Source organism: Pan paniscus, chromosome 9 (assembly GCF_029289425.2).
Source record: "Pan paniscus chromosome 9, NHGRI_mPanPan1-v2.0_pri, whole genome shotgun sequence".
Classification (NCBI taxonomy): Eukaryota; Metazoa; Chordata; class Mammalia; order Primates; family Hominidae; genus Pan; species Pan paniscus.
In genome coordinates this window covers 4,325,754-4,463,290 of record NC_073258.2, presented here as the reverse complement: position 1 = coordinate 4,463,290, position 137,537 = coordinate 4,325,754, and the positions used below count along the sequence as shown (strand labels likewise).

The window sequence follows — 137,537 nt, the reverse complement described above, 5'->3', positions numbered from 1 at the left end:
CACAGAGGCCTCTAACTCCAGCTGCAGCCTAGGACCCAACAGCCCCCAGCCCTGGCCCTGGCTCCCACACTTGCTACGGGTGTTGGGGGCCACAGGGTGCCACCCCTGTCCCAACTGGAGACAGAGCCTGGGGCCTCAGCCCTCAGCACATGAGTCCCTAAGGCCAGAACCCCGGAGAGAAGGGGTCTCCAAGGCCCCCCAGGCTGCAGCACCCTATGCAATGAGCTGAGGCCCTCCCTTGGAGCCTGGGCAGCCAGATGCCTTCTGCCACTGACAGAAGCTGCTGGGAAGGAGTCCTGCCTAGTCACCCACCTCCCTGCAGCCTGGCCCGGCCCTGAGGCTCCCAGCACTCTGGGCCTCTGTCACAGGGACGCCCTAGGAGGGTTCCCAGCCTCCTGGCCTCCCATCTGCAGCTGGCTGTCAGGCCCAATGGGTCAGGAAGGCTTTATGAGCAACCTGAGGCCAGAGGCAAGCCTCACAGGACAGCAGATTGAAGTAGGGGCAGACAGGGACCAGGGCTGCTGGGCACTGCAGGCATCTGGTCTGGTGGAGGCACTGGCTACAGAGGCCATCCCCACCTCAGCCACCCACGGTGAGGGGTCGGACTGCAATGTGGCCCCCCGAGCAAGGTGCCGTGAGGAACAGGAGGAGGCCCAATGGGGAGGTGTGGAAGGGGCCTTGTGGGCGAGGGGAGCACGGCGGAGCTACCCCACCTCCTGGCTGGAGTTGTACACCCCCCTTCTCCCCTAAGGGGTCTTCAGTTGCCCTTCAGAAAAGGAGGGGGTTCAATAGCCCTGTCACCAAGGACCCTTCTAGAGAAGCTGATGATGGGACGGTTCTAGTCAGGACGAGCCCCCAGGCCAGGCTGATGGGGGTTGGGATTCTGAGGGATGGAGTGTGCAGACTGCTTTGGTGGGGCTGGGGGCATATCCTGGAGCCTCCCCAGGGGTCCCCTGGGTCCCACCCTGAGCAGCTGGGCGTTGGAAGCCGCCTCCCCTTCCCAGAAGAGCAGCTCTCTCGGCATCCTCCCTCCCCCCGGGCTGAGCGGACAGGCTCCCATGGAACAGCCTCTGAGCGGAGAGAGCTGTGTCCTCAGATCTGCCGGGGCCAGGGCTGGGGCAGAGGAAGGGGCGTGCAGTGAGCCCAGCTGGGACAGCAAACAGGCCTCTGGGGTCTCTCCTTTCCCTTGCCTGCCCACTGCAGGGGGCTGGCCGGGGCCAGGGCCGAGGGAGACTTCCTCGATTTATCTCTGCAGCCAGCGGACAGCCTACAGCCTGGAATCTGGGGTTAGGCTGAGGTTTGCGTGTCCTGCTGTGAGCAGCTTGCAGCAGGACAGAAGGACTGGGCTTGGGGGTGGGGGGGGCACTGAGGGAATGCAGGCGGGATGGGGTGGGGGGCTGGGACAGAGAGGATGCTGGGATGCCTCTGAGCTGGCTGGGGACCCTGTTGCTTTGATGGGGCCTGAGTGTGTATAGAACTCTGGTACAGGCCATGGCCATGTTCTCTGAGGAGCCAGGGGACCGAGGGCTGTAGGAAGTGTGTTGGGGGGTGCCAGGCGATGTAGACACAGCCCCGCCTGTGGCAGAGGGTGGGAGCGGGTGCCGGAGCCTGTGCTTCAGCTGGAGGAGGAAGGCACAGACAGAAAGAAGAGGATTCAGCAGGGAAGGGCAGGGCCGGGTCCTGGAACACCAGGCCGGAGCCAGCTGGAGGGAGGCAGGAGCTGGGGGGCTTCCAGAGGCTTCAGGCAGGAAGGAAGGGAGGCCTGGGGAGCCACAGGCTGGCGAACAGAGACAGCACAGCTTCAGGACTGCCACCGAAGCAAGGCCCCAGACACAGGCGAGGGCCCCACCAGCGGCCCCGTAGACAGAGGCTCCCGGCCTGGTTGCAAAAGCACCACACGGCTTCCCTGTGTTTTCATGATACGACTGGCCTCTCCCCCTACAGCTGCCCCAAGATGAGAGGGGCCCTTCATGGCTGCCCATGCATTGCTATCCCGTACAGGACCCTCCGCAGTCCCTCAGGAGACCCCTGCCCAGGTTCCCGTCATCAGGGAGCTGGAAGCCCAGCTGTGCCCCTCACCCACAAAACGAGAGGGGGCTCCTGGAAGCCCAGCTGTGCCCCTCACCCACAAAACGAGAGGGGGCTCCTGGAAGCCCAGCTGTGCCACTCACCCACAAAATGAGAGGGGGCTCCTGGAAGCCCAGCTGTGCCACTCACCCACAAAATGAGAGGGGGCTCCTGGAAGCCCAGCTGTGCCCCTCACCCACAAAATGAGAGGGGGCTCCTGGAAGCCCAGCTGTGCCCCTCACCCACAAAACGAGAGGGGGGCTCTAGATCCCACAGTGAGGGTCACATGTCAGCACCTGGCCTTGGACAAGGAAGATGTTGCTGGCTCCGATGACCTGGCTTCCTGGAGAAGGCAGCGCCTGGTGGAGCTCTGACTTCAGGATAAGTGTGGAGGGGGCGCAGCCACAGACGAGTAAGGTAGTGGATCACAGACCGTCCGAGCAAGATGGACTCTCAGACTCACCAGGGTCGGTGTCGGCCACCCAGGCTCCAAGGCCAGAGCCTCACGAGTCCACGTGGCTCAGCACACACAGCACATGGCACTCCCCAGTGCCGCTCCAGCCCTGGCACCTCCTGAGGTCAACAGATTCCCCCGCTGACGCCAGCCCTCCCTGCCCAGGCCACTGGGGCCATGCTGCCCCCACCTCATCACTGCAGCAGTGGCACCCGAGTGCCGTCCGGAGGACCTGCTGCCCGAGGGAGCACAGCTCTGGGCTTTTCTTTCCACCTTGCCACCACTCAGAGAGGACAGTGCGTATGTGGAAAAACCCTCATGCTCTTTCCCACTTCAGGCCCCATGCCGGCACCAGGCTGTGAGCAGGGCAGGCCTCACTGCAAAGTGCTTGTGTACCCACTCGCCACCCCATCCTCTGCCCCATGAGGGCCCCAGGGCATGTGGAGCAAAGTCCCACACCACCCTGCTGGTGCTGCCCCCGGGGAGCCCACGGCACTGTCTGTGAAGGTGGTGGCTGGGCTTTCTTGCCCCCCATGGGCCTGGAGCAGGGTCCATCCTCAAGCCCGATGGGCCTCAGTTTTTCCCTGGGCCCTGGGGTGGTGGAAACCCTGCTCACTGACCTCAGAGGCGTGGAAATGCTTTGGACACATAGGGCTGCCCAAGACTCCAGCTATTCCCCGGCCTCACATGGGTGACACCCCCCGCTGAACTCGGGCGTGGCCCACCCTGGTCTGCTTGCTGTGGGCCGCAGCTGTCCTTCCCTCCTGCACCTTCTGGGGCCCTCTCAAACCTCCCTTTCCGAGGTGGTCCTGCTCTGTGGGACGTCTCTTGTGGGTGCAGGGCCCCTGATGGATGGGCTCTGTTCACCTGTCCTGGTGGCCACAAGGGGAGAGGAGAGAGAGCACAGAGGCCTTCCTGGCACAGGTCCACGTACTTTGGCCAGGGAGGGTGAGGGTGGCGGTGGCTCCCTGGTGGGCCACACTCCCCCCTCCCGTGTCCACCTGGGCCATCAGGCTATCAGGACAGCAGGCCACATCTTAGTCAGCAGAACCCCCAAAGGGCAGAGGCTGTGGGCCCCCTTGAATCCCTGAGTGCCCCCTTGGGTGTCTCTTGGCCTGCTGGGGCTCCCTGATGGGCCTAGCCCCCTGCCCAAGCTGTGGGCCTGAGCCCCGATTTCCCCGAGGCCTCACAGGCCTCCCGACCCGGCAGGCAGGCTCCGGGGAGCTCCGAGGCACCCAGGTCTAAGCGAGGCTGGGGTGGGTGCGGCTGCCCTGGGATCTGCTCATGGTTTCTACCAGCCCCCGAGGCCGGCCCGTGGCTCTGCCTGATAAACACACGTGTTGAGCCATGGTGGATGTGTGTGTGGGGCCACTCTGCCTCCCACTGCCATCGTCACTATTTCCTCTTCCTCTAATCCCAGCCGGGCTGCTCCAGCCCAGTGGGCCCAATCAGTCTGCAGGGTCCAGCAAGGGGGTGCAGGAAGAAGGGTCCCCTGCAGAGGTAGTGTCTGAGGGTAGCACATTGAGGCACGGTTTGGAGACCCCGCGCCCAGAGCCAGAGTTTGGGGTCCCAGGAAACTCATTTCTAGGCAGCCGAGGCTGAGTTTGGCACAGAGCGAGAGGCCTCTCTGCCTTCCCCAAAGCCCAACCTGTTGAGCCATCGAGGCCCCGTCCACGCCTCCCGGGCCTTCTCTTCCTGCAGAAGGTTCTGAGGGGTTTCTTAGAAAGAGGTGCAGGGCCCGCGAAATCCAAGTGGTACTGCAGCAGGTCCAGCCCGCTTCCTCCCCGGCCTGCAGTGCCAAAGGGTCCCAGGGAGCCAAAGACGCAGGCAGCCAGCCTGCCCCGACGCCAGCCACACCGGGAGCTGGGAGCCTCCTTCCACTCTGGTGTGAGGGCACTGTCGGGGGGGCCCCGAGGCCCTGGTCCACCAGCAAGCCCGGAGGAGAAGGGCTTTGGGGCAGCCCTGCCATCAGCAGTTTACAACCCACGGCTCTGGGTCCCCACCTGGCCTTGTCAGCAGATGGGTCCTCCTTGGGACAGGCCACCAGGGACACTGGCTTTAGCCCTGGGAACCAAGACATGGGGCATTTGACTGGGGAGCAGAGACCGGCATGGGACATATCCCAGGGCCAAAGGGACCAGGAGGGCTTTCTAAGGGGGCAGGAGAAGGGCAAGACGACCCCAAAGTGTGCCGGGGAAGCCGGCCTACCCAAAGCCTCTCTTAGGTGCTGCGTGAGGGTTTCCTAGAACAGTGGGGTGGGCCGGGCAGGCAGAGGGGCAGGGATGGGCTGGGTAGACTGGGGGCAAGGACCAGTGATGTTGTGGTGGCTGAGGGGCCTCTCGCCTAAAGCCTCCTCCTTGTGGGGTTCCCTGGAGGTGGGCAGGCAGAGTGGCCATGGCAGGCAGGGCACATTGGAGGCGTTGGGCCGTGCTCTGCTCTCAATACCATCTCCTGGGCCTTGGGCCTCAACGACCAGAACGATGTCACCCCCGTGACACAGAGGGGTCACAGCCAGAAGAGGCCCTGCATGTACCTCGCTGTACGGGCACCCAGGAGCACAGGGAATGCTCCCTGGTGAGCACACAGGGCAGTGAAAGCTGAGCTGAGCCAAGTCCAGTTTTTGAGCTGAACCTCAACACGGGGGCTTGCTGCCCCCTCCAAACTCCCAACCCAGGGCCTGTGGGCACCAGGGTCTGGCTGCTGCCATTAATTCCAACAGCTGAGCTTCCCCCTGGGCTGGCAGGGCCTCCTTGGCACTCCCTGTGCCCCCCATGCCAGCCCTGCACGTACAAACCCCACTGCAAGCAACACCCCCACCTCAGCCACAAAGCAGCCCTGTTCGAAGGGGCCCTACTGGGCCTCAGGGTCAACAAGACTGAATTCAGAGGACTGAGAAGACCCTGGCAGAGCCGCCTGGCTCCTGGGGAAGCCATTTATCACTCCCAGGCCCCGGCCCGCTGCCTGCTGTGTGGCTGCGGCCAGCAGGCCTCACAGCGCCCGCCCACCACTCTGCCAAGAGCCCCTTGGCCAGGGCTCCCTTCACCACCCTCAGCCAGCGCTTTCTGCTGGGCTGGCCTTCCTAGCTCCAGAAGGGTCCACAGCCCCTCTGCTCAAACCAAAGCTTCCCAAACCCACCCACATTTCCCCCCAGCTGTCCACTTGCCCAGGGCCTGTGGGCCTCGGTCAAAGGCAAAGGGGTCCCACTTGAAGAAATCCGAGTAGACGATGAGCCATTTCACAGAAGGGTCCCCTGAGGCCACCTGGAGAGACCCCTGAAAAACCCCCTGGCCACCTGGGGAGCCCCCTGCCCACCTGGAGACCCCCCTGGCATCCTGGTGCATTGCAAATGAGCTTTTATTGACACAGCTTTTCAGGAGTGGACACAGGCAGACACGGGTGTGGATGCCCTGTTGGGGCACAGGTGCAGACATAGTGGGCCATTTCAGCAGCCGCCTGGGGAGCCCCGGCCCCGACACCTTTGGGCAAGGCCTCTGCTTCCTGGTGCAGTGTCTGGGCACTGTGTGTTCCTGGACTTCTGGGGCTCAAGGGAGCTGGGGCGGCCCCAGGGGCCCTGCCTCTGACACTGAGGCCTTCAGGTGACATGCTGGGCTGAAACCTGTGCCGTCCTCCTCTCTTGCCTGCCCCTCCAGACCTGGCTGTCATCTGCTCGGGCAGGCCAAGGGGGCTGTGGCCTTGTGTCCCTCCCCTGCTGAAGGCCCAGGACCCTCCTCAATTCAAAGGTCAGTGTCCCTCAAAGCAGCAGGCTATGCCCCACCCAGCACCACCCCCCACAGCCCCACACCACAGCACTGGACAGGTGGGAGCTCTCTCCACCTGGGGCCTGGCACAGTGTGGAGCGGCAGGGGCTTCCAGGGGAGCCCTGGAAGGATCTGGAAATGGGTGAAGGTCAAATCCCAAAACTCCATGCTGCCCTGAAGGGGAGGGTGAGGCAAGAGGCCTGGCAGCCCCCAGGACGCCTACAGCTGCTAGCCACGTACACACCCTCCTCCGGGCACCGCCAGCGCTGTGGCCTGTGCCTGTCCTTGTGCTGGTCCTGCGCCCGGGGGCAGTGGTGTGAGGACTGAGACTGGAGGCCTGACTGCCTGAGACCCCCGGCCCCTCCTTGCTGTGTTGAGCCAAATGTGAAGCTGGGTATCCAGCCAAGAGGCAGCCCCGGAACCCAGACCTGGGCCCCGCTCCCCAAGAGCACATACTCCCGGCTTGCCGTCCTGGCACAGCTCAATGACACACGCTTTCCAGGCCTGCCTGGTGTTTGCCCAGGGAGACTGCAAGCTCTCTGCAGGCAGAGCCCACTGTCCCTGGAGCACTGCTCCCAAGGGCTGGCCAGCACTCCCATCTGGCACCCAGCTCTGAGCGTCCAGGACCCTCCAAGCCCCCAATGCCCTCATCCAGGCTGAAGCTCACCCTTGAGCTCCAGGTTGGAGGGGAAGACTGTCAACCCCAGGTCAAAGGCCTGTGGTCAAACAGAACCCACCCGAGCCTACAGGATTTAGCCAGACTTTAGCTTTTCTGTGTTCGCCGGCCCCTGTCTCTCCCAGCCCCAACTCCAAGCAGGCAGAGCTGGTAGCCCACTAGCTCAGGGAGGTCTTCTGGTTTCTGTCCCCACCTCACCAGGAGCAGGCTGGGACAGCTCTGGGGCTTGACAGGGGCTCTGCCCCGAGGTGGTTGGGTAGTGCCAGCTCTGTTTTTGGGAGCTCAAGCCAGCCCAGGTAACCTGTCTCCTGAGGACCCGGGCACCCAGACACTGGTGCCGACCCCCAGCACCCTGGGGCTGGAGCAGCTTGGCAGCCTCTCCAAACCCTGCGCCCGTTTCTTACTGTCCCAGGAAGAAAACAAGCCGGGCATGTGGTCAGCTCCTTGGGCGTTTTCAGCCCCAGGAAGCACTGACCAGGGTGTCTCCCCAGAGGACACAGAACCAGCCCCAGCAGTTTTCGGAAGCTCACCCTGGCAGTCCTGGGAAGCCAGCCGAGTGGGCTGGCTGAGAGGGCGGTCCGTGCCACGGGTGGGGGTTTGGGCTGAGTGAGCAACCTGGGGTCTTGCAGGCCAGGGAGTCAGCCCAGCAAACAGCCCTAAAGTGGGGCTCTTGGGGACAGAAGGACGTTCCCTTTGAGTGTTCCAGGTGGCTCCAGAGCTGGCTGGGTTGATTGGTGGAGCTCCCTCCTGCTCCATCTTACTCGCCCTGCTTGTGCCACAGCTCCCCCAGCCCCCTCCGTCTTCCCCACTCGCTCGCTCTCCAGGATGCAGTGGTGGGGGGGGGGTCTAAGTATTCACGCTGAGGCTTGGAGCCCTCCTCGCCAGGCGACCTGCTGGAGAGAGAAACCCCCCACCAGGGCAGCACTGGTTCCCTTGGTCTCTCCTGGAGTGGAGGAGATGGCGCAGGGGCACGGGGCAGGGCAGAGGGAACACGGCTGACTGCCACTCATGCCTGCAGAGGCTCAGGGAGTGCCGTGTGTGCTGAGCCGCCTGCCACCCATTTGTGATAAAGACTGCCCCTCCCCGCCGTCCCGAGCCAGCCTAAGGAGGGCCCAGCCTCCCTCTAAAACAGTCTGTAACTCACTCTCATCCTGTGCCAGCCCGGCGGCCTTACTAGCTGGCAAGTGAGGAGGGACCTGATTTGTCCTCCAAGAGCTGCTGAGCCCAGCCCCAAAGCCAGGGCTTCACAATGGAGGCACCAGAGTGGCCTCTCGAAGGGTCTGGGGCCCCCGCGGTGTCGTCAGAGGGGGCTGAGGTTCCCTCCAACCCTGGGGCAGGGAGAAGCTGCAAAAGCAAAAGGGAATACCGGGGCCACCTGGCCCACCCTGCATGCCCCGGAGGAAGGGCCGGTTCCCCTACCCTCTCCTGGAACCAGGGTGTGGGGAGACGGTGACATGGGGGCCTCGAAACTGCCAGAGGGCCAGAACCCGTGAGCTCATGGGCAGAAAGGGGAGCTGGACGGGCCTGGGCTGGCCTCTCTGCTCCCTTCCTTGCTGCCCTTTCTGGGGTCTCCAAGTGCCTGGCTGGCGCCTGTCCGGGCCAGGCGTCTACATTCCCTTCCTCTTTGGGAAGAGGACAGGGAAACTGACGCCAGGCCCTGAAATAGCCACCGTCCTTCGGCCTGAGCGCCTGTGCAGATGGCTGTGCTGATTGGCCCCCTTTGGTGGGCACAGGTGGCCCTGCAGTGGACAGGCCCAAAAAAGGCCAGCAGCCTCCCTGGGCGCTCTTGTGCCCCACACGGCCGGTGCCTGAGAGCTGGGGATGAGGCTGGCAGTGATGTCTGCCCCTGCAGGGGGGTGCCCGGGCCAGGCTGGTATAGCAGCTGGGACTGCCATTCACAGCCAGTGGAGACCAGTGGGATGGGAGGGGCAGCTGAGCCAGCAGGACCGGCGAGGGCACCGCCTGGAGAGGACAGGCCTTGGTGCTGGCGTGGGCAGTGGCGAGATGTTGCCTAGTCCATGCTGCCCAGAGCTCCATCTCCCCGGCCAGTCCCCATCCGGCCCTGAGCCATGGGACGTGTGCTGGTGGCCCCTGCAAGCCCGGCCCCGGGCTGAGCCTGTGCATTCTCAGAGGGAGGAGCCCCAGGTGCCTGCTGCAGAGCTGTGGGCCCAGTGGGCAAGGGTGCAGCCCCGTCAGACCACATGCTTGGTGTCTGAGAACCCGTCCCTCACAGGCCTGAAAGCCAGAGGTCGGGGCAGAGGGTGAAGCCCGTGAGCCTGGCAGTGGACGGGCGGCGGACTGGCCGTGTGACGGCATCGAGCGGCAGCTGCCCCCAAGTTCCACTTGTGTCACCTCAGCAGCCTGGGCCCTCCACGGCGCCTGACTGCCTAGCTGTCTCTGTGGCCACACTCCCTGACTCTTTAGGAAAAGGAAGCTGAGCTCCAGGGCTGGAAGTAGGCGTGCCCTAAAGAGGCCCTCGAAGACACCTGGGCAGTCAGGGACCATGGCCCCCCTCGAAGCCAGGATGGCCCAGGATCACCCTGTGTGGGTCTCTGTGCAGCCCCCACCCCGGCCCTGCCTGTCTCTGTCCCCTGTCTCCCTCTGCCCAGGGTCTGTGGGCCTCGGTTTCTCAGCCAGTAGCCACAGCTGGGTGGGCTGGGCAGGGAGTTTGAGGTGCAGAGCAAGGCGGGTGGGCAGGGGAATGAGGAAAGCTGCAGCTCATGGAAAGAACAGGGCAGCGGGCAGCACGGTGGGGACAGTGACCCGGCCACGTCTCACACATGATGCTGCTCTCCCAGAGGCCATGGCCTGGCGCACCTCCCTTGCTAAAGTTTCTCTTTCCACTGCTTCCTGCTTCCCAAGTTTGCTTTCCGGGGTCCAGGCAGACGGGTGGCCATGGAGCCCGCTCAGTGAGACTTGGTTTCTTCTGAGTTCCACTTCCTGGAAGCTTCTCGCCCAGGAGCTGCCAGTCCCCTGCCCCGGCTGCGCTCCCACCCTTTATGCTGCTGCCCACGGGGATGGCAGTTCAAAGGGCCTAGACTGTCCAGGCTGACAGTGAGTGGGGCCGGGAGCAGAGGCTTGGGCCCCAGCACCTGCTCATCTACCCAAAGACCCCCAGGCAGGGGCATCAGGAAGAAATAAACACAAAGAAAGCAAGGCCCGGCCGTCAGGCAAACCCAGATCCCACTCTCAGCCTCAGTTTCTCCGTGTGTCAAATAAGGGAGTGGGACTGGCCCCTCCTGGCTGTAGCACTGGCTCTCGCTCCAGGATGCAGGCCTTCCTTCTCTTGTCCCCAGCCCCTGCTCAGGGCATTCTCCCCTTTGAAGCCCCCTCAAGCCTGGGGACCCAGTGCCCATTCACCAGTGACAGTGCAGAAACCTGCCCTCAGCCAGGTCTCTGTTCTCTGCCACTGGCCATCCCTCTGAGACCGAGAGCCCACACCCAAGGCTGGAGCTCAGCCACACCCTGTTCTCTTCCCACCAGCCCCTCCTGGACTGTCCCCCGGGGTGGGTACACAGTGGGCACTTGGCAGGGACTGTGCCATGAACATGGGCTGCCCCTCACTGCCCACCTGTGCTGAGCAGACATGCACTTGGTCCCTGGCTGTTGGACCCAGTGAGGTGGCAGTGGCAGCAGCAGTGCCCACCATTCACACCTGGCAGGGAGACCTTCCCAAGGCCACCTGCCAGCCGCACTCAGGGCCAGGGCACAGGCTGTGCTGCTGGTCCCTCAGCCCACGCTTCCCAGAATGGCCACCTGGTCAGGAAGGAGAGGTCAGGGGCTCCATCAGCCAGTGTCCTCCCTTTTAGCATCCACCAGGGGATGGGAAGGTGGTCCTCAAGAAGCCAGGGGTCAGGGCATCGCTGTGGGCGGCGGGCACCCGGGGCTCCTCAGGGTTCTCCTGGCCCTCCACAGCCATTGTGGGGAGGAGGTGCCTGCGGCTGCTCTGGGGGTTCTCCTGGCCCTCCACAGCCGTCATGGGTCATGGGTTGAGGAGGTGCCTGAGGCTCCTCTGAGTTCCCCTGGCCCCCCACGGCCGTCATGGGTTGAGGGGTACCTGAGGTTCCTCTGGGTTCCCCTGGCCCTCCATGGTCATCGTGGGTGAGGGGGTGCCCGAGGCTCTTCTAGGGGTTCTCCTGGATCTCCACGGCCATCGGGTTTTTTGTGCCCATCCAGGTGGCAAGAGCAAGTGGATGAGACACAGGGAGAGGGGTCAGGGTTGTGCCCACCCTCAGGCCATGGTCCATCCCTGGCTCAGGACCAGACAGGGGTGGAATTTGGGAAGATCAGGAGGCACACAGCACAGAGGGGGTTGGCCAGCACCCACAGCATCGCCTGTACCTGCTCAGGCCTAGACACTCGGCGATGGTCCACACAGAGGCTGGGAGGACTGAGCTCCCTGCGCAAAGGGAGTAGCCAGGGGCCTCCAGCCACCGAGCACACCTGTGCCCCAGGGAGCCCTGCCTGGTGACGGGGCTGGGCGTGGCTGGGATCCTGCACCTGCGCCTCTCAAATGCTCTGCCTCCCCCGGCCTGGATGTCAGCTGGAAAAGGTCTTTTTTCCCCTTTCTTCTGCAGGGGAACATGTGGCCATTACAATTACTGGTGCCATGCAGGACTTCAGCTCCAGGCCTCAGGACCACAGGCAGCTCCTGGAGTTGGACGAGGGTGAGGAGAGAGGGCACAGGAATGGGGGCCGGTGCCTGGGTATAAGAAGACCCTTGTGGGCAGGGAGAGGGAGAGGAGGGGTGAAAGAGGACAGAAGCCCCCGGTCTTGATAGCTGGCCTGCCAGAGTGTGGGCAGGTGGCCTCTCATCTGAGTTGAGCATCTTGGTGAGCCCCAACCTTCCCGCCTGGGGGTCTCTGCCCAGCCTGGTCCCTGGCCATTCAGCCAGCAAGCCCCTCTGCAGCCCTTTCCAGAGGCTGCTGTGAGTCCGTGCCCACCTGCAGTCTCCCGCAGGGCCCTGGGAGGGGAAGGGGGGTGCAGGCGGCCCCAGCACCCAGCCTCACAGACACTGTTCCTCGGGAGCCGTTTCTGGGGTGCAGCTCCGACTCACACCCCAGAGCACCTTCGAGGAAGGAGCAGCAGGCCCCAGGTAGGTGCCGGTGGGGGGGCCCGTCTGCTTTGTCGCATTGGCAACCCAGCCCTGGAGCTGGGGGTCGGGGGGTCGCTGCCTGGAAGGCACATAAAGAAAGATGGAGCCTGGAATTTTTCCCTTTGGAAAAAGAAAACTTGTTCTAAAAGGGGAAAGATTGATGCTCTTGCTTTCCCACACTTGGTTTGAAGCCAACGAGGTGGTTTCAGAAGAAATTTTCCTCTCCTCTATTAAATGTAACCAAACACGATCGACATTTGCAGATCACACGGGGACCTCCAGGCAGCAGAGCTTAGGAACCTTCTTGCCTTCTGCCTGGCCAGGCGAGAACAGACGCACCTCTCACCCCCTGGCCAGACAGCCGGGCAGGGGCTGTGGGCAGGAGGGAGGTGGGGGCTCCTCAGGGCCCCAATGTCCGGAGGTGTCCCAGACAAGAGTGGAGGCGGAGGCCTGCAGCCAGGGGCTGCCCACCAGCCAGCTGGCCAGATGAGGCCCCAAAGGAGCCTAGGTGAGGATGGCAATGGCAATGGGGCCACAATGGGACAGGGGCCTTGGCATCCCACACCACACCTGCCTCTCTTAGAGGCCGTCAGGAAAGCTGAGAAGCCAGGGTGGCCAAGTGAGGTGCTGGTGGCCCCCGCAGAGTCCCCTGGCTACATCTCGGCCGTGGCCCTGGCCGGGCTGGCCCCTCCAAAGGTGGACTCTGATCCTACAGGGGCAGTCCAGCCTCCTCCACCACACACACGCACACACCCACAAACACACACACACCACACACAGACACCCGCACACACCAACCCACCTCCCCACACCTGTACACACACCCATCTCCCCAGACACACACATACACACCTCCCCACACCAACACACACACAACCTCCCCACACCTGCACACACACACCCACCTCCCTGCACCCACACACACACACCCATCTCCCCACACCCGCACACACCCATGCACATCACACATAGACACACGCACAATGCCCAAGCACACAGGGCCTCGCTGCCCTTCCAGACACCCAGCCCTTACAAGCCCAGGTTCCCAAGAAACAATGGTTTAGAGTTTGCTGCTTCCCTGAACCTCCCTCTTCTCGAGCCTCTGAGCACTCCTCAGAGCTCCTCAGACAAACTGGAGGCGAGGGGAGCCCCAGACAGTGCAGGGAGAGCCGCTTCACTCCACCCTGGAGGGAGGGGTGGGCAGCAGGGGTGTCCCCTCCCCAGGGCCCACGGAATCTGCAGGGGAGATGGGGGAACACTGGAAATCGTCCCCCATTTAGACACTTGCAGAGCCAATGCCCCAAGGTCCCATCTTCCCGCCAGCACAGCCCAGGAAGGAGCCATGACATTCAGAAGGCCCAGGGCCAGCGCAGCACGATGGGCCTGGACTTCTAGGCAGCTTCCATGCGGCCGGGGTGCCCTCCTGCATCCAGCTGGCTGCCTGGACACAGACCCCCAGAATGCTCCCATCTTCAGTGGTGGCCGGAAGGAAGGCAGCCAGGGTAGACAGGGCCTGCGGGAGGGCAGGACTCGGCAGGCAGCCTCGCCTGTGGCCCACACTCAGAGGGGCCGGTTTCCAGCCTCCAGTTTTTTTCCTGGGCAGCCAGGTTGTGTGGGGGCCCGAGGGCAGCTACAGCCGGCAAGTCCACAGCCTCTGTGTCCTCAGCCAAGACTCCATTTGTCCTCGAGACCACCAGAGGCCCAACAGCAGCCTCCCACTGACCACTCGACTGCCGACCGCAGGCTTCATCGGGACACAGGCTGTCCTGCTGCCGGTGCATGCACAGGGCAGCCAGATCCACCGACGGAAATGCAGGGCACCTGTGAAGCCGTGAATTTCAGATAAAGAACAGAGGCTTCCTCAGTATTTGTCTCCAACAGTGTCCCAAATATTACACGGCACACACTCACACTGAGAACAGTCATCGTTTACCTGCGATTCAGATTCAGCTGCCATCCTGCACTTTACCTGGTGACCCTAAACCACAGAGCAGAGTGACAGCTGCACAGGTCGCACCTCCCGCTCTGCTTCGAAGGCCCGTCTCAGCTCTGCACCGTCCAGCGTGGCCATCTCCAGCCGCCACAGCTGTTTACACTGCAATCATGAACACGGCATCAGCCACGTTCCAGGGCCTCTGGAGCCGCGTGCGGCTGGGTCTCCTGGCTGGACTGGGAAGACCCAGAACCCTCCCATCGCTGGAGGAAGCTTTGCTGGGCCCTGTGGGTTTGAGAAACTTCCTCTGGTTGCCTGGCCTGCACCGACCAGCGGGTCTGACTTCTCATGCCAGGCCTTTCAACTGGGAGCTACCCGTGCCCAGGGCCTGACTCACAACTGTGGCACAGGGGCATTCACCTACAAGCAGCTCTCGAGGACACGCCTGGCGGAGTGCCTCCATCCGAGTCCGGACGCCATCCTGCTCAGCCCTGGGCCCGACACACTTGTCTCGCCTTTGTTGGGGGAACTTGCTGCAGCCAGGGGCCTGATGCGGTCCCATCACCAGCAGGGCGCTCAGCTCCCCTCCCTGCCCTCCTCTCAGTGCCTACCCCACAGTGGAGCTGCTGACCTAGCGCAGCCGGATGGTCCCCACCAGCCTCAGAGCCACAGGCCTCACAGCTGAGTCCCAGCAATGCGGGGCTCAGCAGGGGCACAGCTTGCACCCAAGGGCTGGTCGGCAGAGCTCTCCAGGGCTGTCCAGCCACTGCTGCCCAGGCCCCGTTCTCCCAGATTCTCTCTCGCCACGGGGAGAGGAGGGGAGGCTGCTGGGCCTGCGTGCTCTCCCCTAGGAGTGGGCACTGGCCAGCTTCATCAGTGGAGTCATGATGAGGGTGCTGTCTGGGGGCCTCCCTGCCCACTCCCAAGTCAAGGGTCTGGTGTGTGCAGAGGGTGCCTACTGTGTGCAGAGTGCAGAGCCCAGGGGGAGGCCAGGCTGCTGCAAGAGCCCAGGTGTGAGGTGATGAGAGCCGGGTGTGGGGGTGGCGGCAGGAAGGAAAGAGGGGCTCAGAGCTGAGTTGGAGCACTGCCGGCGTGGGGGTGGCCCAGGCCCATTCCAGTCACCCCCAACTCAGAGTCGCCACCATGGCAGTGCTGAGCCCCCCTACCCCAGCTCTTCATCCAAATCTGACACCTCCATCCCCTAGGACACAGGCTGACCAGACTGACCATTAACCTGCGGGCCTGCACTGGGCACCAAACAGCAGGCAAAGGCCCAGCTGACCCCAGACCACTGCAGACCACCCCAGACCTCCCCAAACCCCTCAGGCCACCCCAGACCACTGCAGACCACCCCAGACCACCCCACCCCACACCACACCACTGCAGATTACCCCAGATCACCCCACCCCACACCACACCACTGCAGACCACCCCAGACCACCCCAGGCCACCCCACACCACTGCAGACCACCCCACCCCACACCACTGCAGACCACCCCAGATCACCCCACCCCACACCACTGCAGACCACCCCAGATCACCCCACCCCACACCACTGCAGACCACCCCAGACCACCCCAGGCCACCCCACACCACTGCAGACCACCCCCACACCCCTCTGGCCACCTCGGGCCATTGCAGACCACCTCAGACCTCCGCAGAGCACCCCAGACCACCACAGAACCCTCAGGTGCAGGCCTGCCTTCAAGCCCAGGCCAAAGAAGGCTGAAGCAGGCCTGCACTGCCCAGCCGCCCCAGGTCTGTCTGATGTCCTCGCGCCTCCCACCCCCAGACTCTTCCAATTGCTTCTGGGCTTTCCTGAGGCTGGGAGCTGCCTCGGGCTGACTGAGCAGATGAGGGGTGTGACGTGGGTGCCCCAGACACAGGAGCCAACGGTAACTGCAGCAAGACGGGCTGCGGGCAGAGTCCTGCACCCTCCCAGGAGACTCATGGGGAGCCCAGCCCCACCTGTGGCCCCGCCAGCTCCACCAGAGCTCTGCACTTGAGGATCTGGGGTCTGCTCCACGGAAGTTCAGTGGAGCAAAGAGGGCGTGTGAATGCAAACCCCACCGTGATCCCTGTCCTTGTTTAGACTCATGCGGCCCGGCGGCTCCCCTCTCCGAGGGCCCAGGGAGGAGGCTCACTCAGGACAGGCGGCAGGTGGGAGGGGAGGCAGGGAGTGAGTCAGGTGGGCCCTGGGGGTGGGGATGGGAGTGAAGAGGGCAGTGAGAGATGCAAATTGCTGCTTGGACCAGGGTCTGGACCCCATGGAGAGGCGGCGAACCCCTGAGGTACCACTGAGAACTTTCCATGGTCAAAATCACTCTTGTGGGGCACTGGAGCCGGCGCTCACCCCCCACCTTGACATGGCCAATCCTCTCCCCTGCTGAGTTCAGCATTTCGGGTTGCTTGATAATCAGCCTGGGTGGGAATATTTACACCATGGTCACTGGAATATGCTCCAAAGCAAAGCATGTGTTCTCTCCCTGAGAGCCCATTGTTAAAGCATCCCAGCACACCCCTGCACTGGCAGTAAATTCCTTTAATTCTTTTTTTTTTTTTTTTTTGAGACGAAGTTTTGCTCTTGTTGCCCAGGCTGGAGTGCAGTGGCGCGATCTCCGCTCACTGCAACCTCCGCCTCCCGGGTTCCAGTGGTTCTCTTGCCTCAGCCTCCCGAGCAGCTAGCTCACACTACAGGCAGGCGCCACCACGCCCAGCTAATTTTTGTGCTTTTAGTATAGACGGAGTTTCTCTGTGTTGGTCAGGCTGGTCTCAAACTCCCGACCTCAGGTGATCCACCCACCTTGGCCTCCCAGAATTCTGGGATTACAGGCGTGAGCCACCGCACCTGGCTGTAAATTCCATTTTTACAGGATGACTCGGGATCAGGGCCATTCTATGAAAGGTGATGTCCCTGAAAGACAGAAATGGGCAATTCTTCCCAAGAGTTTTATTAAGGGGAAAATATTCCATTTTGTTTAAACAAGGACAAGAGATCTGACGTGCCAGGGGCCTTCTGCCCCTCCGCGGATGGTTCAGGAGACCAGGCACTCCGTGAAAGTCTCCCACGAGGCCTCCAGCCGCAGGCAGATCCCTACTACCGGTCACTGTCACTGCTCAAGGCGGTGCCTGCTGGCTTCCCTGGGTGGGACTAAGGAAAGCACATTCCACTGGGCAATCTCTGAACAGAAGCATCTTCTTAATAGGAAATTCACCTTAAAAGGTGACAGGAGTCCTCCCGGGCCAGCTTCTGCGAGACAGAGCATGTAGAGGGAAGGGAAACACGTCTAATCCCCAAGCCTTCCTGTGGCCCTCAGCCCCGGGGCCTGGCACCCCCACCCTGCTCTGGCTTGGTGGTTTGTAGAGGGGTGGCACAGGGCCACGGCCATCTGCACCTGTGGAGCTGTGAGAGGAAGGGAAGGGGCACAGCCTCGGCCGCAGTCTTCCCCCAGCCCCGTTGTAATCTTTGAAAGGCTCTGTGAGACACCCAAGAGTCAGATGGGGAAACTGAGTCCCAGGGCTCAAGGGCATACTACGTGGAGGGAAACGGCAAAAGAGCCACCGCCCAGCCTTGCTTATCCTCATAAGGCGGCAACACAAGCCACTGACGTCCCTAACAAAGTGCCACGTGCTGGAAGGTGTGTGTCTATGGGGGTGAGGACATGGGGTCAGAGGGAGCCTGGCCTTTTCTTGGAGTGCCCCTGTTCTCGCGTCTCCCCCAGCCTCCCCAGGTGCAGCCTCTGCTGGTCCTTCGGAGGGTCGTGCCTGTGGTGTCTGTGGTGTCTGTGGTACGTGGTGTGTGGTGTGTGGTGCCTGCCCCTCTGTCAGGGGTGGGGCCAGATGCTGCGTGTCCGGGACAGGCTCCCCCTCCCCCTGAACATGCCTGGCTGAGGGGCACCGCTGCAAATGTCATTATTACCAGGAGCCGTTTATAGGGTGCACTTTGTCCACGCGCAGGGTTTACAGCCCCTTTTATTCCTCATAAAACAGGAAGGGAGCAAAGCCCAAGCGTGTGGGGGCCAGAGCCTGGCTGCACCCGCTGGAGAGCTGTGAGAGGCTGGCACGATGCAGGCCCCTTTGCCACACCACCCTGGCAGGCCCTGGGCGAAGGGGATGGACTGTGGCAGGGCCCCTCTGGAGGCCTGGGTGCAGGATGACCAGGGGTCCCAAAGAACCCGCTGTGCTTGGGTTTTCTAAAGCAGAGGTGAGGGGTGGCAGGGTCCCTCTGGGGGTCTCGGTGCAGGATGACCAGGAGCCCCAAAGAGCCCGATGTCCTTGGGTTTTCTGGAGCCGAGGTAAGGGGGAGGTGTTGAGGGGCTGGGACAGTGAGTCTGGGCTGTGTCCCTGATGGGTCCCCTCTTCCAAGCTCCCTTCCCAGCACATGAATGTTCCACGCTGCCCAGGCCTGCCATCTCTCGGGTGCCTGCCCCCACGCCGCTGCGCCTCTCCTCCCCCACCTCCCCCTCCTTGCCCATCTCACCTCTCTCAGGTGTGTGACACCAGCCGTCTCTGAGCAGCCCCTCACCCCTTAGGCCTTCTGCACCCCCACTAGCCTGCATCCCAGATCCAAGTAGGGGCCGAATCCACCTCCAAGCCCCTCTCTTCAGCCCTGCTGGGAGCCCCTGACGCTAGGAACAGCCTCAGCTGCTGATTCAGAAATCAGCATCCTGTGCCCCTACTCTGCCTGAGGTGGGTGCAGCCTCCCCTCCCTGAGCCCTGGTCTGCCAGGCGAGGGGTGCTGGAGCAGGCAGGTCTGGGGCCAGGGGCAGCAAAACTGCCAGGGGTTCACCCTCCACCCTCGGAGCTTGGAATGGGAGGGCAGCCCTGGCCCAGACACCCTGGTGAGGACCCTGGCCTTGGCTCACCCTGCGGCTCCTTCACAGAGCTCCCCCGCCCCGGCTCCCCAGAATGGAGTCCAAACTTCTCTCCTATCTGGACTCTCTTGCTTCTTTGGATTCCGGTAGCTGTGAGGGGACTGGAGGTTGGGGGTTCCTGGGCAACCTCTCCTGAAGCACAGGAGGCAGGGGCTTCACCCAGGCAGCTGGCTGAGGTCTAGATACCCCAGGGGCAGCTGTGGCCCCTGGTATGGACTTCGGTTGCCTGGGGAGGCCAAGCCAGCGTGCTTCTGGGGGTCTGTGCTCAGTGCCCCCTGCGAATTAGCGCTATCTCAAAGCAGGTGCCCCAGCACACTGAGGGAGCAAAGGAATGTCTCTAACACTGCTGGAGGGCGGGGGGTCCCTGCGAGAGCCCGGGGATGCACCAGCCCACGGCAGCCAGGGCACCACCTACCACGCCCATGCCCCCGCCTGGCTCCCCTTCCCCCTCAGCCCTTCACCTGGTCCAGGAGAAGAGGGCAGGAGACACCCCCAGACCCCACGGGGGTATGGGCAGGGAAGGGAGGCGGCTCTCAGTGGAGACTGCCTTGTAACCCAAGAGGCAAGGAGAGAGGACTGCCCTCCCAGGAGCAGCAAACAGGCACTGGGTGGAACAGGGTGCCCAGGCCTAATCATCCGCCATGGCACTGTCCAAAGATGCCCAGATCACTGAATGCACAGCATGCAGAAGGGCTGAATCGAGGGTCACGTGGCGGGGGCTGCTGGTGTGGGCCATGCTCCCCAAACCCCAGGCAGCACAGAGGTCACCAGGTCTCCAGGGCTGTCCCTCCAGGGCCGTCCCTCCAGGGCTGTCCCTCCAGGGCCTTTACAGATCCCGAGTCCTGACTCCTCACACACAGAGCGTGGGCCTGGGAGTAGGAGTCCAGGCACCCCGGGCCCAGGGCCCTGCATCTTCCCTCCCCAGCCAGACTCACAGCACCAGCCAGACTCACAGCACCAGCCAGACTCACAGCACCAGCCCTTGGGCCACGGGGGCGGCAGGCCCAGCTTCAGAGGTGCAGTGGCTGTCCCGGCCTCTGGTCGGTCTCGCTAGGGGCTGCCTCTCCCCACAGACCGGGGCCTCCCTTTGGGTGGGTGCTGCCTCACAAGGGAGCCTCAGGTGGGGGTGGGTGCGGCCGAGTCTTTAGTGTCTGCCCAGAGGCACCCAGCAGGCAGCTGACCCCCTAGACCAAAGATTCCTGGAGGCCGAGGCGCTGCCTCCCCGACCACGTGGAGAGTTGGCCCTGATCAATTAGATCGTGCGCTAAATAAATCACTCGAGGGGCTTAGAGCTGTGTTTTTGCAGCGGCTGCAATAATAATATTAATAACAATGCCCCTCAGAAACCCGGCCAAGGCTGGAGTATTGGGTGGGGAGGGGCCAGGTGCAGGGGCCATGCTGGCGTCCCTGAGTCTCTCCCCAGCCCCCTGCCCACCCACCAGGGCCCCACCACCCGGTCCACAGCCTGGCCCTGTCTCCTGGCTCAGGGCGTCCCGGGCGTCTCCTACCTGGGGCCCTCTGGCCATGGCGGGGCCGTGCTGGGACCTGGAACCTACCCCACACCAGCACGCATGCAGGGGAGGCTGGGGAAGCCCGGAGGACCCCCAGAGATACCCTGACCAGAGTGGACAGGAAGAGGCTGCAGGGCAGGGGGCAGGGTTGAGAGCACGGGGAGAACAGAAGAGAAAAGGAGAGTGTGGAGAGAAAGAGGGGGTACAGGGTGGGTGGAGTAGGGGATGAGGGTCTGGGCACAGGTTTGGCCCCTGACTTCTCCAGGACCCCTCCTCCCACTCGGCATGGAAACAGAGTGCCCATCTCATGGGGACCTGCCCTGGAGGTCCACACACTCTGTGTAACTGTGGGTGTCCCCAGTGGGCACTGGCCCGGCTCTGCTTCTGGGATGAGGTTGAGTGAGCAGATGGGGGTCCCTGCAAGGTCCAGGGCCAAGGCAGAGACACAGAAGCAGAGGGAGATGGGTCTCCATCATCGCCCAGGCCCCTTGAGAGACCCCCACCCCCGCCAGAGCCTGTGGACAGCTGAGCAGGAGCTGCCCCCGCATCCTACAGTGGGAGCGGAGGGTCGGCCAGCACGGGCAACCAAGAGGAGCCGGCCCGGCCCCTCCATCCTCCTCCGGTGCGGGGCTGAGGAGGCCTCTGTCTGGTCAGGCTGCTGGACACCCAAGGCTCGAGAGGAAGCCATGGCTTTGGAGGGTGGCATTAGCACAGAGGGGAGCCGGCGGCCCACGGGCATCGTGCACACCCAGCACAGCGGTGGCACCAAGCCTGCCCTGAGGGCTGGTTCTGGGATGGGCAGAAGTGGCTCCTGCGGAGTGGCAGGAGAGAAAGGCAGGTGTGCCCTCCCGGCTCAGGCCTCTCCGCACCTGAAGATCCAGAGAGGAGGCAGCCCCCAGAAGGCTGCACGGGCGGGGCTTACAGACAGGGCTCGGGGACCAAGGTGTGGGCCTCAGGGACAGCGGACAGCAGGGAGGGAAGAGGGGGAAGACCGGGCTTCTGCTGCAGGCCGGCTGAGGGAGATGGCCCCTCGCTGGACGAAGGGCAGTTCTAGGGGGCCTCACTCCCGCCTGAGCCTGGAGATCCCAGCCCTGCGGGAGGGGCATTGCCCAGACCCACCCCTCGGCAGTCGCTGACGCTCTGGGAGAGGGTGCCCTGGCTGTGGTTTGGGGAGGCATGTTAAAACATCAAAGACTTTTGAGTTCAAAGATGTCAGAGGGCAGAGGTCGCGGGCCCCAGCTGCCCTCTGTTTAACCTCAGACCCAAAAGGGAAAAGGGAACCGAAGGGGGAGCGGCTCTGTCCCTGGCCCCATCCCCGGCCCCTCTCTCGCCTCTGATCCTTCTTCCTGGCTCTCTGCAGACAGCGAGAGTGAGAGGGCCCCAGTGTGGCTTCAGCCTCCGCACAGGACCTCTCTCCCCTCCCCTTTTTTTGCAAAAGCAATGGAAAACAAACACGCTCCCTGCCCCCCCCAACTCCCCACCTCCCATCCCCAAAATCAACCCAAGAACTCCGCCAGCCTGCTCAGCGCAGCGGGAAAACCGGAGTGGTTGCCTGCGACCCAGAGCGCCACGCGAAAAATAAATTCCTTGTTTTATGATGGGAGGGGAAGGTGGGGGAGGAGAAGGAGACAGAGAGAGAGAAAAATAATTTTTATTATTTTCTGTTATCATTTTCCTGGGCTGTTTTGCCTGGGTACCACAGTCAGCTGTAGCCCAAGGCCCACCCCTGGGCCTAGGGCAGAAACGGGCTGGAAGAGGTGGAGGAGGGGCCAAAGGAGGAGGAGGAGGAGGAGGAGGCGGCGAGGAGTGTAATTGAAGCTGGCTGTTGGCCCAACCACCAACTTAAAACAATAAAGCCAGAGGAAGTCCTGCAGGACAGAGAAACAGGGCGAGGGGGTGGGTGGCCAGGGGGGCAGGATGGAGAGGCCAGGGTCGCGCTTGGGACCCAGCTTTCCTTGTAGGGAGGAGGCCCCGTGTCCCAGAGGGCACAGGGAGCTGAGGGCTTTGGATAACAGAGAGCAGGGGCGGTCAGTGGCATGGGTGGGGGTTTGGGCTTAGTAAGCAACCTGGGGGCTTGCAGGCCAGGGAGTCAGCCCAGGAAACGGCCCTAAAGTGGGGCTCCTGGGAACAGAGGGATGTACTCTTCGGGTGCCCCGGGTAGCTCCAGAACTGGCTGGGTTGGTTGGTCCAGGGGTCCCATGGCCTGGGCCTCCTTCCCTGGTACTAGGGCCATGAATGCTGATGGGTAGGGATGGAGGGGGCCCTTCTAAAGAGGACTGGCTCCCACGGGCCCTCAGGCCAGGGTGCACTGCCCGCCTTCCAGGCCACCCTTGCAGGGCTGGGAGGCCCAGAAGGAGGGCAGCAGCCCTCTCCCCAGCCTGCCACCCACCACGCCAGAGGCCCTCAAGAGGATGGGTCCATGCCAGATCCCCTGCCCACGCCGGACCCCAGTGCCGCGCCTGTGTTGGGCAGGGCGGGTGCTGCAGCACCTTCGGCGGGGCTGCACAGCTGGAGCCAGTGGAGTTCGTGGCCAGACCCCAAGGCAGTCCTTCCCGGAGCATCCAGGTGCACAGGACAGGAACCTGACTCCCTGTGTGGGCAGGAGCTTCACGCATCCTGGAAGCCCAGGGCCCCGGCCACCCCATCCCCATCAGCCCACAGGCGCCTTCCCAGGCAGGGCTGGGCTTCCAATCCCATCAGGGAGACTCTGGCCAAGCTAATGCTTCCCAGGCCAGGCTCCCCAGGGGACAAAGCGGGCAGGGCTCATGCCCAGCTGCTCACGCCCACGTCCCCAGCCTGTTCTCCGTGTGCCACTCCCCTCCCGGGCCTTAGGGTCCTTGTTCCCACGACAGAGGGCCTGGCCCCTCTGAGGACCTCGGGCTCTGGAGACAGCACCTGTTCATGCCCAGCTAGAGCCACAGCAGGGCGACTTGGTGAAGGGTCCCCAGGGCATCCAGCACCCAAGAGCAGGGAGGGGCCTGAGAGGCTGAGGGGCAATCTTGATTACCCCCAAAGCGAGGCACAGTGGGACTCCCTTTGGAGGTCAGGGCTGCCCATGGAAAGACCAGTCCTGGGAAAAGGGGCATTTTCAACTGGCTGACAAGGAGGGGTGGGAGGCTGGAGGAAACAGGCCAGGCAGGCCAGAGGTGGTGGGAAACGGAGCGGGAGGTGACGAGTTCAGTCTTCTTGGACTGCTGTCAGAAAGTACCACAGCGTGAGAGAGAGAGTCCGAGGTCAAGGTGCCGCGGGGCGGGTTCCTCCTGAGGCCTCTTTCCTGGGCTTGCAGACCCCGCCATCTCCCTGTGTCCTCACGTGGCTGTTGCCCTGTCAGCGTCTGTGCTCTGATCTCCGCTTATAGAAACACCAGTTGGATGGGCTCAGGGTCATCCTAATGATTCCATCTTAACTTGGTACCTCCTTAAAGATCCACCTCTAGACAGGCCCATTCTGAGGTTGTGGGGTCAGGACTTCCGTGCCTGGGCAGAGACACAGTGCTGCCCTTAGCAGTCCATGCTCCCAGAAGCCTGGCCGTGGGGCCAGGAGAAGGCCAGGCAGGCACAGGCGAAGGGAACACCAATCATCTGCAGGTTGCTGGGAAGAAGGGCAGGAGGGGAGAAGGGCCCGGGGAGCGTGGCTCTGGGCAGCCAGGCCACCTGTCCCACGGGTCCTGGAAACAGCAGCCCAGAGCCCAAGTGTACCAGGCCACGAGGACTCGGAGGGAGAATGTGGGTGAGGGCGCGGGTGGCCGCCAAGAGTGAGGTCCAGAAACGCACAGGGGGCCCAGGGTCCTGGCTGGGAAGGCAGAGGCGGCCTCCCCTCGGCCAGCAACGGTGCAGATGCAGTCGGGCTGAGCAGTTGGAAGCCACGGCGTGGGAAATGGCCCAGCCAGAGCCGGATGTGAGAGGGGACCCAGGAGAGGCTGCACGTGCAGAGACGTGGCCCATCCACCCGGATCCTGCGGGCCTCGGAGGATCCAGACCCCTGACTCACAGTCACGCCACAGGCCAGGTGGGGACCCGCCCGGGGAAGAGACAGGAACTGGGGAGCTGCCTCTGGGTTTCCGAGCGCGCACGGACAAACGGGTTCCCGGCGGCCGGCTCCGGGCTTCAGGTCTCCCTGCCTCCCCCAATTGTCCCCGCATGAGGCACAGAGGAGGGAAGTGAGTTAACGCAGAAGTTTCCTCCAAGAAAACTCATCAGAAAAGCCCAGATGGAAAAATCCGCCTCCATGGAGCCCTTGGAATTGGAAGTGATTTCTTTCTGGAAATATGTACCCTGAGGGGTGAGGGAAAGGACAGGGCCTGCACGTTCGTCAAGATGGAGACTGTTGGCTCCACACACCATAAGCCCCCTCCCCAGGGCCACCTCAACCCCTTCCTTCACCCCCTCTCACATCCCCTCAAGGGGAGGGTCCTGCCGGCCAGTCCGGGTCAAGGTCCACGGTCCAAGGTGGGGACGCAGCCTCTGCCTGTGAACGAGCTCCTCCCCAGACCAGCAGGGCCACAAAGTCTGGGACCTTCCACCCTCAGGGTCCTCCCCACAGCCGCCCTCCCTCTGCCAGACCAACAGGGCCACACAGGCCGGGACCTTCTTCCCACAGCCACCCTCCCTCTACCAGCCTGCACCTGCCACACCCCATCTCCATGGAGGGAAGTCTCCCTGAGTTTAATCTGAGTGCACACTGTGTCTGCCTGCAGCACGCAGCATTGGAAAGCACTAAAGTGTGGCTCTGCCCCCACCCCTATTTATGGACAGAGACACTAGGATTGGGAGCGAGGAAATGATTTGTCCCCAGGGCAGCACGTGTGTCAGGACAGGGCAGGCGCTCCTGTGTGGAGAGGTGTCCCCCTTCCCTCCTGCCCCCCGTGTGGTCCTCCCTCACTGTACTCACCCCAAGATGGCGGGGTGCAGCCGACATGCGTGCATCTCTGCACAGTCACCATTCTGGGAGGGTGGTCTGAGTATGGTGTGGGCAGGGTCTCCTCCAGGCGACTGGGGACCCAGGCTCCTGCAGCCTTGTGGCTCTGCACTCCTGAAGCTGCTGGGGGTAGAGGGAGGAGAACGTAGAGGATCCTTCTGGAGACTGTTTACGGACCAGATCTGAGAACAATGCAATCACTTCCGCTCCCAGTGGGTGGGCCGGGCTCCATGCACAGGGCCGGAGGACACGTGCAGAGAGAGTGGTCCTCGCTGGCCCTCACTGGTCCCGGCGGCAGCACCCACCTCCCACCTCCAAGCCCTTGTCCTCATCTCTCTGCCAGCCCTGCTCCTGTCTCCGTGATGATGGCCTTTTCAGGCAGGGCTGGCCCCACTCGGGGCTCATGAACGCTCTCGGCCCATCGCTGGGTGCCCCTATGTGCTGGGCTCCGAGTTCCGGGACAGGGCCCAGCTCTGCTGCTGGGGATAGAAGAGGTCCAAAGAAGACAGTCTCCGTGCTCAGGGAGCTTCTGGGCTGGGTGGGAAAAAGGGCTCCACCGGGAGCAGTTGGGTGCCAAGTGCAGCTGCTCCCCAGAGCCTGGTGAGCAGGAGGCAACCCCACCACAGGGGCCCATGTTGACCCAGTCCCTGGGACTCTGAGTGCAGCCTTGGTGGCCAGCCTGAAATATGTGCAGTGGATGCTGGGCAGAAAGGGACCTAGTGGTAAAGACCAGATGGGCAGCCCGGCACAGACAGCAGGAAGGGCCACAGAGACAAATGCCCCATTTCCTGGCCAGCCCCACGCGGGAAGGTGCACATGGGGAGGGAGGGAGGCAGGAGAGGCAGCCGCACGGCCCAGCCGCGGGTGACTGTGGACCTTGCCCCGGCCTTTCCAGCCCCAAACCCCCCAATGTGCAGCCTCAGCCTTCAGGAATGTCCTGTCCATGGCTCAAGCTGCCAAGGGGAATGGACAGGGCCCAGGAGCGGGGGCCCAGGCAGGTGGCCGGCGGCTCTGACACTTTCCTGGCCGAGGTCTGCGTCCCCCGCGGACGTTGCTGGGGCGGTGTGGTGGGCTCCAGCGTCTGGGGGTGTGGGATAGTTTCCAGGCCCCGGCCCATCTGCTCAGGCCCCACTTGGAGGGCCTGTGTTGTTGAGATGTCTGAAATATTTGTTTTCTAAAGGATTAGCTTCCAGATGATTCTGGAAGGGGCCAGGAACGATTGGCGTGGAGGGAGGAAGGAGGCCCTCGCTCCCTCTTGAATCTGGACCAGGAAGGCGTCCTCTGTGCCTTGAAAAGCCCAGGCCACGTCCTCCTTTCTCTAAGCCTTAGTCAGTCCACTTGCTCATCTACTGATCCTTTCATTTATCCAACCAATATCCCTCGAGCTCCTGCTATGAACCAGACCCACGGCCAAGGGCTTAAAACCCCACCTGGTCAGATAGCCCTTTCTCACCAAGCAGGGAGCAAGGGGCTCTCCTCCGCAGGGCATGTCCTGCCCAAGCCCCTGCCCTGGCCTTCACGAAGCCACTCCGACATGTACACCCCTCCCACGTGGTGCCTGTTCTCTGGGACCGCACTGTCAGCCCCAGACAAAGTCTGGGCCATTTGTCCCCTCTGTCCACATCCTTCTACTCACGACCCCTAGGAGCCTGGCGAGGAAGAGGAGGGCCAGCCACCTTTCCTACCGAGAGACTTCTCCAGCCTTCCTGGCTCAGATCCCACTGGCATTGGCGTGCTGAGGTTCCAGATAGTGGCCACTCCTGTGGGTGGAGGATGGGGGTCCTGGGGAAGAAGATGGCCCGGACCAGCCTGGCTGGGGCCTGTCCACGAGTGGGAGAAAGAGGACCTGAAGACAGCATGGCTTGTCTTTGACGGGGGAGGGTCTGGCTCTGGGGGGCTGTGAGTGTTTTGGGAGAGACGAGAAGGCAGCCCTGGAGAGGGTGTCCTGGGGCCACCTTGCTGATGTCAGCGTGAACCTAAGGAAGCAGGGGTAGGAAAGTGGGGATACAGGAGGACTTCAGAGTCAGGAGGAGGAGAAGTCCCCTGAAGAGAGTCTCTAAGAACTGTTAGCACAGACAACGAGAGAGAGAGAGAGAGAGAGAGAGAGATCCCAAAGAGAAGACCAGCAGGCAGAAAACAAGGCTAGAAGGGACAGAGGCCCAGAGACACTGCGTTCCCAGCTTGGAAGCAGCAACTGTGTCCAGCCCAACAGACACCTCACAAACCAGTGGGGTCCTTGAGTGAGAACACAGGGCTCATGGCAGAAGGTGACAGTCTTCACCCCAAAAGGAAGAGCTGGATCCACAGGCCCTGGATGGCCGGCAGCAGGGGCACCAGGCCGAGATGTGCTGGTGGGGGAGGCCAGCAGAGACCGGGTGGGGAGAGGGCTGCGGGGTCGACAGCAGAGAGGCCAGGAGCCAGCTGTGTGTTACCAAGATGGCAAGTCACCAACACCATGCATGACATCCTCAATGTGACTGACAGCCAGGACCGGCCCCATTAAAACTCCAGGCCTCCAAAGACAGGCCAAGGCCCTCAGACACACCCAGAGGTCCAGGGGCACAGGCAGGCACAGGCCGGGTGTCAGCGGGCACAGGATGAGCCAGAGCTGCTCCGCAGGGACCCCCCAGAGCCTCCCATGTGTGTATTCTGGGGCCCACCATGGCAGGCTGCCTCAATCCTGCCCCTTTCCAACTCTGAACTCTGAGCAGCTAAGAGCTCGCCAGGCTGCACCACACCGTGAGCTCAGGCCAGAGGGGAAACCCCACAGCAGGCCCAGCCCACACCATGCACAACGTCCTCAACGTGGGTGACAGCCAGGACCAGCCTCACTAAAACTCCACACCTGGATTTCCCCAGGACTGTCTCTCTTCTACCTGCCCTGGAGGTGAGTCCCAACCCCGTCTCCTTTCCCTCAGCCAGCCGGTGAGGAGTTGCGTGAACGCCGGCTTCCCTGATATTTTGTGGCTGATTCCCAGGGGAACTCCCTGGTGCAGAAAAGTGAGGCTCAGAGAAGTGGAGGGGCTCGGGCTTCTCACCAGTCCTTGCTGTATGAGCAACTACTCCCAAGCCAGTGACTTAAAAGAGCCGTGACGTGAGCTCTCACAGCTCTGCAAGCCAGGATTCGGGGCAGAGCTTAGCTGGGTACATCTTCTGCCCGTGGGTGACCGGCCAGGCTCCGCCATGCGGCTGCCATCCACCAGAAGCTGGGCTCAGCCGGTCGGTGCAAGTAGCCTTGCCCTCCGAATCTGGCACTCTGGTGCCCTTTCTAGGAACTCTCTCCACACGGCTAGCTTGGGCTTCCTCACAGCATGGCATTCTCATGACAGTGAGAGCCGTACGGGGCTTTTCATGGGGAAAAAACCTAAGGCTTCTTAACGGTCAGCTTTGAAGTCCCAGAGCAACATCCCACTGCATTTTATTGGTCAAAACGCACCCAGATTTCAGGGGAGGGGAAATAGGTCCATCCTCCTGGCATGAGCAGAGGTGAAGGTTCCTTGCAAAGGGAGCACGGAGTGGGGAAAAGACTGTTACCGCGTCCCTGTAAGTGGCATGCACGGGTGCCGCAGAGGCAGCTGCAGCTGGGTCAGTGCACCGACGTCAAGGAAATGGCAGCAGACATAGTCATGGGTCAAACCGTCAGCCTCGTGACATTTCGCTCCATTCCTTCTTGGGCTGAACATCTTATTTTGCTCCATTTTGTGATCCCTGAGATGAAGTGGCTCTGTCAGGATTCAATCAGAGAAGCACCACCTCCTCACAGTCAAAGGGCAGGGGCTTTGTTGGAAGGGATCGGACCTTCTGCCAAGATGGAGCTCCAGGCTGTCTGTGAGATGCTACTGCCTGGCTCTGGGGCTGGGCCTGAAGCCAGCAGGACAGGTGGTCAGGAAAGAAGATGGGCAGGAAGTGGGAGGGGGCAAGGGCCACCTGGACTTCGCGAGGCCACACGTGAACCCACGTGGACAGTCCAGTGCCCTACATCTGTCTCTTACCACTTTATGCTGCACTGAATAATGTTCCCCGGAAATTCATGTCCACCCAGGACCTGTGAGTGTCCCCAGAAATTCATGTCCACCCAGGACCTGTGAGTGTCCCCGGAAATTCATGTCCACCCAGGACCTGTGAGTGTCCCCGGAAATTCATGTCCACCCAGGACCTGTGAGTGGGGTCTTCTGTGGACAAGGGCTTTTGTGGGTGCAACCAAATAAAGACAAAGTCACACTGAATTGAGGCGGGGGGAAGCATCCATTCAATGAGTGTCGTCCTTGTAACAAGAGGGAAATTTGCACACAGAGACAAACACACAGTGGAGGAGGCCGTGTGAAGACAGAGGCAGAGACTGGAGCAACGCAGCCACACACCACAGGACGCCTGGAGCTCCCAGAAGCCAGAAGGGGCAAGGAGGGGCCACCCTAGGGCCTTGCGAAAGAGGGCGGCCCTGCCCTCCCCTGGGTGGTGAACCTCTGGGCTCCAGAGCTGTGAGAGAGTCCATTCCTATGGCTAAAGCCACCCAGTCTGTGATCACTGTCACAGCAACCCCAGGAATCAAACCCCTCCAATCCCAAAACACAGGGGACATCCAGAGGAGCAAGCACCCCTCACCAGGGGGCCACAGACACCCGTGGCCCAGGACCCAGAGGAGCTGCAGGCTTAGGGCCCAGGGCCAACAGGCTGAGCCAGGGACAGTGACACCAGGCACGCGCAGCAGCAGCACCCAGGCAGCACCCCAGCAGATGCCAATGTGGTGGCCGCTTCCACCCACTGGTCACGTTGCAGCCGGGTGAGTCTGCCAGGGCTGCCGCAACAAAGCGCCATGGACCGGGAGGCTTAAATGAGGGAAATATATCCTCTCCCAGTCCTGGAGGCTGGAGTCCGAGATCAGGGCTGCTGCAGGGCTGGGTCCTCCAGGGCCTCTCTCCTTGGCTTATAGATCCTGCCTTCTCCACGTGTCCTCACGTGGTCATCCCTTCGTGTGTGTCTGTGTCCTCCTCTCCTCTTCCTATAAGGACACAGTCCTATGAGACTGTGCTCACCCCTGCTCACATCAGGAGAACGGTCCTGTGTCTCCTCTCGGGACCTCATCTTCATGCCTCCCCCTTGGTTACCCCACGGTCAGGACTCAGCCACCAGCGTGAGCCCACACACCGGCTCTGGAGTGGTGGGCACAGGTGAGAGGGAGGTACAGCTGCCACAGCCAGGAAACCCCAGGACCATCCTGAATGGGCCCAGAGCTGGCTTTTCTCTGTCACGGAGAGAGACATGAGAGGGTCATGAGTGTGAAGATCGCCAGCTCCCAGGGTCAGGGCCCAGCCTCCTTCCATCTCACTGCTCCGGCCTCCTCAGTTCCTCATGGAGTCTGTTTAGTGCCTCTCCAGAAAAGACAAGTTGAAGCCCTGACCACCAGCATCTCAGAGCACGAACTCATTTGGAAATAGGGTCATTATAGACGCAATCAATCAGGTCAGACTGCAGTAGAGCAGGCCCTGAATCAAACATCATGGTGTCCTCATAGGTAGAGGAGAGGCACGAGAGAGCAACGCTGCATGAAGGCGCAGGATGAGAGCATCCTGGAAGATGGGCACGGCTGGGGTGACAGGTCTGGGAGCCTGGGAACACTGGGAAAGTCGGCCAGCACTGGAGCCTCCCTTAGAGCTCGAAGAAGGAGCCAGCCCTGACCACCCCGACTCTGACCTTCTAGCATCGAAACAGGGAGAGACGCATTCCACGTGGTTGTTCCAATCAGCCCAGTTTCTGGGGCTTCCTTATGGCAGCCTCAGGGAACTGGCAAAGCCCAAGTGGGCTATCCCATTACTTATATCTGGGTAGGTCCCAGCCACAGGGGAGAGAGAAGAGAAAGCCCCTCTATCTAATGACACGCTGTACTCATGTCCCACCCGCGTGATGTGCCGTACCTGTGTCCCTATCCAGGTGATGTGCCGTACCTATGTCCCACCCGGGTGACATGCCATACCCGTGTCCCACCCGGGTGATGTGCCGTACCCGTGTCCCACCTGGGTGACGTGCCATACCCGTGTCCCTATCCAGGTGATGTGCCATACCCGTGTCCCTATCCAGGTGACATGCCGTACCCATGTCCCACCCAGGTGATGTGCTGTGCCCATGTCCCACCCAGGTGACACGCTATACCTGTCTCCCTATCCAGGTGACACTCTGTGCCATGTCCCTATCCGGGTGACACTCTGTGCCATATCCCTATCCAGGTGACACACAGTGCTCATGTGTCTATCTAGATGACAGCACCGTGCCCACATCTTTATCCCGGTGACAGCACTGTGCCCACGTCCTGTCTTGGTGACATCACTGTCGTTATATACCTGTCCATGTGACATCACTGTGCCCACATCTGCCTCCAGGTGACAGTGCTGTGCGCACATCCCCACCCAAGTGCTCTGGGCACCTTGGCTGGGGCTCTGGCCACTTTCATGTTGGTGCCACCCTGTGTGTGGATCATAGCACCCAGGCACTCACCATTACCGTGGCCAGCACAGACCAGACCCGACCCCAGTAGTCCTCAAAACTAGGTCCCCTGCCGGGTGCGGTGGCTCACGCCTGTAATCCCAGCACTTTGGGAGGCTGAGGCGGGCAGATCACAAGATGAGGAGATCGAGACCAACCTGGCTAACACGGTGAAACCCCATCTCTACTAAAAATACAAAAAATTAGCCGGGTGAGGTGGTGGGCGCCTGTAGTCCCAGCTACTCGGGAGGCTGAGGCAGGAGAATGGTGTGAACCCGGGAGGCGGAGCCTGCAGTGAGCCGAGATCATGCCACTGCACTCCAGCCTGGGGGACAGAGCGAGACTCAAAAAACAAAAAAACAAACAAAAAAAAACTAGGTCCCCTGTGCTGTGCTGCTGTACCCCAGCAGTCGCTTCACTGGCAAGACTACTCTTAGCAGGTGAGCCTGGAAGCAGAAACTCGGCAGCTCCCGGTCTGTCCTATACACATGCAAATGCCCCATTAGAGCAAATAGCCCGAGGTGTTTGCCTGCTCCCAGGCAAAATCTCCCAAATCTTCCTCCGGGAATCAGTGAACAGAAGAGATGTCCATCACCCCCAGGAGAGTAGTGTCTGAACCCGTCTAACCGCCCAACAGGTTCTCCCTGCCGCCGGTCTGGACAGAGCTGCTTTATCACAACAGGTGACTTGCAATAAAGTTTAATTCACACAGAGTCGGCCGTGCAGGAGACCAGAGTTTTATTATTACTCAAATCAGTCTCCCAGAAAATTTGGGGATCAAAGTTTTTAAGGATCATTTGGTGGGTAGGGGGCCAGTCAATAGGGAGTGCTGATTGGTTGGGTCAGAGATGAAATCATGCAGAGTCAAAGCCATCTTTTTCTGCTGAGTCAGTTCCTGGGTGGGGGCCACAAGACTAGATGAGCCAGTTTATCAATCTGGGGGGTGCCAGCTGATCCACCCAGTACAGGGTCTGCGAAATATCTCGACCACTGATCTTAGGTTCTGCAACAGTGATGTAATCCTAGGAGCAATTTGAGGAGGTTAAAAATCTTTCAGCCTCCAGATGTGTGACTCCATGACTCCTAAACCATAATTTCTAATCTGTGGCTAATTTGTTAGTCCTGAAAGTCTAGTCCCCAGGCAGGAAGAGGGTCTGTCCTGGGAAAGGGCTGTTATTGTCTTTGTTTCAAAGATAAACTATAAACTAAGTTCTTCCCAAAGTTAGTCCAGCCTGCACCCAGAAATGAATAAGAAGGCAAGACAGAGTTGGTTACGTCAGATCTCTTTCATTGTCATAATTTTCTGTTATAATTTTTTTTTTTTTTGAGACAGAGTTTCGCTCTTATCATCCAGGCTGGAGTCCAATGGCTCGATCTTGGCTCACTGCAACCTCCACCTCCGGAGTTCCAGTGATTCTCCTGCCTCAGCCTCCCAAGTAGCTGGGATTACAGGCGCCCACTACCATGCCCAGCTAATTTTTGTATTTTTAGTAGAGATGGGATTTCGTCAGGTTGGCCAGGTTGGTCTCGAACTCCTGACCTCAGGTGATCCACCCACCTCGGCCTCCCAAACTGCTGGGATTACAGGCATGAGCCACCACCGCCGGCCGATTTTCTGTAATAATTTTTGCAGAGGCGGTTTCACCAGGAGAACCAAGCATTAATGCGCTGTGGCTGATGTGTAGTAGAGCGGCACTTCCCAATGGGAGAACCCTGGGGCTGTCTAGGAGCCCATGCATGGCTGGGAGCCTAATCACAGGGACACCACCGATGACAGCTCCCATAGCACGTAGGACAGTGGATACTTGGAGGCAAAGAGAAATCTCTGTTCTGCAGTGGTCATGACTTGGACCCCAAAGAACTTGAGCCCAAGGTCCAGAGGGAGACCCTCCCAACAGGGCCTCCAGCAGGAACAGGGATCGTGGGAGCCTGCCAAGCACAGCGCACAGGTATTTCTGGAGGCTTCCCATTCAGTCTTGGATGCCAGCCTCACCAAGGGCGGCCCATCTTGCTGACCTCACCAAGGGAGGCCCGTCTCACCGCCCTGATGGCGCAGAATCGGCTGTACGTGTGGAATCAGAAGTGGCCGCGCGGCGGCAGTGCAGGCTCACACATCACAGCCCGAGCACGCCTGGCTGGGGTTCACCCACAGAAACGTCCCAGGTCTCCCAGGCCAGGTGCCGCATTGGTTCCCGAGGGTTGTCAGAGATAGACACTCATGCGACTAACATCGGGCTATGTGTTTGATTCACCCTAGGGTGCATTGTTGAAGGTTGGGGAGATTGGAGGAGATACTTGGGGGACAATGAGGTGTCCCAGTTCCTTGGATGATGGGGATCTCGGCCTCAGCGTGAGACCCCTCCTACAGGGTCTCTGGCAGGCACAGAGCCTGGGGGCTCTTGCATAGCACATGTGTATTTCTGGAGGCTTCCCCTTCGGTCTCACCGCCCCGATGGTGCAGAATCGGTTGTAGTTGTGGAATCGGAAGTGGCCGCGCGGCGGCAGTGCAGGCTCCCACATCACAGCTCAAGCCCGCCCCAGCTGAGGTTCACCCGCGGAAACGTCCCGGGTCACGCAAGCTAGGTGCCGCAAGGTTCACGGGGGTCGTGAGGGATAGAACACTCATGCGAGCCACATTGGGCTACGTGTCTGATTCACCCCAGGGTGCACTATTGAGGGTTGGGGAGATGAGATACTTGGGTGACAATGAGGTGTCCCCATTCTTTGGATGATGGGGATCTCGGCCTCAGCGTGAGGCCCCTCCCACAGGGTCTCTGGCAGGCACAGAAACTGGGGGCTCTTGCGTAGCACATGGGTATTTGTGGACGCTTCCCCTTCTGTCTCACCACCCGGATGGCACAGAATCGGTTGTAAGTGTGGACTCAAAAGTGGCCGCGCGGCGGCAGTGCAGGCTCACACATCACAGCCCAAGCCCTCCCTGGATGGGGTTCGCCCGCGGAAACGTCCCGGGTCACCCAAGCCAGGTGCCACAGGGTCCTCGGAGGTCTTCTGGGAATAGGACGCTCATGGGAGCCACACCACGTCTTCGTATCGGGCCATATCCACAGCCCCGTGGCCCCAGGTCACACTCTGAGGGCTTCAGTGTCATGGCCTGGGACTCAAGTCACGCCTACCCGTGTGATGTGCACAGCGAATTCCGCCAAAAGCTTATACTTTCCACATCCATCCCAGAGCACAGATCCGACTAAGGACAGCCCCCAAATCCCGAGCCTTTTTCTGAACTGACAATTGCCTCCCCAGTGAACACTCTGAGCTTGTCAATCTTAAGTGGCCAGACATTAACATTCCCATTCAGTGCAGGTTTGAGATGCTAATTTAGGAGCTTGAGATGCTAAAGAGCTGGGAGTACCACTGCTGCTTTATTCTGGGGTCTAGGATCCTTGTGTTGGCTGAGATAATCTGCTAATGTGGGTGCAGCAGACATCCCGCGGTTTGTGGAATCGATAAAGGATGGGGATCAATGGTGTTTGTGCACTGTGCGGTCTGTGCCCAATTGCCTGCCTTGTGCTGTGGAATCTGTACACCTGGCCAACATGTGCTTGTGTGAGCCTGACAGTGCATTTTCCAGAGCCTCACCTCGGCTCTGCCCTGGAGGCTCTGTGCTGCTGGAATCAGACTCAAGGACCTCATCAGAGGACCATGGCCCCGTATCACCTGGGTCAGGCACTGAAGTTGGGACAGGAGAGCAGAGACTTCCAAAATGAGGGATCCCTGTGTTCTGAGGTGATCATGACTGGGAACCAAGGACTCAAGCGCATGCTCCAAAGGGAATCGTTTCCCACAAGGCCTTTGGCAGGAACAGGGATCCTGGGAGCCTGCCAAGCAGAGCGCACAAGTGTTCCTGGAGTCTCGCTGCCCAGATGCCACGGAATCAGTTGAAGGTATGGAAACACAGGTGGCCACGTGGTAGCAGGGCAGGCTCAGGCGTCATAGCCCGAGCCCGGCTACCTGTGGTTTGCCTGCAGAAACATCCCGGGTCAACAGGCCAGGCACCGCATTGGTTCGCAAGGGTCATCGGGGGTAGGACCCTTGTACGAGCCACATCGGGCTACGTGCCTGATTCACCCCAGGGTGCACTGTTGAAGGTTGGGGAGATGAGAGGAGATACTTGGGGGACAGTGAAGTGTCCCCATTCTTTGGATGATGGGGATCTCGGCCTCAGCGGGAGACCTCTCCCACAGGGTCTCTGGCAGGCACAAGAGCCCAGGGGCTCTTGCATAGCACACGAATATTTCTGGAGGCTTCCCCTTCAGTCTCACCGCCCGGATGGTGCAGAATTGGTTGTAGCTGTGGAATTGGAAGTGGCCGCGTGGCGGCAGTGCAGGCTCACACATCATAGCCCGAGCTCGCCCCAGCTGGGGTTCGCCCGCGGAAACGTCCCGGGTCCCGCAAGCCAGGCGCCGCAGGGTTCACGGGGGTCATCAGGGATAGGACACTCATGGGAGCCACATCGGGCTATGTGTCTGATTCACCCCAGGGTGCACTATTGAGGGTTGGGGAGATGAGAGGAGATACTTGGGGGACAATGAAGTGTCCCCATTCTTTGGATGATGGGGATCTTGGCCTCAGGGTGAGATCCTTCTTGCAGGGTCTCTGGCAGGCACAGAGCCCGGGGGCTGTTGCATAGCACATGTGTATTTCTGGAGGCTTCCCCTTCAGTCTCACCGCCCTGATGGCGCGGAATTGGTTGTAGTTGTGGAATCGGAGGTGGCTGCGCGGCGGCAGTGCAGGCTCACACATCACAGCCCGAGCCCGCCCCAGCTGGGGTTCGCCCGTGGAAACATCCCAGGTCATCCAAGCCAGGCGCCACAGGGTTCACAGGGGTCGTGAGGTACTGGACACTCATGGGAGCCATATCGGGCTACGTGTCTGATTCACCCCAGGGTGCACTGTTGAAGGTTGGGGAGATGGGAGGAGATACTAGGGGAACAATGAGGTGTCCCAGTTCCATGGATGATGGGGATCTCGGCCCTAGTGTGAAACCCTTCTCACAGGGTCTCTGGCAGGCACAGAGCCCGGGGGTCTTGCATAGCACATGGGTATTTCTGGAGGCTTCTCCTTCGGTCTCACCGCCTGGATGGCGCGGAATTGGTTGTAGTTGTGGAATCGGAAGTGGCCGCGCGGCGGCAGTGCAGGCTCACACATCACAGCCCGAGCCCGCCCCAACTGGGGTTCGCCCGTGGAAACGTCCCGGGTCACCCAAGCCACGCGTCGCAGGGTTCACGGGGGTCATCTGGGAATAGGACAGTCATGGAAGCCGCACCAGATCTTCAGGTCGGGCATTATCCACAGCCCCGTGGCCCCAGGTCACACTCCGAGGGCTTCAGTGTCATGGCCTGGGACTCAAGTCACGCCTACTTATGTGATGATCACAGTGTGTTCCACCAAAATCTTACATTTTCCACATCTATCCCAGAGCACAGCTCCGACTCCGTCTAAGGACAGCCCCCAAATCCCCAGCCTTTTACTGAACTGACAATTGCCTCCCCAGTGAACACTCTGATCTCCTCAGCCCTAAGTGGCCAGACATTAACATTCTCATTCAATGCAGGTTTGAGGTGCTAATTCAAGAGCTTAAGATGCTAAAGAGCTGGGAGCGCCACTGCTGCTTTATTCTCTGGTCCAGGATCCTTGTGTTGCTGGAGATAATCCACTATCGTGGGTGCAGCAGACACCCTGCGGCTTGTGGACTCGGTACGGGGTGGGGATCCTGATGGGGTTAGGATGTTCGATGGCTCGGGTGTGCTCCACGCTCAGGGATCATCACGTCCGGCCGGCGGTAGTTGGCACGTGGAGAGGTGAATTTGCCCACAGGTGTTCCCCGTGCCTGCGCATTGCTGGCAGCACCACCGGATCCTGTGCTAGCCCCTCCCACAATGCCTGGAGCAGGAGCGAGGGGCCTGGGGAGCCGCCTTGCCTGGTGCATTTGTATTTCCGGAGTATTTCCTGAGTCTCCCCTTGGGTCTTGGGTGCTGTCCCCAGTGAGCCCATCTTCCAGCGATGGCACAGAATCGGTTGTGGCTGTGGAGACGGAAATGGCCGAGAGGCGGCAGTGGTGACTCACATCACAGTCTGAAGGTGACCCAAGGCTGGACTCCACTTTTAGCAAAATGTGGGGGTCTGCCTTGGTCTCCTAACTTGGGGGTCCACTCATGGAAAAGCCTGAGAATTTTCATGCCATGGAAATTCCCCCATGTCGTGGGGTTCACCCACGACAAAGCCCGGCGGTCAGTGCTCAGCAGGCAAGCACTCAGCCCTTTCCGGTGGGGCCATGGGAACAGAGGGTTTGCCGAAGGCGCGGCCAGCCCTTCCACATCCCAGAGGGCCTGCTGGGTGATTGGACCCGTGAACTCTGGGTCCCTTGGCCCTGGTGCTCCCCTTCACGGCTTTGGCACTCGAGACTTGAGGTGAACCCCAGGGACTGCAGGGCCCCAACAACCCTCACCAAAGGCCAAGGTGGTGACCGACGGACCCACAGCGGGGTGGCTGGGGGAGTCGAAACTCGCCAGTCTCCACTCCACTCCCAACCGTGGTGCCCCACGCGGGCCTGGGAGAGTCTGTGAGGCCGCCCACCGCTTGTCAGTAGAGTGCGCCCGCGAGCCTTAAGCACAGCCCGGCAACATGCGGTCTTCAGACAGGAAAGTGGCCGCGAATGGGACCGGGGTGCCCAGCGGCTGTGGGGACTCTGTCCTGCGGAAACCGCGGTGACGAGCACAAGCTCGGTCAACTGGATGGGAATCGGCCTGGGGGGCTGGCACCGCGCCCACCAGGGGGTTTGCGGCACTTCCCTCTGCCCCTCAGCACCCCACCCCTACTCTCCAGGAACGTGAGGTCTGAGCCGTGATGGTGGCAGGAAGGGGCTCTCTGTGCCATCCGAGTCCCCAGGGACCCGCAGCTGGCCCCCAGCCATGTGCAAAGTATGTGCAGGGTGCTGGCAGGCAGGGAGCAGCAGGCATGGTGTCCCCTGAGGGGAGACAGTGGTCTGGGAGGGAGAAGTCCTGGACCCTGAGGGAGGTGATGGGGCAATGCTCAGCCCTGTCTCCGGATGCCAAAGGAGGGGTGCGGGGAGGCCGTCTTTGGAGAATTCCAGGATGGGTGCTGGGTGAGAGAGACGTGTGCTGGAACTGTCCAGGGCGGAGGTGGGCCCTGCGGGGGCCCTCGGGAGGGCCCTGCTCTGATTGGCCGGCAGGGCAGGGGCGGGAATTCTGGGCGGGGCCACCCCAGTTAGAAAAAGCCCGGGCTAGGACCGAGGAGCAGGGTGAGGGAGGGGGTGGGATGGGTGGGGGGTAACGGGGGAAACTGGGGAAGTGGGGAACCGAGGGGCAACCAGGGGAAGATGGGGTGCTGGAGGAGAGCTTGTGGGAGCCAAGGAGCACCTTGGACATCTGGAGTCTGGCAGGAGTGATGACGGGTGGAGGGGCTAGCTCGGGGCAGGGCTGGTGGGGCCTGAGGCCAGTGAGGAGTGTGGAGTAGGCGCCCAGGCATCGTGCAGACAGGGCGACATCAGCTGGGGACGATGGGCCTGAGCTAGGGCTGGAAAGAAGGGGGAGCCAGGCATTCATCCCGGTCACTTTTGGTTACAGGACGTGGCAGCTGGTTGGACGAGGGGAGCTGGTGGGCAGGGTTTGATCCCAGGGCCTGGGCAACGGAGGTGTAGCTGGCAGCAGCGGGCAGGTGAGGACCCCATCTGCCGGGCAGGTGAGTCCCTTCCCTCCCCAGGCCTCGCTTCCCCAGCCTTCTGAAAGAAGGAGGTTTAGGGGATCGAGGGCTGGCGGGGAGAAGCAGACACCCTCCCAGCAGAGGGGCAGGATGGGGGCAGGAGAGTTAGCAAAGGTGACATCTTCTCGGGGGGAGCCGAGACTGCGCAAGGCTGGGGGGCTGTGGGCCCGTTCCAGGCAGAAAGAGCAAGAGGGCAGGGAGGGAGCACAGGGGTGGCCAGCGTAGGGTCCAGCACGTGGGGTGGTACCCCAGGCCTGGGTCAGACAGGGACAAGGCAGGAGACACAGGACAGAGGGGTCCCCAGCTGCCACCTCACCCACCGCAATTCATTTAGTAGCAGGCACAGGGGCAGCTCCGGCACGGCTTTCTCAGGCCTGTGCCGGAGCCTCGAGGGCTGGAGAGCGGGAAGACAGGCAGTGCTCGGGGAGTTGCAGCAGGACGTCACCAGGAGGGCGAAGCGGCCACGGGAGGGGGGCCCCGGGACATTGCGCAGCAAGGAGGCTGCAGGGGCTCGGCCTGCGGGCGCCGGTCCCACGAGGCACTGCGGCCCAGGGTCTGGTGCGGAGAGGGCCCACAGTGGACTTGGTGACGCTGTATGCCCTCACCGCTCAGCCCCTGGGGCTGGCTTGGCAGACAGTACAGCATCCAGGGGAGTCAAGGGCATGGGGCGAGACCAGACTAGGCGAGGCGGGCGGGGCGGAGTGAATGAGCTCTCAGGAGGGAGGCTCGTGCAGGCAGGGGTGAGGAGCGCAGCGGGCGGCGAGCGGGAGGCACTGGCCTCCAGAGCCCGTGGCCAAGGCGGGCCTCGCGGGCGGCGACGGAGCCGGGATCGGTGCCTCAGCGTTCGGGCTGGAGACGAGGGTGAGTTTTTCCCCCTCTGCCGCCCTCAGCCCCCACCCGCCCCTCCCCACACAACCAACACGTTCTCCCCACACTACTCTCTCGTTCTCCCCACAGCCAGGTCTCCAGCTGGGGTGGACGTGCCCACCAGCCGCCGAAGGCCAGGACGCCAGGTCCGGTGGACGTGACAAGCAGGACGTGACATGGTCCGGTGTGACGGCGAGGACAGAGGAGGCGCGTCCGGCCTTCCTGGTGAGCGTGTCTGCCCTCCCTGCGTCAGGACGCGGCCCTGCCCAGACCGCCCCGCCAGGCCACCATCTCACTGCCCCCACCTCTGTCTTCTACAGAACACCTTAGGCTGGTGGGGCTGCGGCAAGAAGCGGGTCTGTTTCTTTACTTCCTCCACGGAGTCGGCACACTATGGCTGCCCTCTGGGCTCCCAGAACCCACAACATGAAAGGTGAGGGGCTTCCTGCCACACTTGGGGTGGGGGGCACGCGAGAGGAGCTGAGTGGGACCTCACTCCTTCCCCATCCACAGAAATGGTGCTACCCAGCTCAAGCCTGGGCCTTTGAATCCGGACACAAAACCCTCTAGCTTGGAAATGAATATGCTGCACTTTACAACCACTGCACTACCCGACTCAGGAATCGGCTCTGGAAGGTGAGCACCAGCGCTCCTTCCGGAAGCCTCTAGGCCCCCGAGCACCCTGCCCCCATCCCACCCACGTGTCGCTATCTCTAGGTGAAGCTAGAGGAACCAGACCTCATCAGCCCAACATCAAAGACACCATCGGAACAGCAGCGCCCGCAGCACCCACCCCGCACCGGCGACTCCATCTTCATGGCCACCCCCTGCGGCGGACGGTTGACCACCAGCCACCACATCATCCCAGAGCTGAGCTCCTCCAGCGGGATGACGCCGTCCCCACCACCTCCCTCTTCTTCTTTTTCATCCTTCTGTCTCTTTGTTTCTGAGCTTTCCTGTCTTTCCTTTTTTCTGAGAGATTCAAAGCCTCCACGACTCTGTTTCCCCCGTCCCTTCTGAATTTAATTTGCACTAAGTCATTTGCACTGGTTGGAGTTGTGGAGACAGCCTTGAGTCTTGGTGCGAGTGTGCGTGAGTGTGAGCCACCTTGGCAAGTGCCCGCCCAGGGCCCGGCCGCCCTCCATCTGGGCCGGGTGACTGGGCGCCGGCTGTGTGCCCGAGGCCTCACCCTGCCCTCGCCTAGTCTGGAAGCTCCGACCGACATCACGGAGCAGCCTTCAAGCATTCCATTACGCCCATCTCGCTCTGTGCCCCTCCCCACCAGGGCTTCAGCAGGAGCCCTGGACTCATCATCAATAAACACTGTTACAGCAACTTGTCTCAAGGACTCTGGAATCCGGGCTGTGGGCATGATGTGGGGGAGGCCAGCCTTGGGCAGAGGGGGGCTGGGGGGCATGGGGAGGAGTACATGAAAAGGGGGATGGGGGTTCCAGGGTGGGGGATTCTGGGATGGGTGCGGCACAGCACACACCAGGGGTGGGGTGAGCACAGGGTGTGTGGACCTCAGGGGTGCAGGGCAGGCGGTCAGCATGCAGTGATGGCAGTGGAGGGGCTGTGGGACCAGGGGCTTCACAGAATGGGGGGGGGCTGGGCTTGCGGAGGGGGCCTGCGCTCTGAGGCAGGGGTCGGGGACCACCAAACCATCCCCGAGCGAGTGCCTCCTGTCGCCCCAAAGTCCCATCAGAATGACGCCTTGGTGCTGGCCCCAGACCCCTGAAGCCCGGGCTAGGTGACTGGGGTAGAGCTGGCCATGGCCGCTCTGGGAGGCCCACAAGGTGCTCTGGGCGACCCCACCCCGACAGGGGCACGAACCCCGCACCAGTCCCGTTCCTGCTCCCCTTTTGCTGTGGGTGGGAGCCGGGGCCACCCCGGAGGGACAGCCCCGCCCAAGGAGCCAGGGGGTTGGGGAGGAGCCGGTGGGCTTCTCCGTGGGCAGGTGGCCTTGGGGCAGAGGTCCTAAGGAGGCCAGGGGACCAGGAGGAGGGAGGAAGGAGTTGAGGGTGGCCACAGGGAAGAGGTGAGGGAGGAGCGGGAGGGCCCAGGGTGAGGGGCTCCCGGGCTCCCTCCCTGGGGTCTTGCTGCTGGAGCTCCAAGAACCCCGGCATGCAGGGGTTCGCTCCCCAGGTGCCAAGGCAGCCCACTCATGGGTTCGGGGTCAGCTTCCCCGCAGAGGCCAGTGGCCGGCAGCTCCCTCAGCCAGGCCTCCCAGCTCCCGGCCCCTCGCTGTGCAGGCGCTGGGAACACAAGGGGCAGCCCCTGGAAATAAGGGTGGGGTCCCGGCCTCCCCATTCCTTCCCCCCTCCCCCCTGCCTTCCACCCCCATTCCCAGTGCACAGAGCTGTCAGGAAAATTCCTCCCCGACTGACAAAGAACAGACAGGAAGGCGGTTAGGGACGCCCCTCCCCTACCGGCCCAGCCGCCCTTGGGGTCTTGGTGTCCAGGGCGGAAGAGCAGGGTGGTTCCCCACGCTCCTTGGGTCTGGCCTCCCCTCTGCACCCTCTCTTGCCCCCTCCCCATCCAGCTGTGGGCCCTGGGGACTGTCAGAGACCGAGGGGTTTCCAGGGACACACTTGTGTGCTAAAACCTGGGCGGGTGGTCACCCCCCAGGATGCATGTAGACATCCGGTGAGGGAGTCTCTTGAAGTCTCTGGGATGGTGCCCCTGGGACTGGCTGCCATCTCATGGAGGAGGTCAGAGGTCGCTGGGGCCAGCCCAGGGTGAGGCCGCATTCATCTTCCTGACCCTACAGGCCAATTTGACTTACCCAAGTGGGTTTTGGCCGGCAGGATGAAGTAACCCATCCATTACATGTCAAGAGTCAGGTCTATAAACGGCCTTTATTATAAACATCCAACTCTGCAGGAGGTTTACAAAGCGGGGCTCAGGAGATAAAAGCCGGCTTCCCCAGGTGGCGGCTGCAGGGTGCGGCAGGCAGCCCCAGGGGTGCCCAGGGTGGCGGGGCAGGGGAACCGTAGGGAGGGGGAGAGGGGCACCCAGAAAACCTCTCCTGGGGAACATGGAAGACTCTGCCCACTTCAAATCCCTGCCTGGGGAAGGACACATGGGAATGGGGCCGGGGGAAAAGGCGGGCCACCTCGGGCCTTCGTCACCTGTGTCAGCTCCTAGGGATTGTCTCCTCCTGGTCACTTGGAGAGAACAGGCGTGCTGGACACGTCCACATCTCTGGGCCCAGGGGTGTATGAATGACACGTTTGCTCTGGAGTTTCCACCTGGGAGCTGTATGGGGACAGGGCTGTTCCTTCTCACACCCGCTGGGGAAGGGACACAGGCCTCTTGGTGGCCCCCACCATCTCCCAGCACTGCCCATGGCTGTGCCCACGCTGGCTGCCCCGAGAGCAGGACGTGTACTCAGGGTCAGCGCCTACCTCTGGGCAGCCCAGGTTTCTCTGCTCCCTGCAGCGGAACGGGCTTCCTAGGGCAGTTCCCGGGGTGGTGTCCCTAGGGCAGCCCCTGAGTGCTGGAGGGGGTCTGGGCCACAGGCCCTGAAACAGGGAGGTGGTGGGGGCAACGTTCAGGGGGCTGAACCTCAGGGTGAGGCGGGCAGGCGGGGAGCCACAGGCCCGGGGGCCCCGCAGCAGGTGCTCAGCCTGGGAGCCTCCTGCCGCACCCCGGGGCGGGGGCTGGGAGCCCGCCCAAGCCCCTAGCTCTGAGCGACCTGCCAGGTTGGAATGTGTGTTTATCTTTGGCCCAACCCGATTTCCTGCTTTTTAGAAAAGGGGCTTAGAGAGGGTTGTTAGACAGGCTCCGGGCACCCCAACACCCAAAGGCACTTTGAAAACGCCCCTGCACTGACTTCAGTGCAGAGAAGCAAACGGGCTGGAATTTCACTCCCGAACCCCAACATGGGGGTGGCGGGGCCGGGGTGAGGGTTGTGGCTGCCTGCAAAGGTGCCAGGAAATCTGGGGAGGCAGGAACTTCCACCGTTCAGGGAGCCCCTGAGGGTGCCCTGGCTTCTGGCCACGTCCCAGACCCTGTTAGGCACCAAGGTCTTCACACCCAGACCCTCCACCCACCCAAGTTTCTGTGGCACGTTTAGGTTGAGTGAAGACCAAGTCATCCAGTTAGAGAAGAGGACTTGAGGCGTGTGCTGCTGCTGTGGCCACGCTGGACCCTCGGTGCACGCATCTCTGGCGAGTCCCCTGTGGCCCTGTGGGCCGCCAGATGGCCTGTGCAGCCATACACACCCGGGGCACGTGACCTCAGCTATCTTGTCACCGAGGACGTGCATCCACAGCTGTGCGTCTGTGCCTGGGAGCGGGGTCTCCACTTGGTGGGTCTCTGCCTGCTGACCAGTTAACCTGCCCTTCCGGGCTGTGGAGGGCGTGGGTCCTGTCCGGCCCGGAGATACTCCGCGGGGTGTGTGTGTGATCGTGGCCCTGTAGCGGGGTGGTGTTCCCTGGAGGGTGGACCCCTGAGCCTGGCTGTGTGTGGTTCGTGTCTCAGCATGAATTCCGTGACCCAGGAGCACGTTTTCAGGCAGGGATTGGGGCAGCTGGGTGTGGGATGCAGGCAGGGCACTTGGTATACCACCGAATGGAGACAGAAAATCCCAGCTCTACGAAGGAAGTGAAGTCCCTTCAACAGGGATAAAGCGATGTTTGGGGTCTGACTACGATGCACCCTGGGAAGTCTCAAAGAAAACAGTTGGGGCCTCAAGGAGGGTAGCCCCCTCTCCCCGACCCCGAGCTCCCAGGAAGATAAATGATTTCCTCCTCTCTAGAGATGGGGGTGGGATCTGAGCACTCAGAGCCAAGGGCGCAGTGGGTCCGGGCGGGGGCCCTCCTCGGCCCTCCCAACATGGGGGCCAGGAGGTCAGCCCCTCAACCTGGACCCCGGCTGGGTCTCAGGGAATGGCCTCCCCCAGTGGCCCAGCTTGCTCGTGTTTTCAGATGGGTGTGCACGGGGGTGTGTGTGTGTGTGTGTGTGTGTGATGCCTGAGAAGCCCCAGAGAGCCAAAGACCTGAGTGGAGATCTTGTGACTTCTCAAAAGGGGGATTGGAAGGTTCGAGAAGGAGCTGTGGTCAGCCTTGCTCTCCCTTAAGGCTGCGGTAACCACACTAGGCATAGCATAGGCCTGCGCCCCGTCCCTCCTTCCCTCCTCCGTGCCTCTCCTTTCTCCTTCTCCCCCCTCTACCCCGCTCCCTGGCCTGCTCCTGGTGACACCATTGGCCCCTTTCCAGGGCTGAGGGAAGCCAGCGGGGGCCCCTTCCTGGAAGCCCACCTGCAGGCCGGCTTGCTGGGAAGGGGCTGCTCTCGCGGAGGCTCCCGCCCGCCCTGCAGCCGTTTCCTGGAAGCAGTCGCTGTGGGTATTCTGTTCCTTGTCAGCACTGTGCTTGCAAAGAAAGCAGACACTGTGCTCCTTGTCCTTAGGGAGCCCCGCTCCATCACCCAACACCTGGCTGGACACAGGCGGGAGGCCCGGTCCGCGGGGAGCGGCGCGGGGCTGGGGCCGGACCAGTAAACACACACGGGCGCCAGGCACTGCAGGCTCCTCCTCCTCCTCCTGCCCAGCGTCTCTGCTCACAGGCACGTGCCAAGCCCCTAGGCCAGGAGGCCCAGCAGTGGGTGCAGAGCAAGCTCCTGGGAAGGGGGTGCAGGGCGGACCCCCGGGGAGAAGGGCTGGCAGGGCTGTGGGGGACGCTGACCGTGGGCCCCACATTGCAGAAAACTGGCTGCTTGGCTGGAAGATGGGGGAGATGCCAAGCCTCTGAGGCAGCACGAGCAGGGTGCATGGAGGCCGGGGCGCGGGGAGGCTGCACTGCAGCATGCACCCCAAAGCCCAGAGGGAGTGGAGACCAGGCCCTGGAATCGAGAAGTAGAAAGGCGGCTTGGAGGCCTCGGAACCGGCTGACCTCCAACAGAGTGGGGCCGGCCCTGGAGGCAAAGAGGTGCCCAGGGTCTGGCCCTGCCTCGGGGAGCTATGTGTCATGGGCAGCCACAGGATATGTAGCCAGCTCTGAGCATATGGACCCAGGGCAGGGCTGCAAGGCAGGGCAGGGGAGACAGACAGGGGAGCAAGGAACCGAGAGGGGGCCTCAGGCTCTCCCAGGAGGAACATTCTCCCGACAGGAGGAAGAGACGGCCCAGGGGTGACTGTGGGGAGCCATGGTGGCAGCTGGGGTCGTGGCAGATGGGAGAGAGGCTGGCGAGGTGAAGGTGCAGGGGTCACGGCTCTGGGGCCCACATGCCTGTGGGAGCGGGCAGGCCCAGGGCTCTCCGCCACTCCCCACTCCCGCTTGGCTCATAGGCTGGGGCCAAGGGTGGGGTGGGATGAGCAGGAGATGGGGCCCAGGGGGCAAGCAGGGCCCCAAAGACATTTAGAAAAACCGGTTTATGCAGGCAGCATTCAGAGCAGGCAGCGTGCGTGGCGGGGGCCCTGGGAGCACAGAGAGGCACACGTAGGGCCCCCGAGGGGCTCCCCATTGGCCAGCAGTGACATCACCCCTGTGTCAACAGTGATGTCTGCAGCTCTGGCCAGCCAGGGTTTATGGAGCGAGACCCAGCCCGGCCTGGGCCCTCACTCCCCAGGCCCACACACTAGCCCACTGTTCAGGGTCCGGGGTGGCGGCATGGCCTGGGGGTCCTGGCACCGCTGCTCCTCTGCCCACCCCAACTTCCCGGCATGGCGGCTGCCCCCTCTGAGCGTCCCCAACCAGGAAGTGTGGGGCCAGCAGGCCTGCCGTCCTCCTCCTCTTCCCTCTAGAGAGAAACGTGGAGGTCCTGGGGCTGGGGGCGCTCATAGCCCTGTGACACAGGTGCATGGGGTCAGGGGTCCCAGAATGGCCTCTGGGAAGGACCTCAGCTGGGCCGGCGGCTCTAGGCTTCAGGGGTCTGTCTGCACAGGGGCTAGCCCCTCCCAGACCTCTGTGAAGCCAGTACGGGCCTCCCCTCCCTGACCCGTGCTCTGTCCGGTGCTTCCTGGACTGCACTGCGGGCCACTGGGGAGAGGGTGGACAGGGAAGGGCTGCCGTGGTGCCTGTTCCTGCCCACCTGGCTGTGTGGTCCCCTCCAAGTAGGGACAACCCTTCTGAGGGCTTGGGGGCACCCTGGGGTTGCCAGGGCCTCCCAGAGCCCTGTGAGCCTCTGGGGGGTCTGGCCTGATGCCCCCCTCCGCGTCCAGGGCCGGCTGTGGCCCAGAACCCCAGCTTCCCAGCAGGCCGGTGTGCGGTGGTGACCCAGGAGAGGCCTCGCCTCCACTGAGGGGCCACGGATCTCTGCCAGGACACAGAGACCCCCAAGGAGTCTGAAGGCTGGAGACCCGGGGCTGGGACCAGGTGGGACTTTCCCACGGAGCCGCCCCCAGGCCCAGCTGGGGACACGTCCCCCTTCTCTCCAGACACACCCTGCCTGCCACCACGACACACCGGCCTGTTGGGGGTCTCTTTTAAGTGCTTGCCACTCTGAGGTGACTGTCCCTTTCCAAAGAGGTTTCTGGGGCCCAGGTGGGATGCATCGGCCTGAGCAGGAGGATCTGGGCCTCCAGGGGCTGGGGACTGTCTCCTGGGGAAGGAAGCGCCTGGGAGCGTGTGTGCTGACCCAGGACCATCCAGGGAGGCCCGTCTGTGGGGCAAGCGGGAAGGGAGCGGCTGGAGAGGCTTGGCCGCCCCCGCCCTGCCTCCCATTCCTTAGCTCCATGCCTGTCAACCTCTGTCACCCAGTGAGTGATGTCCAGGGGCCCTGGAAAGGTCACAGCATGTTTGAGCGGGGTGAGAGAGAGGGGAAAGGCGGGGGCGGGGAAAAGTACGTGGAGGAAGCTCTAGGCCCAAGGAAGGAGAAAGGGGTCTGGGAGGGAGGGAGCCACTGGGGCCGCCGGGAAGGTCCCTGCCTGCTGCTGCCACCCAGAACCCTCGCCTCTTAGCTAGCCCCCGCAGCCCCAGGCTTTCTGGCCTGTGCCCCTCTCCCCCATCCCCAGCTGTCCTGTGCAACCAGGCCTTGGACCCAAACCGTCCTGCCCCCTCCTCTCCCTCCTCACCCTCCCAATGCAGTGGTCTCCAGCCTGGCTCTGCCCTGCCGCAGGTCCCCTCCCCTCATTCCAGGCCTAGAGCCTCCAGTCCCGGTGGCCCCCAGCCCGAGGGTGAACGGCCTCACCCTGGGTCGTGGGACAGAGGGCACGTTCATCAAGAGTGGCTCCCAAGGGACACGTGGCTGTTTGCAGTTCACAGGAAGCATTCGAGATAAGGAGCTTGTTTTCCCAGTGGGCATGGAGCCAGCAGGGGGGCTGTGGGGCAGCCCAGGGTCAAGGCCAGGCTGTGGGGCTGCAGCTGCCTTGGGCCCCACTCCCAGGTCTTTGCGGGAGGTGGGAGGCGGGAGGCGGCAGCTGCACGGTGGCCCCAGGCGAGGCTGTCAGCCCCAGTCGCTCTCCGGGTGGGCAGCCCAAGAGGGTCTGGCTGAGCCTCCCACATCTGGGACTCCATCACCCAACAACTTAATTAAGGCTGAATTTCATGTGTCCTGTGACTTGGGTAGACAAAGCCCCTGTCCAAAGGGGCTGCCAGCCTAAGGCAGTGGGGACGGCGTGGGTGGCGGGCGATGGGGGAGATGGACAACAGGACCGAGGGTGTGCGGGACACGCATGTCACTCATGCACGCCAATGGGGGGCGTGGGAGGCTGGGGAGCAGACAGACTGGGCTGGGCTAGGCGGGAAGGACGGGCAGATGGGATCCCAAGGACATGGAATTTCGGACCTTCTGCCCCCGCCCTCTCTGCTGAGCCTAGGAACCTCTGAGCAGCAGGAAGGCCTTGGGTCTAGAGCCTAGAAATGGACCCCCACGTCCACCTGCCCAGCCTAGACCCCCAGCATTGAAGGGTGGTCAGACTTCCTGTGACCCTTCCCAGACTTCCTGTGAGAGGAAGCCACTAAGCGGGATGGACACCATCGCCCACTCCACCCGGCCCTGCCCAGCCCTGCCCAGTCCAGCCCAGTCCAGCCCAGCCCTGCCCTTCCCAGCCCTGCCCAGCCCAGCTCATCCCTGCCCTACCCAGCCCTGTCCTGCCCTGCCCTGCCCAGCCCAGCCCAGCCCAGCCCTGCCCTGCCCTGCCCTTCCCAGCCCTGACCTTCCCAGCCGTGCCCAGCCCAGCTCATCCCTGCCCTACCCAGCTCAGCCCTGCCCTGCCCTGCCCAGCCCTGCCCAGCCCAGCCCTGCCCTGCCCTGCCCAGCCCTGCCCTGCCCTGCCCTGCCCAGCTCAGCCCTGCCCACCCCAGCCCAGCCCAGCCCAGCATGCCTTCTCTGGCTGGAGAGCACAGGCTTGACCTTAGAAAGAGGCTGGCAACGAGGGCTGAGGCCACCAGGCCACTGCGTGCTCACGGGTCAGACAAGCCCAGAGCCTGCTCCCCTGCCACCCGTCGGGGCTGTCACCGTCAGCATGCTGTGGATGTGCGTGGCCTCGGGGCTGCTGGCTCCAGGCTGCCCCCGCCCTGGCTCCCGAGGCCACCCCTCTTATGCCATGAACCCTGTGCCACACCCACCTCTGAGTTGTCCCCGCTCCTGCCGCCTGCACCCCCTGAGCAGCCCCCTGTGTGTTTAATGGGAGTCTTAGCAAGGAAGGGGAGCTCTTCAATCTTGCCAGTCAGGGTGCTGTCTGCTGAGTAAGTGTCCCCGTGCTGTGCCCCAATGTCCCCATCCTTTGGCAAACAGCCATCAGCCTGTGGATCCTGCACTCCCATGCGGTGGGAGAGGGAGACCTGGGCTCACCTGAGCCTCCCCACAAGCCAGGGAGAGGGGCTGCCCAATGGCGGGAGGCCCCCACGGGTCCCAAACGGCAGCTGCCCGCACTCCTACCCAGGAACTTTGTCTGTGATGAACACTAAGGAATAAGGAAGGGGGTGAGAAAGAAGGAAGGAAAGGCGGTGGGGGGCATTGCGGGGGGCGGGGAGGGTGTTTGGAAAGTTCCAGAAGAGTCACTTCACCAGAAAGGCCACAAGCTCCCCGTGCCCCCAGCCCCTGCTCGGCTCCGAGGTGAAGGACTTGGAGCGTCGACGCTGGCGTGGGGACCAGCTGTTCTCCTTGGGTTTGTTTCCTTCAGTTCCTTCCGGGCCTCACCCTCCTCTTCCTGCCACACACACACTTTTTTCCTTTTTAAATTGTTTTATTTGGGGCCAGGTGTGGTGGCTCACACCTGTAATCTCAGTATTTTAGAAGGCCAAGGTGGGCAGATTGCTTGAGCCCAGGAGTTGGAGACCAGCCTGGGCAACATAGTGAGACCCCATCTCTACCAAATATCAGCCAGGTGCGGCGGTGCGCACCTGTATTCCCAGCTATGTGGGAGACTGAGGTGAGAGGATCACATGAGCCCAGGAGGTTGAGGCTGCAGCAAGCCATGATCATACCACTGCACTCCAGCCTGGGCAAGAGAGTGACACCCTGTCTCAAAAAAAAAAAAAAAAAGTAGAAAAATTTATTTTAAAAAATTGTTTTAACATTTGAGTGCTACAACTGTCCAAGGAGGAGCAGATGGCCCGTGTCAGACAGCCTGAAGCCTGACTGTCTGCGATCAACGGCCCCGTGGCCAGCTGTGTGCAGCAGTTTGGCCTGGCCTGATGCCTCTGTCCTTGGCACCAGCTCACAGCCCGTGCCCATAACAGACCTGGGGCACCGAAGGAAGGGCAGATCCAGCCCCCACCTGCCCTGGGTCTGAAGATCTCCCAGGAGGCTCCATGGGGTGCCTTGAGTGGGAGGGGCTGGCCGATAACCTTGAGGAATTGGCACGGACATGCAGAGAGGGGCATGTCCCAAACTCGGGGCGCTGTGGCCTCCAGCTGCCAGGAGGTAGATGTGTTCTGACTTCTGGGTTCCCACCACCAGAAGTGCAGGGGATATGAAGCAAGCTGGACTTGGGGAGACATCTCTGCTCGAGTACACGTTGGCCTGATGACGACTGCTCTTGGGTTCACGGGTTCCAGGCTCTGCCCGGGAGCCTCATGCAAACTGGTCCCGTTCTACAGACGAGGAAACTGAGGCACAGAGTGATTACGGCTGTCCCTGAGCTCCTGCAGCCAGTAAGGTGATACACCAGGATGTGTTCCCAGGTTGTCCGCTGGGCTCAGTAACACAGTCTCAACTGCCCTGTGACACTGCGTGTGTCTGTGCTTGTGGGGAAGGTGACCAGAGGCCCCCTTTCCTCCACGCGGTGAGCCTACCAGCAAGGAGACAGTCCTCAGGTGTGAGGATGAGCCTCGTAGTAGGCACAGAGAAACAGGAGGAACCTTCTAGAAGGTGAAGCCTCCCACGGCTGGGACTCTTGGAGAAGGGTGGATCTCTGTCCACTCCTGCCCACTCCCCAGCACAGACAGAGCAAGCAGGACAGAGGGCCCAACGTCCCAGGACATTGCAGAGCTCAAAGGAGGGCAGAGAGCATCGCCCCACATGGGCGCCGGGAGAAAGGTGGGCGGGGTGCTCAGGGGCCCCTGGCCATCCTGAAGTTTGCCTCAGAGAGGTGTGGGCTTCTCCTCCCTCCCATACACAGTGTCTCTGAGGATGAACTGCCGTGTGCCCAGCGGGGATGCCGTCCCTGGCCCTTGCTGAGTGCCTCTGGGACGAGGTCAGCTGAGCCTGCCATCCTAACTCAGACACCATCTCACTCTCCAAGTCCCTTCTCGGTGAGACGGGGGGCCTTGCACCCACCTCCCAGCCCCCACACACCTGAGGGGGTCCCCGTTCCCCTACCCCGTGGCTCCACCACGCCCCACGCATCCTACCTGAGGGACAGAGGGGACTGTGAGATGCCCCCCACAGGCTGGTTTTCCTCTTTCACCCATAACAGGCCCAGCAAATTCTCACCTCCAGAGGCCAGGTCTGCCCCGCAGGTCTTAGGAAATACAGCCCTACTTCCATCCAGCACACCAACCCAAGGAAGTGCCTTGGAGCCCTGGGGCCCAAGGGGGGCCTGGCCTTGGTCTCACGGCGGCAGCTCCACCTGGAGAGAAGTGAACTCAAGCCAGGACGCCCCGTCTCCACAGCGGAAACCGTGTTGCCGGCTGCTCCCTCCTGGGGACTCTGGGCCTGGGGTTCCTGTGGGAGTTGGGGGGATAGCTGAGTCCTATGGAGGTGCCCCTCTCCTCCCCGCCCAGTGGAGCTTGGGGTGGGGACAGGCGAAGACAGGGTGAGAAGCACGGGGCATTCCCCCTCCACACAGCGCTGAGAAAGTAAGGGAGCATCCAGAAAACGGTGCCCACTTCCGCGTGGAGGCGGCTATCACGGGCACCAGCTCCAGGTGACCCTAGCCCAGCCAGAGAACAAGGGCCAGGGTGTGCCGCAAAGCCCGTGTCCGCTCCCTCCCGCCTGGGACCACTGTGGCGAGGGGAAGGGAGCGTGGTGGCCCTCTCCTGACTCCTGAGGCCCGAAGTCCAAGCTCCCGGCCCTCAGGCAGGCCAGGGTCTAGACACCGCTGCCCCAAACACACCCCCCAGTCCCAGCCCGCAGGCTTCCTGCAGGATCCCCCGGTGCACCTGGGGGCTGAGGAGAGTGAGCAGGGCGCAAAGAAGCTTCGTCGGGAGGGCGGTCCCCACCCGCCTTGGACCCCCGGGGATGGTGTCCTGGGGCCTGGGCTCAGATGGACCCTGGGAGGAACGGTGCGGGGGCTGTTTTTTGCTCCAAGAGGACATTGCCTCAGCAGAGGGCTGCCGAGCTGGGAGGACCCACAGTGCAAGGCCGCACAACCCCCTAGGAAGCCTCAGAGCCTTCAGGTTCCGGGCTGAGGCTGTGGGCGTGGACCCTTGTGCAAACCCCACTGGAAGAAAAACCTTACAGCTCAGGAGGAGGAGGGGCCCCACCCGCTCCCAGAGCCCGTAAACGAGGGGTGGTGCCCACATGAGGCCTGGGGAAGGGTTGGGGCTGGGACACCCCCTCACCACCCCCAGATACCCCAGGCAGCCCCTCCCTCCACAGAGAGACCCACTGGGCCTGACCCTGCCCTGGGCACAGGGTCAAGCCAGGGACGGCCCGTGGGAGAAAGACGGCTTCATGGGCCGCTGGCCGGGCCAGGTGCGTCCTTCCCCAGTTCTAGGTGGCAAATGGGGTGGGGCCAGAGCCTTCTGGCTAGGGAAGACACTGGCCTGGTTGGTGTGGCAGGGGCAGCGAAGGAGGGTCAAAGGCCACTCTGGCCTGGAAGAGTCCCCAGCCACCTGGACGGGGGTAGCCAGGCCTGGTCCCTGCCCCCACTCTCCAAGGGGTCGGGGCAGCCGGGCAGAGCCAGTAAGTGTTTGTTTTCAGATGACATTTGTAAAGAAAAACAGCCTCCCACACTGCTTGACCCTGTGTCTGGAATGTGGGGAGGCAAACAGCTGTGCCCTTCCCAGACCCTGCACAGCCCCTGGTGGGGGCAGGGCCCTGGTGGGAGCAGGGCCCAGAGGTACAGCCTGGGGAGGCACCGGCCATTGCGGTTGGAGCGCGGCAGCCAGGCTCTGGGCTCTGTTCCGGGCCTCACTGCGTCCCCAGTGGGGTGCCGCCACCACCCCCCCAGCCTGGGCCCCGCCGGTCAGACACCCGCAGGGACAGCTTGTCTTGGCTAGCTGGCTACAGCACCTCGCTGGAGTCCAGCAGACACGCGCTCCCGTGCGCACGCTGCGCCCCAGGCCAGCCCTCACGCCGCTGCTCCTGTCAGGCCCCCCGCCTGCCGTGGGCTGCTGGCTGCCTTGGCCTGCCCCAGCTCTCTCCGCGCCCCTGCCTCCAGGGAGCACTCCTCGAGGACTCCAGCCACCCAAGCTCAGCAGGGCCAGCCCGAGCCCCTGCCCCACCCAGCCTGTGTGGAGGGTCCTCAGCCCCCTGATCCCCCAGACCCTCCAGGCAGAGGCTGGGTCCCTGGGGCTTGGGGAAAGCCGGCTCCATGGCCCCTGGCCTGGATGATTTCCCAGAGGCCCGTCCCCTGCCAAGTGCCTGGTGACCCTTGTTCCTGCCTGGCTGCCCATGGTCCTTTGTGCGACCCCCGCCCACAGCCCAGGAGCTGGGCGGCAGCAGAGCCATCCTAGGGCTGCCCCTGACCCTGGCCCTGACCCTGCCCTGGAGCCTCGTTTCCAAATCTTGCCTCATGCTTTCGCCAGACCCCCGTGGCCCCTTCCCGACCCTGGAGTGCCCCTGGGGCTTCCTGGAAAGGGCCTCTCCTTTGCTCACTGTTGGGTGCCGGACTTCACCAGCATTGACCACCCGAAGGCGCAGGGACACCCCCCCAGTCCCTCTCCTGAGGGTCCCATCACCAGCTCCCCATCGGCGGGATATCAGAAGAATTCTCTGCGCAGTTGCTCCGCCCCTTCAGGCACAGGGGAGGGCGGCTCAGGGGCCAACGGCAGACGTTAGTGCCTGCCCCTGCAGCGGGGTGCCCCATGCTAAGACAGCACACACGGGGGACACTCCGGGCCTCGGTCCACCCTCCATGTGGCAAATGAGGTGCTCGGCGGGGCTTCTTAACTCTTCACCCTGGGCTCCCCACGGGTCCCTTCCCTTCCCCTTGGGGGCCCCGGCCCCAGGTCCCCAAGGCCTAGACCTGCCTCTGCCACCCTCAGAGCAAGGATGCGCCGCAGAGGGAGAAGGGCTGCAGCTCGGCCCCAGAGCTCCAGCTTCCTGTCTCCCAGCCCACAAATCACTAAAGGCCGTGGGTCCTGGGACATCGAAGGCCCAGGAAGCTCCTTGTGTTGAGTTAAACATAGTGGAGCAGAGGCATGGAGCTGGCATTTCCCACGCTTACGACCACTCTGCTACGGGCTGGGGTGGGGCTGGGAATCAGCTTCCCCTGCGCCCCGCCATCCCTTGTCCAGAGGGACCCGTGGGAAGGCCAGGCTGAAGAGTTAAGAAGCCCCGCCGAGCACCTCATTTGCCACGCGGAGGGCGGACCGAGGCCCGGAGTGTCCCCCTTGCGCACTGTCTCAGCACCGGGCACCCCGCTGCAGGGGCAGGCACCAACGTCTGTTGCTGGCCCCTGAGCCGCCCTCCCCTGTGCCTGAAGGCCCAGCACTTCCAGGGCTGCCCGAGCTGAGCACCTGCGCAGAGAACTCTTCTACACCCCACAGAGGAGGCTGAGGAGTCGAGGCGGCTGCGGGAGCCCCAGGGGGCCACCACACAGCCATGCCTGCCCCTCTCCTCAGTGGGTGTAGAAAGCTCTTAAATGGTGGAAAAACAAGGGCATGGCCACATTGCACAGGCACAGAAGGTTCCAGAAGGAGTGAAACAATGGCATGGAGGGAGCAGAGCCTGGGCCAGTGGGGGCACAGGGATGAGGCCAGTGAAGGCCACGGGTTGGGGGGTGCCCTGAAGCCAACGACCCCATCCTTATCGCCTGTGTCTCTCTGCACACAGCGTCTCGTCTGCAAAGTTAGCTGAGCAAACGCCAGGAGCCAAGGGTCGAGGCAACGACATCCGTGGGGCCGCTCCACACCCCCTCTGCCTGCCCCATCAAGACCTGCTTTCCTGGTTGAAATCCAACTCACGATTTGCCCCCGGAGGCCCAGTGGAGCAGCTGCACCCACAGTGCCCAGCTTCCCAGGGGCACAGGGGCTTGGTGAGCCTTCCTGTCCCCACTGGAGCATGGCCGGAGTGATTTTCTGCTTCTGCTGCAGATCACCCTGGTGGGAGCAGCTGTAATCGCATTATCCCCAGTTATGCCTCCACTGGGCACTGGGGTAGGGACAGGACTGCCAGGACACGATTCCATTTACCTAACGCCAGTGGAGCCCTGGGAGCTCTCCTAGGTCCACGGGGAGGGGTGGCCATCTCTCTAGGCCCAGGGACCCCAGGACAGGGGTAGAAAACCACGGGAGAGTTAAGGAGTTAAGGCCAGAAGGGGCCAGTCCGGCCAAGTGGGGCAAAGCTGTCCACCGTTGGGCAGGGCATGACTGGGGGGCGGTGTGGGGAACAGCTGCTCATCTCCCCCAGGCCCATGCCCGTGATGAACTGTGTGACTACCCCCAGGATCAGTCGGGAAGCTTGGCCCAGGAGCCTGTGCAGACCTAACAGCCAGCTCCAGCCCCGAGGCAGGGCAGCTGTGCTCCAGAGGGCTCCCGGGGCCGCACTGTCCCTCCCAGGTGGACACCCTCGTGGCACGTACGCCCCTGCTCTCAGCCCTCTCCTTCACTGGATGGAGAGACTCGGGACCCGCAGAGGTGGGTGGCGGGCAGAGGAGGTGGAGCTGGTCTGAGACGCGAGACGTGGCCTGTGGATTCCAGGAGCAACTGGTGGCTTCCAAGGTCCCCCACCCACTCCACACATGTTTCCAAACCCCGTTTTGCAGATGAGGATGACAGGCTCAGCACAGGGGCCCATGTCTCTGTCACCAGGCAAGGTGGGGGGCTCTAGGGCCAGAATCGCTCCCACCTCCAGCCGGGGATCAGAGGTCTCTGGTTAGCAGCCGAGGCGAGCGGGACACAGGCTGAGGGATGGGGACAGCTGCTAGCCCGGCACAGACAAGGCTCCCCTCCCCATGCTGGAGACCCCGGCTGCCCCATCAGTCACGGCCCACCCAGGACCATGCAATCATCCTCCACTTCTCCTAATCCTCCTGCCAGCTTCTTCCCAAGAGTCCAAGCAGTTGGATGCATTTTCTAAATTCTCAGGCCACTGCTGTTTCCTCCTCAAATTCCTTGTCCCCCACCCGTGGCCCCCTCCCAGCCATGGGAAAGGACTGCTGCGGCCTCCCCACAGGCCTGTGCACGGGTGGGGCTGCGTCCAGGCAGCTGTGAGGTACCGGGGACCCAGGGGTAAGAGCCCCGATTACAGGGGCGTCATGGGAAAGTGGCGAGGGGAGGCCACCCAGGGCCCCCACCACAGCCCCACTCCACATCCTCCCCTGATCTCTGGCCCTGGAAAGAATCAGATGGGACCCCCAGCAGCAGTCACTTGAGTCCCACTGCCACCGGCTGTGCTGAGGATGCCCACTGGGCCATGCTGTGGCCACCTGGCTTGCAGTGTGGGCACCAAGGTATCGGCCCAGATTCCTACCCATCAGAGCACCAGCACAGGGCCGAGCCAGTGCCACAGAGCCCCTGGGCTGCAGCACGTCCTGCACGTCCCACAGACCGGCCTGCCGAGAGGGAGGGGTGCTGCCCAGGGCTCCGTGCCCTCCCGGAAGGGGCTTCAGTGGGGCTGTTTGCCAGGTGGTGGCTCTGACGCAGGAGAGGACAGATGGGCAGAGCCCGAGGGCAGCCCTGGCCAGGTGCGTACAGTGGTGGCTGTGACGCCCTCTCCCACGCCTGTCTCTGGGTCCAGGAGGAGTGATGATCTCCAGGCTCCAGAGGACTAGGAACAGCAGGCAGGCTTGCTGCTGATAACGGGGCCTTCTCCACCTGGTGGGGAGTGATGAGGCAAGACCGGATGGCAGGCCCCAGGCCTCTCCTCTCCAGGGACAGCCATCAACTCCTCGCCTGTGCACGTCTCAATCAGTCAGTGATTACGCAACCAGCACTTTATCGCCGGTTGTGAAGATCTGGAGGACATGCGGGGCCCCGGGGCCACAGCCTTCCCGCATGGGTGAGCGGTAAGCTGTGCAATTAGCCCTCAGGCCGTCATCGCCAGGCCCTGCCTTTGTTCCTCCACCTGCCGCCCGCCCGAAGCCTCCCACAACCTGGCCAGCCTGCTCTTTCTCCCCCTCCACTCCGACCCCTTCCTCCTCAGGGCCCTGACATGCAGCTATCTGGCACCCAGTCTCAATACCCTTTTCTTTCTTTTTTTTTTTGAGACAGAGTTTCGCTCTGGTTGCCCAGGCTGGAGTGCAATGGCTCGATTTCAGCTCACCGCAACCTCCGCCTCCTGGGTCCAAGTGATTCTCCTGCCTCAGCCTCTGAGTAGCTGGGATTACAGACATGCGCCACCACGCCCAGCTAGTTTTGTATTTTTTGTAGAGACAGGGTTTCACCATGTTGGTCAGGCTGGTCTTGAACTCCTGACCTCCGGTGATCCACCCACCTCGGCCTCCCAAAGTGCTGAGATTACAGGCATGAGCCACCGAGCCGGGACTTCTTTTCTTTTCTTTTTCTTTTTTCCCGCCCTCAACTATCCGTTTCATTAAAAAATTCAGAATTCTCTCCCCTGCCTGCCAGGATGGGACCCAAAACTCGGGCAATAGGCCTGCCCGAGTTGTGGCCCTGGGCCTGTCCCCGACAAGTCACCCTACGTTTTCCATTCCACCATCCTCTCTCTGCACCTCAAGCACCGTGAACCCTCTCCCACCTGCCTGACCTCGCCGTCTCCAAAGGAGAACCTTTCTTGTGTCATCCCGCCCTCTCTAGGCCCGCCGTCTGCCTGGGGGCTGCCCTGGTGGCTGTGCTGTGTCTCCCACTGCTGTGCGCATGGTGCTGCCTGCTCTTTGCCTCAGAGGCACTGGAGCCCATGTGCTCGGCGGGGTGTGGCCTTCGAACACTGTGAGTCCCCACATATTGCCTCCAGAGGCCACAGCTGGCCTGGGCCAAGCCTGGGCCACTTCCTCTGCAGTGACCAAGGGCAGGGCTGCCTCGAGGGTTTCGGGGCAGGAGAGAGGGAACAAATCTCCTGGAGGCAGATGGGGGCCACAGGGAGGCTGGAGGCCTCGAACCCCTCCCAGAGAGCCAGTGGAGGGCTGTTGCCTGGCAGATGGGAGATGGCAGGCGGGTGCTCCAGGGGCTCCTCCCTCCTTGTAGCACCTTGGACATGTTTTGTTTTATTATGGTGAAAATATGTAACAAAACTAGCCATTATAGCCATTGAGCCACTGAGCCACGGAGCCACAGAACCACGGAGCACACACATCAGTGGCACTCAGTCCATTCTCACTGCTGCGCAGCCATCGCCACCATCCACCTCAGACCTCCTCCCTCTTCCCAAACTGAAGCTCCCTGAAGGTGCCCAGCCTCCTTGCCAGTAGATGAGATGGGGAGGCAGCCCTGCTTGACCAAGGAGGCAGAAGTCTTGATTGTTCTCCCTAGGGTCCCACGGGAAGCACCTGAAGCAGGGCCCTGGCTGGACAGACGGCCACAAGGGGTGTGGTGCAGTGATCGGGTGCCCTGGCCTGGGCAGGAGAGTGGCGCCCTTGGCCTGCCCAGCCCCTGCCCTGCGGCCCGCCTGACAGCCGAGGGGAGCTTCACCTTCCAGCCTCTGGCTGTCATTAGCTGCTCCCGGTGGGAGGTGGGACCGGCAGGGGAAGCTCAGTCCCACAGCCAGTGAGGATCCAGGCTCACGCGGAACCACCTGGACCTCATTATTCTTAAGTGGTCCAGTCTGAAAGTTTGGGAAGAGGGGAGAAAAAACTGCCAATCCCCAGGCCTGGGGAGCCCCACCCCCTCTTCAAGCCAGCACTGAAGCCCCGGGGGCTTCAGCCACAATGGAGAGCTAAACGGGGCCCACCCCAGGGCCCAGGAGGGGCATCTGTAGAGGGTTCAGCCCCAGGAGGACTTGGAGGTCAGGCAAGCCAACGGGAGTTCAGAGCTTAGGAGGGGTGAGAGGTCAGACTCTGGTCCTTTCTCATCACCTGGGGTCCGTCTGTCCTTCCAGAAGGTCACCTGGGGTGTCTACAGTCAAGGCCAGTCTGACAGGTGGGATGGTGCTTCCCAGCGACCCCACCCTGAGGAGAACCCTGCTGCCTCTCCCTGCTCTCCACCCCCAGCACAGGCCCCGGGAAGCCTCCAGCTGATGACGACACCAGGATGGTGCTGAGTGGACCCTGGGGCCAGCATCACAAGGCACCCAGGACCCCAGACCACCCAGCCACACCCCAGGCTACGAGGAGGGGGCGCTCCGGCGAGGCTGGGGTGCCTTCAAGGTGCATCCTAGCAACATCCTCCACCTGCAGGAGGGACACTCGGTCACAGCTTGGGGAGGATGTGCTCAGACGGCATAGGAAGGATTTGCTCAGACCCCATGGGGAGGATTTGCTCAGACCCCGTGGGGAGGACTTGCTCAGACCCCGTGGGGAGGACACAGACCCCGTGGGGAGGACTTGCTCAGACCCCGTGGGGAGGACACAGACCCCGTGGGGAGGACATGCTCAGACCCCGTGGGGAGGACTTGCTCAGACCCCGTGGGGAGGACACAGACCCCGTGGGGAGGACGTGCTCAGACCCCGTGGGGAGGACACAGACCCCGTGGGGAGGACATGCTCAGACCCCGTGGGGAGGACTTGCTCAGACCCCGTGGGGAGGACATGCTCAGACCCCGTGGGGAGGACTTGCTCAGACCCCGTGGGGAGGACATGCTCAGACCCCGTGGGGAGGACACAGACCCCGTGGGGAGGACATGCTTAGACCCCGTGGGGAGGACTTGCTCAGACCCCGTGGGGAGGACATGCTCAGACCCCGTGGGGAGGACTTGCTCAGACCCCGTGGGGAGGACTTGCTCAGACCCCGTGGGGAGGACACAGACCCCGTGGGGAGGACATGCTCAGACCCCGTGGGGAGGACATGCTCAGAACCCGTGGGGAGGACATGCTCAGACCCCGTGGGGAGGACTTGCTCAGACCCCGTGGGGAGGACATGCTCAGAACCCGTGGGGAGGACTTGCTCAGACCCCGTGGGGAGGACATGCTCAGACCCCGTGGGGAGGACACAGACCCCGTGGGGAGGACATGCTCAGACCCCGTGGGGAGGACACAGACCCCGTGGGGAGGACATGCTCAGACCCCGTGGGGAGGACATGCTCAGACCCCATGGGGAGGATTTGCTCAGACCCCAGGCAGGCATCATGAATGCGCCCAGCCCGGACCCCAGACTGGTAGCTCCTACCACACGCGAAGCAGCAGAGGCTGGCAAGAGGGACTCAGGACTTGGGCTGGGGACAGAGGGTCCTGCACAGCTCTGGGGTCCTGACTCAATCCTGCATTTCCATAGAGTGCTGCCTGGGCACCCATGCTGAGGGTCCCTGCACCCCCTGGTGTATCGGAGACCCTTCCCCCACCCCCTATCCCCCGCCGCTGAGACACAGGAATGTACAGGATGGCTGTGAGGGCAGAGGCAGGCCCAGGGCACAGCAGGCAGGGCTGGGCGGGGCTGGGGATCTGCAGGAGGTTGGCCCTGGAGATGGGACATGTCTGGACCCTCGGTGTCATCACCTCTATGTTTTGACCACTGAGCAAATATACACTAAATGAAGCACAAATTAGCCAAGTGGACAGTCGACTCTGTCCTTTCTTCTTAATCCCTCTGGCTCAGGGTTTCCCAGCCTGGACAGCCTGTCCGAGGGGAAGGCTGCCCAAGGGCACACGGGCATCCGTCCGGGGACATTCAGGCAGTGACCAATCCCTGGCCACCCTGGTGTGTGCCCGGCAATGTGGGCCTTTTCCCAGACAGCCAGTGGGGGAGCGGCCGCTGTGGGTCCCTGAGTCTTAGCCAGATGGTCAAGGATAGAACAATGATGGAGACCCCCATGCGGCCGCATCCATGGGTAAAGGAGGTGGAACGGAGGACAGCTCTGCCATCCCCTCAGCCAGCCATGAAAAGCAACCCTTTCCCCTAAGGCCCCAGCACCACCTTGGAGGCCACCATGGGCTGGAGCCCAGCACAGCCACCATCGCATCTTGGCTGTCCAGCTCAGGACGGCCAGTTCCAAGGCATCCAGGCTGGAGCTCTGGGGGCGGAAGAGCACAAGCTCCTGAAGAGCCTCTGGTCCAGCCCTGGCAGCGGAGGGCCAGGTGAGAGCCTGTCGAGGGCTCTGAGGACTCCAGGAGGGACGGGCTGAGGACACCGGTGGGGGTAATACCTCCCCCTCCAATGGCCGCTCGCAGGAGGCAATTCCCAGAGCCCCGCTCCATGGGCCACCAGGTACCCAGAGCCTCATTTAGAAATGGCCATGCCTCCCCACAGGCCCCCACTGGGATCCTGGTGCTTCAAATGTCCTGCTGTGGTCCCAGGGAGGAGCAAAACCCCCTCCCAGTCAGGAAGCATCCTCAACCACATCTAATTCCAGATGCTACCTCCCACCTTGGCTTTCCAGGAGACGGAGAACGAAGCCGGCCCCTCTCCAAGGCCTCAAGGCCCAGCAGGGCACCCCTCCGAGCAGATAAGCTCACCCCTGCTCCCAGGACAAGCAAGTTCCTGCTGAGGCTCTGCTACTGCTAATTGGCCCTTGGGATAAGCAGACCTGTCCAGGAAAGAACCCTCTCCCTGATCTCCCGGCCCCAGCCCCATCCGGCCAGGAGTTCTGACTTAAGCAAATAATCAGTCCAGGGAATTGGAGGCTCAACAGAATCGTCCTCCAGGAATCTGGTCTTCGTTCCTCCACCCTCCTCCTCCCGTCTCCGCCCGGGGTCTTGAGATCAACAGCAAGGTTTTGCACTCGTAGGGGCTTCCCGGAGACACCCTCCAGCCTCAACCCAGAGGAGATGGGTGCCTGGGCCATGACCCCTCACACAAGAGGACCAAGCCCAGAGAGGAGACGGGAAGCCATGCGCCCGGCCAGCTGGGGTCTGCGATGGACTCAGTGGGGTCCGGCCCTCCTCACTCCAAGGGGAGCTGGGAGCCGACCCGGTGAGGGAGGGCATCCTGGGAAAGTGACAGGAATCAGGGAATGGCCCTGGGGCTCCGGACCTCTTCTGATGGAGTCATTCAAGGCCCTTGGCAGAGCTGGGCATCCTCTGGGCCCCAGGGAATAAGGTCCCCTCACTCCACCACAGAACAGCATCTGGGCACCTACCTGTTGGCCATGGGCAGAGCAAAACTCTCTCCTGGACCCCAGTGCCCAGAGCCCTGGCCTTGGGAGGGAGCTGTGCATCCTCAGGAGCACCCCCAGGCTGCCCCCCACCACCCTGCAGGCAGCTCACCCTCCCACCCTTGCGTGGGACACGTGTCTTCTCCTTCCCCAAATGCTCGTTCTGCACCTGCTTCGGGAGGGCAGTCCTGCCTGCTCACAGCCCAGCCCTGCCCGAACTCCTGGCCATGCGTGGAAACACACCGGCATTAGAACATGGCATCCCGGTTCCCTTCTATGTTCAGGAAGACGACACCCATCTGGCTGAGGGGATGGCAGAGCCCCTCTCCCCACAGCCCCCTCTGCAGTGCAGCTCTCCTTTCCTCTCCTCGCATGCCTCTTCCCGAGGGCGGCCCCTTCTCTCCATCAGGATCGCATGCCTCTTCTCGAGGGCGGCCCCTTCTCTCCATCAGGATCACCCTTCCTGGGCCTCCGGGGTGCACCGGGCGGGCGCTGTTTCCCCCAAGCCCTCCCTTCCTCCCTCGGGGTGGGGCCCTTTCCTCCAGGCTCTTCTCCGTCTCCTGGTCTCTGCCATCTCCCAAAACCCATTCTATTTCTCCACATGTCTACCTCGTCCCCCATCCGTCTCCATTCTCCTAGTCTCCCGCCTGCCAGCCCGGCCCTGGCACCAGCCACTTGGCAGCCTCCTCCTCCTCCTCCCAGAACCTTCTCTTTCCTTCCTGGTCCCATCTCAAACTGCAGTAAGCTGGTCGAAAGGTGAGACCAGGCTGGGAGGAGCTGTGGGCCACGGAGATGGTGGCCGGGGGAGGTATGGGAGGTGGGAGGGCAGGCGGGCCAGGTGGGGAGCAGGGCATCTTGCCATGGGAAGGGCTGGAGGAAACACCGCATCCAGGGATGGCCAGAGCTCGCCTGGAGCCCCTGAAGGTCTTGCTTTTAGAGCCGGGTGGGGCTGCTGTGTGGCCAAGCCGGGCGAGTGGCCCCATCCCGGGTCCGGGGCTCCTGGCGTCTGCCCTGGAGCCCACCATGTTGCAGTACTGCGTGGCCGTCCATTGCTGCTCTCTTCACTGTATGACCGGGGGTTCCCTCTGTGCCCCTCAAAGCCCCAACTTGCCTGGACTTTGGGTCTGCAGCTGGCGCATGGGAATCTTCCCACATGGCAGCGTAGGGTGACTATGGAGCCGACACCAAGGCTGCCAAGGTCTTACTTGAGTAGAAGACTTCCATCCTGAGCGATCCTGTTGGCCGGTCCTCCGGATCCAGCCTTCCTGGGAATGCGGCCACCCACAGGACTCCAAGCGGGTCTGGGGTCCCTGGTCCCCCAGGTTGACCACCCCTTGCTGCAGCTGCTCCGGAAACAGAGGGTGCTGCCCTGGCCATTTTGCTCCTTGCTGGGTGTCTGGGAGGGCTGCGAGGGGAGGAAGAAGGGCAGGGAGAGGTGAGAGACCCGAGAGAAGGGGGAAGGAGTCTCAAAGGAGGGGAGGGACGGCCGGCCAGCACTGTGGCGCAGTGTGCAGGAGGGGAACATGGCGGTGCCCGGCACGAGGTGGGGTGCGGGGCAGCCCTGGAGCCCTGGCTGCCTCTCCCAGCAGTGGGTCCGGCACTAGCTAGCCAGCTGAGCTTGCTGTGTTTGGAGTCTGCAGAAAGTGCTGCCCCGCCAAGCCCCACAGGCCAAGCCAGGCCCGAGGGACAGGAAGGAGCATGGGGCCTTCACTCACTGCCCAGCCCGGGGCACGGCCGGCCCATCTCCCATTTCCAGGGCATCCGGGGACGGGCACGCCCCGGATACTTACTGCCCTGTCACTGGAGGTTAGCATCCTCCCTCGTCCGGTGCCCTGCCCAGGTGGCTGTTACCTCCCCTACCTCCTCCAAGACCCTGAGCAGGGGGAGAAAGAAGGTGGACAGAGGCACCCGACCTCCTGACCTGAGTGTGGTCCCCGCTTTGTTCCCCCTTCCTCTGCCCCCAGTTCTCACTGCGAAGGAGGAGAGGGCTCACCTGGGGTGGCCCCACGTGCCTGCCAGCCTTGGTCCAAGACTGCAGAGAAGGGTCCCTGAGGAGGTGGGGAGGAACCCAGAGGCAGATCCTGAGGGTCTTCCCTGAAAGAGGAGGGCTGGTGGGCAGCAGGAAGATCCGGGATTGTGCCCTCAGCTGCCCTCTCTGTCCTGACGTGTCACCCGCTAAAGGTCATGGGCCAAGGAGGGACCGGGCAATGTCCGGGAGCCATAGAGTTGGGATGGCCTGGCCAGGCTGGGTGTGGGGTCTGTTGGGGATCCCAGGTGAGGGGAAGGAATTGGGAGTGGACCTGGGCCCGAGGCAGGTTGGGTGGCTGGTGCAAGGCAGAGGGCTGGCCCCGGGGGCATTCTGTCCTGGTTCCTCTGTCCCCTCACCCAGTTCGTGAGCATCCCTCGTGGAGCAGGCCCCAGGGAGATCACGGGCGGCGGGTGGGCAGATGGAGTGCAATATCCCCCAAGGAAAGTGTATTGTGAGGTGGTGGAGGGCAGGGCCGGAGAGGCCCCAGCTGCGGAGCAGGACGCTGGAGGGCTCAGGGCAGCCGAGCCAGGGCCCGGGGCAGCCGGAAAGTGGCACTGTGTTCTTTTGGGCCGGACCAGAGCCCAGGCAGTGTCAGGAGGTGGATGGTGTGGAAGAGAGAGGAGTTCCAGGGGCGCACTGGGGGGCCCTCTGTGTGGCTGGAAGGTGGAGGGGCGCTGGGTGGAAGGGCTGGCTTCGGGCTGGCGGCTTGGGCTAAGGCAGCCTTGCAGGGGCTGGCTCCTGAACCCACGCATGGCGAGAAGTATGGGCTGGAGCGGCCACAGCATTGGGGAAAGACAGATGGGAGGGCTGGACAGGAAGCAGGGCTGTGGCCAGGCCAAGGCCCCGGGAGGACAGGGACGAGTGGTGGACGTGAGGGTGCAGAGGAGCAAAGTCCAGGACTTGGCCCGGATCGGGATGCTCAGGAGGCTGGGGAAGCTCGGAGGAAGGCAATGGGGGAGCCCGGCTGCCTGCCCCACCCCTGCCACCCTCAGCTCCCTCTGCCCGCCAGGACTCCCGGGCTCCATCAGGTGCCGCAGCACCCTGGCTGCGACATAACGAGGTGGGACAGGGTCAGCAAGGTGACTTCTCGTGCCCCAGTGTTTGCAAATCCCCAAAATGACCCAACAGACAAGCTCAAGGCTGGATTTTCCAAGAGGGCCCCTTCAAGTACCAAAGGACACAAAGAGCAGGCCCTTCTGAGTCTGCGGCCCACAGATGGCAACACGGGCCCCGGACCCCAGGACCACCTTGGGCACAGAGCGGCTGGGCCCAGGAGGCTGGCCTCTCCCGGGGATCCCACGGCTGGCCTGCGGGGCTGCAGCAAACACGTGCAGGGCTTTCCAGAGCCCCGCACAGAACAAAGAACAAAATGGGGAGAGCAGGGCCTGGGCTGAACGGACCACAGGCGGGTGGGCGGAGGGGCACAGCGGCATGGCACCCACTGCCAGGCCGAGGGCAGCTGCAGGGGGCTGGGCTGGAGCAGACCCGGGGTGGGGGTGGGAGCTGGAGGAGGCTCTCACGGCCGGAATCAATAACTCACACTGGGGGAGGGCGGGAGACGTTTGTGGCGGAGCGGGGAGGGGGTGCCGGACAGGGTGTCCCTCCACCCCCAAGTTCAAAGTTTTATGGCGAGCAGGCTTGACTTCCTCCCGCGTCCCTCCTCTCCAGGTGTTATTTGAAAAAAATACTTTTCAAACTACATGCTGAAAACTTCAGCATGAAAATTTAATGTCAGAAACTCTGTAATCTCTTTCCCAGAGATAAGACCCAGCCCCTCGAGGAGGGGCGAACTCGATCCCTCTAACACAGAAAGCAGACGCCAGGCCGGGAAGGCAGGGGCCTGGCGGCCTCGCTGGGGGAGGCTCAGGCTCACGCTCCCTCCCTCCCACCCGCGGCTGGGAGGGGGTGACTGAGAGAGGCCCTGCAGGGCTGGAGCTACAGGGCTGGGGCGAGGGGTCCGGCAGGAGGGGCCGTCCTAGTGCAGCCTGCAGGCCTCGGGCCTTCGGGAAGCACATCCTGCCGCTCTCCCGCGTGCACCCCGCTCCCCGGAACTTGGAGTGGGTGCCGCTGCTGCCAAGGCTCGGGTTTCCATGACGGCTGAGGCCCCTGGCCCTCTCACTCAGACCCTAACTTAGGCCTCACTGAGGGCTCAGGTTGTGGACAGCTAAGCTGGGGAAGGACAGCGTGGCCACCACCGCCCACGGCCTTTCTGACCGGCAGCGCCGCCCTGGGTTGGGTGGTGGGGGCGTCCTGCACACACGACTCCTGAGGTCAAGCCTGGGTGTGGGGGTCTTGGACTCTGAGCTGCCAGGCCCGCCAGGTCCTGGCCTCAGGGAGAGGGGAACAGAGCCGCCACACACCCGGCTCTTGACTCGATTTCTCTGTGGGTGACAGACATAACTTCTCCAAGCTGTTTCCAACAGCCCCCACCCTGAAGACGGCCTCCACCTCAGACATCAGACAACGCCCCGAGCCCCCCCTGCCCAGGGCCGGGAGGGCAGGCTGCCCGGAAGGAGGGTGGGGCTGCCCGGGGGCTGGGTGTGCGCTCCAGACCTGTGTTCTGGGACTGCATTCCGGGGGAGGGGGTGGTGGGAAGGCGCCATGTGGAGCAAACCGGCTGGGCTGGGGGCAGGAGGCCCCCCAAGCGGGGAGAGGGAGGCGTCCGACCGACCGCACTGCTCTGCTGCCCCCACCAGGCAGGCTGAGGCCGGCGTCCCTGGAGACCGGGACCTGGTGGCCCAGCCCAGCACTCCTGAATGAGCCTGAGGCCCCCGTGTCCTGAGAGGCAGGGGGCTCCCTCCTTTGTAGCGGAAGGAGACAGAGGCCTCCTAAAGGGGCCGGACGCCTGCCCAAGGCGCTAATCGCCTGGAAGCTCCCAGAATGTGGGTGTGGGAGAGGCCAAACTGCTTTCTCCCCAAACTCCAAGATGCTGGGCAACCCTGAACCCGGGCCTGGGGACTTGGCCATGTCTGCCCAAGCCCCCTACCGGCCCCCCGATGTGCTTTGCGTGGTCCGAGCCCAGCGGGTGGGGCAGGGCTGGCTTGAGGCTGCCGAGAGGGTTTCTCCCCAACCGTCCTGCCCCCTCCAGGGGACATGGAGAGCCAGACTGGTCTGTTGTCCTGTGTTTGCCTGCCTCTCCCGGTGTTGCCGTGGTGATGACACCAGGCATGGCTGGGAGGGGTCATACCTCAGGCAGACCAAGAGTCCTGCGTGTCCACCACAGATGGCACCCCCTCAGGATGCCCACGCCCTGGCCCCCGGCTCCCAGGCCTTGTCGAGAATGTTCCATGAGCCTGACGGACAGGCACAAGGTCCAGCGTGTGAGGCCCAGGCCGCTGCTCCAGCGCCTGCCCTTGCATCCCCACAGCACCCCGCCCAGCCACCCTGTCTGTCCTCGGGGGCCCCCCAGCCGTCTCAGGTCCAGGCTGCTGGGTGTGAGAAGCGCCCTGGGTTTCTGCTGTGTCCCTGCCCCCTGACGAGGAGCACGTCTCTTCCTGCACCCACAGCCCCACACAGCCCCTCCATGCCCCAGGGTCCCCCAGACAACCCAGGGTCCTATCTGCTGCTTGCAGCTGAGCCTGCGGTGGGGGACCCCAGGCAAATATGAGGAAGCCTGGGCAGAAGGTGGCCCCTGCAGAAGCTGCTGCCCACGTGCCCCCGCCCCATGCTGCCAGGAGAGGCTCGGACCTCAACAACTTGGGAGTGGCAGAAATGGTCTCTGCATGACCAGTGCGGCCCCTTCTTAGCCCCTTCCTGGGGGTTCCGGAGGGCCTAGCAGCTTCCCTGGCTGGGGGCTGAGGGGCCTCCGGGCGGCGACTCTTGGAAAAGCCTGAGGTCAGAAGAGTTCAGAAACGGCCGTGCTGGCTGGGTCCTCTTGACTGATGTGGACAACTGTGTCCCATCTCCCTGAGCTATTTCTGTTTTCGCAGGAGTCAGGGGAGGGCTGGAACTCTGGCTTCCCGGCATCCCGGCGGGCAACCAGATACCCTCAGATAAAGGGCATTCCTGGAGGCCTTCATCACGCTCCCCGGGCAGCTGCTGGCCCCTCACCCTGCACAAGTGGGCACGTCCTCCCTGAGCCCCGAGGGAGGCTCAGAACACATAGTTTCCCTGTTATGTACCAGCTGAGGGGCCCGGGTGGATTTAGCTGGGGTGAGGCCCAGGGGCCCAGGCGAGCAGGGGATGTTCTGGTAGGGAGGACATGGCTGAGATGGGAAGAGCAGCTGGTCCTAAGCCCCACAGGGCCCCCCCACAGGGTCCCCTCAGGGCCCCGAGCCTGGGTTTTATTTTGGGAGGCACCTTCTAGAGTGTAAGCTGCCTCATCCCGCGGGCACGCGTGGGGTCGCCCAGGACCTAGGGGATCCTTCAGCCGGCTGTCCAGCTCCGGGACTCTGGGTTCCCGGGAACCCTTGGGGGCTGATGTTCTGAGCATGTTTGCTCCGCAGTGTTCTCAGCCACACCTGCACCCTAGCAGGATGCCAGAGGGCTTTTCCCAGACTTCAGAGCTGAGGCCCGGGCCTGGCGGGCGCCCCCTCCTCCAGCAGGACGGGAACCAACCATTCACTCAAGCCACGAGCACCCCATGGGCTGCCCTGAAGAGCTGTTGGGAGGAGAGGGTCCATGATCCCAGGCTCTGAAGACCTCTGTGCCCAGCAGCGGGGCCTCTGGAGGGTGAGGAGGGATGCGTATCAGGAGCAGTCCATTGCCGGCTGGTGGGGTTTGTTTTGTTAAACCGAAAGAAAAACAGCAGCAGCAGCACAGAGCCCCGGGGCAGCTGACCTCCTGAAGCCAGGCAGGGTGCCTGGGCAGGGCCCCAAAACCACAGAGGAGCCCCAGCCAGCCCTCTGGGGAGCAGGGTCAGGCACCCCGACAGAGACTGACCAGGACACACGACCCGGCGGCCCCGCAGCCCCCCAGCACCTCCTCACTGGGGACCAGCCTGTCGGCAGGAGGCAGCCCTGGGGGTCGGGGACACAGTCCCAAGGAAGGCTAGGACCTGGAACGCTCCTTAAGGGAGTGAGACACCCCTGGGGGGCAGAGCTAGGCCCTGACCAGGGTGGGGACTGGCGGAGGAGCTGAGCTGGCTCCAATCGGTGCATGGCTGGCTGTCTAGGGGCAGCACAGAGGGAGGTCCCATCCCAGGCCAGCAGTGGCAATGCCATCTCTGAAAAACGGTCCGTGCCATGAGGCCTGAGCCTCCGGTGCCCTTGCCTGGCATGCTCTGCCACACCGTGGCCGCGTGAGGGACAGACAGCGCGGGACAGAGTCCCACCTGGCAGGGAGGTGGCGGGCTTGCCATGCGCCAGCAGGCACCAGGGGAGGAGGGGCTGGGTATCGGGGGCGGGGACCCTCAGGGCGAAGCTCGATGTTAGGCGGGCTTCTTCTGGAGGCCCGTGTCTCCTGGGCAAGCATTATCATCTCCACGTTTTATTTTATTATATTATTATTTATGTATTTATTGAGACAGAGTCTTGCTCTGTCACCCAGGGTGGAGTGCAGTGGTGCAACCTCCACCTTCCAGGTTCAAGTGATTCTCCTACCTCAGCCTCCCGAGTAGCTGGGATTACAGGCGCCCACCACCACACCTGGCTAATTTTTGTATTTTTAGTAGAGATGGGGTTTCTCCATGTTGGCCAGGCTGGTCTCGAACTCTTGGACTCAAGTGATCCACCCACCTCAGCCTCCCAAAGTGCTGGGATTACAGGCATGAGCCACTGCATCTGGCCTCGTCTCCACATTTTAGACAAATCAAGACAAAGTGACAGCCAAGGGCCTCAGGCTTGCAAGGCAGCAGCTCAAAGTGGAAACCCGGACTCCTGGCCCCTCACCCAGGCCGCACACCCACAGCCAGGCCTCCCTCCCAGAAGCCGCCACCAGGCCTGCTCCGGGGCCCCAGCTTCCTGTGCTCCCGGTCCAGGCGGTGGCCATTGTCTGCCAGCCATTAGGAACCAGCTGGGGGAAGTGCCATGCCCCAGCCCCTGGGCAGCCCATGTGTCCCTCCTACACCCGTGGACAGGGCCCTCGAGTCCCAGGTCCCAGTGGCCAGCCATCGGTCCTCTCACTAACTGCAGGATGGCCACTGAAGGCCAGAAGGGTGGGGGCCTTGGGGGCTACCCGAAAATCTCTCCCACCATGGCCCAGGCCCATGGGCGTTCTGTGGCTCCAGCCTGTGGCTCAGGGTGGGTGGTTGGGGGGCTGGGTTTTCTGACCCCGGTGGTGGTGAACGAACAGCAGACCCCCGTCTACGCCCCCAGCCTGCCGGCTCGCTGGCCTTCCTAATGAGCGTGTGTTTCCAGAGCCCTTTGATCTGGGGCTTTAATGACCATCCCCTACCGAGGAGCCACCAATCAATGGGTCCGCCCCCTCCCCAGTGTGTGCACAACCAAAGCCGGGCTTATTCAGGCCCCCTGACCGGCAGCCCTGAGGCTGAGGGCTCCCACTCCCGCCCGGGGTCACCAGGATGTTCTCAGGTGGCATTCCAGGTGGGACGAGCCCAGCTCCTCCTCAATGCCTCGATGCCCACGGCCAGGCCCAGCTGCCCTGGGGTCATCTGGGCACCTCCTGGCCCATGATGGGGGAGGGAGTGGCCGAGCTGTGCTGGCTCCCACCTTCGGGCACCGGGGGGTCTGCTCAGAACATGGAAAGAAGACAAGACATGGCCTCAGCTCTGACTCAGGGCATGGGAGCAGCCTGTGCTTCACACGGTCGGTCCCCCACTCTGCTTGGGGGGCCCTCCTCCCGAGCTCCATCCTGGATAGGCCAGGGCCCTCTCCCCGTGGGGTCTCCAAGCCCCAACACTCGGCCCGCAGTGTCCGGCGGGTGTGCCATCCATACTGTCCTGCTGGCAGGAGCCGTGCCCTCCGCTGGCCCTGAGGAGACTGCTGCTGCTGTTCCCGCCACTGGGGACACCCTGACTACCAAGCGTAGTTAACAAAGTGGGGGGCGCAACAGGCTGTGTCTCTAATGTGGCGATGGGGGGACCCACGCTGTCCCTGCCGATGGGGAGGCGAGGGCCGCAGGGCAAGGTGGGAGCCCCAGGGGGGACTGCAGGGGTCCAGCTCTTTGGGGCCACCCTTCCCCCAGGGCACCCCTCACTCGCGCCCACGCACACGCAGACGGGAAATGAGACCTGCAAGGCCGGGCTCGGCCCTCCCCTTCTCTGGCAGCAGGCATGGGGTTTTATGAGTGCTACAAATCAGATATCACACAGTTTGGGGCTGACATGGTTTTTGTAAGAATTATTTAAGGCCCTGGCCGCCGGTAAAGTCCCAGGGAGAATGGGGCAGGGCGCACCCAGCTGCTGGGGCCGTCGGAATTCCAAACACTTCGTAAAGCTAAGGTATGAGCCGCGAGCACCTTGTTCTGTTTAACAGGCTGCTTCACCCCTGCCCTGGGCCGCGCGAGGGCTGCCGGGAACACCTCCCCCAGGCCAGGAGGAGGGGGCCGCCTGCAGCTGTGAAAGCTGGGGCCTGCCTGGGCGGCCCTGGCTCCAGGCTGAGAAGCTGAGAGGGAGTGAGTTGAAGGGTTGGCCCCACTAGCATCTTCTCCCAACCCCGAAGCACTGCCCAGGGTCCTGCTGTCAACCCCACACACAGGGCCTGAGCCACTCCTGGTGGTCTCCCGTGCTCCATCCTGGGCCCGGCTCGCTCCTCCTGGGGTCTGCGGCAAACTCTCGCAGGCCGGGACCATGCCCAGTGCCCACACGCTGGGAGCACGGCGGTGTCCTCACCTGGAATGGGCCTCACTCGGCATCTGTGACTGGTCAGTTCTGCCGGCCGAGCCTGCTGCTAACTGGGCCGTGTCACGGGCTCAGGCTGTCCTCTGGCTACTTCCCTGCTACTTCCCTTCAGTGGGCCCAGGCCAAGGCGGGGAGCGCAGATGTGCCCAATGTCACCACTGCCGGAGGAGGGACGGCCATGTGGGTGGCCCGGGGCACCCCAGGTACACCCCAGGAAGCTGCTCATGGGTACCCATTGGTGAGGAGGGTGCAGGGGGAGGCACACGCCAATTCATCAACCTCAGGGATGCGTTCAGGTTTCTATCCTGGGATATTTGAGCACTTCCGTAATTATCCAAATACCAGTGTCGTCTCGTACTGACAGACAATGGCACCCTTCCTTCTGCGATCAGTGCTAAAACCCATGACACTGTCATCACGCAGAGTGCTGAGCAACCGCGCTGAGAATACGGGACGCACGGACACGAAGCCCTCCCAGTGAACCTGTGGGAAGGAGGCGAGCAGCATCGCGTGACCGGGACTGGCCCGGCTAAGGGGGCTCTGCAGAGCAGGGCCATGGGCTCCCCAATCTGGAGGGGAGGCTGCTCACTCATTACCTGGCCTCTCCACCCACTGAGTGCCCTGAACCAGGCCTCTGCCTCAGGGGTGCCCTCAGGGGAACTCAGAGGACTGTGCAAAGGTGGGTTTCGAGTCCCTGACGCTGCGTGGTGGGCCTCTGCCGTGCGGATGCCAGGCAGGAAGGAGTGGAGAAGCAGGAAGGGGCGTTACTGTCGGACCCAACGGGCCCATCCCTTTCCAGCCCCCAACTTCCCTGGGGTGACGGGGCCCGGACCTGTGGACCCCCGTCTCTGCGGGAAATGTTTGCTGCAGGCCCCAGGGCTGCACCCTCCTGGGACAGGCTGTGGACCCTGCACATCTGAGCTTCTATGAATTCCATGTAGAATTCCATGGGATTTCTGGAATCTTCTGTCTCATGTCTCTCAGTGAGGGAGGATGGCAAAGAACGTCAGAGGGGAGGATGGGGTAGCGGCTCTGTCCTGGGCCTGAGGGACGTCTCTGAAGGCCAGCGCCCCCAGCCTCCCACCATGGGCGCCCCAGAGCAGGGGTCACTCTAGCCATGGGGTGAGCCCCCTAGGGTCTCAGCTTTGCAGAGCTGGGCCCAGGCCAAGGCAAGGAGTGCAGATGTGAGGGGGAGAACGGTGGGGGGTCTCCCACCCTCTCGCAGAGCTGGCCTTGTGCAGGGAGAATGCAGGCCTGGCCGGCCCTCCCCATTGGACACAGCGTCAGGGCCCCAGCGTCCACGGAGGCCAGGGCCAATCAAAGCCAGATGTCGGAGAAACAAGAAAAGCTGACTATTTTGACTAGAAAAAGCCCTATTTACAAAGAAATAATGAAGCGATTTGGGGGGACTGGTGCTGGGGATGATCTCAGACAGGGTGGGGTGGTGAACGCAGACGCCCAACAGGTCACTCAGGGCCCGCGTGTCCCCACCCGGCATGGTGTGGTCTCAGGCCTCGCAGGGTGCGGCTCCTGCCAGGCTGAGCTGGGTGGGAACCTTGAGGGACGTCCCCTCAGACACCCAGACCCAGGAAGCAGCCGTATCCGGAGGCGCAGGAGAGGCTGGAACACGGGGGCCCCAGCAGTCCTGTCCACCCGGCATGCCATGGCAAAGTGCAGCGTCCACTACGGAGAGCATCCTAGGGCAGGCGGAGGGGTGGAAATATGGTCAAAGAGAAGAATTCTTGGCCTTGAAAGAACTCTTAGCCAGCTACGGAGATGAGATGGGCACTCACGTACACCGCAGCCCAGGCCCTGGCCACCACGCACAGGGCACTGCAGGCATCGTGCTTGCTCCCAGGGCCCCAAGACGCAAAGGCGACAATGCAGGGAATTCTGGGGGTGCGGAGCTGTGAGCGGTGCTGGAGATAGAGAGGAGGGGACCGAGGGTGCGGCACCTGGGGAGGAGGAGGACAGAGACACGAAGATGGCAGAGAATGACAGGGAAGGGAGCATGCACAAGGCGGCCAGAGCCCTGGGGCTGGGCACCTCGGTCCAACCCCTGAGCCCCAACCCGAGCCCCAGCCCAGGCCAAGCTCCCAGCGCCCTGCAGGAACCGCCTGGGGGCCAGCCCAAGAGCAACACGCCATCCGCATCCACGCCTCTCCCCAGCTTCCAGGCCACTCGGGAGCCCACCTGCGCCCCTCGTGAGAAGCAGCCCAGGAAGATGTCGCCTTCATGAGCACACCATCTGGAGCTCCACGGTAGGAACGTCTGTGGAGCCGGCCCCATCCCTCGGCCGCCCTCAGACACCTCTAGAGCCTGGGACAGTCACTTCCTCAGTGAGGCTACAGCAGCCTCACATGCACACCCCAGGCAAGAAAATGCCCGATCCCTCCAAGAGGAACGGCAAGTTCACATCCACGTAAAAATGTGCACACATGTGTGCACCACAGCCTTGCTCACGAGAGCCAAAAGGCGGAAGCCGCCACGTGTCCACTGATGGACGGCGGATGAACACGCGGACCGTTCACCCAGTGGAGCACGACTCAGCCACAGAGGGAGGGAGATCCTTGCGCAGGCTGCGACGTGGGTGCGCCCTGAAGATGCCACACCAAGTGAAATAAGCCAGACACGAAAAGCCACACAGACCCTGAGTGGTTCACTCATGAAACATCCAGAACAGGCCAATCCAAAGCAGACCAGTCGTAGCCAGGGGCAGAAGGGAGCAGGGAGCTAGGAGCTCCAGCTAAGGGGTGCACATTGCTTTCTGGGTGATGAAAATGTCCTAGTAGGCTACACAACTCTGGGAATATACTAGAAGCCATTGAGTGGGTGGATTTTAGGGTATGTGAACTTCATCTCAATAAAGCTGTTTTTTAAAAATAGAAAAGAGCATCCCAAGGCCAGAGCTCTCTCAGATCACTGCAGCCACAGGCCTCCTGCTCTGGGGGACCCACCATGGCCAGGCAGGGATGCCAGGCGGTGCTCGGCTCACGCCACCTGCCCACTCAGCCAGGCCCTGGCCAGGAGCACCCACCAAACCCCGAGGAAGAGGATGGCAGCCTGGCTTTCCCACCTGGTCAAGCTGACTTCCTGAATCGGGCAGTCACTCACTCACTCGTTCACTCAGCTAATACGGCTGATGGTTGCAGGAAAGGTGGGAGGGGGGAGGGCAGTCCCAAGATAGCAGCCACTACAGCTACCTTCAAGGGGCTGGCCTTCTCCAGCCTGTCCTCACTTTAAGCCCTGGGGTGGACCAGGAGGAACCGCTGTGTCCCTGGACTTCGTCCCCTGCTGGAGGCCAGAAGATGGGAACCCCCAGTGCAGACAGGCAACCGCGAATGTGACTTCAGGTTCTAGACTGCAGAGGCGTGTGTTGGCTTGAGGCAGAGGGGCCTGAGGAGGTGGGTGGGGGCAGGATGGGGCAGAGGAGGAGCCCAGGGAGCCAGGGACAGGAAGAGCCCACTCCTGCCCCAGCACCTGGCTGCTCATCTGCCACCAGGTACAGAAGTGATGCCATAGATGGGACACTATCAAGCCACCCCAGGAACACCACCAGCTCCCAAAGAGGAGAACCAGATGCCCCAGATGCCCTCAGGAGGTATCTGGAGGAGCAGGAGAGGCTGGAACACGGGGGCCCCAGCAGTTCTGTCCACCCAGCATGCCATGGCAAAGTGCAGCATCCACTATGGAGAGCGTCCTAGGGCAGGCGGAGGGGTGGAAATATGGTCAAAGAGAAGAATTCTTGGCCTTGAAAGAACTCTTAGCCAGCTACGGAGATGAGACGGGCACTCACGTACACCGCAGCCCAGGCCCTGGCCACCACGCACAGGGCACTGCAGGCATCGTGCTTGCTCCCAGGGCCGCAAGACGCAGAGGCGACAATGCAGGGAATTCTGGGGGTGCGGAGCTGTGAGCGGTGCTGGAGATAGAGAGGAGGGGACCGAGGGTGCGGCACCTGGGGAGGAGGAGGACAGAAGACAGAGGGGTTTCTGCTCCATTCCGGCAGCTTGGCTCTTACCTGGAGCTGCCAGGGCATGGGCTCCTGTGGGCCGTAGAGCTGGGCCCATCATGGCTATAAACTCATCAGCATAGAGAAGTGGGGCCGTCCAGCTATGAACACAGCCCGGTGCAGTCCCGAGGGCCCTCCACCCCTTCCCATGCACGCAGCGTGGCACTGCCTGGGCCTTGCATCACCCCTGCATGGCAATAAATGAACATGAATGGGGACACGGAGCAGCGCTGTCGGCTCTCTCCCTCGTCCTGTTGCCTTTGTCTCTGGCTGTCCCCGACCCTGCTCCCAGCTGGAGATGTCCACGAGGGGAAGGGCTGTCATGTTGGGGGCGACCGAGGCAAGGCCGCGGGCCCACTTGCTATCTCTTGGGTCAAGGTCCCTCTCCCACTCCTGCCACGCTGAGGATGTCCAGACACAGGCGGGAGTGGTCCTGTCAGCCTTGGGAGATGCATCTTTCCAGGCGAGTTCCTTCTGCAGGAACAGCCTGTTTGGGTTGGACAGGGGTCTTGCCTAGGTGTGGGGGTGATGAGGTTGACGCCCGGGCCGGAGGGGCCCTGTGAGACCCTCTCTGGTCCCCATGCATGAAAGAGCCTGTGTGAGCACATGCGCCACGACAGTGGGCCCTTGTACTGGGGAAAAGACAGACCTGCCCAGGTGCTGCTCCCTCCCTCCCTGAGCCTCCAGGCAGGAGCGGGTCACGGGAGCTGGCGCGTCCAGCCGGTCCCTTCTCTGGGCTGTGTGTGTGCCTGGGGTGGTGGGAGCAGACCCCCAGCTGAACCCCTGAGCATCCCACTCCACCCAGGGCCCTTCCTGTGGGCCCTCCCCGCACGGCCCTGGTTGGCTACCCCAAGCTCAGCTCCATGGGTGCGGCACGCAGGGCCCTTGGAGAGGCCGAGCCTTCCAGACCCTGAGTGGGGCCGCCTGCCCACCCCGGCCTGCTCCGCGCTCCTCTGCAGCAGGCATGTGAGGTGGGTGTGGATGCTTTGGGGAAGACTACCCAGTGACATGGCTAGGTCACGCCACACGCGGCTGGGACAGATACCCGGGGGCCTCAGTTCTGACACCCGGCTCAGACCAGAAACCATTGGTCAAGTCAACGACCCAGAAAGTGGGGTCTTGTGTGAATCACCCACCCCCACCGAGGACTGGCAGCCCTGTTTCTCACGTGGACCGCCACACGCCGGTCCCTATCCCCCATTCTTCAAGAAACGCGCCCAGCCTCACCCCGTGCTCATCCCCGCATTTTGGTCTTGCCTCCATCTGGGCACTCCCTGGGACTGGGCCCAGGCCACGCACTTGGCAGGCCCCTGAGGCTATTATCTCCCCTAAGGCCCGGCCCTCAGCCAGCCCCTTACCGGGGTCAGTGGGCTGCCATGCAGAAGGATGCCCAGTGACGACTGGGGAGTGAGGGAGCTCCCGGTGTGCTGTGGAGATGGGGGTGCAGTAGCTCCCCAGCCCCTTTCTCCTCCCTGGCAGGGAGGCCTGTGGGAGACATGGGGGCTGCGACGGGACAGCACAGGCCGGGGTGAGACAGGGCGGGAGGAGGATCTGGAGGCCGGGGCGGCTGGAGCCGGAGTCAGGGCTGCGTCTGGGGGTGGCGGCCGTGATGGAGTGTGCCTGGTGCGCTGGCCGCCAGCAGGGCTGCTAACGGCCCCTGTGTGCGGGGCTGGACGTGCCGTGGATGAAGGATGGGATTCCTCTTCCCCTGCCGTGAGTTAGGGTCCTCAGAGCTCTAGGCCCCATGAATTATTTCTCTAAGGAAAACACAGTTGACTCCATTTCTCCGGCTCCACTTCCTGACCTTCCCCATCCCTTTAAATCAACACTGAAGGGTGAGCTTGCCCGGGCCTTCACCCCCTAGCCGAACACTTCCCCCGCCACACCCCCTCCTGCCTGCACTCTGGGCTGGGGGAGGGGAGGCTGAGCCAGCTGCCACGCCATCTCCTCTTGCAAGACCCTCGGAAGGCTGCCCAAGCAGAAGGAAAAGCCAGGACCCTCACTCAGACAACAGGCCCACGCTGCAGATCAGGGTTGGTCCCAAGGCCACGTGACACCTGTGTTCTTCTGAGCATTCGCGTGGGGAGGCTTACACGGCAAACCCAACTTCGTGCAAGAAAGCCGCACCGTGGGCTTTCCCCCAGACGCCCGAGTGCGGCTCCGTCCTGGTCAGGGTGGAGCGCAGATGGCTCCCGACGTACACGTGGGCCCTGGTTTTGATTCCCAACCCCAAAGCCGGAGCTGCCCACACACAGCAGGGAGGGGGCCTTGCTCTGGCCTCCATGTTGGATTTTCTAGGGAAGCACTGGAACCAAGGACAGACTAAGAAAAACAGAGGAGCCCCCAGGCCTCTGCAACCCGTCCTGAGGACGCACCAGCTGCCGCATGGAGACGGGGCCAGAAGGGGCTCTGGAGGCCCTGGGCCTCACCAGATGCAGGGGTTCTGGGAAGAGGGGCTGGAAACCTTCCGGGCTCCTTGGAAGGTTCTGAATAAGACATCATTAAAACCAAAAATCAATTCTGTATCCAGCTCAGGGCCCCCTGGAGGCTGCCCTGGCTGGCCTGTCCAGCTTTGCTGGAACGGGAACCCAGGCCAGTCTGCCAGGTTCAGGCCCCAAAAACGGCGGCCGGGCAACCCCCTTTGGCTCCCACAGGCCAGGCCAGGCTAGGAAAGTCAGCACAGAGCCTCTGGCAGGGCCACAGGCTTCCACGCAGAACCCTTTAGACAAGAATGAGAGCAGGGGCCGTGAGTCCTGACCTGCCCCGGGCCGACAGAACATGGGTCTAGACCCAGGCATCCACCCAGACACCGCGAGGCCACTGGGCACCTCCAACAGGATGCCCAAGCCCACCCTCTCCTCTCTCCACCTGTCCACCCCCAGGGCCGAGAAGCCCACAGAACTGTTTTGCAGTGGTTGCTGGCCACACCTTGCCCCCTGCCCTAACCACCTTTCCAGGTTGGGTCCTCCCCGTCCCCTAGGCCCAGCCCCGGGCCTGTGCCCGACGGCACCTCTCCGCCATGGCTCTCCTGAGACACTGCTGCCCTCGGATCCCTTCCCGGCCCTTCTCGGGTTCTTGCTGCCAACAGTGCCAAACCGAAACCCACAGGCGGGCCGGAGTTCCCTCACCAGGCCCCCTGAGGGCTGCTGCCCTGGCAGCCCCTCCCCAGAACTTCTGTCCAGGCCAGGCCGTTCTCTCACCCGGCGCCACCCCGTGCTCACACTGACCCCTCCATTCCTCCCGACGCCTCTGGGCTCAGGCTCTGAATGTGGGCGCTCAGAACTATCTTCTGGGTCTTTTCACCTGCGTGTCTCATTCCCCACCTGGCATGCAGCTCTGAGCCTGTGTGTGGCCCTCTCTGGCCAACCCGCCTCCCCAGCATGGGGCCACCACGTCTCAAGTCTGCCCACCCTCAGTTCCCCGTCAACTCAGAGACCAGACCCCGGCCGCGCCCACTGCCCAGACCCTGGGAAAGCGGAGCCAGGCCACGTGGCGCTCAGAGCTGGGGGGTGGCTGCTGCGTGTCTGGCACCCAGAGACCCAAGAGAAGAAGGAAGCAGAGCTTCCGGCTCTTTCTCCTGCAGCAGGACTTTTATTTAGGTGTCGGGACTGCTCTGCCACAGCTGCCCACCTGGGGCGCGTCCCTGCTGGCCGCCCCGTCACAGCCCGAACCAGCTGGGGATGCCGCCCCGCCGCGGGTCGCTGCTCTGCCACAGCTGCCCACCTGGGGCGCGTCCCTGCTGGCCGCCCCGTCACAACCCGAACCAGCTGGGGACGCCGCCCCGCCGCGGGTCGCTGCTCTGCCTCTGCTGCCTCTCTTCCTCGAGCATGCTGTAGAGGTCGTCGGCAGCGCTGCCTTCAGGGCTCTCGTCTTTCTCGGGAAACAGATCTGGGAACGTGAAGGTCTGTCCATGGGCCTAAGGGGGAGAACAAAGGCTCCAGCCAGAGCTGCAAAGACTCCTCGGCAGAGGGGTCCGTGGGGAGCCTCATGCTTTCTGGCAGCCCCTTTCTGCCGGCGCCGGATTCAACTGCTCAGAGGTACCTCCCTGGGCCTCCTGGGGCAGCGTCCCTGCCTGGAATGTAAGCACCCCCACGGCCACCGGCCCCCGGCTGTCACGCTGCAGCAGAGGCCACAGCTCCAGGACAGGGCCGCTTTCCCCACCATTGTCTCTTTAGGACCTGGTGTCTGCCCCCGCCCTGGGTGCACCCATTTACTAGCACAGGGCCACCTGGTTGGTGGGGGGCAGAAACAAGGCATGGAAAAACATGACACAAATCACGTCTGGTACCATGCTGAACCTGTCCATCCAAAATGCCTCAGGCTCTACTCACATTAAAGCTCCCCCTCCTCCCAGCCCAGAGCCTGGCAATTAAAGTGAACATCACGTACGAAGAAACATGCACGTGCAGCAGCTGATAAATCAGGACCGGCTCTGCCAATTAACTGGTCTTACATCTTCTGCTGAGAGTTCAGAATATGTCCGTGTCAGCCAAGCCCCAGCCCAGGCCACAGCATGTGGCTCGGGTTCACGAGAAGGAGGGGATACTGCTCCTTGGGGACCTAAGCAAATACGAGAAGCCATCTTAACTTGCTAATGATTACTAAGTGCTCCAAAGCTAAGCGGCGAGAGGCAGAAAGAGCAGACCAGAGGAGAGGGAAGAGAAGAGGGAGGCGCAGGCCGGCACCTGCCAGGGGCCAGCCGCCCTTCTGTTTCCGGACGGGGGGAGGAGGAGTGAGGATGGCACCCGAATCTGGAACCCTTTAGTGAGTAAAATCAGTCAGGTACACTTGGCTCTTGCAGACCCTTGTTGTGTAAATAAATCTGGATGTGGGCAGGCAGCCAAGTATGATCTGAAACAGGCCCAGATCCCACCCTGCGAGGGAGGTGTATGCACCCTGATCCCTGGCGCAGAGCGCAGGGGCTGGCGGGGAGAGTGGCACTGCGTGCGCCGTAGCCGGCCTGCAGGAGGATTGCCTTACACAGCTCTAAACTTTGCGTCTTTTAAAATACCAAGGGGCAGTCGTTTACATGTGAGGCTGACTGCCCAGAATGGGAGATTTACCTTTACTATATGGAGGTGACTCTGCTAGTTTTCTGAGGCAAGGGGAACCCAAAATGACAGTTTAAAGCACAAACATGGCCATTTGTCATAGCTTCGGGAAGAAATGGGGAAAAGTGGTGAGAGAAAATCCGTTTCTTACAGGAGACAAACACCGTTTGGGGATAGCAAGCATGGTTTCCCAGGGGCTTCCCCTTTCTAGAAGAGTTCACCTTGTACCTAAAAAAAAAAAGCCCTTGATCCTTCCAAAAAGGAGAGAGACAGCTGATCGGGGTAAAGAACAGGAATGGAGAAAAATGTCCCAATGACAAGTAAACAAGGCAGCACTGCCTTCAGGAATCCCAGGGCGCCCTGGGGGCTGCTGCCTGCCTGGACCTGGAGGCCGGAGCCCCGAGCACGGAGCTCGGCCCAGCTGGCGGCAGCGGCTTGTTCTGGAGTTGCCTCTCATGTCGTGCGCCCTTCATTCCTGCGCGCCCTTCATTCCTGCGCCGCTCAGCATCCACACAAGCCTCGGGGCAGCGGGCGGTCAATGGTCTTTTTGTTGTGTGGGTCACTGAGGCGCTGCTTTCAGCTCCCAGGACTTTGGGCCAAGGAGATGCTTATCAGGTTGTCGGAGAAAAAAATGTGGGACTCCCACCATGTGGGACAGGGCCTTTCCACAGCGGCCAACTCCAAATAAAGTGGATAATTTTATCTTTCTAATGCTCCCTCCCTGGGCTTTGCAATTAGCAGTGATGCTAAGCCCTGGCGCAGGGCCCGGGGGACACGCTGAGCAAGGTCTCAGCAGACACGAGACAGGAAAGGGCCTTGAGAGTCCCCTCTGCGGGCGGACAGGGACCAACGGCCACGGCCCATTTCTAGGCTGTGCAAAGATCTGCTGGAGTTCAGGAAGGGGGGTGAGGACCCGTTACAAATTTTAATTCTGGAACAGGAGGATCCATGCCCAACTGGGACCCTTCAGGCTCCCAGTTGCCCTGCCCTGTCTCTGGCTGCCTGGACTTCACAGAGGGAGAACGACAAGCGGGCAGCAGCTGCAGACACCGGATCCCGGAGCTGCTGGGTTCAGTTTTCATGGGATGTGGGGCCCAGAGGAAGAACGCAAGGGCTCGGATGACTTGAATGCCACTTGTAACCGTAGCTGCCTCTGAAGTGCCCGTGGCGGTGCCGGCACACGGGATGTCCACCCACATGCCATGACAAAGACAGATGGGCCCGACTGACACTGAGCACACAGAGGCCTTTATGAGGCCAACGGCTGCTCTCCCCACCTGGATTGGCTGATTTCATGCACAGCAAATATCAGGCCAAATTATTCCGGGGGCCCCTGTTTAGAACAACAAATGTGACTGTTTTTCAGAAAAGCTGCCATGCTAACTTGGCCTTTTTCACAAACTGCCTCCTTAGCCCCACAACAGGCCGGCTGGCCCAGGAGGCGGTTTCCACCATCGTGTGACTGCCATCTAGTGGCAGGGCCCGCCGGCTCGGCCTCCAGGGACCATTTACACCGGAAGACAACCCCATCCCCACCCAGTAAGGCCAGCCCCAGGGGCAGAGTGGGGAGGCCCAGGAGGCAGCCGGGGCAGGCTGTGGACATCTTGGCCCAGAGAGAAAGTGCCTCTGGGTTTGCCCGGGACTCAAAATGAAGAGCCCAAAGAAAGGCTTTGAAACTGTGGGTCTCACTCCTGACAAGTCTGGGTTTCAGAAACTGAAGGCCCAGGCAACGTGGGGTGAGGGTTCTTCCTCCCCAGAGCCCCCCAGGATACGTAAAAAAGCACCTGCTCAGAAGCAGCCTGCTGAGCCCTAACAAGTACGTGGGACCTGCTACCCTGCAATGCAGGACATGGGCCTCAGCCAACAGCCCGGCCAGCCAGACCTGCCTTGGCACCAAAGACCTTTGCCCTCAGGGGCCTCACACTCTGCCTCCGAGGCTGAAACCCAGCCAAGGACAGGCTCTCCAGAGGCCGGGGCCTCCCATGCTCAGACACCCTGGTGTGCGTTGGAGTTGAAACCCACTAGGCCTGTGATGGCTGCCTTTGCCCACAGAGAATTCAAACTTCAAAATCACAAAACGGCTGGACGCTGAGACGTGCCCCATGTGCCCCAGTGCTCACGTGCTCCCAGCGCCACCACTAACACCCCCAAGGCCGTGACGGAGCATGACCTTATGTGGAGCCTGCCTCTGCGCCGAGGCCCTGAGATCCGGCCTCACGGGGGCTCCCTGGGCCCCAGCGCAGCGTCTCCGGCACAAACACCCCCAAGGACACAGTTGCGAGGAGCCCCTTGGAGGCCCCGCTGGGGCTGGCCAGCTCACACGCACCAGCTGCACGTAGGCGACCTTGTAGTCCGGCTTCTTGATCCTCACGTTTCTGTGATCTCTTCTCTTGTTAGAGCCTGCCGGAAGGGAGTGAAAAAAAAAATCAGAACTTTAAAAAAATCAGAACTTTAAAAAATTACATCCTCAGAGGTCAATGCCACTAAAACCAATCTCTGCTCTCTTAAAAATGCAAATATGTTTTTAAAAACTCAAAAAGGCGATTTCTCAGGGAAATGGGCACTGTAATCAAACGAGCCAGCACAGCAGGCTCCCAGGTTCCTCCCTTCTCCCAACAGAGGCCAGCAGGTTCTCAACAAAGGAGCGGACGCGGCACCAGCCAGGGCACACGACAGGGGCTTATGGAACAGACAGCGCTTTGCTCCCCAGCCTCAGCCACTGCAGTCCCACCTCGGGGGCTGACGGCAGGAGTCAGGGCTCAGAATGGACCCCGGACCAGCCCAGTTGAATTCCAATCCCTGCTCTGGCACGTAAGCACCGTGTGACCCTGACAAGTCACCCTGTGCCTCAGTTTCCCATGAGCCAAGTCAGACCAAGACCCCCACCCAGTAGCTGAGGCTGTGGCTCGGCGAGGTGGGCATGTGGCACAGATGGGCACGACACCAACAGGAGAACCTCCCGTGGGCACTCACCATGCTGCACTCGTGTCCGCACAGCAGCCACGGGCACGTTATAGATGCCCTCGAGGTAATTCCTGAGGTCCACCCTTGTCATTCTGGAGGCGAAGGAGAAAGAAAACGGCATCTTAACCAGGCTAAAAGCCAAAAATACTGTCCCAGATGCACAAGCACCCGAGGCTGAGAGGCCGACAAACCAAGACCCACAGGGGGCAGGGAGGAGGGCTGGGTACATCAGCGGCACTAGTGGGGCCAGGCAGCCCCAGCAACACCAGTGCTGCTGGCTGCAAGACTCCCTACTCTGGGCACACCAGCATGGGTTGGCAGTGGCACAGACCCCACAGAGTGGGAGCACTGCCCAACCAACCCCTGGCCTGCTCCACAGCCCCACATGGCTCCCTGCTCCGGGCAAGTGCCTGTGAGAGGAGGTGACAGTCTCTGCACGCTCCTGGCTGGCAGGTGCCCCACCTCGTCTGCCCCGGGGCCCAGTGGCCGCATCAGGGTTAGGCCTGCTCTGCGGCTGATGGGACTGATGCGGTTCTAGGAAGTACCTTCTGGAAAGGCCTGCCTGGCATTAGGTGCGTTAACTGCAAGTTCCCTCTACTGCAGAACCTCACGGTCACTGTCAACTCAGCTTCTGGGCCCCTGCAGGCTGCACAGGCCTGACCTTCGCCCCCAGGGGAGCTCACGCTGCTGCCCCGCCTGGCTCGCGTCAACCCTGAGCTGGGGACCTGTGAACTTAAACACTGCAGAGCAGCACCCCAGTTTTGCTCGTAGGGACTGTGCATTTCTCTGAAGGTCAAGCAGGCTCTTCTGAGCAGTTCTGTACATCACGGCCTGCTCCCAACCCAGCCTCTCAGGGCGCCTCTCCTAAAAAGAAGTTGCAAGAACTCAACAGAAGACGCGAGCACAGAGGTCCAAATTTGAAGGCTTCCAGTGAAGCCCTCCCCGGGTGGAGGGCGGCATGCAGCCTGCCTGCCGGGCTCCACACCTACGGGCACTCCATCAATACCTGCCGGGCAGGGCCGCCTGAGGTGCCCCCCCAGCAGGAAGAGGCCAGCACGTGAGCAGAGTTGTTTTAACTCAGGACCCAGGCCCCCCTGAGGGCACTCTCCCAACCCAGCGGGAAAACTTCCGGGCTCACTCCACGGGGATCCCCCCGAGGGTGCTCCCCAGCCCCAGCCGGAATCCTCCCGGACTCACTCCATGGGGATCCGGAACTGCACGGTGTCCTCGGGCTGGGCCACACCGGGCCGCACCAGCTGAATGAAGAAGTTGGTTCGGAACACCCGAAGTTGTGGGCCACCCAACTGGTACAGGGGGTACCTGTACAGAAGAGATTGGGTCCACGTCACACACTTAGGCCAAGGCAGCCCGACACACCAACCCTGCAGACCTCCGAGTGTCCACTCACAACAGGGTGGGCAGAAAAGGGGGTAGCTAACACTGCGGATCCCTGAGTGTCCACTCACAACAGTGGTGGGCGGGAAACAGGGTAGCTATCAGCAGGTCACCACCCAAGGACACAGAGGTCCCCACAGCCCCTTTCTCACATGGGCCTGCCAAGGTGGACGGCCAGTCCCTAGCATCGACTTAAGGAGCATGCGCTGTTGACCCCCAAGGTCAGACTTTAGAAAAGGCCAATGGACAAAAATCAGAACCCCGCAGACAGCATTCCCCCAATAAGCTGATGGCAAGGCTCAAAGACGTGTGTTGGGGCACTGATACCCCTGGGAGAGCAGACCCCACGCGGCCGGCCCACTCTCCTGCTGCTCAGGTGAAGTGGAGCTGCAGAGAACCACACACCATGGGACAGAAAGGCCAGCTCCGCACTCTCCCGGTGGCAGCAGGGCCTAGCTCCTCGGTATGGAGGACACAGGCTAACCAGGCTTAGGCTCCTGGAAGACGGTGCTGCCAAGACTCTGATTCAGTACACTAAATGTGAGTTGAGCGCACCACACCCCAGCACCCCACTAGAAGCCAGCAGAGGCAGATGGAGAGGTGCCAAGTGGCCACCGCAAACTAGACCAGCACGCTGCCTGGGCTGGGGGGCCAGGTGACGATCGTGCAGAATCTCTAGCCAGTTGGTTTCGTGCATTCTCCCACGTTCAACTGGGTGGACAGGCAGCACCATCCTACCGTCCCCCACCCCCGTTCCCGCCCCTGCCACTGCCGGCACACCCTGGCTCTATCTGGCCCTCAGAGCTGGGGGGAGGAGGGGCACAGGAGAAACTCAGGCCTGCTGGGTCTCGGGGGATGTGGGGTCTGAGAGCCTAGGTGCAGGTCTTGGTGGACGGGGAGCACAGGGGCTCTTGAGGGGTCTCTGGTGGCCTTATCTGAGGCACTGCACATGGCCCTGGCCTTGGGAGCACCCAGCACCAAGTTAAGAGGGGCTCCGTGAGGCCAACGCTGCCCCAGGCTTCACATGAATTTCACGCTGGCCTCTGCCTGTCTAGGGAAGATGAGGAGGAAGTGAGGGTCAGAGGCCTTGGGTGGGGTGTTCCTGAAGGGCCAACAGTGGTAAGCAGCACTGAGCCTCTGGGCCTGAGGGCCTGGCAGGGGCCAGGAGCTGCTGGGAGCTCTCAGAGGCAAGGCGCCTGTAACAAAGCCCGATCACTAATCATGTCCACCCCAGGCCTCCTGATGACCACACTGACACATGGCAGCCTGGTGGCCGGGCCAGTGGGGCTGAGTCTTCACTCACCCAACCCCAGCAGAGCCTCCTCTTGGGCATGGCCTTGGCCTTTCCAAGCCTCAGAGTGCAGCCTTCAGCGGTGGGCCCCAGTGAGAGGCCGAGAAGAAAGGGTGGGCTCTGGAGGTGGAGGGGCCTGACTTGTTTTACCCACAGGTTCAGGCTAGCCATGGCCACCCGAGGGGCTCACACATTCCCTCTGGTGACCAGCTGTGGGACTGCAGGAGTGGAGACAAAGTTTGGGGACTCCCAGTAAACAGTAGAAAAGAGGGTTCAACAGCTCCCAGGCCATTAATTTTCGAGTCTCCAGGCTTGGGGCCTGAAGGGCACACTTTGTTAAGGGTCTGAAGGGCCATGTGTGGGCTTGAGATGAGAGGCTGGCAGGGGTTGGGCCAGGAGGATTCACTGTCCTTGTTCCCACAGGCCGAGCCTCTCCAGGCTGGAGCGCCAGCTGCCTGTGCATGGAGCCTGCAGATCTGGAACAATCTGCACTGTCGACACCCAGGGCCCCAGGACAGGGCTCTAAGGCCTCTCTTTTGTTCTCGAACCCTTGTGGGCCCACCAGCCCTCAGTTCCCTCAGTCCCACTCTCCCCGGGGAGCACCCCAAGCACTCCGCATGGGATTTCACAAGCACCTCCACAGTAACCTATCTCAAGTAGAACTCTGCACTAACTTCTTCCTCAAAACACAAAAACCTGGCTCACTGCCACCAGCCTGCCTCCCCACGGCCCCACGAGTGACTCACCCAGGATCCCACCCTCTCGGCACCCCCGCCCCAGCTGCATCCAGTCCACAGCAAGTCCAGTCAGCGCTCCCTGCAAAGGCTCCCTGGCAACAGGAGTGTGTGCACTGCTGGGCGAGCGGGCCCCGCTGCCTCCAAGGCAACCACACCTGATCCGTTTCCAGGGGCCCACCACCCTTGGCCCTTCAGGAACACCCCACCCGGGTCCTCTGACCCTCGCTTCCTCCTCATTCTCCAGGGACAGGCGAAGGGCCAGCGTGGAATTCACGTGAGGCTCAGGGCAGTGTTGGCCTCACTCAGACCTTTTCTTCCTTGGTGCTGGGTGCTCCCCAAGGTCAGGGCCACGCACAGCACCGGTCCCAGATGTCTGCTGAAGGAAGCCTCCTCCACTGGGGGTCCCACCTGCCACCCTCCCCTCTCTCCCCAGCTATGTGCAGGGGCCTACAAAGCCACACCCTGGCCCCTTGACCGTCCCTCTCCAGAAACACTGATTACTGTTCTCCAAAACCCACCCGGGAGCCCACATCTACTGATTACGCCTGAGTCATTCGTTCACCAAGAAATATGCAGGGCTTCCTGCTTCAATTTGGGGAGGGCGAAGTGGTGCAGGACAGCGCCCCGATGGCCCCCTGGGAATCCAGAGAACATGCAGAGTGGGCGTGGGGGGTCTGGGCTGAGCAGAACCGGGCCTCCCGCCCTGCCTGCCCCAAAGCCCTGAGGGCTGCGGTCAGCTGCCCTTTCCCACTCAAACCCAATCTGGATTCCCAGCTCCTCTGCCTCAGGCCGCGCCCGCGCTGCGGTGGGGGCCGCCCGGGCCTCCCCGCCTGGACCCAACAGCCGACGTGGCCCCCGCCCCGTGACGATCAGAAACGTCTCCAAACAGCTCCCTCGGCCCTGGCTGCGGGACCAGCCCCGGGCCCGACCCCGGGCCGCCCTCCCACTCCCCACGCGGGGGCACCGTGGCCTCCATGGGTTTGGCTCGGACCCTCTGTCCCCAGCCCGGCCACGCCCGCCCCCTGGGGTTGCCCTAAACCTGGCGGGGGGCTCCTCCGCCACCCGCCTCGCGTGTCTCAAGCCATGACAGGGGGTCCCGAAGAACCCTGCCTCGCCCGGGCCAGGAGGGGGCCCAGGGACGCCCACCCCGCTCCCCGGAGTCCGCGCGCCCTGTGGGGTCCGTCTGCTTGTGACACTAAGGGGCACCCCGCGGCGGGGGGGTGACGACCCCTACTCACACCACATTCCGCGCCATGGCGGCCACGCGCGCTTCCGGGGTCCGCGAGGCGGAAGGAGCAGCGCGCCCGCCCCGCAAGGCCGCCGCCTGGCACAGCGCCCCCTCGCTTCCGGAGGCCGCGCCGCCCGCCCCGCACGCGCCAGCGCCCGTGCCGCCCGCCAGTGCAGTCCCCAGCCCTGCGCCCGCCCCGCCCCGCGCCGCCTTCTCCTCCCTCCCGGCCCCCCTCCTGTCCCGCACCCCACGTTCCTCCCCGCCCCGACCCCCACTCCCCGCGCCGCAGACTCCGCAGGACGCGGGGCCGCAGCAGTCCCGCCCCGCACTCCCGGCCCCACAGCCTGAAGCCCGGGCCCGCGCCCCTGCTGCTCGCGCCCCGCCCACGCCCGCACCCCTCCCAGCCCCAGAGGCCTCCCGCCGCCGTCGCACTCTTTCGGGCCTGTCTGCCCTGCCTCCCAAGACCCCGGCCTGCACGCCCCCCACACCCGTGCCCCTGCCCTTTGGCAGCTCCAGGCCACAGCCTGGCCCCGCACCGCTGCGCTTGCAGCTGCTGGGAGCTGGAAGTGGAGAACCGGGGCTGTAGTGCTGGGGAGGGCAGGTCCCCGGGTCTGGGGTCTGAAGCCCCTCTCTCCATCTGGCTGTTTTTACCCGGGAGCCCGGAACCCCAGGGCCCCTCACCTCGCCCTTCTGGCCAGCCCGGTTGGCAGCCCCCACACTGGCCACGCCAGCCACGCTGTCCATCCTCGGTGCTCCCACCACGCCTCCTCCAAGAGGGCCACTGGCCTTGCCGTTTGCTCACCCCCTCTCCACCCTTCTGGCCACCCCCCTCCAGCCTCTGGCAAGGCCCTCTCTACAGGGACCCCCGTCCAAGGCCCAGTCCTCACTCCTTTCCTTGGGTAGTGCTGGCCAGGAGGGCTGCTGGGACCTTTCGGGAGTAGAGGGCGGCAGCCTCCCTCCCCTGTCCCCAGGCCTCTCCCTCCTCCCCTGGTTTCCTCTGCCTGGTGGCTGGATTCAGGCCACTTCTCAATCTATCTCTTTAACTGCCCGTGCCCCCCACCCCCAAGCCTGGCTTGTTCCCGCACCCAACAGCACCCTAAGTGTTCTTCAGAGCAAGAGGCAGGGGTGTCATGCTTCAGAGCAAGAAGCGGGGCCATGGGTCCTGGTTGTTGCTGGGGGCAGGGGGCCCAGGCCTGCAGGTGGGAACAGGGCTGCGGGAGGGCACTGGGGTTGATGGAAATTCAGGAGGAGGAGAGGGCACTGTGCCCCTCCGAGGGCCTGGGCCGGGTAGGGCTGGAGTTCCTCCTGATGGGTGGGTTTGAGTGGAAATGACTCCAGGGGGTCTATCTAGCATGAAGACATTGAAGCAGGATGGAGTGAGAAGTGGGACAGAGTGGGCAGGGAAGGTGGTGGCAGCTGTCCCCACTGTTGTCCAGGCCTGCGTGAGGTGGAGAAGCTCCAGGCTGCCAGTGGCAGGGTCCCAGGAGGCTGGTGACCAGACAGGCCTTTGCCCAGCAGCAGGTGCCCTTGGCCGGGCCCAAGGAGCAGACCGCAGGACAGGGATGGAGCTGGAGAAGGGGGGTCCTGGGGCCGGGGGTCCTCAGGCTTCCTTTTATGTTCATGCAATGCTGCCTCTTTCGGCAGCCACATTGTGCAGTGTGCTTAGAGATATGTGGCTGCTGGAAGTTGGGTTCAAAGTTGTGGGTGGCCGATGTGGAGAGGAGGGTGATTGGAGGCCGAGCTGTGGGTCAGGGGTGGGTGCTGCTCAGATCACTGGGGCTGCTGGAGGGCGGCGGTTGAGCTAGGAGCTGAGGTCCTTCCTCAGGGCGAGGCAGGGGTGGGGTCACAATGGAGCAGACCCCTCACCACTCCTTCCATCCCTGCTTCTCTGCTAGTCTGCTAATGGGATCCTCCGGAAGGCATGCTAAGTATGGGGGGTCTCTGAGATGCCTGGGGAGCCAGTGGAGACCTCCTCTTCCTCCTTCCCACCTGCCATTGAACACAAATGCCAGCGCGGCTTCCGCTCTGCCTGCCTCTCCTGAGATCGATGGTCTGCACGGGGTTGAGGCTGCCAGATAAATACAGGCCCAGTTAAATCTGAAGTTCAGATAAACAACTAATAAATTGCCATTTTATTTTTATTTGTTTATTTATTTGAGACAGAGTCTCACTCTCACTCTGTCGCCAGGCTGGAGTGCAGTGGCGCGATCTTGGCTCACTGCAATCTCTGCCTCCCGGGTTCAAGCAATTCTCCTGCCTCAGCCTCCTGAGTAGCTGGGATTACAGGCGTGCGCCACCATACCCGGCTACTTTTTGTATTTTTAATAGAGACAGGGTTTCACCATGTTAGCCAGGATGGTCTCCATCTCCTGACCTCGTGATCCGCCCACTTTGGCCTCCCAAAATGCTGGGATTATAGGCGTGAGCCACTATGCCTGGCCCTTATTTTATTTCATTGTATTGTATTTTTTATTTTTTGAGACAGGGTCACGTGTAGCCCAGGCTGGAGTGCAATGGCACAGTCTCGGCTCACTGCAGCCTCCACCTCGTAGGTTCAAGCAGTTCCCCTGACTCGGCCTCCCGAGTAGCTGGGATTACAGGTGCGGGCCCCCACGCCCAACTGATTTTGTATTTTTAATAAGGATGGGGTTTCGCCATGTTGGCCAGGCTGTTCTCGAACTCCTGACCGCAGGTGATCCGCCTGCCTCAGCCTCCCAGAGTGCTGGGATTACAGGCATGAGCCATTGCACCTGGCCCAATAATTGGTCCTTTTTAAGTAGACCTTATCTTTTAGAGGAACTTTGGGCTTACAGAAAAATTGCTCAGGGAGTATACAGAGTTCCCACAGACCCCCTCTCCTTGAGTGCCCCTCCATTATTGACATCTTGCATCGTGTGGTGTGATCTGTTCCAATTGATAAACCAATACTGATGCATTACTATTAAGTCCAGAGTTTACCCCCGGGGTTCATCCTTGCAAAATGTCCTTTAGCCACCACTATGGTGTCACACAGAAGTGTCACTGCCTGAAAAGCTGCCTCTGCCCTGCCTGTGCATTCCTGCCTCCCCCGGCCCCTGGCAGCCCTGGCTCTTTCCACTGCCGCCTTGGCGTTGCCCTCTCCAGGCTGTGGTATCATTGGAATCATACAGCACGTAGCCTTTCGAGATTGGCTTCTTGCCATGAGAGAGGTGCAGCTAGGGCTCCTCTGGGTTTTTTTGTGGTTTCATAGTGCATTCTTTTCGGGCCGGATACTATTCCATTGTCTGGATGTACCTCGGTTTATCCCTTTGCCTACGGAAGGACTTCTTGTTTACTTCCAAGTCTCGGCAGTAATGAATAAAGCCTCTGTAAACATGTGTGTGCAGGTTTTAGGGTGGACACAAGTTTTCAATTCATTTGCAGAAACACCCAGGAGGGCCATTGCTGGTTGTATGGTAGGAGGACGTTTGATTTTGTAAGAAACTGCCCCACGGTCTTCCAAAGTGGCCACACTGTTTGGCGTTCCCACTGCAAAGGTGGTGCTTCCTGCTGCTCCACGTCCTCACCAACTTCTCATCGGTGTGTCGGGACATGCTCTTCCGCTTCCACCCGCTAGACCTGAGCCAGGAGCCCCGCTGCAAGGGCAGCCCCTAAACTGAGCTTTGCAAGTCAGGCTGGGGGAGCTGGGGCGTTTTTACAGTGAGGGTCCCTGAAGGGTTTTAAGGGAACGTACGAGTTCAGCTGGGAAAGCACTTTCAGCCTGCAGATGAGAATCAGGTCGTGGGGGAGAGGGGCCGTTCACACATACACTCACTCATTCATTCATTCGTACGGAGGGTGGGGGGAGGGGCTGTTCACACATACACTCATTCATTCATTCATTCAGAGGGTGGGGGAGGGGCCGTTCACAGATACACTCATTCATTCATACAGAGGGTGGGGGAGGGGCCGTTCACACATACACTCATTCATTCATTCATACAGAGGGTGGGGGGAGGGGCCGTTCACACATACACTCATTCATTCATTCATACAGAGGGTGGGGGAGGGGCTGTTCACACATACACTCACTCATTCATTCATAGACTCATTCATTCATCCCGCCAATAAACGCACAAAAAGGTGCAAACACTTGTAGCGAAATCACTGTAAGCACAAACCAGTGAGCCACCATGTTCAAATGCAGGTTTTCAAAGATTAGGAAGAAATGGCAACCCCCTTGTTTTACCCAGCACCTACTTGTGCCAGGCCCTGGCTGCAGATCACCGGCTCTCACCGTCCAGGAACCAGACAGCCCGGGGGAGGCCAGACCCAGGCACCAGGATCCCTGGGGCAGAGCAGGCAGGACTCACAGGAGAGGCACAGGCAGCTCAGAAGGGTTGTCGCCAGTCCTTGCCCATCCTGCAGGCCACAGCGTGGACCACAAACCCTCCTTGCCTGCGTCCAGCATCCTCAGACCCTGTGTACCGGCTGGGTGACCATGGCTCTGGGAATGTGGCTTGCTCACATCCACAAAGCCATTGTGCATTACACCAGGATAGAACCCAGAAGACACCACCCCCCCAAACAGCCTGCGGCCCTCCCCAGAGCTGTGATAGACACACCATTGCCCCAAAATTGTTCTCGTGCCCTGTGTGGCTCCCCATCCCATCCTGGACTTCCCATCTCAAGCAAGCAATGTCCTGGTTGGTTTCTGCTTTTGTATATGTGTGTGTGTGTGTGTGTGTGTGTGTGTGTGTGTGTGTTTTGAGACGTCTCACTCTGTTTCCCAGGCTGGAGTGTGGAAGTGCAGTGGCACAGCAAGAGCTCCTTGCAGCCTCAAAGCTCCTTGCAGCGCCAGCCTGTGATCACCAGCCACACACGTGGCCACCTGGCGTTTCTCCCAACCAGAAGAGAAGGCCCCCCACCCACATGGGAGGCTGCGTTTGGACAGGACCAGGACAGCAGGCGGGGGTGTGTCGGTGCTGCCCTGACGAAGCCCTTCAGAATCAGCTGCCATTAGAGACTTCTTGTCTCCCCATCAGACCCTCCCTCTCCCTCCCCCCTCCCTCCCACCTTCCTCCCCCCTCCCTCCCCCCTCCCTCCCCCCTTCCTCCCCCCTCCCTCCCACCTTCCTCCCCCCTCCCTCCCACCTTCCTCCCCCCTCCCTCCCACCTTCCTCCCCCCTCCCTCCCACCTTCCCAGCCAACCTGGCCCCTTTGCTGCAGCAGCAGAGCCCCTCCCAGCACCTGCTCCTGGTGGCCCAGGGCTCAACAGTGCCTCCATTCTAGGAGTCCCATCTTAATCCCAGTTCCCCCCACCATTCTTGGCCTCCTAGGCACCCTGCTCTCAGGTGCCACAAAGAGGGGGTGGCAGAGGTAGTCAGCCTCTCACATGGCGTGGTCGGGGGCCTCTGAGGGTCCACGTGGGCCTTCTTGTGCCCCTGTAGCATGTGGGCTTCCCGGGCCGCAGGGCCTGGGCACGTGCTGACCCCGCACACTTGCCATGCCCTCTTCCCACGGAGGCCTCATTCACCCACCTCATTGAAAACTGCAGCCTCGGCCAGGCACGGTGGCTCACACCTGTAATCCCGACACTTTGGGGGGCCGAGGTGGGTGGATCATTGAGCCCAGGAGTTTAAGTCCAGCCTGGGCAACATGGTGAGACCCTGTCTCTACAAAAAATAGACAAGTGAGCCAGGTGTAGTGGCGTGTGTGTATCGGTTGCTCATATTTCTGATTCCAGGGCTTGGCTGCTTCTGTCTGTCGCTCATGTTTTCTGCAGGCTGAATTGTGTCCTGCTTAAAATTCTTACCTTGCGGCCGGGCACAGTGGCTCACGCCTGTAATCCCAGCACTTTGAGAGGCCGAGGCAGGTGGATCACCTGAGGTCAGGAGTTGATCAGCCTGGCCAACAGGGTGAAACCCTGTCTCTACTGAAAATACAAAAATTAGCCGAGTGTGGTGGTGCGTACCTGTAGTCCCAGCTACGAGGGAGGCCAAGGCAGGAGAATCGCTCGAACCTGGGAGGTGGAGGTTGTAGTGAGCCGAGATCGTGCCACTGCACTCCAGCCTGAGCGACAGAGTGAAATCCGTCTCAAAAAAAAAAAAATCATATGTTGAAGCCTTAGTCGCTAATACTTCAGAATGTGACTGTTTTTGCAGATGGAGTCTTTAAAGACATAATTAAATTAAAATGGAGTCATATGGGTGGGTCTTAATCCAATAGGACTGGTGTCCTTATAAGAAGAGGAGATGAGGACACAGACACGCACAGAGGGATAGCCCCGTTGGGGACACAGGGAGATGGTGGCATCTGCAAGCCCCGGAGAGAGGCCTCAGGAGGAACCAGCTCCGCAGCACCTTGATCTCGGACTCCAGCCTCCAGGACTGTGAGAGAATAAATGTCTGTCATTTAAGCCGCCCAGACTTGGTGCTTTGTTATGGCAGCCTGAACAAATTACTTAGGGTGGGAATGTTTTCCTTACGTGTTTTTCCAAGTGTCTTTAATGTATGAATGACATGACTCCTTCTCTGTCATACTTGATTCAAAATATTTTCCCAGTTTTGTCATTTGCCTTATACTTTTTAAAACCACCTTCGTTGAGGGTGTCATTGACACGCAGCCATTGCCATGTTTAAACTGCACGATTCCATCCATCTTAATCTACATAGACAGCCATGAAGCCAGCCCCATCAGGAGACAAACACCCTCATTGCCCCAAAATTGTCCTTGTGCCCTGTGTGGCTCCCCATCCCACCCTGGACCTCCCAGTCCCAAGCAACCAATGCCCTGGTTGGTTTCTGCTTGTGTGTGTGTGTGTGTGTGTGTGTGTGAGAGAGAGAGACAGGGTCTCACTCTGGTTTCTACGTGTGTGTGTGTCTGTGTGTTTGAGACAGGGTCTCTCTCTGGTTTCTGCGTGTGTGTGTGTGTGTGTGTTTGAGACAGGGTCTCACTCTGGTTAGTTTCTGCGTGTGTGTGTGTGTGTGTGTGTTTGAGACAGGGTGTCACTCTTTCCCAGGCTGGAATGTGGGCACGCCGGCATGTGTGTGTATGTGTGTTTGAGACATGGTCTCTGGTTTCTGCTTTTGTGTGTGTGTGTGTGTGTGTGTGTGTGTGTGTTTGAGACAGTGTCTCACTCTGGTTAGTTTCTGCTTGTGCGTGTGTGTTTGAGACAGGGTCTCACTCTGTTTCCCAGGCTGGAGTGTGGGAGTGTGTGTGTGTGTGTGTGTGTGTGTGTGTTTGAGACAGGGTCTCCGGTTTCTGCTTTTGTGTGTGTGTGTTTGAGACAGTGTCTCACTCTGGTTAGTTTCTGCATGTGTGTGTGTTTGAGACAGGGCCTCACTCTGTTTCCCAGGCTGGAGTGTGGGTGTGTGTGTGTGTGTGTGTGTGTGACAGGGCCTCACTCTGTTTCCCAGGCTGGAGTGTGGGGGTGTGTGTGTGTGTGTGTGAGAGAGAGACAGGGCCTCACTCTGTTTCCCAGGCTGGAGTGTGGGAGTCTCTGTGTGTGTGTGTGTGTGTGTGTGACAGGACCTCACTCTGTTTTCCAGGCTGGAGTGTGGGAGTGTGTGTGTGTGTTTGAGACAGGGCCTCACTCTGTTTCCCAGGCTGGAGTGTGTGTGTGTGTGTGTGTGTGTGTGTGTGTGAGAGACAGGGCCTCACTCTGTTTCCCAGGCTGGAGTGTGTGTGTGTGTGTGTGTTTGAGACAGGGCCTCAGTTTCCCAGGCTGGAGTGTGGGAGTCTGTGTGTGTGTGTGTGTGTGTGTGTGTGTGACAGGGCCTCACTCTGTTTCCCAGGCTGGAGAGTGTGTGTGTGTGTGTGTGTGTGTAACAGGCCCTCACTCTGTTTCCCAGGCTGGAGTGTGTGAGTGTGTGTGTGTGTCTGTGTGTGTGACCGGGCCTCACTCTGTTTCCCAGGCTGGAGTGTGGGAGTGTGTGTGTGTGTGTGTGTGTGAGACAGGGCCTCACTCTGTTTCCCAGGCTGGAGTGTGGGAGTGTGTGTGTGTGTGTGTGTGTGTGAGAGAGAGACAGGGCCTCACTCTGTTTCCCAGGCTGGAGTGTGGGAGTGTGTGTGTGCATTTGAGACAGGGCCTCACTGTTTCCCAGGCTGGAGTGTGGGAGTGTGTGTGTGTGTGTGTGAGACAGGGCCTCACTCTGTTTCCCAGGCTGGAGTGTGGGAGTGTGTGTGTGTGTTTGAGACAGGGCGTCACTCTGTTTCCCAGGCTGGAGTGTAGGAGTGTGTGTGTGTGTGTGTGAGACAGGGCCTCACTCTGTTTCCCAGGCTGGAGTGTGGGAGTGTGTGTGTGTGTTTGAGACAGGGCCTCACTCTGTTTCCCAGGCTGGAGTGTGGGAGTGTGTGTGTGCATTTGAGACAGGGCCTCACTGTTTCCCAGGCTGGAGTGTGGGCGTGTGTGTGTGTGTTTGAGACAGGGCCTCTGTTTCCCAGGCTGGAGTGTGGGAGTGTGTGTGTGTGTTTGAGACAGGGCCTCACTCTGTTTCCCAGGCTGGAGTGTGGGAGTGTGTGTGTGTGTGTGTGTGTGAGAGACAGGGCCTCACTCTGTTTCCCAGGCTGGAGTGTGTGTGTGTGTGTGTGTATGTGTAACAGGCCCTCACTCTGTTTCCCAGGCTGGAGTGTGGGAGTGTGTGTGTGTGTGTGTGTGTGTGTGACAGGGCCTCACTCTGTTTCCCAGGCTGGGAGTGTGTGTGTGTTTGTGTGTATGTGTGTGACAAGGTCTCTGTTTCCCAGGCTGGAATGTGTGTGTGTGTGTGACAGGGTCTCACTCTGTTTCCCAGGCTGGAGTGTGGGAGTGTGTGTGTGTGTGTGTGAGACAGGGCCTCACTCTGTTTCCCAGGCTGGGAGTGTGTGTGTGTTTGTGTGTATGTGTGTGTGTGACAAGGTCTCTGTTTCCCAGGCTGGAATGTGTGTGTGTGTGTGTGACAGGGTCTCACTCTGTTTCCCAGGCTGGGAGTGTGGGAGTGTGTGTGTGTGTGTGTGTGAGAGAGAGAGACAGGGCCTCACTCTGTTTCCCAGGCTGGGAGTGTGTGTGTGTTTGTGTGTATGTGTGTGTGTGACAAGGTCTCTGTTTCCCAGGCTGGAATGTGTGTGTGTGTGAGACAGGGCCTCACTCTGTTTCCCAGGCTGGGAGTGTGTGTGTGTTTGTATGTGTGTGTGTGACAAGGTCTCTGTTTCCCAGGCTGGAATGTGTGTGTGTGTGTGACAGGGTCTCACTCTGTTTCCCAGGCTGGGAGTGTGGGAGTGTGTGTGTGTGTGTGTGTGTGAGACAGGGCCTCACTCTGTTTCCCAGGCTGGGAGTGTGTGTGTGTTTGTGTGTGTGTGTGTGTGTGAGACAAGGTCTCTGTTTCCCAGGCTGGAATGTGTGTGTGTGTGTGACAGGGTCTCACTCTGTTTCCCAGGCTGGGAGTGTGGGAGTGTGTGTGTGTGTGTGTGTGTGTCAGAGCCTCACTCTGTTTCCCAGGCTGGGAGTGCAGTGGCACAATGAGAGCTCCTTGCAGCCTCAACCTCCTGGGCTCAACGGATCCTCCTGCTTCAGCCTCCCAAGTAGCTGGGACCGCAGGTGCCCACCACCACACCTGGCTAAGTTTTTGATTTTTTTTGTAGAGACGAGGTGTTGCTATGTTGCCCAGGCTGGCTTCAAACTCTTGGGCTCAAGCGACACCCCCTGCCTCCACCTCCCAGAGTGCTGGGATTACAGGCATGAGCCCTGCACCCAAGGGTTTGTGCTTTTTTACAGTGTTACATAAATGACATCCTGCAGCACGCACACACTCCTTGTCTGACTTCTGTCACGTAGCGTAACTATTCTGAGATCCATGCTTGCTGCTGTGTCTGTTGTAAACACTCATTTTTATTGCCACAGCATGGGTACACCCCAACCCGCTCATCTGTTCGTCTCTTGGTGGACATCAGGGTGGTTTCCAGTTTTGAATCATGGAAAGTAATGTGGCCATTTACATTCACACACAGGTTTTCAGAAGGACATACATTTCCCTTACTCTTGGGGAGAGACCTAGAAATAAAACTAGATGCTGTGGGAGGTGTGTGTGAAACTTGTTCAGAAACGGCCTAGCTCTCATTTCTTGTTGCAGTTGGAATGGTTCATCTCGCTGACTTTGGCCCTTCCTAGACGTGGAGGGTGCGGTCTGTGATTTTGGCTTGCGTGTCTCCCGGGACCAGGGGTGCCGTGCAGCTTTGCACGTGCTACTTCACCACTGATGCATCTTGTTGGGGGAAGCATCTGTTGAGATCTTTTGCCCGTTGCTGTAAAATTGGGTTATTTGTTTTCCTATTGTTGAGTTTGAGAGTTCTTTCTTTCTTTTTTTTTTGAGATGGAGTTTTGCTCTTGTTGCCCAGGCTGGAGTGCAGTGGCGCCATCTTGGCCCACTGCAACCTCCGTCTCCTGGGTTCAAGCGATTCTCCTGCCTCAGCCTCCCAGGTAGCTGGAACTACAGGCATTTGCCACCATGCCAGGCTAATTTTTGTATTTTTAGTAGAGGTGGGGTTTCACCATGTTGTTCAGGCTGGTCTCGAATTCCTGACCTCAAGTGATCCGCCTGCCTTAGCCTCCCAAAGTGCTGGGATTACAGGCGTGAGCCACCATGAGAGTTCTTTGTATATATTCTGAATCAATCCTTGATGAAATAGATTTGCAAAGATTTTTCTCCTGGTTGGTGGCCTTGTCCTCTCACCGTTAACCATCTGAAGAGCAAATTTTAAACATTTTTGATGAATTTCAGTTTGTCAATTTGTTCTTTTAGGAATTGTGCTTTTGGTATCATGTCTGAGAAATCTTTGCCTTATCCAGAGTCGTAAAGATTTTCTCCTGTGTTTTTATGGCTCCAGCTTTACATTTAGGCCCACGATCCTTTTTGAGTTAATGTTTGTGTATAGTGTGAGGTATGAATGCAAATTATTCTTCTTTTTCTTTTTGCATATGGGGATCCAGTCGTTCCAGAATATGAAATTGCTGCAGCATGGTTTCTTGAAGAAGCTACAATTGTGCACCGAGTCGCCTTTGCACCTTTGTCAAAAGTCTGAACCCTGCATGGTGGTGGGTGCCTGCCGTCCCAGCTACTTGGGAGGCTGAGGTGGGAGGATCCCTAGAGCCTGGGAATTTTGAGGCTGCAGCGAGCAGAGATGGCACCACTGCACTCCAGCCTGGGCAACAGAGTGAGACCCTGCCTGAAAAAAAGTCATCAGTCTGTGTGTGTAAGCTGATTTCTGGACCGTTTTCTTTTGGATCTACTTGAATATTTTTACACCAGTATCACTCAAGTTTTGCTTACGCTGGTCTCATATGAATTCTTAGAATGTTAGCTCTTCAATTGTGTTCTTTTTCAGGATTGTTTTAGCTCTTCTCCTCCTCTGCTTTTCCATATGTGTTTTAGAATGGACCTGTGAATTTCTATAAATGCAGGGAGAGTTGACATCTTAACAGTATTGAACTTACTAATCCACGAACCTTGGATGTCCCTATTTATTCAGGTCTTCTTCCACTTCTTCCAAGGATTTTTTACTCTTTCAATTTGGAGGTCTTTCACATCTTTTGTCAGATTGACCTCTAAGTATTGCCTATTTTTATACAGTTAGGAAGTGGTATTTTTAATGTCAATATCTGATAGTTGATTACCATTTTATAGAAACACAATGGACTTTGTATATCAGTCTTGTTATTCCACAACCTTGTTAATCTCACTGAGTAGTTCTTGCAGGTTTTTCTTTTGTTGTTGATTCCATCGGGTTAGATGGTCACGTTATCTGTAGATAAGATTGTTTTCTTTTTCCTTTCTCGCCTGTATGGCTTTTATTTCTTTTGGGGGCCTAATTGCACGAGCAGGAACCTCCAGGTTAATGTTGGACGGAGGTGATGAGGGCAGACATCCCAGCCTCCTTTCTGTTCTTAGTGAGAAACTGCTCAGTCTTCCGCCATCGGTTGTGGGGTTTTCATAGATATCCTGTATTAGGTTAGGGAAGTTCCCTCTATTCCTAATTTACTGAGTGATGTTTTTTAAACAAGTCAGGAACCGACGTTGGATTTTTCAAATGCTTTTTCTGTACTGTTAAAAGAAAAACCTTAGACAAATTAAATTTAACAGAGTTTAATTAAGCAAAGAACCACTCGCTAATGGGGCAGCCCCCAAACCAAAATAGGTTCAGAGAGGCTCTGGTGCTGCTGTGTGGCTGAAGATTGGTGGACAGAAAAAGGAAAGGAGGCACAGAAAACAGAAGCAAAGCACAGAAACTGCCAGAGGGGCTGCAGCTCCATGCTTGCCTTATCTGAACACGGTTGGAATGGCCGGCACCCTTGATGAGCGGAAACCTGGTGAGTGGCACAAGGGAAGGCTTCAGTCTGTTTACGTCTCCAGTGAGGTTTCAGTTCACGGTGGATGGAGAAGGTGGAACATAAAATATGTCAGGAGGCAGCTTTACGCCAAGCTTAACTTAACGATTTCCCCCTTTAGACATTGATGTCCCTGTCGCCATTGTAAATGTACTTGTTTGGTCCCAAGCACCACTGGGAAATAGCAGAACAATGGGTTTCGTAAGTGGGAACGAGGACCTCGGGTTATATATTTTTGTAAGGGATAGAGAGGAACCTCCTTGTGCTGGAATTTCATGTGCTCAGAAAAACAAACCCTGGTCTGCCTTAGGACCTATCTGCTTCCGTAAAGCTTCGGTTTGATGGTGTTGCGTTTAGCTTGCGTGACTCCATCTGGGTTTGGTCTGGTCCGTTAGGGCCTCTTGCAGGAGCTCAGTCCAAAACAATGGCCTCTTATAATTTTGTTTAAAAATTCCCTGCCTTTGGTCAGGTTCTCATTTAGTGGAAAGTGTAGCCAAGCCTTAGGGCCTTGGCACCACCCTCAGTCACCGCCACTTCCAGCTTCCGGTCACAGAAGGTCATTCGTACCTAGGTCACGACGTCCTCATGGCCTTGTGTTTCTTTGAGTTCTTGTTGCTCCAGTCAAAGAGACACCATTTAGCATCCTACAGATGGCTGCATGCAAACATTTAAAACTCCGGAGAGAATGCAGAGCACCAGGGAGATGAGTATTATGACCATCAGGAAGATCATATTTAATACCAAGAATGTGAAGCATGCTCCTTAGGTGGGGTCCCATGAAGCAAACCAACGAAAATCAAATAGATCAGAGAGTGAGCTAGATAAAGAGTCTACTCATTTCAAACAAGCAGCCTGTTTGTTAATCCCCTACAACCGAACCTTTCTAATACCTGATACATTCCTCCATGTGCCACAAGAAGCATCGGCAACGGCACAGACGCTCCTCTGTTTAGCTAGTAAGGAATCCAGAGCAAGTCTATCATCCCACACTCCTTTAGCAAGAGAATTTAAAGACTGTTGTGTAACCATAGCCTTTGGAGTAGAATCTGTTCCAGAGCCAATTACGAGGGATACTTTTTTTTTTTTTTGAGACGGAGTCTCGCTCCGACGGCTGGAGTGCAGCGGCGCCAGCCATGTCTCGGCTCACTGCAACCTCCACCTCCTGGGTTCAAGCGATTCTCCTGCCTCAGCCTCACGATTAGTTGAGATTACAGGCGCCCGCCATCATACCCAGCTTATTTTTAATATTTTTAGTAGAGATAGGGTTTTGCCGTGTTGGCCAGGATGGTCTTGATCTCTTGACATTGTGATCCACCCGCCTCGGCCTCCCAAAGTGCTGGGATTACAGGCGTGAGCCACCACGCCCAGCAGAGGGATACATTTTAAATCTTTGCCTCATTTACTCCAAACCATGGAAAAAGAGGCCTCACAAGCAATGCCCATCTAGAAGGGTGAAGCTCCTGCCAGAGTTCTCTTTAAGCTGTGATGTAGAGGAGTGGAGCGATGTTGTTTGTGATTGATTGGGAAGCAACAAAGGCACCCTCAACATTTTTCACCCAGACCGGGCACAGGGGCTCACGCCTGTAATGCCAACACTTTGGGAGGCCGAGGTGGGCACTTGAGGTCAGGAGTTCGAGACCAGCCTGGTCAACATGGTGAAACCCTGTCTCTACTAAAAACAGAAAAATTAGCTGGGCTTGGTGGTAGGTGCCTGTAATCCCAGCTACTTGGGAGGCTGAGGCAGGAGAATCGCTTGAACCTGGGAAGCAAAGGTTGCTGTGAGCTGAGATCACACCACTGCATTCCAGCTTGGGCAACAGAGTGAGACTTGGAGTGAGCTAATTTTTTTTTTCACCTACATTGGCCTTTCGTCTTCCAACTTGTCAAGGCAAAAGGTTGTCCACATATAGGATTGGCTGCAAAATCCTCCACAAATAAAAGTATACCCCATGAGTGCACATAAGAGATCCCTTTTTAGTTCTATTATTCAGAGGCATGACAGTCTTAAGTTGTTGGGAAAAAGCTGTCCATATCTGGGATGCCAGCTGCTTCTGGGGAGAAACTTCCCTGATTAGCTTTACCTTAAAATCTCCAATGGGGCTGCAGTTGCTAGAGTCTGGCGATGCCCTCTTGAACGGTGAGGTAACGAACCCAGGGTTCAAAGTCCTAAAATTTCACTGCAGTGTGGGTGGCAAGGGCAGTCTTTCTGTGATACTCTCAGAAAACCAAATGTCTGGGTTCTAGATTGTGAAGCGTTTGATAGGGTCCTCAGTGGACCATGAAAAGCTTTCTGTACCTGGTGAAAATATACTTAGGCATAATGCATTAAGGCCTAGGAGCCTTTAGCCATATCGGAGTTGAGGAGTGGAAGATACATGAGGTTCTATATAGGACTTCCAGGGACTATTTCATAAGGCACCAACTTATGTTTTCCACTGGAAATGGACCCGACGGCCATCCACCTGCAACACCCTTGACCAAGGCAGCCCAGTTCATTCAGTTCCCTTGCTTAATATTATTGTATCTGTAACAAGTTATTAACAGTTTTACCACTTCAGCAGTGAAACAAGTACGTCTATCATGGGAGATTTCTCAAGGGACATCCCATGAGAAAAACAATTTTCTAATAATCTTTTAGCTACTGCTATAACATCAGTGCTCTTGCCTGGGAAAGCTTCTATATAACCAGAAAACACGCATTGAAAATGACAATTGAAGGAAATCCCTCCAGCAATGTTTCAATGGCCCATCAAGTAGCAGAAGTGTAATGGAAGTTTCGATTGTCCTCCCAGGATTATGGGTTTGGCAGACCAAACATCGGTCGTAAACCATTTTAACAACTTACAACGGTCACCATGTCAAATATATATATGTATATTATATATACATATATATATAAAATTTGGATTAATTTGTCTTTTCCATGATGAATCATGGAGTGCAGAGCATTTAATAGTGGAAGCTTCAAGGACACAGGAAGGACCAGGTGGCCATCTTGGCTGTCCATGTGTCCATGCTTGATGCTGCACTTATATCTTCTTAAATACCAATTTTGTTTCTCCAGTTCAGGTGCATAGCACTGTTTATTAGAAGGGTTATCATAGGTAATTTGACTTGGACGATGGATTTCATTCAAATTGGGTATCTAAACAATATCAGTACTGGCTGATTTAGCATGAAAAGCTGGCAAAGTGTTTTCTCGGTATTCAATTAATTTTTGTCCTGCCCAGGTTAGCAATTTTATAAACCAGTCAATCTTTCCATTAGAGTTCCGGGAATTTTTACCCAGTCCAAATGACATTACACTAAAGTTATCAGAAGCCTATTCAAGAGGGCTTATCAGGGTCCTTTCTCTCCTTTCACGAACCTCCTGGAGGGCTCAATATTGTAGGATTGTGTGTGTTTGTGAGGAGTTTTCAGAAACGTCAGAAAAAAGCAATTACCTCTGGAAATGATGTCAAATGGCCATGGTTAAAGAAGAACTGACAAGGAATTTTGATTACTTCTGTGGCCTACAATAACTTAACTGTAATTAAGAGTGACAGCATATACCCAGATGTATCAGAATTTTAGGAACCCCATACAATTTTGGAGCATATATTAATGACGTATTCACAAACAATATCTCAAATAAGGTTAAACATCATTTCTTATTTGGCAGTGCTTCCCATGTAATTTAATTTATCAAATACTTCTGTCTCTCTCTTTTCTGGATACTATAGGGGCCCTTAGGAGCTCTCTCCACTGGGAAAGGCTGTTATCGTCTTTGTTTTAAACTATAAACTAAGTTTCTCCCAAAGTTAGTTCAGCCTACTCCCAGGAATAAGCAAGGACAGCTTGGAGGTTAGAAGCAAGATGGAGGGGCCAGGCACGGTGGCTTACGCCTGTAACCCCAGCACTTTGGGAGGCCGAGGTGAGCGGATCACAAGGTCAGGAGTTCCAGACCAGCCTGGCCAATATGGTGAAACCTCATCTGTACTAAAAAAAATACAAAATTAGTCGGGTGTGGTGGCAGATGCCTGTAATCCCAGTTACTTGGGAGGCTGAGGCAGGAGAATCACTTGAACCCAGGAGGCAGAGGTTGTGGTGAGCCAAGTTTACGCCATTGCACTCCAGCCTGGGCGACAAGAGCAAAACACCATCTCTAAAAAAAAAAAAAAGGCAAGATGGAGTCAATTAAGTTAGATGTCTCTCACCGTCTCAGTCAAAGAGACAATGCAAAGGTGGTTTCAGCTTTTTCCTAAATATTATCAGATACATGTCATACAGAGAGACATATAGTCATAACAGACACAGATAGAAACAGATCTTACAGATTTCAGAAAGAATTTTCATTTGCCAGCTTTCAAATAGTTTTCTTTTCCCCCTTTAGACTATCAATCTTCTAATTACTTGTTTTATCATCCTAGGCAATCGTTAGCTAGGGAACAATTTGCCTTCAAAAAAGATAACTCTTAGGTGAAACAAGGCAGAAAATGTATATATGAAAAGCTATTTAAGCTGAGACTTTCAGCTTAAATACTGTACCATCATCATTTGCTCAACCAAGAAAAAAGCAAGGCCCAGTGAAGACAACATGGCCAGGAAAAACACGTTAAACAAAGGTAAGACTTGTGACGTAAATTTAAAACAAAGGGATGTCCCTCCCAGACGTTGCAAATGGAAATGTCTTGTGGAGATGTAAATTTCTTTCACAAAATGGTTTCAAGGTAGCCATTGAATGTCAGAAAGGTGCATTTTAGTTATTAGGCTGGTTGAAAAGTAATTGCAAAAACCACAATTTTGGCCAGGCGCGGTGGCTCACGCCTGTAATCCCAGCACTTTGGGAGGCCGAGGCGGGTGGATCATGAGGTCAGGAAATCGAGACCATCCTGGCTAACACGGTGAGATCCCGTCTCTACTAAAAATACAAAAAATTAGCCAGGCGTGGTGGCGGGCACCTGTAGTCCCAGCTACTCGGGAGGCTGAGGCAGGAGAATGGTCTGAACCCGGGAGGCGGAGCTTGCAGTGAGCCGGGATCGCGCCACTGCACTCCAGCCTGGGTGACAGAGCAAGACTCTGTCTCAAAAAAAAGAAAACACACACAATTACTTTCACACCAACCTATGGATAGGTGGTCCTTCTAATGTGGCTACTGCCTCTTAGCTGAAATTACTGAGTACAGGGTGGGGCCCATCAAGGAATAAGGCAAAGAAAGCCTTCCCTCGGCCTGGGCTCAGCGTGGGTGGATCTGAAGTAAAGCCTGCTGGATCTGAGAGACCTTTTAGCCACACTTCATCTAGGACAGCTTTCTGTGTGGGATCGTAACCAGGCCAAAAGCTCAGCAGATTCATTTTTTCTTATCAATTGGTCACTTAAGCTTTTTATTTGTCTTAATTAATTTATATTTATGATCTTATTTTGTCTTTATCTTATTTGACAGGGTGTTGCTCTGTCACCCAGGCTGGAGTGCAGTGGTGCCATCATAGCTCACTGCAATTGTTACAGGAGAGGGGTCCTGATCCAGACCCCAAGAGAGGGTTCTTGGATTTGGATCCTGTGCAAGAAAGAATTCAGGGTGAGTCCACGGCGCAAAGCGAAAACAAGTTTATTAAGAAAGTAAAGGGAGAAAGAATGGCTACTCCATAGACCGAGCAGCCCCGAGAGCTGCTGGTTGCCCATTTTTTGGTTATTTCTTGATGAGATGCTAAACCAGGGGTGGATTATTCATGCCCCCCACCCCCGCTTTTTAGGCCATACAGGGTAACTTCCTGACGTTGCCATGGCATCTGTAAACTGTCATGGTGCTGGTGGGAGTGTGGCAGTGAGGACGACCAGAGGTCACTCTCGTCACCATCTTGGTTTTGGTGGATTTTAGCCGGCTTCTTTACTGCAACCTGTTTTATCAGCAAGGTTTTTATGACCTGTATCTTGTGCCAACCTCCTGTCTCATCCAGTGACTTAGAATGCCTGACCATGTGGGAATGCAGCCCAGTAGGACTCAGTCTCATTTTACCCAGCCCCTGTTCAAGATGGAGTCGCTCTGGTTCACACGCCTCAGACACAGCCTCTGCCTCCCGCCTCAGCCTCCTAAGCAGCTGGGACTACAGGTGAGTGCTACCGTGCCTGGCTAATTTTTTTTTTTTCTGTAGAGATAGTGGGGAGCTGTGGAGCGGGGGGCGGGGGGCGGGGGGCGGGTGTCTCACTGTATTGCCCAGGCTGGTCTCAAACTCCAGGGCTTAAGCAATCTTCCCACCTTGGCCTCTCAAAGTGCTGGAATTACAGGCATGGGCCACCTTGCCAGGCCTCATTTGCCTTTTATGCAGACACTTTTAAAAGAGGGAGTAAAAATACTGAAATCATTTTAGAAGCTTCTTCACATCAATTGGCATCCCTGATGAGGCTAATTAGGAGCCCTTGTTTTTAGGTGCACTTCTTAAAGTGCAGTGGTGTTCACCTGGAACATCCCACCGTAATTTTCATTCACCTTTAGTAAGATGCCACCATTTCTGTAAACATTTGCCGCGTCCGGGACCTAACACGTACGGACATACGAGCCAGAAGGTGCTCGGTTTTTCAGAGATGAAGGATCCCATTTTACATTAAATCTTGGCTTTGGCTGTTAGATCCTCATGATCAACTGAGCAATGATTTTTCCCTGCCTTAGTGTGCAAGAAAAAGAAACCAAGAGAGTAGAACACGAACATCCTTGTGAATGTCCAAAAGCTGGAGTGTGTACCTCCTGCAGTCCTGCCATTTATAGCCAGTTTCCGCCTGACCCAGTCAAGACACACAAGGCCTCTAACTGGATCCAAGCCAGTGAATGATCAAATCAGATTCCATCCTGGACCCAGTCCAGTTTCTGTCACGACTTCTGAACCCAGTTTAGATAAAAAATTTGCTCAAGCAAACTCAGATGGCTCAAAACACACATCCATGGAGCTTTGGAATCCAAGAGAGAACTTCCCACGATCCCCAGCTGCTCTGAGAGAGCAGAGGGCACAGTGGGCCCTGTGGGTCCTCCATTGGTCAGTCAGAGCTCCTGGGGGCCGCTGGAAGCTCTACGCCAGATCCACTTCTGATGCCATCCGTTTAAAGAGAAAACTTGGCCGGGCGCAGTGGCTCACGCCTGTAATCCCAGCACTTTGGGAGGCCGAGGCGGGTGGATTGCCTGAGCTCAGGAGTTCAAAACCAGCCTGGGCAACACGGTGAAACCCCGTCTCTACTAAAATACAAAAAATTAGCCAGGCATGGTGGTGCATGCCTGTAATCCCAGCTACTCCAGAGACTGAAGCAGGAGAATTGCTTGAACCTGGTAGGCGGAGGTTGCAGTGAGCAGAAGTGGCACCACTGCACTCCAGCCTGGGCAACAGAGCAAGACTCTATCTCAAAAAAGAAAAAAAAAAGAAGAAATTTAAGGCCAGGTGCAATGGCTTACATCTCTACATCTGTAATTTCAGCACTTTGGGAGGCTGAGGCGGGTGGATCACTTGAGGCCAGGAATTCGAGACCAGCGTGCCACCACGCCCAGCTAATTTTTGTATTTTTAGTACAGATGGGGGTCTCACTATGTTGGGCAGGCTAGTCTCGAACTCCTGACCTCAGGTGATCCACCCACCTTGGCCTCCCAAAGTGCTGGGATTACAGGTGTGAGCCACCGCGCCCAGGCTCTTTATTCTTTTAATCTCTGCAGAATCTGTACTCACGCTGCCTCTCTTGTTCCTGATATTGGTAATTTCTATCCTTCTCCTCCTTTCCCTGGGCCCTTCCCCATCAAGTTGGCTAAAGGTTTATCAGGATTACTGATATTCTTAAAGAACCAAGTTTTGGTTTTCTCAATTTTGTTCTATTATTTATTGTTTTCTGTTTTATCAGCTTCCACTTGATGTTTACTATTTCCTTTCTTCTGCCCACTTTGGGTTTAATTTGCTTTTCTTTTTCTATTTTCCTTAAGCTAAGAGCAAGGTCATTGCTTGAGACTTCTTTTTTTTTTTTTTTTTCTTTTTTTGAGATCGAGTCTTGCTCTGTCACCCAGGCTGGAGTGCAGTGGCGCGATCTCAGCTCACTGCAACGTCTGTCTCCCAGGTTCAAGTAATTCTCCCTGACTCAGCCTCCCGAGTAGCTGGGATTACAGGCACACGCCACCACACCTAGCTAATTTTTGAATTTTTAATAGAAACAGGTTTTCGCCATGTTGGCCAGGCTACTCTCGAACTCCTGACCTCAGGTGATCCGTCTGCCTCAGGCCCTCAAAGTGCTGGGATTACAGGCGTGAGCCACCGCGCCCGGCCTTCTTTTTTTTTTTTTTTTTTTCTGAGACAGAGTGTCGCTCTGTCGCCCAGGCTGGAGTGCAGTGGCATGATATCAGCCCACTGCAACCTCTGCCTTCTGGGTTCAAACGATTCTCGTGCCTCAGCCTCTCTAGTAGCTGGGATTATAGGCGTGCGCCACCACGCCTGGCTAATTTTTGTATTTTTGGTAGAGACGGGGTTTCTACCAAACCCTGGTAGAAATGTTGCCCAGGGTGTTCTTGACCTCGTGGGCTCAAGCAATCCTACCACCTTGGGCTCCCAAGGTGCTGGGATTACAGGTGTGAGCCACCACACCTGGCCAGTTAAACCAGATTTCTTACAGGCAGCACATAGTTGGGCTTTGCTTTTTTATCAATCAGACAACCTCTGCTTTCTTTTTGTGGGGGGGACAGGGTCTCACTGGCGTCTAGGCTCGAGTGTGTTGGTGCGATCACAGCTCATGGCAGCCTCGACCTCCAGGGCTCAAGGGATCCTCCTGCCTCAGCCTCCCGAGCAGCTGTGACTACTGGCACATGCCACCACGCCCAGCTAAAGTTTTTTTTTTTTTTTTTTTGAGAGATGAGTTCTCCCTCTGTTGCCCAGGCTGGTCTTGACCTCCTGGACTCAAGGGATCCTCCTCTACCAGCCTCTAAAAGTGCTGGGATTACAGGAGTGAGCCACTGTGCATGGCCCCTCTGCTTCTTAATTGGGGAGTTTAGCCCACTGATATTTAATGTGCTTACTGGTATGATTAGGTTAGAGTCTGTCACCTTGTTATTTGCTTTCTATTTGTCACATCTGTTCTTTTCTCCCCTTTACTCTTTTTCTGCCTCCTTTTGCGTTCATGAGAAGTTTTATTCGTTACATCATCTTGTTTGCTGGCTTTTTCGCTGTAACTCTTTGTTTTGTTATTTTAGGGGTTGACTTAGGGTTTTTAGTTGTTAGCTTTAACGTCCCACAGTTGGCTCTGAGTGACTGATATTTCCTCTTTTTTATGGGTCACCCTTTCCTGCTTCTTTGTCTTTTTGATAATTTTTTATTGGAATGCAGACATTGTAAACTTTAACTCGGGTGGGAGCTAGATACTTTTATATTTCCACAAATATTCCTGAGCTTTGTTCTGGAACGTAGCTGTTTATCTGCAAGCAGTTTGATCCTTTCAAGTATTACTTTTACCGTTTGTAAGGGAGGTCTGGAATAGTGTGGGCTAACTATTCCCCACTATGGAGGCAAGCTGTTTCTGAGCCCCCCACCGCTGTGCGTGATAGGGTTTTCTGCTGTGGCTGGTGGGAGCAGACACAATTCCTAGGTCCATGCGAGCGCCCGGCACTGGTCTCTCTAGTCCTTTCGGATTGTGCTTTCCCGCCTTGGGACGTTTCCCCTGGGATGTGCTGATGGCTCAGTCCCTAATACTCCAGGGGTACTCTCGGGTCTCAGCTTCTCTCTCTGGGAAGCTCTCTGAGCTTCATGAACTTCAGCTGCCTGGAGACCCCCAGCTCTGTCTCATCAGCTCAGGGACTCTGTGGGCTCCACCTCAACTCCCGCTTCCCACACTGAGGCCTGGAAACCCACCAGAAAGTGCATGGGCAGCGAGAGGCCCCTGAGGCCAATTCCCAGCCCGGGAAGCACTGTTGTGCACAGCCCACGTGTGGGGTCTTGAGAGCCATTGTGTTGTGTATTTTGTCTGTTCTGTGTTGCTGTTTGGTTGTTTCATTGTCTTGTGTATTTTATCTGTTCTGTGTTGCTGTTTGGTTGTTTCAGGCAGGAAGATAAATCCAGTCCCTGCTACCCCATCTCAGCCAGGAGTGGAAATCTGCCTTTTAATTTTGGTGGACATGTTTGGATAGACAGAAACTTGAAATGGTGAAGTGGTGAAATGGGCTGAGCTGCCCTTTTCTTCCATCATGTTTCCACTGTTCTAAAGCTGGAAACATTGTTCCCCAGCATGAAAGCAGATGAGTGTGCAGCACACATCTCTCTAGCTTATTTATCTATTCGAGATGGAGTCTCGCTCTGTTGTCCAGGCTGGAGTGCAGTGGCGCAATCTTGGCTCACTGCAACCTCGGCCTCCAGGGTTCAAGCGATTCTCCTGCCTCAGCCTCCCCAGTAGTTGGGATTACAGACTCCCGCCACCATGCCTGGCTTATTTTTTTATATTTTTAGTAGAGACAGGGTTTTGCCATGTTGGCCAGGCACGTCTCGAACTCCTAACCTCAGGTGATCCAACCGCCCCGGCCTCTCAAAGTGCTGGGATAACAAGCGTGAGCCACCGCGCCCGGCCTCTAGCTTTATTTTTAACCATTTTTTTTTCACATGTCGTGGCCTCTGTAATTCACCTGGAATGTATTTTGGCATTTGATGTGGAGAGCAAATCTCACTGCCTTTTTTCCTCCCCAGTGCATACCTGATTTTCTCGACCTCTTTTATGAAATATCCCCGCCAGACTTCCTCGACCGAGCCACCCCCAGGTTCCCGTGCATACACAACATTGCGGGATAGGTATCGTGGAATGAGGGTCCGTGTTACGACCTACAGAAGATGTGGCTGTGAAGTCAGGAGTCACAGTCTCAGAGTTGACTGTGCTGCCTCGTAGCTGTGTGACCTTCAGGATTTTGTTCAACCCCCTCTGAGCTTCAGTTTGCTCTCTGGGAAGACTCCAAGGATAAGAGCATCTACCTCCTCAGCCTGCTGTGAGAGTTACGGGGCCAGGGCCAAAGACGCTTTGTCCGACTGCTGGTCTGCGGGGAGCTCTAAATATGAATCTGCTACATCACCTTCACTTTTGAATTCGGCTCTGATGTTCCAAATGTTCTTGGCCGTTCCTTCGTGTTTCTCCTGTACGAATTTCAGCTTCTTTTTGCCAAGTATCTCCCCACCCCCGCCCACCCCCACCCCCAAATAAACTCACTAGAATGTTGGTTGAAAATCTGATAAGGCTACACATTGATTTGGAAAGAAATGATTTTTTGTGAGAGTCAAACTCCCTACCCACTTTTTTTCTTTTGTTTTTTCAAAAGTTTTTTTCTTACATTTGTCATTCAAGTTTGTCATTTTCTTGATACAGACTCCAAACACTTTTCAAGAGGACCGTCGCTAAGTACTTTATACTCTTGTTTGGGTTTTTTTAGAGTAAAAAATGTTCAAATTCTACTTTATCTTCTAGCTGGTGGTTGTTGGAAGATAATTTTAAAAACTGATTTAAAATATGTATTTTGCATCTGGCCGCGTTCCTGAATTCTCTCATTCTTTCTGAAAACTCTTCCGCCGACTCTCTGGGGGCTCCTAGGAATGTGCTGTTTTGGCTCCTCCTTTCCAGAACTTATACGTCTCATTTCCGCCTCACATCATTGGCATTGTCCTTCATTTCCAGACCAGGGTCGAACAGTAATGGTAAAAGCAGGCATCCTTCTTTGGTTCCTGTCTTGGGCTGGAACGCCTTAGTGTTCCCCCAGCAAGGGGAGATAAAGGAAGTGCTTATTTATAGTTTTCTATAGTTTCTTAAGCTTTCGTGTTGTTTTGCTTTCAGAAACAAGAATTGACTTTTAGCAAATGCCCTTCCCCCTATAGTTAACAATTAGGAACTATTTAAACTATGCCAGTAGGCATAAATAAAGTTAGGAAGAGCCCCCATCTACCCAGCCCCCGCTTAGCTTAAGAAAAACAACATGGCTGGGCATGGTAGCTCACGCCTGTAATCCCAGCACTTTGGGAGGCTCGAGTCCAGGAGTTAGAGACTAGCCTGGGCAACACAGTGAGTCTCTACAAAAAATACAAAAGTTGGGCCTGGGTACGGCAGCTCACACCTGTAATCCCAGCACTTTGGGATGCTTGAGTCCAGGAGTTTGAGACTAGCCTGGGCAACACAGTGAGTCTCTACAAAAATTACAGAAGTTGGGGCCGGGCGCGGTGGCTCATGCCTGTAATCCCAGCACTTTGGGAGGCTGAGGTGGGCGGATCACGAGGTCAGGAGATCGAGACCATCCTAGCCAACACAGTGAAACCCCATCTCTACTAAAAATACAAAAATTAGCCGGGCGTGGTGGCACGCGCCTGTAATCCCAGCTACTCGGGAGACTGAGGCAGGAGAATTGCTTGAACCCGGGAGTCGGAGGTTGCAGTGAGCCAAGATCATCACTGCACTCCAGCTTGGCGACAGAACAAGACTCCGTCTCAAAAACAAAAACAAAAACAAAAGTTAGCCAGGCATGGCAGTGGGCACCTCTAGTTCCAGCTACTCAGGAGGCTGAGATGGGAGGATCACCTGAGCCTGGGAGGTTGAGGCTGCAGTCAGCCGTGATGGTGTCACTGCACTCCAGCCTGGGCAACACAGTGAGACCCTATCTAAAAAAAAAAAAAAGAAGAAGAAGAAGAAATACAACATGATGGCTTCATCTGAGTTGAGGGCTCTGTGCAGCTCCTTTGTGGTGGAATCCTCTGCTCTGCTGGCAGGGACGTTTCATCATAAGTGTGTGTTCTGTATATCCAGGTGCAGGTGATATTTTAAAATATAAAACTATTGTTTAAATTTCATGTAAGTAGCATGATTTTTCCTTTTGCAACTCTTTCACCCCCACCCCAATGTGGTTGCTGTGTCCGGGACTTCGCCATTGGTGGCTCACAGCCACAGGTCAGCTGTAATCATGCAGAACCCATCTATGAATACGCCACGGTGTACCTGTCCATTCTCCTCTTGGTGAATGTGTGGAGGTTTTCTGATTCTTTGCAGTGACCAACAGCAATCTGTGCCCAGCAATGCAAATGCCGGACTGAGGGATGCACCCTGCACGCTGGCCAAGATGTCACTGGGCGCCATTGTGGTGGTTTTTTTTGAGACGGAGTCTCGCTCTGTTGCCCAGACTGGAGTGCAGTGGTGCGATTTTGGCTCACTGCAACCTCTGCCTCCCAGGTTCAAGGGATTCTCCTGCCTCAGCCTCCCGAGTAGCTGGGATTACAGGCACCCGCCATCACGTCCAGCTAAGTTTTGTATTTTTAGTAGAGACAGGGTTTCACCATGTTGGCCAGGCTGGTCTCGAGCTCCTGACCAAGTAATCCAGCCACCTCGGCCTTCCAAAGTGTTGGGATTACAGGCGTGAGCCACCGTGCCTGGCTGGGGTTCTCTATTTTCAAGACACCCTTTTAACTTTATAAGTAATCAATCAGGTGGTTCTTCGAAACTGAACATTCTGACCCCCGTTAACTTTCACCTGCGACTCGGGCGTCCAGTGATAATCCTTGTCTCAATCAACGATCCCATCAATGGTTGCAAAATGGTGCATTCTTAACGCTATCATTTCACCTCCGCTTAGCTGGTGTTCTGCAGAAATGAACTTTTCCTTCTCCAGACTGATGTTTATATTTTGTTCATCCACTTTGCCATTTTAATTTGGTTTCCCCTTTCATGCGTGTGCTGACCATTCAGGTTCTCTTCTCTGCCAGCTGCCTGTCACCCCCTCTCGCCCATTTTTCTATTCAGTTGCTTGCCTTTTTTCTAATGGTGTCCTACCTTCTTTTTAGATAGTGAAAACTAATTCTTGATCAGTGATATGTGTTATAAACATCTCCTCCCAAAAGATGGCTTGTTTTTTTTGGCTTGGTTTATGGTGTCTTTTGATGAAGAGAAGTTCACTTATTAAAAACTTTAGTTATTTCTTGTTGAATTTACCAATCTCTTTATTCTCTGGTTTGTGGTTTTTACATCTTGTTGAACAAATGTTCCTTGCTACTAGCCGGGCGCAGTGGCTCACGTCTGTAATCCCAGCACTTTGTGGGGCTGAGGAGGGTGGATCACCTGAGGTCAGGAGTTCAAGACCAACCTGGCTAATGTGGTGAAACCCTGTCTCTACCAAAAATACAAAGATTAGCCGGGTGTGGTGGTAGGCGCCTGTAATCTCAGCTACTAGGGAGGCCAAGGCAGGAGAATTGCTTGAACCTGGGGGACAGAGGTTGCAGTGAGCCGAGATTGTGCCACTGCACCCCAGCCTGGGTGACAGAGTGAGACTCTGTATCAAATTAAAATAAAATAAAATAAAATAAAATAAAATAAAATAAAATAAAATAAAATAAAATAAAATATAAATTAATAAGTGGCACGATCTCAGCTCACTGTAGCCTCTGCCTCCCGGGTTCAATCGATTCTCCTACTTCAGCTTCCTGAGTAGCTGGGATCACAGGCACCCGCCACCATGCCTGGCTAATTTTTTTTGTATTTTTGGTAGAGATGGGGTTTCACCCTGTTGGCCAGGCTGGTCTCAAACTCCTGACCTCAAGTGATTCGCCTGCCTCGGCCTCCCAAAGTGCTGGGATTACAGGCGTGAGCCACTGCGCCCGGACCTCCCTTCTGTTCTTAGTTGACCAGAATGTCTGTCTATGAGTGGTGTTATATTTTATCCAAAATTTTTTGTAGTCTTTACATGCTTTATGTGTTGTGAATCACTACATCATTCAGTTTTCTGATGTACAACTATTATCACATTAAAAAGAACCCCCGAGGCCGGGAATGGTGGGTCTCATCTGTAATCCCAGCACTTTGGGAGGCCGAGCTGGGAGGATCACTTGAGGCCTGGAGTTTGAGACCAGCCTGAGCAAGATAGTGAGTGAGACCCCATCTCCAAAAAAAAAAAAAAAAAAAGCCAAGTGTGGCGGTACATAGCTGTGGTCCCAGCTATGTGAGAGGGTGAGGTGGGAGCTGTGGTCCCAGCTATGTGAGAGGGTGAGGTGGGAGCTGTGGTCCCAGCTATGTGAGAGGGTGAGGTGGGGGAGATGGCTTGAGCCCAGGAGTCTGAGGCTGCAGTGAGCCAGGATCTCACCTTTGCACTCTGGCCTGGGTGACAGAGCAAGACCTCATCTCTTTAAAAAGGTAAAATTAAAAAAATAATAATAAAGGACCCCCTTGGTCATAATGTAATTGAAAAAAATTCATGCTGTTTTTTGCCTGGTAGGAGGTTTAACTACTGGTTCCTTGTCTTTTTTTTTGTCTTTGCACCCCTGATTCGGAATGCAAGGTTCAATGTCTTTAAAATGAATTAGTCTATGCCAGGTTTGAACTTCACTTTGAGTCAATTCCATGTTCTATTTCTCCTGGGAATGGGCTGTTTTGCTCAGTTTTTAAATTGTCATAAAGTTGTTTATGGGATTCTTTCACCACAATGTCATCTCTGCAGCCTTCGTCATTACGTTCCTCTTTTCGTCGACATTGCTTATTTGTGTCTCTTCCTCTACTAATTTTTTTGCCAGATGTTAGACTATTTATTAGTTTTTTCACATAAACCATTTCTAAATTATTTATTTATTTTTAAGCCAGAGTCTCACTCTGTCGCCCAGGCTGGAGCGCAGTGGCGAGATCACGGCTCACCGCAACCTCCGCTTCCTGGGCTCAAGTGATGCTGTCACCTCAGCTTCCCAAGGAGCTGGGATTACAGGCATCTGCCACCACGCCTGGCTAATTTATTTTCATTTTTTGTAAAGATAGGTTTTTGCCATGTTGCCCAGACTGATCTGGAACTCCTAGGCTCAAGTGATCTGCCCTCCTTGGCCTTCCCAAAGTGCTGGCATTACAGGTGTGAGCCACTGCACCCGGCCAACACAGCAGCAATGTTTAATTTTGTTGATCTTCATTAATTTTTATTTTTCATTCTATTAACCTCTTATGTTTCTTATTATTTCCATTGTTTTCTTTCCCTTGGTTTTAGTGTTTTGTTCATTTCCTAATTTCATAAACTAGATACATACTTATTAATACTTTCCCCTATTTTTTTGTTCTGGGGTAATCCATACTTTGTTTTCTTTGTTTTTTGGTTTTCCTCCTTTCTTTTTTTTGAGACGGACTCGCGCTCTGTCGCCCAGGCTGGAGTGCAGTGGCACAATCTCGGCTCACAAACCTGCCTCCCAGCTTCGCGCCATTCTCCTGCCTCAGCTTCCCGAGTAGCTGGGACTACAGGCACCCACCACCACGCCCAGCTAACTTTTTGTTTTTTTGTTTTTTTGTTTTAGTAGAGACGGGGTTTCACCGTGTGTTAGCCAGGCTGGTCTCGATCTCCTGACCTTGTGATCCGCCCGCCTCAGCCTCCCAAAGTGCTGGGATTATAGGCGTGAGCCACCGCGCCCGGCCCCAGCTTTCTGATATAAGCATCCAGGCCTCCCATTTCCCTCTGTCTTGTTTTAACTGCACCCAGGTCTTTGCTCTGGGGTCTCCCATTCTCCTTCAGTTCCAGCCTCACCCACTCTCCCTGACCACGTCCCCTCTGATCCCTGAGCTATTCAGGTGTGTTTTTACTTTCTAACCCTTGCTGAAAGGGCCGCCTTCTAGTTAGTTGGGTTCTGACTTGGCTGCAGAGAGCAGACAGTTGGCTGGGGCATTCTCGTGTCCATGGCCAGCTTTGGTCACTGTCTCCCACGCGTCCTCTGGTTTGGAGGCTCTGCTTCAGTCCCTGTCTGTTCCACTAAGCCAAGTCGTTTCGTTCCAGTCCTAGACGCCTCACCCCGCACTCTGCGGTGAGCACGAGCTGTGCACTGGGATCGCGGACTCCTTTTCCCTCGTCATGCTGCCACGGGCTCCCACTGCACTCCCAGTCCCAATCGCAGGATGCGTGGGGGACGGAGCCCCTGTCCATGGGTGGTGACCACCTCTGTGCCCAGCATAGCTGCTTGCCTCCTGTCCATTTGGTGCTCCTGGGGGGCCTTTCAGAACCAGGCAGGCAGCACAGCAAGATTGGTGACATCCAACCAACAGATTTCACCCGGGTGTACCCCAGTTCCCACCTGTGCATTACCCAATGAACACGCCTGGTTGGGCACAGCGTAGCTGAGACTCCCATGTGCAGGCCTGCTGTGGGGGTGCAGGCCCACGGTGCACATTGGTGTGTGCTGTGGGGTCACACACCTGGGATGATGTTTCTGTGTGTGTGTGTGTGGTAGGGATGATGTTCTGTATGTGTGTGTGTGTTGTGTGTGGGGTCATGCACCTGGGATGTTTCTCTGTGTGTCTGTATGTGTTGTAGGGTCACGCATCTGGGATGATGTTGCTCCTTATGTGTGTGTGTGTTGTGTGTGGGGTCACACACCTGGGATGATGTTTCTCTGTGTGTGTGTCTGTGTGTGTGTTGTTGGGTCACACACCTAAGATGTTTTCCTCTGTGTATGTGTGTGTCTGTGTGTGTTGTGCAGTCACACACCAGGGATGATGTTGCTCTGTGTATGTGCCTGTGTGTGTTATAGGGTATATACACCTGGGGATGTTGCTCTGTGTGTGTGTGTGTGTGTGTATGTGTTCTGGGGTCACACACCTGGGGATGATGCTCTGTGTTGTGGGGTGTACAAACCTGGGGAGGATGTTGCTCTGTGTGTGTTCTGGGGTCACACACCTGGGGATGATGTTGCTCTGTGTGTTGTGGGGTCACACACCTGGGATGTTTCTGTGTGTTTGTGTGTGTGAGTTGTGGGGTGTACACACCTGGGAAGATGTTGCTGTGTGTGTGTTGTGGGTGTACAAACCTGGAGATGTTTCTGTGTGTGTGTGTGTTGTGAGGTCACACACCTGGGATGATGTTGCTCTGTGTGTGTGTGTGTGTGTGTGTGTGTTGTGAGGTCACACACCTGGGGATGATGTTTGTGTATGTGTTTGTGTTGGGTATACAAACCTGGGGATGATATTTCTGTGTGTGTGTGTTGTGGGGACACACGGATGATGTTTGTGAGTGTGTGTGTGTGTTATGGGGTCACACACCTGGGATGTTTCTCTGTGTCTGTGTTGTTGTGGGGTCACACACCTGGGATGATGTTTGTGTGTGTGTGTGTGTTCTGGGGCCACACAACTGGGATGTTTCTCTCTGTGTGTGTCTTGTGGGGTGTACACACTTAGGGATGATATTGCTATGTGTGTGTGTTCTGGGATCACACCCCTGGGGATGATGTTGTTCTCTGTGTGTGTGTTGTGGGATAGGACATCTGAGATGATGTTTCTGTATGTGTGTGTCTGTGTGTTGTGGGGTCACACACGTAGGATGTTTCTGTGTGTGTGTGTCTGTGTGTCTATGTTGTGCGGTCACGCACCTGGGATGATGTTTCTGCGTGTGTGTGTATGTGTTGTGGGGTCACACACCTGGGATGATGTTTCTTTGTGTGTGTTGTGGGGTCACACACCTGGGATGTTTCTGTGTGTGTGTGTGTTGGGGGTGATGTTTCTGTGTGTGCATGTGTTGGGGGGGATATTATTTGTATGTGTGTGTGTGTGGGGTGATGTTTCTGTGTCTGTGTGTTGGGGGTGATGTTATGTGTGTGTGTTTTGGGGGGGTGATGTTTCTGTGTGTGTGTGTGTTGGTGATGTTATGTGTATGTGTGTGTGTGGTGATGTTTCTGTGTGTGTGTGTGTGTTGTGGGGAGGTGTGTGTGTTGGGGTGATGTGTGTGTGTTGTGGGGGGTGATGTGTGTATGTGTGTTGGGAGTGGTGTGTGTGTGTTGGGGGGTGATGTTTTTGTGTGTGTGTGTGTTGTGGGTGATATTATGTGTGTGTGTTGGGGGTGATGTGTGTGTGTGTTGGGGGGTGATGTTATGTGTCTGTGTTGGGGGTGATGTGTGTGTGTGTGTTGGGGAGGTGATGTGTGTGTGTTGTGGGTGATTATGTGTGTGTGTGTTGGGCGTGGTGTGTGTGTGTTGTGGGGGGTGATGTGTGTGTGTGTTGTGGGGGGTGATGTTTGTGTGTTTGTGTGTGTGTTGTGGGGTGATTGTGTGTGTGGTGGGGGTGTTATGTGTGTGTGTTGTGGGGGTGATGTGTGTGTGTTGTGGGGGGTGATGTTTGTGTGTGTGTGTGTTGGGGGTGATGTGTGTGTGTGTGTTGGGGGTGATGTGTGTGTGTGTGTTGGGGGGGTGATGTGTGTGTGTGTTGTGGGGGGTGATGTGTGTGTGTGTGTATGTGTATTGTAGGGGTGATTGTGTGTGTGTTGGGGTGATTGTGTGTTGGGGTGATTGTGTGTGTGTTGTGGAGGGTGATGTTATGTGTGTGTGTGTGTTGTGGGGGGTGATGTTTGTGTGTGTGTGTATGTGTATTGTAGGGGTGATTGTGTGTGTGTTGTGGGGGTGATTGTGTGTTGTGGGGGTGATTGTGTGTGTGTTGTGGAGGGTGATGTTGTGTGTGTGTGTTGTGGGGGGTGATGTGTGTGTGTTGTGGGGGGTGATGTGTGTGTGTGTGTTGTGGGGGGTGATGTGTGTGTGTGTTGGGGTGATTGTGTGTGTTGTGATTGTGTGTGTATTGTGGAGGTGATTGTGTGTGTTGTGGGGGTGATTGTGTGTGTGTGTTGTGGGGGGGATTGTGTGTGTTGTGGGGGGTGATGTTTTTGTGTGTGTGTGTGTGCGTCGTGTGGGGTGATGTGTGTGTGTGTGTTGTGGGGGGGTGATTTTGTGTGTGTGTGTGTGTTGTGGGCGGTGACGTTTGTGTGTGTGTGTGTGTTGTGGGGGGTGATGTTATGTGTGTGTGTGTTGCGGGGCCTGCACATGTGTGTGATGCTATCTGGAGGTTCTGTTTTGTCCTCTGGGTCCTGGCCTTGTCCCCATCCCCATCGCAGACTGAGGGGGCCGTGCTGCTCCCCCCCCCATCCCCCGCTCCTTGGCCCCCATCCCCGGCAGCAGAACTCCCAGATGTGGCCGCCCGCCCCTGAGTCTTTCTGGGGGCCGTTCTGGACTCCAAACCTTCCTCTGTGAATATTTTGCTGTTCAAGTCTCTGCGTCTTGATCCAATTTCTATGATTTATATTTTCCATAATTTTCTCTGGTCAGGATTTTCAGATTTACGACCCGCGTGCGCTCTGCTGTCCTGCGTTCCGGAGAAGGCTGTCTGTGTCTTCCCTGCCTGCTGTCTGCTGGGAGTGCACTCTCCTGCACTGTTTTTCCCCGACCAGGGCCTGGGGTGCGCCCCTCACACAGGAGCCGCTCCCGCCTGCCTCTGCCTTTCTGGGGGGTGGCAAAGTCTCTTTCACAGCCCTGCCCTCCTCCCTCACCCCCTCCCGAGGCAAAGTTTCTCTGCCCCCAGTGGATTGACAGCTGGCGCAGATGGCCAGGGTCTGGGGCTGGGGGTGAGGCCTGCAGATCATCCCCTTCTGCACAAAGACCCTGTGGGAGTGGAGAGTGGAGGGGTCCTATAGGCTTGCGTGGGGATGGAGCCCACATTTTAGAGGGAAAAGCTGTGGGCAGCGTCTGATGGGCATCCAGGCACCGCCCTGGCCGTAGCAGCAGGTGGCACGTGCTGGCCAGTGCCCTCCTGAGCTGGCCCTGCGCGTACTGGCCAGTGCCCTCCTGAGCTGGCCCCACGGATGACCAGGACGCTGTGCCATTGGCTAGCCCCTACCTGCCTCCTCTCGTGTCCCCCGGGGCCCCCATGCAAAAGCAAGTACAGACTGTGAAGGGGGTTCTGCAGCTTTATTCACAGGCCCCAGGGGATGAAGGCAGCAAGGACACAGACGCGGGGGACGCCCCGGGATGGCCTCTCCACCCCCAGGATTGTCAGGGAGCCCCTGACAGGATTGTGGGGGCTGGAGGGTGTGGAGTCCCACGAGCGGCCCTGGTGTGCAAGAGGGCGGAGGGTCTCTGCCTCGAGGGGCCTTTCTGGCCTCTCTACTTCCAGCGCCCGCCGACTTTGCCCTTGGCTGGGGTCCCAGCCTTCTTGCTGCTGCAAATGGGAAGCAAGTGATCCTTCAGGGTCAGGGCCTCTGGCCATGCCCCTCCTGGTCCCCCACCCTGGGCGGACTCTCAGCCCGACCCCAGGCTGCTCTCAGGGCACAGGCCCGGCCCAAGCTTGCGGTGCACACCCAGCTTCAGTCCAGGCAGTGCCCACTCACCTGTGCCTGGCGGGCCTAGGTCGTTAGTGTGGTTAGGGGGCTGGCACGTGAGCCCGGGGCACCCTCCCTCTGTCCTCCTTTCTTTGCCTGAGGTACCACTGCAGACAGACCCCCGAGCTGGGGAAGACTGTCTTAGCAGATAATGATAATCCTAGACGCTTGGCCTTGAAAGAGCTCATGCCCCTCCAGACGGTGGCCTCTGAGGGGCCCAGGAGCCTGCCCCATTTGTCTGAGGTCTTCATGTGGCCACGAGCCAGGAGGAGCTGGGTGCGGGTGAGGGACGAAGGCGGGTGGAGGACAGGAGTGCTTCGGCCTGCGAGGCCGGCCCCATTCAGACGCGGCTGCTCAGCAGGACACCTGGCTGGCAAAGGCCGTGCCCTCACACACATTCCTGGGCACCCTCAGCACATGCACACATGCATACACGCAGGCACATGCACACCACGCCGACTGCCCACCCTCAGAGGGGCCTGCAATGACCCCTGACGGCACAACAGGGAGGCCGTGAGGTCACGTGCACCACGGAGGAGCCTGCCCTGGGCGCCGCAGGGAAGCCAGGGCTACAGGAGGAGGGGGAAGAATCCCAGAAAACATCGAAACTCCAAGTAGCCCCCGAACACTGCGATCCTTGGGGAAATGGCACTGGCTGTGCAGCTGGGCTCCATGACAGGATCCCCAGCGTGGCATCGCCGGGGGCACGCTGGGTGCAGCCCCATGCAGGTGGTCGAGTAGCTGTGTCAAGGGATCCCACAGCCCCCAGGGACATGATTTTATGGACGAGGTTTCACCATCCTGAGGAGTCCATGATTTTGCCCAGCGTCACAGAGGGGCTGGTGATGAAGCCCTGACTGCTTACTTCCCTGTCCTAGGTCCCCTTGGAGGGTGGGACACTGGCGGGATACCCTGGGGCCCAGGTTGGCCACACCAAAGGCCTCCCGAGTAGCCCCTTCTAGGGGTCCCCTGGCTGCCCTCTCCCTGCAGCCAGTGCCAGACTCGGGGCGAGGGCGTGACAGGCAAGCCCCACTGGGATCCCTCCTCCTGACTCTGCCATCCCCCAGGGCTCCCCTGCGTGCAGGAGAGGGAGGAGGCTCCGGGTCCCTGGCCACAGGCCTGTGCATGCTGGCCCGGGCGGCCTGGCCGGGTTAGTCTCGTTACTGCCCTGCCGAGGCCAGCCACCACCGGCCCTTGTTAGGGACTGGCTACAGCGGCTGGCCCCAAGGGCCCCTGTGCCCAGTGCGGAGCGAGGACGGCAGGGCTACTCACTGCTTCTGGGCCTGGTCAATGCGGCTCCTGAGCGTGGTGATCTGTGAACAACATGAGTGACTCACTGCGACGACCCGAGGGCCAGGCCTGCGTGTACTGGGTGAAGGCCTGTCTCCACCGCAGGGTGGGCTGGGCTGCGCGACCCAGGGCTGCTGGGCCCCCATGAGGGCTCCTCGGCTCCCTTACTGTCTCCTGGCTCCTTGTGCAGGGGGACACCGTCCCGTTGCCCCTGGGCTCGTGCCTGGACTTACTCTCGCCAGCCTGTACTGGCCTGGACTGCCACACACAGCAGCCCGTAGCTGGCCACTTACCTTCAGCCTGCGGCAGGATGTGGGGCGGGGGGTACGGAGCACGGATGGGGCCGGGGAGGGGTTGCAGGTGAGGCCTGCGGACCCCTCCTTCTCAGCTCCAGCTCCCCTCAGCCGCTGAGCTCAGAGCTCCGAGCGGCCGTGCTGCTCCTGGGCCAGCCGCTCCCGCCCTCGTGCCTGTGCCCAGGGGCACTCTGTGGCCGCTGCTGGCTTGAGGCGGAGCTCCTGGGAAGGTGGGGGCCCTTCCTCGCTTGCCAACAGGGCAGCGGCCACTGGGAAGCCCCCGGCTGCAGGCACGAGGGGAGAGCGGGGGCAGGAGGAAGGCTCCAGGCCCCCTGCCGCCAGCATCCTGAGCGATCCAGGTTTTTGCCATGCGAGAGGTTCACCTCACCGTGCAGCGCACACCCACGGGCCTGGCCCAGGGCGGACCTGGCTACTTACAACTTGGCCAGCATCTGCACTCTGGCCCGGACATTCATGATCTAGAAAGACCAAGATGGTTACAAGGCTGGATGAGCGGCTGGGGCATCGAGGCCCCGCTGTGGGCTAGCTTGGCCTGGTGATGGCCCTCCAGGCTCTGGAGCCCCTGGGGGCCCGCTGTGGCCGCATCTATCCAAAGCCAGTGGGTCCCTGACTCCGCTCTGGGAACACAGCATGGGAAGGGCCTGGGTCCTGTGCCGTGATGCCCATCTCAGGGCCAGCCCCTCTGGGAGAGCCCCAAGGGTGAGGTCAGGGCTGTCCCTCATGCCTGGACCCCCTGGGGACAGCTCTGGGAGGGAGTGTAATCGCCCTGCCTCTGTCGGAGGGGAGCTCGTGGTAGCTCAGGTGGAACAGGTGGCCTGCCCAGAACCCCCGAGAAGGAGCTCGGATTTGCCCGGCTGGCTTGGACTGGTCGCCCCACACCCGCCGCACCTGGGTAGAGCACAAGCCCCGTGGGCACAGCCGCCCTCCCCTGGGGCCTCTGGCGGAGCTGGAGGGTGGACATCGTGGCCCTGATGGTGATGCTGGAGTGTCTGCATTTGCCCCGAGCACGCGGATCACCCATGGCTGCGCCCCTCACCCCTCGCCCCTGGAGCCCAAACGGGTGTTTGGGAGGGTGGGAAGCAGCTTGGCTTCCACCCTAGGTCCCACATTGTACCCCAGTCCCTGAGGCCGCCCGGGCAGGCTGCCTTCCCCAGTCCCAGCTTTGCCTGCGGCGATAGTGCCTGCATGGGATGGTGGCTCTGCTCCGTCCCAGACGGGCACAGTCCCAGGCCCCTTTTCCCAGCCACAGGGTGCAGTGTGTCACCCCTCTCTGTCTGCCCTGAGGAAGCAGGTGTCCAGGGCCCTGGTGGAAGCCAGAGTCTGGGTTTGTGGAGGAGTCTCTGTGGAAAGGACACCCCACACCAGACGGACTCGGTGCCCCGGGGCCGAGCTGGGTGATGATGGGGACTTTCTATAAGTTTAAAGGGGTTCCGAAAATGAACCCTGAGTCCACTTGGCCATGGCTGCTCTGCCACGACAGTCCTTTTGGCAGGGGTAACCAAGGCCGCCCAAAGGGGCCAGGTTCATCGCTCAGGGTGCTGCATGGCCAGCCAGGAGGATGGGCTCTGGCCACAGTCCCCAGCAGGAAAGCAGCCTCAGCCAGGGGTCCGTGGCAACAGCCTGTTTGGGCCTCTCAGGGTCCAGGTCCCTGGGGTGGGCAGGTCCAGAGTTTGGTAGGGACGCAGGGAGGTGGCTGCTCTGCTGGTGAGTGAAAGCCGCTAGGGCCCCAGGGCCGGAGGTGCCGGGACTCACATCATATTTCTGGCGTTTCAGCTTCTCCCCAAACTCGAACTTGTCGATCTCCAGCTGGTGCAGGGTCTCCCAGAGCTCCTTGGCCTTGTCCCTGGGGCAGAGGAAGTGGTGAGGCTTCGTTGAATAAGCCCCAAAGGCAGGGCCAGGCCCCTGGAGTCCTCCTGCAGCCACTGGGGAGCACGGTCCTTGGCAGCCTGAGGAGCAGTCGGCAGCTCCTGCAGGGGCCACCCCGTGGGGCTGAGCCCCACAACACCCACCCCTCACCTCAGTTTGTCTTCACCGAGGTGGTCGATGTTGAGCGGCTTGCGTCTCTCAGCCAGAATCTTCTTCTTCATTTCCCGGGCCGTCTGCTTCTTGCCTCTCTTCTGGTCAGCCTGTAGGGGACAGGCCCAAAGAGAGGGGCCTGGTCTCAGGAGGGCACAGGGCGTAGCCCACACTGAAGGCTGCCACCGTGCTCCCAGCAGCGGCACACACCTTGGCCAGGTAGCTGCTGTAGTTGGCTCCCATGGAAGACAGAGCTTTCTTCTTCTTCAGGTCGTCCTCTGCCCTCCTCTTGGCATCCTCCTCCTCCCTTCTGGCCTTTTCCTCCTGTGGAGACCCCATCCCCAAGATGCTCGGGGATGGAGAGAGGGCTATGCTTTCTGGGCAGGCTTTAGGGACCCACCCTGGGCTTAGAGCTGTCTGGAAGGGCCCACCCTGGGCTTAGAACTATCTGGAAGGAAGCTCCAGGTCTTGGCCAGGATTTGTTTTCTGGCGAGGGGTTCTGCAGGGCACCGGGGCCTTAGCCAGTGGCTCTGATCATTGGCCAATGACAATGGGAACCCCGGGAGGAGGAAGGCCTCAGCCCCCTGCATTTCTCTGGGCCTGGGGCTCATTCGCTCATGAGGCAGCAGTGCGGATGGTGCCCTCACCGCCAGTCTGTTCTGGCGCTCCCTCTCCTTCTCTGCACGAATCCTCTGCTGCTCCGCTCTCTCCGCACGGCGCTTCTCCTGCAGCCAGAGAAGGGGGTCTGCTCAGCCCTGTCCCCGGCTCCTCCAAGGGAGTCCACCAGCCCCTGCTGCAACCTGAACTGCCCCACTCACGATTCTGTCTTTGAGAGCGACCAGCTCCTCCTCCTCCTTCTTCCGGGCTTCAAAGTGGCTGTCGATGAGGGCCTGGAGCTCCATTAGGTCTTTGTTCTGACGCTTCTTCTGGATGTCCTGTGGGCAGGGGCAGTGGGCGTGAGCCCCACCCCTCTCTCCAACCTCTGCCCTGCCTGGCCTGCCTTGCAGCAAGAGGTCCCTTCCCTGGCCCCAGCAGAGAAGCCCTGACTCCCTTGGCCACCATGAAAATGGCAAGTGGCAAGGAATGTTTTGCCTTCTCCACATTGCCATGGCTGCTATCCTCATAGGGGCCGAGGGTGGCCTGATTCCTGAGCCACACAGCAAGGATGGTGCCCAGCCATAAGGTCCTCAGCATCCTTAGGATGGACTGGCCCTGACTTGGCTCTGTCATCATCCTCAGAGATGCCCTGCATGGGCCTGGCAGAGAGAAGACTGCAGAGTGAGAGAAATTGTTGGATAAATAGATAGGCATGTGAACAGATGAACTGATGGATGGGTGGATGAGTGAGAGAGGATGGAGACAGATGACTGGGTGGATAGATGGATGATTGGAGAAATGGATGGATGGATGAATGGATGGATAGGTAGATGGGTGGAGGAATGATTATGTGGATTAATGGTAGAGGATGAGTGGATGGTGGGTGAGTGGGTGGGTGGGTGGATGGGAGGATGAATGGGTGAATGGGTGGGTGGGTGGGAGGGTGGATGAGTGGATGGTTATGTGAGTGGATGATAGATGGATCGATGGATGGATGAGTAGATGAATGAGTGGTATGAATGGATGGATGGATGGGTGGATGGGTGGGTGAGCGAGTAGGTGAGTGGAGAGATGAGTGAGTGGATAGGTGGGTGAGGGTATGGATGGGTAGTTGGGTGGGTGGATGGATGGATGAATGGGTGAGTGGATACGTGGCTGGTTGGATGGATGGAAGTAAGGCAGGATGGATGGATGGATGGATGGATGGATGGATGGATGGAGAGATGGATGGGTAGGTGGGTGGTTGGGTGGATGAATGGATGGATAGATGGTTGAGTGGATGGGTGGGTGGGTGGGTGTATGAATGGATAGGTGAATGGGTAGGAGCTTACGTGGGTGGGTGGATGGATGGATAGAAGGATAGATGGAGGAGAAGGGAAGAGAGATGCTTATTCTTAGAGGGGTTTCCTCTGGCCCAGGAATAAGTTATGGTAGAATTGCCCGGACCCAGGAGGCCCCGGCTCTGGCTACTTGGGAGGAAGTGACCTTCTGAGGCCTAGAGCCCAAAAGCTGGGGTGTGGGGAAACCGTGGCCATGTTAACCAGAGTCCTGTAAACTTACATCGAAGTCCACTTTCTCCCCTTCTGGGATCTTAGGAGCAGTGAGTCTGGAGAGGAGACAGAGAGGCCCGTGAGCAGAGACCCGGAGACCCACCCCAGAGGGTCAGCCTGGCGCTTTCCCCGCTGGCCCCTGCTGACCCTGGTGCCCTCCTGCTCTGGCCCCCAGCCAAGGATGCCCGCCTAGTGGCACGTTTGCCCCAGCTTTATTCTTATGAGGTTTGTAGCCCACCATCCTGAGAGTGGCTTGTGCCCCTCAAGAAGGCTTCCGCTTCCAGCACCACCGTCTGCCTTTTGGCTTCCGGCCATTGCAATGTCACTGCACCCCAGCTACCAGGGAGGGCACCTCTGTTTCCTCCTCAAACAGATAAACAAATGCAGCCATGTCGGGTGAGAAGCTATGGCCACTGTGGGTGGCGGTGGCCTCCCTGGGCAGGAATGGCTGCTGCGAGCCTGTGCCTTTCCCCAGCCCCACTTTCATCTTTCTCTCTGGGGGCCCAAAGGAAGGAGGAGAGGGGGCTGGGAAGAAAGCAATCTGAAGGGGAAATGAGGCCCCCTCTCCGGCTGGGTGTGCAGTCCCCTCCTCTCACCAATACATTCCAGATGCAGCAAAGAGTTAAAACAACAACAATTTTTTCCAACAAACCATAGAAGAAAGTGGAACTAAATATCGATCAGAAACTGGAGCAGGAAAGGGTTTCCTAAGCTCAGGAGCACCAGAAGGTGCCTCTAAGGGAAAGAAGGCCAGATGACACCACGCAAATGAAAAACGTATGTATGTGAAAAAAAAAAAAAAAAACGGAAAATGGAAAGGCAAAAAAAAAAAAGACTAAAAAAAATTTTCAGCAAATACAGAGAAGACTTATATCCTTATGCAAACTGATGACTAAGAAAACACAGAGATTCCTCCACCGGGAGACAAATGAGCAATGGCCGTAGCTACGAGTTCTCAGAGAAGAGACGACCCATCCCAAACTCAGGGAAACGCTGGCCCCGAGTGACTGTTAGGGCGCAAAGCCAAAGAATCATGAGGTGCCGTTTCTCATCCATCAGAGGCTGTAATGTAAAAGCACGTTCCTGTCCCTGGGTGAGGAGGGTGTGGGACACAGACCCGCTCACATCCCACGTAGGAGACGGCGTTGGCCAGGCCCTTGTGGAAAGCAATTTGGCAGTGGATGTCAAAGCCTTAAGAACATTCATACTCTTTGACCCAGTAATTCCAGTTCTGGGAATGTGGCCTACGGAAATAACCCTAAAGACGGAAAACGCTTTCCAACCAGCGTTATTTATGATAGTAAAATATTGGGGAAAGCCTGCAATAGGGGAATGGTTAGGAAAATTATGGTTTGTCCAATTGATGGAATATTATGTGGCCATTCAAAATATTTAAGAAGACTGTGTAAAAACATGGAAAAATACTTATGAATAGTGCTAAATTTTAAAAAAAGCAGAATTCAAGGCCGTAGAGACGGTATGATGTTTGAAAAACAGGGCCGACTTTAAATCTTTTTTTTCCAAGCGCTATGCATGGAAAAAAGGAAGAAATAAGGCTTTTTATTTCTTTCTGCTCTTTTCCACAGTCTGGCTGGCTGGGTGGGAGAATTATAGATGACGTTTTTTCTTCATTTGACTTTTATATATTTTCCAAATTTTCTTTCATGAGGTGTCTTATTTTCATAATGAAAACACAATTTTTCTAAAATGAGAAAATATCTCATGATCCGGCATTACTGTACTTAAAATCACTGAAAAATACAGTGCAAAGGGTGGGAATATGCTGGCTGTACCCTTCAGATGTTCTCACTCTTCTGAGAATCTGTAATGCTCCCCAAGTGGGAGCCAACAGTGAGTGTGTGTCAAGATGCTCTAAGATTCCACTTCGCACAGAGCAACACGCAGGCAAGAGCACTCGAGAGATAAAAGGGTGAATCACGTAGCGAGTGCTGTGGCTGGTGAATACTGATCAAAAGCAGAAAAGTCTGAAGAGCTGCATTAAAAAAACCAACCCACGAAGTGCTCACAAGCAGGTGCGATGAGGACAAGCTCCTCTGAATTCTGCCCCAAAGGGGAGCAGGGGCCCCTGCACAGTGAGCTCTTCTGGACACCGTCAAGGTGTCATTCTGAAGTGGGTTTCTGGGCTGAGTCCCCCACCTTTCTCCACTTCCGGACTCACTTTCCTGTCGCTTTTCAATCTAGGACTCTGGGAGTCCTAGAAGTATGGCGGGGCTTGGTGTGGTCCCCCGAAGGCCGTGGGGTGTTGCGGTGGCCAGACTCCCTGCACCAGCTGCCCTGCCTTCCTTCCTCGACTCTCTCCCACCCACCTCTCCTCCCTCCTTACTCGTCTGTAGCCTCCTCCTACAGGAAGCCCTCCTTGTCTGCACTGGATGACCCTGGGCAAAATCACACCCTGCTGGGCCTCCCAAGCCCATCTCCCAGGTGACCCTCATCCCTCCCACCCTGCGCTCTGAGCATCCCTCCGAATGCAGGCTCCAGGCATCTGGCCCTGGCCCTCTCCTCCAGCTCCACCACGGAACACACGAGGCGCTGGGCCTGCCAGGACCCCACACTCACTTGGCCACCCCCACCCCAGAACACACTCGGCACTGGGCCTGCCAGGACCCCACACTCACTTGACCACCCCCACCCCAGAACACACTCGGCACTGGGCCTGCCAGGACCCCACACTCACTTGGGTCTCGGTTTCTCCTCTGGTCCACACAGCACCAGCGTGGGGAGAGGGACACCAGCGTGGGGAGAGGGAGAGAGACAGCCTGGGTGAGACTGGGCGGCCTGCAGCCCTGGGTTCCCCTTCACTGAAGGCCGCCGTCCTTTTCAGCTGGGCGTACCCCCAACCCCCAGAAACAAGAGGGTCCTGTTTCTGCTCTAGGCCTGCAAAAGCCCCTGGCAGGGTCGGAGGGGAAGAGCTCAGGGCCTGGGGCCAGGAGGAAGGGTGAGGAAGAGGTAGGGAAGAAATAGGAGCGAGACAGGCCGCGTCCTTGAAGGCTGGGAAGGGAGGAGACGGAGGAAAGAGGACAGGAGCTCGGGAAGAAGATTGGGAGGAAAGGGGCTTGGGAGAAAGGGGAGGGGGGGCGTGCCCGGCCCGGGCTCTGGCACTGCTGGCTGGTCCCGCTTACTCCCCCTCCGCTGTGTGGCAGAAGCTCGGAGCGGTGGCACCCGCGAGGCCCTGGCAGCTCGACCCCAGTGGCACCGTGCGGAGCAGCAAGGCCTGGCCCTCCGAGGCCCCCGTGCCAGGGGAAGAGAAAGAGGACAGAGGGAGGAGGAGGCAGGGCAGCGAGAGACCCCAGCCTGTCCTCTTTCCCTCGCGTCGGCTAGAGCCAGGGTCCTGCACCTCCGGCGGCGGGGACGGGCCCTTACCTTCCGCGTCCTCCTCTGCGGTGTCTTCCAGGTGGCAAAAGGCACAAGCACACATGCAAGAGAAAAGCCAGCGCGGCTGCGGGGGAGCAGTGGGCAAGGGGCCTGTGGCGGGCAAGGGGCCCACCCCTCTCACTCGGACACTCTCTTCTCCAGGGTGTGCCTGCGGGGCCCTACAAGTGCCCCAAGCTGGGGCCGGTGAATCAATGCCTGGGGAGGGGGTGGAAGGGGCTGGGTGCCCAGTGGAGCTCCTGCCTGGAAGACCTAGTGGAGAATAGGAGGGACACGGGGACCTCGCGGGGCAAGGTGGGGGGCTAAGGGCACTGGGTCTCATCTGTCCCCCCGGTCTGTCCTCTTGGGTCTGGCAGGGCCAACCTTGGAATCTGAGACCCTCTCCACCAAGAGGGCGTTGCAGCCGGGGTGGGTGCAGCCCCTTTGCTTTGTGCTTCCCGGAGCCTGACCCCTGCCTGTAAAGGCTGTGTTACTGGGTGGAACCCAGCAGTTCATGGAATGACTACAGCCCTCAGGCCTCAGGAGCCTCTGCCGGCAACGTGATGTCTAACTCCTTGCTGGTCTCAGCCCCAGGAGCCCCCGCCTGAGTCCGGAATGTCCACCACAGCCCCCATCCACAGGCCAGGAGCCCAGGCACGCTCATCCCTGACCTCCCTGGGGCTTGCCCTCTGACTGCCACATGGCTGCTGTCCTGAGACTGGGCCCCTCTGGGACCCCCTGCTACCTCTCCCTGGCCACCTCTGGGGTCTGCCTGGCCTGCCCTGGCCACTCTAATAAGGGGTGGCTTCCTTTAGGATACACTCTGCTCCTAGACCCTGGGGTGGACCTGGCTGGCCTGGCCCAGCTGGGGCCCAGGAGGGGGTTCTGCCGCTGGCCTAGTGGCACCCGCCCATCCTGTCCCTTCAGTCCCTGCTCTGGGCCTTAGGTGGCAGCAAGGCCGTTGACACACGATGCCCTCGGCCCTCCGAGTCTGACCCAGCGCTGTCCCCTGCACTTGGCTAAGGCCAGCAGGCCTGGGCCCGGAGGTGGGGGTCCTGCCTTGCCAGTGCCTGGCCTGGGGTGCACTGGTCCTTGAGTCCTCCTCGCTGGCAGATACCTCAGTTGCCTGGGAGCCCCCTGCACACCACAGAGAGCCCGTCAGCGCTCTTGGTTTTGCAGGTGGGCCTGAGGTCATCCGTTCCGGATGCCTTGGGGCGCATGTGCACCGGGAGTGAGCGGTGGGGCATCCTGAGCGTTCCAACCAAGGGCCCGGAAGGAACAGCGTGGTGAGGACGATGAATGGGCTGCCCGCCCTGGCCTCCCTGACTTAGTGGTTTTGCTGGACGCAGTGCGTGGCTGAGGAGCCCCTCCGGGTGGGAAGGCCGGCCAGGGAGGAGGGCGAGGTCGGGTGGGAGGCTGAGCACACAGCCAAGCGGCAAAAGCTGTCCTGCGGCCCTGCCTCCTCTGCTCCTGCCCCACCCTGCCCTGCTGTCTGTCTGTCCGCTGGCCTCAGTGCTGGTTCCAGAGCGGCCCAGCAACCCTGTCATCCCCACAGGCTATCTCCTGGACACCTCCCTGCATGGCTGGAGTCCCATCCCCCTCCCAGCATGTCCCTTCTTGTCCAGGGGCCTCTCCGAGGCTCGAGTCACGCAAGAGCTCAGGCCCAGCAGGGAGGAGCCCCTCAGCCCCACGGCCCGTGAACGGGGGGAGCTGAGAAGCGCTCCCCAGCTGGGGCCCCTGACTTGAATGTGCAGCTCTCTGACCTCCACCCAGTACAGCCGGCCCCACTACCAGGGAGGGCAGGCCCACCCAGGGGGCCTCCTCACTCCGGGTGTGTCTGGCTCGGGCCCAGGCAATGGGTGGGATGCTGGGACCTGACTGGGCCTTTGCACGCATGGCCCCTGGCTGTTCCGGGTCCCCAGCGTCCCCACCTTGGGCCTCAGCCTGCCTTTCTGCTTCACTCCACTTGCCCCTCCACCCTCCCTTCCACCTCACCCCTCCCTACCTTCCCGCTTCTGGCTTGCTAACTGGGGCAGGGTGGAGGCCTCTCCTGCGCTCTTCCCACCCCACCCTGGTGGATCCAGAGGGTCCCAGTGGACCCCAGCACCGTCCTCCCAAGGCCTGCTCTGCCTCGGCCTCAAGGCTGGCCACCGCCACCTCCCACCTTCCTGTTGGCAGCCCAGGAAGAGCCTCATTGTCCCCAGGCTATGGAATCGATCCTCTCTGCCTGGGAGACACAGAGGAAGCCTGCACTGCACCGGCCAGCCCTTCCCAAGCCAGGGTCCTCACTCTGTCCCCAGCCCAGAGGCCAGAACGGGTTCAGTTGTTGGTGGCAAATGTCACAAGGGGTGGGCAAGAGGGAGGAAGCAAGAGAGGACAGAAGGGAGGACGGAGACTCTGGCCTGGAGGCTGGGGAGCACCGGCGTACCTTCTTGAACTTCCTCTGCAGAAGCAGCGTCATGGTGGCAGAAAGGGCGGGAGGGAGAGAGAACCAGTGTGAGCGGTGGCAGCGCAGAGAGGAGGGTGGGCAGGGCCGAGGCGGCAGAGCGAGCAGGCCAGGCTGTGCAGGGTTACGCGGCCCCTCTTGTTCCTTCTTGGGTCCTGCACCCCCCACATGGCCACACGTGCCCATGTGGCATTGAAGTCATGCACGTACCTGGTTCATGAACTTCATGGGCCAAGGAGGCCACGGAACAAGAGGCAAAACCGCGGGTCAGAGGTCAATGGAGAAGGGTCCGAGGTTAATGGAAAAGCGGCCGTCGCCACTCGAGGCCGAGGGTGGGGTGCATGCGGGGAGCGAGCAAGACACGGTCAGAGTTAGCCCAGGCGCGGCCACCGCCCCACTCCCATGTCCCCAAACCCTGCTCTCAGCATCTGGGAGCACCCCAGGTGGGGAAACTGAGGCTCAGAGGATGGCCGGGAGCTGTGGCTCTTGTCCTTGGTGGAGCAGGCTCAGTACTGGGGCTGGGCCTTCCTTTGCTCGCCCCCATCCCCTGTCTGTCCTGGGGCGCCCCCAGAAGGGTGTCCGTGCCTCTGGCCGGGGCACCAAGGCCCATGTGCGAGGTTGTAGCCTGGCCGGGTGGCACCAGGGGCCCACAAAGGCAGTGCTGGTAGCCCTGGGAGGCAGAGCCACGGATGGGCCATGGAAGGCATCCCCAGGACCCCCACTTCCTGCCATCCCAACACTGGGGGCCCACTCGTTCTTTCCCTGATGGAATTCTTTCCACCCTCCAAGGGTGCTGGCAGCCCTGGGCACCAGTGATGGCTCTGCCTGCTGATCTGGGCATGGGACCCCAGCCCTCCCATCTGCTCCCAGCCTGTGTGCACCTCAAGGGTCTCATAGCAGAAGGCTGTGAGGGGGCCTGGGGGGCTGACGAGGGCATGCTCACGAGGGAGCTGACTGTGCCAGGCTGCAGGGTTCTGCCCCCAGCCGCCTTCTCTCCCCTCACTCTGTGCTGTCCCAAGATGCGGCAGGCATCCTGGCCAGGCCCAGGGGTTGACGCCACCACGGGCTTTGGACTGCCTACCCTGGGGTGGAGGACTAGGGTGGGCCTACGTGTCCCCTCTGCCCCATGCTTGGGGACACCCTGCTGACCAGCAGCCCAGCCTGCACCTGCCTGGGGAGTCCCTGGCCCTACTGCCTGGGGGGCTGTGGGGAAGGGGGCCCACCCTCGAGACCCCATTCTCTCTTTGGTCAAGCATTGGCCGCGGTTAGTGGGTTACATTAGGGCCACATGTGGGGGCCCCTGGGCTGGCTGGTACCTCGTGGCTTCCCCACCCTCTCCCCCTCTCCCCCACCCCCACATGGGCTCCAGCCAGGCCCCGGGCCCCACATGGGGACAAGAAGTCCTGTGTCCTCATACCTTCCTCATGGACTTCTGCAGCTGAGGAGAGCCGGGGGTTGCAGGTGGCAGGGGGAGAGAGGAGAGGGTTAGACAGGGGCACACAGCAATCCTTAGAGGTGGGGTGGAGGTCAACGTTGGGTGGGGCGGGAAGGCTGGGGAGTGGGCATGGGGGCCGGGGCCTTGGACCCCACTTACCTTCCTCCTGGGCTTCCTCTGAGAGCCGGAGAAGCCAGGAGCAGGAGAAGGCGGGGTTGGGGGAGAGAGGGAACAGAGACAGTAATCAGAGTGTACTCAGGCCGCAAGGACAGGAGGCCGGCTGGTGGGGAGAAGAGGGCCTGGGGCTCGCTTGGCAGGGGTGAAAGATGGGGCTCAGTCCTGCATCTCTGGCCAGCCCCGGGGAGCACAGACTCCCACCAGCAGAGCTGGTCACTGTCAGCTGGGCTGGGCCCAGCCCCTGAGAGGGGTTCTGAGGCCCCTCCCACCCTCCTGGGGGCCTAGTATTCCCATGCCTGGAGGCGCCTGTGCACAGGGGCCCTTGTTAAGTCCTGCTCTGCAGGTGACACAAGTGAGAACGGGGACAGAACCCACAGGGCCTGCGGGAAGCCCCGGCTCTGAGTGCACCCGGAAACAAGGCTGGCACTGAGGGGTCTTCAGAGACATGTCGCACGAAGACCCTTCCGTGGCCTCCCGGCCTGCCACGTGGCTGCCCCAAGAGAAAAGATGGCTCCCCAGTGCCATATTTCCCTCGCAGAAATGAGTCTTTCCACCTTTTCGGCAGAAAAATAAATGTTTTGCTCACGTTGTTAGGGTAGCCAAGTGTTTTCAAAATATTTTCAAAACATAGCACTCAGGACTCCTCACAGGACAGCCCTGCCTGCTAAGGTTGCGTGAACGCGCTCCCCAGTTGAGCGGGTGCCAGGGATTCCAGGGCAGCGCCGTCGGCCTGAGAACCGCCACCCCACACGGTTCCCAGGTGCGCCCACACCCGCCCACGCCTGCCCGGGCACGATGGAGACGCCCACAGACCACACCTGGCCAGCACAGGGAGGGGGCTCCAGGCTCCACCCAGGGTTACAGCACAGGGTGGGGGGGTGGCATGGAGGGATGGAGACACAGAGAGACAGAGATGGAGATGGAGGTGGAGAAATGGGGACAGAGAGGCCAAGAAAGACAGAGACTGAGAGAGAGAGGCAGGGAGAGACAGAGACCAAGAGGCTGAAAGGTACAGAGACAGAGAGAAGCTGAGAGATACACAGGCACACAGAGAGACAAAGTTGCCAAGAGAGACACGGAAAGGAACTGGAGAGAGATGGAGAGACTCTGAGATGCCGGGAGGGCAGAGATAGAGAGAGAGGCAGAGAGACAGCAGCGCTGGGCACGCGGGTCACCCGGTGTTAATGAGAATGAGGCCTTCATGACCAGCCCCAGCAAACTCCACACACCATGGCACACAGAGGATGAAGGATTAATGAAGGATCGTGAATGCATATTAATCGATTAAAGAGATAGGGGTTAGTGATGATTTAACGACTCATTCATCGTTAATTAAGTGATGGCCTCATTTATCATTAATTAATGATGAATGGTGATTGTTAGTGACTAATGATGAGGAAGATGGAAGGTTGATTGACAAGCTCAAGGCGGCCTGGAGCAGCCTGGGGAGGGGGTTCTGTGAGCGCCACACAGGAGAGGGGGGTTAAGTTCCAA

The 137,537-nt window shown here is 59.2% G+C and overlaps 3 protein-coding genes and 2 long non-coding RNA genes across 10 annotated transcripts; 2 read left to right on the top strand and 3 right to left on the bottom strand.

Annotated features, from left to right (window-relative positions):
- Window positions 1-22,003: 22,003 nt before the first annotated feature.
- LOC134731180 (uncharacterized) lies at window positions 22,004-25,405 on the bottom strand. The gene is made up of 2 exons (XR_010113308.1): window positions 25,259-25,405; window positions 22,004-24,642 (listed from the first exon to the last, which is right to left on the bottom strand). It is a non-coding gene; the product is annotated as an uncharacterized LOC134731180 (long non-coding RNA).
- A 10,238-nt stretch (window positions 25,406-35,643) lies between these two features.
- Window positions 35,644-41,704, top strand: LOC100978470 (translation initiation factor IF-2). Its single transcript, XM_008969116.3, has 7 exons — window positions 35,644-35,664; window positions 35,749-35,868; window positions 39,541-40,363; window positions 40,460-40,594; window positions 40,690-40,802; window positions 40,883-41,005; window positions 41,087-41,704. Exons 1-4 carry the CDS (start codon window positions 35,644-35,646, stop codon window positions 40,528-40,530), a joined length of 1,035 nt encoding a protein of 344 aa, XP_008967364.1. The 3' UTR covers window positions 40,531-40,594; window positions 40,690-40,802; window positions 40,883-41,005; window positions 41,087-41,704.
- Window positions 41,705-74,101: 32,397 nt separating this feature from the next.
- MRPL23 (mitochondrial ribosomal protein L23) lies at window positions 74,102-89,607 on the bottom strand. 4 transcript variants are annotated; one of them, XM_055093964.2, is made up of 5 exons: window positions 89,460-89,607; window positions 85,996-86,118; window positions 84,808-84,890; window positions 84,161-84,234; window positions 74,102-74,726 (listed from the first exon to the last, which is right to left on the bottom strand). In XM_055093964.2, exons 1-5 carry the CDS (start codon window positions 89,474-89,476, stop codon window positions 74,532-74,534), a joined length of 492 nt encoding a protein of 163 aa, XP_054949939.1. In that variant the 5' UTR covers window positions 89,477-89,607; the 3' UTR covers window positions 74,102-74,531. The 4 variants fall into 4 exon arrangements, with proteins under 4 accessions (XP_054949939.1, XP_003816115.1, XP_057155043.1 ...); XM_003816067.5 differs by lacking the exon at window positions 74,102-74,726 and adding an exon at window positions 80,355-80,699; XM_057299060.2 differs by lacking the exons at window positions 74,102-74,726; window positions 89,460-89,607 and adding exons at window positions 80,355-80,699; window positions 87,497-87,515.
- An 11,752-nt stretch (window positions 89,608-101,359) lies between these two features.
- Window positions 101,360-114,942, top strand: LOC134731179 (uncharacterized). The gene is made up of 4 exons (XR_010113307.1): window positions 101,360-101,746; window positions 107,187-107,321; window positions 107,701-107,853; window positions 112,432-114,942. It is a non-coding gene; the product is annotated as an uncharacterized LOC134731179 (long non-coding RNA).
- A 7,482-nt stretch (window positions 114,943-122,424) lies between these two features.
- TNNT3 (troponin T3, fast skeletal type) lies at window positions 122,425-135,012 on the bottom strand. Of its 3 annotated transcripts, XM_003816069.7 has the most exons (10): window positions 134,642-135,012; window positions 131,312-131,330; window positions 128,627-128,672; window positions 127,288-127,404; window positions 127,117-127,194; window positions 126,680-126,793; window positions 126,470-126,579; window positions 126,206-126,296; window positions 124,122-124,162; window positions 122,425-122,689 (listed from the first exon to the last, which is right to left on the bottom strand). In XM_003816069.7, exons 4-10 carry the CDS (start codon window positions 127,369-127,371, stop codon window positions 122,635-122,637), a joined length of 573 nt encoding a protein of 190 aa, XP_003816117.2. In that variant the 5' UTR covers window positions 127,372-127,404; window positions 128,627-128,672; window positions 131,312-131,330; window positions 134,642-135,012; the 3' UTR covers window positions 122,425-122,634. The 3 variants fall into 3 exon arrangements, with proteins under 3 accessions (XP_003816117.2, XP_063464110.1, XP_063464111.1); XM_063608040.1 differs by lacking the exons at window positions 122,425-122,689; window positions 124,122-124,162 and having other exon boundaries at window positions 125,845-126,296; XM_063608041.1 differs by lacking the exons at window positions 122,425-122,689; window positions 124,122-124,162; window positions 134,642-135,012 and having other exon boundaries at window positions 125,845-126,296; window positions 131,312-131,623.
- Window positions 135,013-137,537: the final 2,525 nt, after the last annotated feature.

Coding starts and splice junctions, on each gene's coding strand:
- LOC100978470 (XM_008969116.3), top strand. CDS start 35,644: ATGCCACGGAATCAGTTGAAG. Junction 35,869..39,540: donor CCCAGGGTGCACTGTTGAAG/GTTGGGGAGATG, acceptor AAGGAGGTTTAG/GGGATCGAGGGCTGGCGGGG. Junction 40,364..40,459: donor CGTTCGGGCTGGAGACGAGG/GTGAGTTTTTCC, acceptor TTCTCCCCACAG/CCAGGTCTCCAGCTGGGGTG.
- MRPL23 (XM_063608042.1), bottom strand. Junction 84,891..85,995: donor CAGTTCCGGATCCCCATGGA/GTGAGTCCGGGA, acceptor CTTCGCCTCCAG/AATGACAAGGGTGGACCTCA. Junction 84,235..84,807: donor GCGGACACGAGTGCAGCATG/GTGAGTGCCCAC, acceptor CCCTTCCGGCAG/GCTCTAACAAGAGAAGAGAT.
- TNNT3 (XM_063608040.1), bottom strand. CDS start 127,371: ATGGAGCTCCAGGCCCTCATCGACAGCCACTTTGAAGCCCGGAAGAAG. Junction 126,794..127,116: donor AGCGCCAGAACAGACTGGCG/GTGAGGGCACCA, acceptor GGGTCTCCACAG/GAGGAAAAGGCCAGAAGGGA. Junction 126,297..126,469: donor CTCGGTGAAGACAAACTGAG/GTGAGGGGTGGG, acceptor CCTCTGCCCCAG/GGACAAGGCCAAGGAGCTCT.